Genomic DNA, 144,179 nt, shown 5'->3' with positions numbered 1-144,179 from the left:
AGTGGCACCAGCAAACACATCTAATTGTCATGCAGCAGATTTTTACAGTAGATGTCTCATGCTGATTTACCACACTCGTCATTTGAAAGATAAAGCATGCACAGGATAAAAGCCTAGGAGATGCCTTACAGATGGTTCACTTACAGCCCCTGAACTTGTCTTGGAAACAGTTGGATTTGAAGCCATTGCAAATGTTTGAAATATCTACACAACATATTTATCTTAGCTCATGGCTTCAGCACTTAGTGTGTCCTGCAGTCTGTTACCACACAGTGAGGGCTTTTGCATCTGCTTGTCGGAAAAATGTCCCAGTGATCGTTCTCATGAGATTAATGTAACAGAAAATGTTATAAATATATAAATGCAATGGGACAAATGCATCTTTGAAACAACCTTGCTGGTTCTGATGGAGTTAAGCCTGGGATAAAATTGGATCAATGTATTTAACTGTGGTGAATTTAACTTATGTGGGTATAAATATAAATGCTTTGGGCTTAAAGCAGTATGGAGAAGTAGCATTAAAATAGACCCGGTCTTGCAAAAAAATCTGTTGTATCTCACATAACTAGTTATCACAAATGAACCAAACCAAGATACCGAAAACAATGTGCTAAATTGATGACAAGGAATTGAGTTAATGTGTCCCACTTCTTAGGGTGAAATTCATACCACATGTAATTGGTTTTTGCACAAGTGACTACTCAAGGGCTGGAGGGAAGGATTCTGCCCCACTACCTGGAGCCAGGGCAAAGAAAAGTTGGATGCAGCAACTCTGTGACTCTTTTGCTAGGATGACCAGATAGCAAGTGTGAAAAATCGTGACGGGGGTGGAGGGTAATAGGAGCCCATATAAAAAAAAGCCCCGAATATCAGGACTGTCCCTATAAAATCGGGACATCTGGTCACCCTACTCATTTGCAGACTCTGGTCTGGATCTCACTTTGAATATAATTCAACAATGTGATGTGGTTGCAAAAAAAGCTATTGTCATTCTGAGGTGTATGAACAGGAGTATTGTATGTAAGAGATGGGAAGTAACCATCCTGCTCTACTTGGCACGGGTGAGTCTTCAGCTGGAGTACTGTGTCCAATTCTGGTGCCACTCCTTAGGAGATATGTGGACAAATTGGAGAGAGTCCAGAGGAGAGCAACAGAAATGATAAAAGGTTTAGAAAACCTGACCTATGAGGAGAGGTTAAAAAAATTGGGCAGGTCTAGTCTTGAGAAAAGAAGACTGAGGGGGAACCCGGTAACAGTCTTCAAATGTGTTAAAGGTTGTTATAAAGAGGACTGTAATCACTTGTTTTCCATGTCCACTGAAGGTAGGACAAGAAGTAATGGGCTTAATCTGCAGCAATGGAGATTTAGGTTATATATTAAGAACAAATTTTTAACTATGAGGGTAGTTAAGCTCTGGAATAGGCGTTCAAGGCAGTCACCGGAAAGTTTTCCCCTAGCGGTACCCGTCGGATTGGTTGTGGAGCTCCATGGAGTTGTGCCTTCATGGTGGTGTATATAGGTCCCTGTAGACCTGCTGCCTCTTCAGTTCCTTCTTGCCGGATAATCTGACAGAGGGGAGGCAGGTGGGTCTTTGAATGGATATGAGCAACACATCTTGAAGAACAACAGTTACGAATGGTAGGTAACTGTTTTTTCTTTTTCGAGTGATTGCTCCTGTCGATTCCAAGTAAGTGACTGCCAAGCAGTCCCTAGGAGGAAGGGTCGGAGTTCACCGAGTCGCAGAATGCAGCATCGTCTCTAGCCTGCTGTGTAATGGCATAGTGCAACATAAAGGTGTGAAGAGATGACCATGTTGCCACCCTGCAGATGTCTTGAATAGGAACCTGCGCCAGGAACGCTGCAGATGAAGCTGCGCTCTTGTGGAGTTAATGCTGGGGCCAGTATCTTTGCTAGGTCATAGCACGCCCTGATACAAGCCATGATCCAGGAAGAGAATCTTTGGGATGACACAGGGAGCCCCCTCATCTGATCAGCAATTGCAATGAAGAGCTGTGTCGATTTCCCAAACGGCTTTGTCCGCTCAATGTAAAAGGCTAACACTTGTCTGACATCCAGGGAATGGAGCATCCGTTCCCTGTTATTAGCATGTGGCTTACAGAAGAACACTGGAAGAATAATATCCTGATTCGCGTGAAATTGTGAAACTACCTTCGGGAGGAAAACTGGGTGTGCCTGCAATTGCACCTTGTCTTTATAAAACACAGTATAAGGGGGCTCGGACGTCAGGGCCTTGAGCTCAGACACGCTCGTGGCTGACATTATAGCCAGTAGGAATGCCAACTTCCAAGAAAGTAAAGTAGAGAGCATGTTGCTAGGGGCTCGAAGAGAGGGCCTATCAGCCTCGAGAGCTCCAGGTTGAGATCCCCTGGGAGAAATCGGCTGCCTTACTTGAGGGTACAGGCTATCTAGCCCTTTGAAGAAGCGGCCAGCCATGGCGTTAGTGAATATTGGCCATCCAGCTGAGCCAGGATGGAAAGCCGAAATAGCAGCCAGGTGCACCTTTATTGATGACACCGCCGGGCCCTACTGTTTTAGGTGAAGTAAATAGACCAGGATGAAGGGAATCGATAACTGTAACAGAGGAGTGCCCTTCTGCAGTGACCAAATTGGGAACCTCTTCCTCTCAGCCAGATAGGTGGCCCGAGTGGATGGCTTTCTGCTGCTGAGGAGAACCTCCCTAACTGAGTCTGAGCATGCAAGCTCTAACAGGCTCATCCATGCAGTTTCCAGCTGTGAGGTGGAGAGACTCTAGATTGGGATGCTGGAGGCGGCCGGGGTCCTGCATGCTCAAGTCCGGGACCAGAGGCAGAGTTATAGGCGTGTCAACCGACAGGTCTAGAACCGTGCTGAACCAATGCTGATGTGCCCATGCTGGTGCTATCAAGATTATTGCTGCTCCCTCTCGTCGGACCTTCAGCAGGACCTTGCGAATGAGCGGGAAGGGCAGGAATGCCCTTCCAAGGGAGGAGAAAGGTGTCCGTGAGCAAGCCTGGGCTGTGATTCAGGAAGGAACAGAACTGCTGACACTTCCTATTGCGCCATGTCACGAACAGGCCTATCTGGGGAAATCCCCACCTTTGGAAGATGTTGATCGTGACATCCGAGCAGAGGGACCACTCGTGGCCATGAAAGGACCTGTTGAGGTGATCGGCCAGTTCATTCTGCAAGCCCAGAAGGTACGATGCCTCCAAATATATCAAGTGGGCGATGCAGAAGTCCCACAGCTTTAGGGCTTCCTGAGACAGGGGAGAGGGGTGAGCACCACCCTGTCTGTTTATAGAGAAGATCACTGTCATATTGTCTGTCAGTACCGACACACATCTACCCTGTAGATGGGTTTGGTATGTCTAGCAAACGAGGCAAACCACACGCAGCTCCCTGACGTTGATGTGCAGCGAATGTTCTGCCTGGGACCAGAGACCTTGGGTTCTGAGTCTTCCTAGGTGTGCCCCCCCATCCCATCGTCGACGCATCTGTGACTAGGGACAGCGATGGTTGAGGCCTGGAGAAGGGCACTCCCGCATACACTGCTTGCGAATCCAGCCACCACTGAAGGGACTCGAGGAGTGAGTGAGACCAATTTGTCTAGGTGGTCTCGGTTCGGGCTGTATACCTGGGCTAGCCAAGCCTGAAAGGGACGGAGCCGTAGCCTGGCATGCTGTACCACATACATGCAAGCAGCCATATGGCCGAGCAGTTTCAGGCAATTTTGTGCCGTAGTAGTGGACCTGCCTTTCTTTCTGGTTGGCTGCCTCTACCAGAGTACCCAGTTGAGGATGAGTACACAGATACTCATACCCCTTAGAGGGCACAAAGTACTTCCTCTCTACCCCTTTTGCCATGGGGTGGGGGGGGACGAGAGGTGGGTGTTTGTCACAACACCTTAGTGGTGTAATATATAGTCTTAATGAGGGGCAAAGCCACTCTCGAAGGACCTTCAGGGACCAGAATGTCAACCATAGGGTCAGTCTCCTCTGAGACCTCCTCCGCCTGCATGCTTAAGTTTTGAGCCACCGTTCTGAGCAACTCTTGGTATGCCCTGTTGTCCATGGCAGGCAGTGTGGTGGAAGTGCCTGCCACCACTTCATCCGGGGAGGATGAGGAAGATGCCCACGGGGGCATCGGGTCTTCCTGCCCTTCTGGTTCATGGGGATTCCCTTGCACTGAAATGCCCTGTGCGGTGCCGGGAGTGGTGCTGGTTCCCAGGCTCAGGGCTGTCTCGGTACTGGCCCTGATGCTGGGTCCCACAGCGGTCTCAGTGCCAGCCTGCGTGCCCATCTCCTGCCCTTGTGGAGGTTCCCAGGCTACCGATGTCAATGATGAAGGGACCCGTGCCTCCGAAACCACCGACAAGGATCTGGTCCCTAGCTGGTAGGCCCATGGGATCCAGAAGGGCCACTGAGCTGGTGCATGCCACTGCAGAAGCCAGGACATCATGGATAGTGGCTGCCCTTCCTCCTGCCTTGAGCGGTGGTGGTAGAGGCATACGACTTAGCCTCTGAGTCTGACAAGGACTCCGACCTCATCGACTAAGGCAGTGCGGAGCAAGAAAGAGCCGGGGAACGGTGCCGAGGTGAGGGTGAGCGGTGCCTATCATCGTCAGCTTGCCTCTAGAGGGCACGGTGCCTCTTTATGACACCGGTGCGGATGGGGGGGAGTGTCATCGCTATGAGGTCCCTAGCCACCTCAAAGGTGTCTGGCGTAGATGGAAGGTCTATGTCCTCCTCCCAACACTCCCGCACTGGGGAGTCCACTAGAACCGGACTCGACGGACGTCCCCGTGAGACCTGAGTCAACGGTGCCAGCGGAGTTGGATCCGGAGCAGGGTGTCCTGGTGTGGGACACACCGCATTAGTGCCTCCTTGCTCAACTACTTTAGTGGGAGAGCGACTTCTGTCCATCCTCTTCTTCTTGTGCAGCACTGGCGAATGGGAGCAGTGCCGGGCACTCGCACTGGAGGAGGTCTTCAGCGCTGAGGAATAGCGGTGCCGAAGGTCCCTGGAGCCCGAGCCCTTTCGCAACGCCACAGCCCCTCTTACCCCACCTCCTTCCCGATTTTTCACACTTGCTATGTGGTCACCCTAGTCCTTGGTCGGACGCCTCTGCAGATCTTATACTTATCCATTTGATGGGCTTCCCCCAAGCACTTCAGACAGAAGTCGTGTGGGTCTCCCTTTGGCATAGGCTTCAGACAGGACCTGCACCATTTGAAACCCTGAGATCGAGGCATGCCCCAGTCCCCAGGAAACGAAGGGGGTGGGGAACCCGCAACTGAAACTTATCTAAAACTAACTAAGACTATTTGAACTAACTAACATTAAGATTTTAACTATTTACAGGTAACAATTAACAAAGGTCCACCAGGGGATCGGTTGCTGTTAGCAAGAGAGGAGCTGCTCCAATGACCGACACTGGCGGTAAGAAGGAACTGAGGAGGTGCCGGGTCAGCAGGCTCCTATATTCACCGTCATGAAGGCGCAACTCCAAGGGGCTCCACAGCCGACCCAACAGGTACCGCTAGGGGAAAAATCTTCCGGCAACTGTGCACGCGGTGCTCACGCACCTACTTGGAATCGACACGAGCAGTCACTCAAAGAAGAATTTTCATCTTGTGTGTCTGATCCTGCAGTGCCTTTGGCGTGCAAAACTCACTTCAGTGGGAACTGTATGGATGTAAAGAGAATAGGATTAGGCCCTTACGAAATACAGCCCTCAGCCATTTATACTCTCCCCTGACATCAGACCACAACATCTATAGCATAGGAGGGGGAAAAGGGCATATATTTACCTCATAAAAATAAACAGTAGTTTCTGCTACATTCCTGGATTTATTCATTCTGAATAATGCTTGCCAAAATTATATTTGCTTGTGATGTTCAGGCAAGCAATAGCTGGAGTGATATCAAGTAAGCTGTTCTGACATCTTCAGTAACAATGAGAAGGGGGAAAGGATTGTGTAAAACTGGAGTGGTTCTGTGTAAACTGAAGTATTTAGTAATAAATCATAAGATTTATCCTTTACATAGCATGTTTCATCCATGGATCTCAAGGCAAAGGTGGGAAAGTATCATAACCCCCTTTTTATGGGTGGGAACACAGAGCGGCTAAATGCACTTCCCGATGGTCACTTTGCCAAGACAGTGGCAGAGTGAGGACTAGAGCACATCTCCTGGCTTCCCTCCAGTACCCTAAGCCATGTGCCACGCTGTCTCTCCTAACGTCTTTGAAGCCACGAGGTTTTAGAAATTACCTCTTGCTGGAGGGAATTTAATAATAAATAATTAAACTCCAAGTGACATTAATGAGAACAATGGGTGCTGAGTACTTCTGACAAACAGGTCAACAGAGTTCACTATAAAAAGAACAGGAGTATTTGTGGCACCTTAGAGACTAACAAATTTATTAGAGCATAAGCTTTCGTGGGCTACAACCCACTTCTTCGGATGCATATAGAGTGAAACATATATTGAGGAGATATATATACACACATACAGAGAGCATGAACAGGTGGGAGTTGTCTTACCAACTTAAGTACTTAATTGGCCTCTCAGAGTTGGTAAGACAACTCCCACCTGTTCATGCTCTCTGTATGTGTGTATATATATCTCCTCAATATATGTTTCACTCTATATGCATCCGAAGAAGTGGGTTGTAGCCCACGAAAGCTTATGCTCTAATAAATTTGTTAGTCTCTAAGGTGCCACAAATACTCCTGTTCTTTTTGCGGATACAGACTAACACGGCTGCTACTCTGAAAAGAGTTCACTATGATAATGTATCACTGAGATTGCTGATCAAGCCCCTTTAGCATGGGTTAATTGCATCTTGGGTAGTGATGCATATGGCCGATATGCTTAAAGAAACAGCTAGCTGCCTGATAACTCTCTGTAAGGGAATTACAGTTCCAAGATAACTGAATCACATCAACCTCCATTGTGGTCAAATGGTTAAATTCTCTACCATCACCGAGCCATGTTTTACCCATTTTATAGAAAGGAGAACACTGACAGCTCTAAGGAATTGTGAGTAACAACCTCTCGCTTGGTTCAGCTAGCAGAGCTTCTGTTTTAGCATGGAGCAGCACAGTCCTCAACTCAAGTTCTTTTTTTTTTTAAATTGAGGTGCTCCCTGTTTATCTATGTAGTTGCACAACAGCTTCCCTTTATATATGTTTCTGTAGTAAAGGTCACATAGAATAATACACTCATTACTAGCGTGTCATGTGGATGAACTTGAAAGTCCCTCAGGCCTGGTTGTCTCCTGCATGTTTATTTTACTCAGCAGTATCATGTCAATGTGTCTGCCTAAATATAGCTTCTGTGAAGAGCATTTGTAAGTTTCCTGTTACAGTCTCACTCACAGTTACCTTACAGTAAATGGAAGAAAATCAATGTAATCTCCATTCCGTGCTGCACTTACTGCAGCTAACTGGAAACTTTGGCCAGATTGAGTCTCTTTGCGTGGAAGTCCTTCTCATTTGGGGTTGGGATTTTGGGGGGGAATAAAATCCAATTTGATCATTTAAAAACACTCTTTTGCCTTTTGTTACATGTGCACTGCAGAGATGTCTCACAGGAACTGATGGTGCAGAAACCATGGCGCCCATGGACACAGTTGGAAATGCAAACCCTGGATTAATTGACTCTATACTGGATTTGGATGTGATTATATCAGCAGCTTCGACAAAGCAAATTAAATGGACGATTCAGATTCAAGGTAATCTTTGAATGGAAAACACTAACCTAAAGCTTGTTGTTAGTCTTTCTATATTATAGCATCACAGCTTACAAATAGCAAGAAAATATGTACTTTAAAAAATGTATTTAGTTAATGACATTCAAATGCATCTCTCTTCCAAAGAGCCTCGGCTGACAGTAGCACTTCAGTATAGCTAAATTGAAAAACGCTATTACAATATTCTTGCGATGTTAATATCAGCCAGTAACAAACAATTACAGCTATAAACTGATCCATCAGATGTTATGCCACAGATGAGTAATCTAAAATAGTAAATCTAAAAATACAGACACAGGAGAAACTACACACCCTCTATTACTCCAGGCACTGCCATTTTTGGCCCATGCTCTATAAAACACAACTGGCTTCTCAGCTCTAATTCAGCCAACACCGGTCAGTAGCACAGAATGATACAATCTCATGCAGCCTTGTGCAGCCCACATAAAGGGCTTGCTCAGGTTCAATGGGAACTTTTACACTGACGTTAGTGGGAGTTGGATCAGGCCTGAAGGGAAAATCTGGCTAAGAAATAAAAATGAGGTTTCTCCAAAATCTGCTTTTTTCCACTAATTTAATGCCAGCTGTTATGCTGGTTTTAATTGATCTAAGAAACCAAAGCCAGTGCAAGTTTTTTGTAAGACCCTCAATTTAAAATATAACTTACCAATCAGAGAGTTTGGTTTAGCATCATTTTTTTTACCATAGAAGATAAGGATAGGTTGTGTCAAATTCTCAGATACTTGTATTCCTCTAACAAAGCAAAGAAGTCTGGTCAAAGTGCATGAGATTTTCTATCACTTTAGAAAGCTTAGGGTCTAGTGCCAAGAGAAAGAACATGCAGCTTTTAAGGATTCAGAAGTAACTTTGTGTAATAAGTTTCATTGGAGCAGAGAGAGAAATATAGTGTTATCCCGTGCTTCTGCAACAGAAGAACCAAAAATGTGTAAAGGGGTAGCAGCAGCATGCGCCCTCCAGCGAATAGCAATGCATCTACAGTACCTGAGTAGGCCACACAGCATTTCTACAGAAACTAGATCAAACGGATCCCAGCAGAGTCTTTGCTGCATCTGTGGATAGGAGTCCACACTCTTATTTTGGCCTGCCGCCAGACTACCTCCAGTTATGATCTCATCAGATCTCGCAAGCTAAGCAGGCTCCGGCCACGTCAGCAGTTGGTTGGGAAACGTCCAAGGAAAAGCTAAGCGCTTCAGGAAGGAACGCTGGGGATTCTTATGCCCCTGTCAGTTCTGATGCCTTGCTGCTAAGGGGCACTGTGCTGCTGCAGGTGCCATCTTTTGGATGAGATGTAAAACCAAGGTCCTGACCATGTTTAAAGTCCTCCAGAAGAATTTTGCAAGTGTAAGGCTATTAACCCGGGAATCCCAGCTATATTCACGTCGGGCGATTACTGCTTGCCCCGCTACAGATCCTCAGCTGGTGTAAATAAGCATAGACCCAATGGAATGATGTCAATTTAACGTGCTGAAGAACTGGCCCATTAACATTCAACAGTGTGCATGGGGAATTGTGCACTTAGCTATGTGTCAAGTATCAGAGGGGTAGCTGTGTTAATCTGGATCTGTAAAAAGCGACAAAGAGTCCTGTGGCACCTTAAAGACTAACAGATGTGTTGGAGCATAAGCTTTCGTGGGTGAATGCCCACTTCATCAGACGCATGGCATAGCTATGTGTGTAATTCATGCCCTCCTCCCTTCTCCATCGCCTTCATTGGTTTGTGAAACCAGTTTGTCTTAGGCAGTAAGCTCTGCCTCCTGCTATACGTACGTACTGCATCTTGTACAATGGGGCCTGCTGGGGCCTCGAGGTACCTTTGTAATGCAGATAAAGAATAATACTCTTTTCAACTGTATGCTCCAGGGACGGCCATTGAGGTTTGGACAGCACCTAGGACTTTGAGACCCAATCTGTTGGGGGCCTTTATGTGCTACTGGAATATAAATGTTAAATGAGAATAACAATAAACAATAGTTAATTACACCTATAAAAACTGCCACCATCATGTGACCCTGACCCACAACTGAAGATTAGCATTAGGTGTTAGTGGTAACAGCCATAGCCTTAAAGAGAAATTAATGAAGTTCCAAAATACTTATAGCAATTACAGTTTCCATAATTTCCTGATGAGCTGATTTCTCCATGGGTTGAGAGAGATGAGAAATAACTTGGAGCCTGTTTTTGCCTAAATGACTTCTAAACTGTTTAAAATACACCTCTAGGGAGAGATGCTGATACCCTTACTGGCATCTTGCTCCAAGATCAGTTCCATTTGGGCTTCCATCTGCTGCCCTTCACCATGGGTGAAACCCTGACTCCATTGAAGTCAATGGTAAAACTCCTATTGACTTCAAAGGGGGCCAGGATTTCACACAGTCATTTACACCTGTGCCAAGTGGGTATAGAACATTTCACCCCCACTTTGTATTGGTGTATTATCACACAAGGTGCTGAGCAATGGAGAATGGAGCCTATTGGCTTTAATGGGTTTCACACAGGGGCAGGCACTCCTAAGTGTGAGTGATTGTTTTCAAATCCAGTCCTTAGGAAGCGAGTATTTGACTGTTGATTAAGAACTTTTCCCATGAGGATACTAGCAAAACTGCCATATCTTTAATGCCTCTCTTACTTTATTCATGAAGATTAAAAAAACTGGAAATAGTTCCAAATAATTATTACAGTGAGAGCTCTATTGGTTTTCCCCAGAATAATTCTACCTTTGTAGATTCTTTTTAAGTTTAGTAAGAGGTTAAACTGGGCTAATTTGTTTGTACACTATCGAGAATGCTTCTTGTTTAGGTTTCCTGACATGCATTCAAATCAATAAAGTTAACGTTTATTTTAAACACTTTCATTTATCAAAGCAGTTTTCTCAACATTCCTGCCTGCTGTTAGTTTTTTCACTGTTATTGGCAATACCTCAGGTGTAGTAAAAGAATGTTTCACAATCTTCTTTGCTTTCAAAGACCTTTTTAACAAACCCTGCAATGAGGATGTAATTCATTTGATGGCCTTGGTCAAAAACAAACATGTGCCACATGGTGCAGCAGGTGCAAATGTGCTGATAGACTGATAAAACATTTTTTTAAAAACAAAAGCAAATTCTGGCCACCCCTTAGAAGTTAACTGCAGCTCGGACAATGGAACTTGCTGTTTGCATCCTCTAAACTCCTGAAATTTATTTTGGGAAACATAAAATATCAGTCATGATTTTCAAAACTGGGTACCTAAAGTTCAGCTGCTAAATCCATATTTAGGCTCCTATATAAAACGTCAATCTGGCAGATACCTATGCATATGAGCAAATTTACACATGCAAGTAATCTCATGAGTTGACTACCCATGTGTAAAGGTACTTGTATATGTATGTGTTTGCAAAATTGGGTACTTTCTGACCTGATTTCCAAAACTGCTGAGCACCCAATATCTTCCATTGAAAACTCCCAGGATTTTTGGAAATCAGGTCACTTATTTGGATGCCTAAATATGGGAGCCTAAGTTTAGGCTCCCCAGTTTGAAAAGCATGGCCATAAACTCCCAGCTCCTCAGCCAAACCTTCCATTGGTTTGAGAGGGAGTTTTGCATGAGAAAGGACTTCCTGACTGGACACGTTTCTAATGGGAAAATAAAGTGTAGTGACCATCAATAGAATAGAATTAATTGTGATATTCTTAGGGTACAATGGATACAGAATAGAAAGAATCCTGTCATTTCAATATTGGATTTGAGTCAAATACTAGCCCCCTTCACTTTCCTTCTCCCTGTTCTGCCACACCTCCAAATGATTGCAAATTAATGCCATAGTCTCCAGACACGGGAGTTTACACAGCAGTCCACCTGGATTCTTTGTGCCAGGAGTAATTTGAGAGGAGGAAGGTGCATAGAGGCTGCCTCTCTGTATCTTGGCGGAAGACAGTTTGAACTAAAATACATGGACTATGTCCTCGCTTACTTGGAGCTCCTTAAATCAAAGCACTGTGATTCGATAGCAAAATACATAACTATGGGCTTTATCAATCATATCTACGAGTATGCATACAGCACTGACTAGAAACTGCTAAAGTCTTGTCTCAGCTTGCTTTGGGCCCAGTGTAAAACCTGTAAAGGAGTCTCAGGCAGTAGACTTTTCTTCAACTGTTCCAAAGTCCTTGTGAGGACTCTCGAATGGATATCACCCATGGTGCAACTTGGGCCACACCCCTCCAATGCCCGCTTTTTGCTTCAGGAGGCCCTTCACCAGGTCAAGGCAGAGAAGACCTGCAGAATGTCAGCCCCACAGATGTTTGGGATGTATAGCTGTCGATTAATCGCAGTTAACTCACGATATTAACTCAAAAAAATTAATCGCGATTGAAAAAATTAATCATAATTAATCGCACTGTTAAACAATAGAATACCCATTGAAACGTATTAAATATTTTTGGATATTTTTCTACATTTTCAAATATATTGATTACAACACAGAATACAAAGTGTACAGTGCTAACTTTATATTATTATTTTTGATTGCAAATATTTGCACTGTAAAAATGATAAACAAAAGAAATAGTATTTTTCAATTCACCTTATATAAGTACTGTAGTGCAATCTCTTTATCATGAAAGTGCAACTTACAAATGTAGATTTTTTTATATAACTGCACTCAAAACCAAAACAATGTAAAACTTTAGAGCCTACAAGTACCCTCAGTCCTACTTCTTGTTCAGCCAATCGCTAAGACAAACAAGTTTGTTTACATTTACGGGAGATATTGCTGCCGGTTTCTTATTTACAATGTCACCTGAAAGTGAGAACAGGTGTTCACATGGCACTGTTGTAGCCAGTATTGCAAGGTATTTATGTGCCAGATATGCTAAATGTTTGTATGCCTCTTCAGACTTTGCCACCATTTCAGAGGACATGCTTCCATGCTGATGATGCTTGTTAAAAAAATAATGCATTCATTAAATTTATGACTGAACTCATTGGGGGAGAAATGTACGTCTCCATTCTGTTTTACCCACATTCTGCCATATATTTTATGTAATAGCAGTCTCAGATGATGACCCAGCACATATTTGTTTTAAGAACACTTTCAAAGCAGATTTGACAAAACGCAAAGAAGGTACCAATGTGAGATTTCTAAAAGGTGTGGAGCATGCTTTCAGAAAGTCTTAAAAGAGCAACACTCCAATGCGGAAACTACAGAATCCGAACCAACAAAAAAGAAAATCAACGTTCTGCTGGTGGCATCTGACTCAGATGATGAAAATGAACATGTGTTGGTCCGCTCTGTTTTGGATTGTTATCGAGCAGAACCCATCACAGCATGGACGCATGTCTTCTGGAATGGTGGTTGAAGCATGAAGGGACATATGAATCTTTAGTGCATCTGGCACGTAAATATCTTGCGACGCTGGCTACAACAATGCCATGCGAACACCTGTTCTCACTTTCAGGTGACATTTAAATATTTAAATAAATGGTATTCTATTATTGTTTAACAGCCCAATTAATCATTCGATTAATAAACATTAATTTTTTTAATCGCTTGACACCCCAGTGGGATACCATGGTTGTGTCCAGTAGTTCCACTAGACTGTAGCATTTTAGGCATATGTCCACACAAAGCCAGAAGGTGAAATCGGGCCCATGTTGGTCAGTGGGAGTTTTGACATTAACTTCAATGGGTCTACAATATCTGCCAGAATATGATCCTTAATTTCCACTATGCTTAATACACTTTGTACATTGCCGGCTGAATCCTGATGTCCTAATGCAGAGCTAACACAAGCAAAACTCAATAGATGGAGAAGAATTTCAAGACGCTTTACATACTTCCTATATAGGGATCACTCCTACTTATTTGAAAAGTAGCTACTTTGAACACAGCAATAACACCACATCATGCCTTTTCGAGCTGCAGTTTTAAAGGAAATTTCCATGTCAAACCTGCATTTTCCTTCAGTATTTGTGTTTGTGATGTTACCAACTCCTGAAGGGGGAACAATTAACCTGGAACTGAGCCTTGTGCAATACTCGAAGGGACTGAGTTTTCAAGGGGGTCTGATGTGCTATTGTGCTTATTTTTAATTGCTAGGTTTAGACACGTTTCATTAATGATGTGGGCTCATGAACTTCACAGATTTTATTTTGCAAAGTTTACCTTCAAACCAAGAAATGAAATTCTGCATGGCATTGGAGATAACCAGGCTGAGACTGAGAATCAATTAGACAGAACCAAGTGAGGGAGGGACTGTACTAAGCATAGCTGGATCATCTCGAGAAATTAAGCAAATACCCTAAGCCCTAGCAAATTTATGGTTGACACGATAAACCACAGAAGTAGCTTTTAATGATTGTTCTTCCAGGACAGGTTTCTAATTGAGAGAACAAACTCAAAGCCTGAACAGTGAAACACTCGACATCCACTGAAGTCTGCTTGATAAGACCCTAAGATGTAGGGATGTCAGTGTTGCCAAAGGGATTTTGAACTTTTTTTCTTTTTAAATTGGACCTTATATACAAAAGATCTTGGCTGTGGATGAGTGGGTCTGTGAATGCCTGTAGTAAAGATGACCTTAGATAAGGGAGGCAATTAGCTTGGAATCCACAACTGTGATTTTCTGAAAGTATGGCTTGTTTTTACCTAACTCTGGGACTCAGAAGAGGAAATGATGCCATGGTATTGAAAGCTTGCAAGGAATTACTAGGACAGCCCCCAGCCAAGGCCGTTGATAAACTGCAGCAGCAATACAGTTTCTAAAGAAAGGAGAAAACATCTAGAGAAGCCTCAGGTTGGTCCATTCCCAATCAGAGCATGTCCCCACAATGCTTGAGAAGGTGAGATTGTAGAAAGTGAGCAGCAAACATTTACAGTTTATGACTGATGCTGGAGACAACGTCCTGACTGAAGAGTGGTGGAATGAACTTATGGGAAGACTGGAGAAAGATAATAACCTTGAAACCAGAGCAGCTGCAGGCTGAATCAAGAATGTACAGTAGTGGTAGAATCAACCCACTGGGCAGGCAAAGGACTATCGCGTGAATGACAAGGTTCAACAGAAACCAAAGGAAATGTCCTGGGTTTGTTGAAATGACCTGTTGAGCATGTGTCTGAATCAGCGAATAGGGGGAAGGTGTCTGTTCGGAGCTTCCTAAGACTGTGGTACATATGTCCAAGATAGTGTTCTTAGACACAATCTTTTGTGACAGATAAAACTACTCCTTTCAATATAGTCATCCTAAAGAAAAGGGGAACAGGAGGACAAAATGGGGGTAGGGCAGAAGAAAGACAGCTATCTTCCAGTCTATCTTCTTAGACAGTTTTGTGTTGTTCCTCAGTGGAGAGGGCAAAAACCTAGGCAATATGTGGAAACTCTCAACAAGTCTAATTTAATTTCATACATTTCAAGGTGCTCAGGGAATGGATATAAAGTTTTGGCACAGAAGACAGAGACTTTGCAGGTCTGGAGCAGGTCAAAGGTCATTTTCTGTTTAGAATTTCTCCACGCAAATCCCTTTGCTTGTCCAACCTGTGAAGAGAACTTTTTAAAATGCAGCATTTATGCTGTATGCACTCCGTCTACTGAAGCAAGAGACTGGGAGTTCATTGTAGGTAGAGGATTCACTTCAAGACTTGTACTGAAATGACGGAAAAAATGCTCTAAAGGACACGAAGAATTATTGGGGTAGGCCCCCAGGTAGTGTAAGGTGGGTTAGTCCCCTTTGACATCAATGGAGCTATGCTGATTTACATGAGATTAAGTTTGGGCCAATGAGGGGAAATAAAGCTATAGAACTTTGAAAGGTTACTCTGTGACAGCACTCTGTCGAAAGTTAAACATGCACGCTCTTGTAGACGTGGGCAGATACCTGACTTTTCAATTCATTGCAAGTTCCAAAAAAATAGTATTCATTTTGGATCCACCCAAAAATGAAATTTTTGGTGAAAGTTCTGAAAAAAAAAAATTATTTCAGGCAGAACAAAACATTTCATTCTCATTTTAGCTGTTTTTACTCAAGGAAATTTGGAAACAAAGGGCAAGATTCTCAAGGGAACTTGGGTGCCATTCATAAAACAGAGGAGGAAGATTTTGTTGGTGGTATCCTTCTTCCATTCAATAATCAGTGCACTCACCTCGGATGTGGGAGATGCAGGTTCAGATCTCTGTTCTGGAGAAGGAACTTGAACCAGGTCTTCCCGTCCCACGTGAGTGCCCTAAGCACCAGGCTATTGCCTGTCAGGGAGCTCTCAATCTCTCCTTTTGAAGCTGTTCCACTTTGTAATTAATTAAATATTAATTGGAGCAGGAACTGTAACCCGGGAGTCCCTCTCACTCTTTAGGTTAGAGAGTCATTCTCACTCTTTCTCTCTGGCCAAAAAATATTTAATCATGAATCTAGCCCAAACAATCCACACATTTTGTTTCAGAAAGGTCAAAATGAACTCTTTTGACGTTTCTGATCACTATTTTTCTTTTACTGAAACAATTTGCTGAAATCAACACAAATTTTGCGAAATATTTCAGTTGACCCAACTCTGCATTTTTCTGTGAAAAAAAATTTCAGCCACAAATTTTTACCCAGCTCCCCACCTTGCTTTGGCAGCAGCTCGCCAGTAGCATGGCCTCCACAATAACTAAGAAAGCTCAATAAACCCTGCAGGATTAAGCTCTGACCCTTGGCCAAAGACACTTTACCATCATAGCGTGGAACATTATAACTTCCAATAAGGAAGCAACTAAAAGGGTATCATCATAGCGAATCAGCAATTTGATCTATCCAGGCTTCCAAGGAAGGAGCTCACCCAACATTAGACTCAAGGTGAATGAAGTTGGTGCAAACTGAAGAGAAAGAGAATCCATTCCCAAATGGAAATGACATTAAGGCCTGGTCCACACTACCCCCCCACTTCGGACTAAGGTACGCAAATTCAGCTACGTTATTAACGTAGCTGAATTCGAAGTACCTTAGTCCGAACTTACCGCGGGTCCAGACGCTGCAGGCAGGCTCCCCCGTCGATGCCGCGTACTCCTCTCGCCGAGCTGGAGTACCGGCGTCGACGGCGAGCACTTCCGGGATCGATCCGGGATCGATTTATCGCGTCTAGACAAGACGCGATAGATCGATCCCAGAACATCGATTGCCTGCCGTCGGACCCGGAGGTAAGTGTAGACATACCCTTAGAAAACTTGCAGAACTCAGGCACCAAGGAGGACTGAAACTAGGATCAGGTCTGCTTTGCCAGGTGTCTTTTCAATCTGTTGGTGTATTCCAGGTCTCTCCCCCACTTTGAAAACAGATCCTCGTTAAGTGGTCTAACATCTGAAAACCCACTAAAACACTTACAGGAAATGAACAATATTCTTGTTATTCTTAATTATTATGCATATTATAGTAACACCTAGATATCCCATTGTGCTAGGCACTGTACAAACACATAGTAGGAAACAGCCTCTGCCCCAAAGACCTTACAGTCTAAATGGACAAGGAACCAGCAAAGGGAGGTGCAGTGTGACATAACAAACAAGCAACATGGCCACAGTGATGACAGCAACATGAGAAAGGTGTGTGAGAGAGGGGAACTATCAAATGATGTATATGTTTCACGTACATTTGTTACATGCACATTTTGGCTGGGATTGTCAAAGAATTCTAAAGGGGTTAGGCAGTAAAACCCCAATAAATGTCAATCGGATTTGGGCGTCTAACCCACTTAGGGTCCTTCAAAAATCCCGCCCTTTCTACACACACATGCCCCATTGTTTGTTCTTGTTTTAAATATCCTAATTTAAATGGACATAGGGCTGCATTCTGTTCTCAGCTACCCCACAGTATCTCTATTGTAATCAATCCATAGCAATGAAGTTATTGTACAGGGGTCCTTTGGATCTAGAATATGAACAGCGCCTAGAATGGGTGTTTTCCCCTCCTGTGTCTAGTCACACTGCAGGATTGGGCGAGGCAGCGCTGGAGCTGACTTTGTAGGATTGGACTTGGCTGGGGAAGAGCTGACTTCACAGGGGAGCAGGCCAGGCAGCAATCCAGCTGGTGGAGCTGATTTCGTGGAACAGGAGCAGGCGGCCAGAGTGAGCTCTTGTCCTATGACCTTTGCTGGACTGGAGCAAACAGCCTGAGGGCACACAACAAAGGCCTATTCCAATGCGCAGCTGCCAGGTGCAATCCTACAAAATGAGCTCCACTCTCAAGCTCAATCCCGCAGAGGCAGCTCTGAACAGGGCTCAGAATCTCTGGGACAAAGTGAAAGTCCCGCACACAACCTCTGTGGTTTCAGACAACGTTCATCTGGTCCTCTTGCTGCATTTGGGCTCTCTACCTAATCAATGTCAGCTCAAGAAGAGTCATTTTCCCCACCCTATACCTTTGACAATATCTCCCCCTTTCACAAATACATTTCCATGCGTCATCTCATGTCATTTCCAAAAACAGAACACAAACTCCAAACAATACAACAGGAAACACTGCACAGAATTGCACTGGGGCAACACGATAATTGAAATAAGTGAAGTCTGTCAGAGGTAGCTTTCTTGTCCTTTCTTCTGGCTGGAGCTAACTCTTATCTTTCCCTTGAAGCATTCCAACTCTGGGGCTTATACACAGGTACATAGGACATGCCACAGTGGATCAGACCAGTGATCCATCTCATCCAATATCCTGGCTCTGACAGTGGCTACTACCAGCTGCTGCAGAGGAACGTAAAAATTATCCCCATGGATAATTACAGAATAACCTGTCCATATGTGGAAGTTAATGGTGAGGGGCTGCCATAACTTATTGCAGGGGTTGAATAAGCCCCCTGCTGCTCTTAGGATCTGGGCACTGAAGAAGTTCGAAAACCACTTCTGTCCCCAACTTCACCCCAGCTGTGCCTGAGCAGTTCTGGCTTTTGGGTTTAAGTGTCTTGGGTTTTGTAGTTGCTAATAAAATGCCGAGTTCAGTGTTGAAATGTTCACTGCACTGGGTACGGTATAAACAATGTACCATAAGAGAAATTCATTCTTAAAAAAATCCCCAAACTCTTTTAAATGCAACTTGGGTGTCATCCTGCTCACATTGAAATCGATGGCAAAGCTGCCACTGATTGCAAGGGGAGCAAAATTAGGCCTTTGGTTTTTGAGATGAACTATATAATTACACTGTGCAGAAAATGAAATATTCCATGACAGCTTCAGAGTTTAAAAGAAATAGATCTTAGCAGATGCTGATCTGCAAGATAAACAAATTAATTCAATTCAATTCAGCCTCCTCTACAATTGTACTCCTTTGTTCTTTGATTTAAAGTGCCAAATACAGCACGTATATGGCATACATGACAAAAAACACATGCCAGGACAGACATAAATCTGCAAACAGAAAACATATCCAGTTGTCCTGTAGCTCTGTTGTGTTTGTCTATCATCCTTTAACCTTTAGAACCTTGGCTTTTATCCAGGCTGGAGAGCTACAAAAAAAAAAAAAAAAAAAAAATAAAGAAGAAGAAGAAGAAGAAAAAGCAGCACTCCATTTTCAAAGCTTTAACAGCTTGTAAGTGAAATGATTGCCTTTGATGCTGAAATCTCTCAGGATTACATTAGTGTATTAGGTTGTACTAAGCAAGCAGATTTAGCTTTGTTAGTTTAAAATCTCAGACTCCAAATGGAAAAAAAGCATGTATTATTAAAAAATATTCAATGCAATTTTTGCTCCCTTGCTCTGTGCCTGTTGTGGAATCACTCACTCAGTCATAAGCATACATACGTAGTCATGATATGAGAAATATCTCTTCGTTATTGCAATATGAAAAGCTAAGCTCATTGAGTTAAGATAAATGGCAGGAGCCGGATCCTCAGCTGGTGTGAATTGCTGTCACTTCACTGAAGCTAATAGAGCTACTTCGGTTTACACCAGCTGAGGTCTAGCACTGGAAGTGATATTTGTTTCTAAAAGATTGCATTTCTGCAGCCAATGCAAATTCCTCTTAAGACTTCTGTGATGGGTAAGGTGGCAAGGTCAATACCACAAGATTTCCTTATTTGGGCAAGGTTAGGGGTCTTCTTGATCACCAAGTCAATGTGTGTGGGTTCCCCCCACACCCAATAACTACAACTGTCACATATGCAGACACTCTGCAGTCTGACTTCTGGAAATGTGCCAGACCAGGTCAAAATCCTTCCACAGACAAGTAAACTTCCTCCAGAAACACAAAGCCTTTAACATGGCATTTGGTCAGTGCTCTGTGCTAGCATTTGACATGCGTATAGTACAGTACCTCGCAACCACAGCAGCTCATCTGTATGTCTCCTACTTTGCCCATATTTAAGGCCCTAATAACAGAGTAAGTTCTGCCATGCTGCTGGCAGTGACTCAAGTTGATTTTATATACAGAGCCTATTGTTGTTCTCCTTCCTGTAACCCCATCTATTGTCTGTCTTTGGACTGTAAGGGCCTCAGAGCTGGGATTTTCCTCAAGTGACTGGGAAGGGCCGGGCACATAATGGGTATTACCATATATAAATAATTAATAATTAAGATCTGGTTCATAAAAAGTGGGAGTAACAGTATTGGAATTAGGTTCATATAAAAAATAGATAAAGGCTCTCTTGTGGAGATAATCAACTTTCCAGGAAAAGAATGTATTTAAACAACAGCGTTTCATTTACAGGTCTTAGGGAAAAGCAGCTCTGTGACTCCTCTGACTTATTTCAAGTTTAGAGCAGGATATAATTCAGATCCTTTAATAATTAAAAGGCTTGTGAGTCTTCTTAGCCTCACAAAGAAGACGCAGATAAGCAGCTTTCAGAGTACTAGAACTCAGACTGCTGTTATAAGGGGCATTTGTGGAATATTCTTCCAGTGTTTAATAATGAATTGTACAATTTCATACCCCAAAAAGAATATTAATACAGTTGCAATGCATAGATAAATTTCTTAACATTTTAGTTTGAGGCCTTTAAATGTCTTTAATTGTGAATTTTAATCTATTATGAACCAAGCTCATATATGCTTTGAATATGTGAATACACTGATACATTCAAAATAAAACAGCTACACAGTTTAATTCTGCAAACAAATTCAAAGTCAAGAATGAAACACAAAACCCATGTGGAATGCAATTCCTGGTTCAAAGAAAGGGATGGATATAAACAAATTTCTTGGCTTCTTTCTGTCCTCGAATTTCCTATGACCTGGTGTTTCAATGCTGGCTTTAAATGCTAATTTTATATATAAAATATTAAAAATCACAGGAAATTTACAAGAACTAGTCTGATCTAAAGCCTTTGTAATCTGAATACAGATGGCCGGCTGATGTGCTAATACTGTATCAGTTTATAATACTGAATACCTTAGGCTGTGCCATATCAGATGCTGCTGCAATGGATCTTAATACCTCCATGTTGCATGAAAGGGTCGTTACACTTTTGTGATCTAAAATAATATTGTAGCTTGAAAAACAGGTTAAAGGGGAGGAAATATTTTGTACTTAACCTGCACAGATGGCTTCCATCAATTCCACTACATAATTCTAGTAACTCTGTGTTATGTTATATAATAAAAACCCATGTTTCTTTGGTAATAAAATGAGACAAGTTGTGAAGTGTACAGGAGATTTGTTGCATTCTGCTACTTTCTTGAAAACAAGCTGTTTGCATTTGTCCTTCGTGTCTCTTGTTCAAAACACTTCTGCCTGAAAAATGTCAGTAGCATTTAAAGCCATTATACAAGAGACAAGTAAAATGATTAGCCCTAAAGCTTGCTGGGCCTGATTTTCAGAAGTGTTGAGGTTCCCACGACTCCCACTGGACTTCAGCTAGATTAGTGGGTGCTTCCTTTTTTTTTTAATTTAAAAAACCTCCTTGCTATGCATACAAAAATGTAAATGCATTATCTGGTACTAAATCAGGTGCAGAAATAGCCCGTGCATCTAGGATAAATTGTCAGCATCAATCCTAAGTTCATAGAATCATAGAATATCAGGGTTGGAAGGGACCTCAGGAGGTCATCTAGTCCAACCCTCTGCTCAAAGTAGGACCAATTCCCAACTAAATCATCCCAGCCAGGGCTTTGTCAAGCCTGACCTTAAAAACCTCTAAGGAAGGAGATTCCATCACTTCCCTAGGTAACCAGTTCCAGTGCTTCACCACCCTCCTAGTGAAAAAGTTTTTTCCTAATATCCAGCCTAAACCTCCCCCACTGCAACTTGAGACCATTACTCCTTGTTCTGTCATCAGGTACCACTGAGAACAGTCTAGATTCATCCTCTTTGGAACCCCCTTTCAGGTAGTTGAAAGCAGCTATCAGATCCCCCCTCATTCTTCCCTTCTGCAGACTAAACAATCCCAGTTCCCTCAGCCTCTCCTCATAAGTCATGTGCTCCAGCCCCCTAATCATTTTTGTTGCCCTCCACTGGACTCTCTCCAATTTTTCCACATACTTCTTGTAGTGTGGGCCCCAAAACTGGATACAGTACTCCAGATGAGGCCTCACCAACGTCGAATAGAGGGGAATGATCACGTCCCTCGATCTGCTGGCAATGCTCCTACTTATACAGCCCAAAATGCCATTAGCCTTCTTGGCAACAAGGGCACACTGTTCTTGTATTAGGACTTGAAGCTGATCAGATAAAATGGTGTTTTAGACTCCTGTCCTGTGAAGAGTTATGCATGTGCTAAACTTTAAGCATATGCTTGGACTCACTGAATAACGTGACAAAGTTTAGCATAGAATCGGGGTCTTAGAGCACAACACATTTTACCAGAAAATGATTCTAGTTCACCAAAGTGAGGTTTTTTAATTTACTATTTAAAAAAGATAGTGAATATCTGGGGCTTTTCTCCCCTGAATGACCATAGAAATGTGATCCAAGCTATGTAACTTAATCAGAAAGAGCATTTGATCTCATTCCTGGGCCACCCTAGTGATGAGGACTCTGACATGACGTAGCATTTGGGAAGATTAAAAAAAAATGAAGCAGCAGAGGTTTTCTCTAGTTTTATTCTCATGGATTATACTTAACAGGAAAGTTTAAAGAAACTGAACTAACAGGTACAAGGCCACATGCTTCAGTTCTGAGGGGCAGGAAAATACAACACTGGAATCAAAATTCATCGAAAGTATACAAAAAAATAGAAAGGAAAGATGTCCCCCTGTAGTATGCCCTTGGATCTGGTTAGAAAGAAGTTTGTTGTGTACCATAGTGGACATAACAATTTTAGAACACCAGTATTCGGTGCGTCAAGCCATGGAAATCCTTTCGGGGCAGCAGTCCAGCACTCAGACCCAGCATAGGTACTTGAAAGTGGCAAAGGAGACGCAGAGCTTCTCAACTCGCTCACAATTACATGACACTAGCCTCAGTGGAGTTACTCCTGATTTACACCAGTAAGGAAGTGAGATCAGAATCAGGCCCAGGGCACATGTGAATATCTCCCACACCAAAGAAAAAAGAAAGAGGCAACTGAAATCGGAAAGGGACCACATGCTGCATCACATGTATAACTGGAGCCACCTACTACAAGGACCAGAGAACTAGAACCCAGGTCTGCAGATGATTGATGCTTCCACACCACCACAACAGAGCTCCCATCCATGTGCTGTAAACCCTGTGGGGACTAAGCATCACAGGAAGTACAGCCTATGGAAGACCCGATTGGCAGCAGCCTTCCGTGACCTCTAATTCGTCCAGGTGCACTATTTAAAAGCAGAGGGAATTCCAGGAAACTGTCTGCAACCTGGCAGCCCCTGTTGCGTAACAGACCCTGCTCTTGGCTCCTGCTTTGGTCTCTGGCTGTGTTTTCTGGCTCTGACCTTCGGCTCGACTCCTGACTCTGGCTGTGGTCCTGTGGCTAGACTCCTGACGCTGACTCCTGGTTTCTGAATCTGGCTCCGAGTCCTGGCTTGACTCGTAGCGCTGACTCCTGCTCTGACCGCTAGGCCTAACTCCTGATCCTACCCACTAGGCCAGACTGACCACATCCCCTCGTCTTTATTGACCCAAACCACACCCTCAATTATTATGGTGATCCTGAACCTGCGTGCAGAAGGTGCTTCTACCATGCCATGTTTGATGGGGCATCATGCTAATTAGCATGTTTCCACATGACAATGGCACACACAGGGAGGTACATGGCACTATTCTGCGCCAACCTACACTCTGCACCCCACACAGCGCAGTAACGTAAGACCTACTGAGAGCTCTGTAAGGACTACTGAAAGGTTCCAGGAGATAAGAAGGGGATCTATGAGGTCTCAGTTTCTTTATCCCTGGTAAGAAGGTTTGTAGCACACGATACCTTACGCCAGACTCTGGTAAAGTGGAAATCAACACTAGCTAAGCAAACTCTGATCATCCTACTTAGAGACTTGAATTAAAAAGCTTTGTCAGGCAGTCTTGAACGATAGACAAAGGACAAGGCATTAGGGATCAGTCATGTATCACTAGAAGGCAGGTCACTTGACCTTAAATTTCATCTCCTTTTTATGTTTACTGTCCCTCCCTGACTTTTGCAGTGAGCAGCGCTGTATTAGTAACTGCGGTACATTTACACACCCTTTCTCCAGAGGAAAATGGCCGAGTCTCATATTAGTGTTCAGTTGTGTGCCAAATTCTGTGCCAGAGTATGCACGGTCACGCCACTCTGACCTCTGCCACAGCTAATGCTCATACAGCACTTGGGAAATCTATAGCCCTCGGTAAGGTGGTACTTACTATTTTGATGTATTATTATTTTCAAAGTGCTCACCGGGGAAACCAGGGTCACATTATACAGGAAACCAATAGCATAAGAAAAGGGATGAAGATAAAGAGAAATAAACTCGAAGGTGAAAAAACACAAAATAGTCCAGAGCACACAGAGCGGGCCAGGGAGTTGGCCTGTGCTCCCTCTTTGTACTCTCTCCATTTCTGGGCCAGCTATGCAGCAGTTTGGTTCCCCGCCCTAAGTTACACCAGCTGCTCCAGCCCCCAGGGGCTGAACCAACCACCAGAGATGGGGTAGAGAATTTCCAGTCATGTCCCCTTTGATCTGGCCATAGCCCCTACAATAGTAGCAGGCAACAGCTTTGTCCACTCTGCAGCATCTGAGGAGTCCGTCTACATTGGGGTGATTCTCCCAGGGCCGGGGGAGGGAGGGGTTTACACCAGCTCTGTGTCCAGAACCTGCTGACAGTGCAGTCTGGGGCATAATCTGTGCCAATGTATGCAATGACCTACAATCATAAAGTGCCCAGTTTTCAGTGAGGGCTCAAGTGGAGATCACCATTTGAAACCCAGGCCCTAAAACTTACCTTAATATATATCAATGTTACACAGCCAGGTTGGTCCAAAACAGCAGGGTGGGATTTTCAAAAGCACTTAAGTGACTTTGAAGCACAAGTCCCATTGCCATTTATTGTTATATTTTAAAAGGAAGAGGAACTGGAGGTGACTTAGGGCTTGTATGCACTTAAAACGCTACAGCAGTGCTCCTGTAGCACTTCAGTATTGACACTACCTCCGCCGATGGGAGACATTCTCCCATTGGTGTAGATAATCCACCTCCCAGAGAGGCGGTAACTAGGTGAATGGAAGAATTCTTTCATTGACCTAGCACTGTCTACATGGGGATTTAGGTCGGTTTAACTACACCACTCAAAGGTGTGGATTTTTCACATCACTGAGCAACGTAGTTATGCTTGCCTCATTTTCTACTGTAACCAGGCCTTATTGTCCTCACTTTTAACCCACACATAAATCTGAAGCCCTTGTTTTATTACCAAGAGGAATTTCCTAAAATCCCTGAAAATAAAATGTGCAAGAAGCAGCCCATTAAAAGTGTATGAGGATGTTATTAAAGAAGCAAACCTTCTGGTTATCAGCACCGCAAGTGCATTCTTCTGGGGTCAGGTGGTAGTGGGGAAACCAGCGCCTCTTTCAGCAATCCCACAGAGATGTTTGCAGAACGACTGCCATTTGTCATAAGAACATTTCTTAAATTGTTCCGAGCACTTTCAAGTGCCTGACTGTGACGTGCCCAGTTATTTTACTGATTAATGCACGAGTGAAAGTAGTAGTCAAATACCACCTCCATACAAAGGGTAGCCCCAACAAAGGAACCAGAATTGCCTCCTGTGTGGTGGTGGTGGGGGCATTGCAGCATGTTTTATTCAAGGCTGTGCCATTTTGCCAGCAATTCTATTAGTAGTTTTGGCCCTTGAAACTGTTCCCTTTCCTCACACGAGCTAGTGCAGCAGCTGCAGCCAGCCAGTTGGAGGGAGCTCATCCTTTCCCATGGAGTATCAGCATAGCAACCACTGTGTGCTCAAAGCAACCGAAGGAGGTTTCAAGCAGTAGCCAAGAGCAAGGCTGGTGCACCTGCCAGAGGTTCACGGGGAAGTAGTTTTAAAGATGGCAGATGGTTTGTCCCGCCTGCAAGTCATTGACAGTGACTCAGGCGCTTCTCGGCCAGATGGAGCCAGTTGCTCCTTTTGGAATGGGCTTAGAAGCCCTTGAAACTACAGAAGTGACATGGAAGGATGGAGGAAAGCTGTATGAAATAATCCCCAGGAGATTGTATTAACAGCTAACTCCCGTCATGTTAATTGCCCTCATGTTGTCCCGTCCTGTCCCCAGACCCCAAGGTTTATCAGAAATCAGAATTCCATTTCAGAACAACGTCACACAAAAGCAATAATCATGCAGGGGTGGTGGGGGGATATTATCAGTCAGATCACACAGAACATTCACACCTACAGTCAAGGGAACATGTAATCTACACGTGTAATCCAGAGCTGTGCCAAAGGCTCATAGCACAACAGGGAACCACACAGAAGTTACCTTGTTCAGTATTTCACTACAAACCTGAAACTCAAGCCATGTTTGTGGAAAGATCCACTAAGGTTCCAATACTTTTCAAGTGGAGCTGAACCAAGGTTTTTTTTTAATGTTTTATCGATTGGTTTACTTTTGTATGAAATCATATGGTTCTGATGTAAAATCAGGTGAACTGCTGCTTTTTTATCCAAAGTTTCTCTTTCACTCTGAGGGTGGCAAACCCCTGGGGATCACAACCCAAGACGTGATTTGCTTTTTGCTGAGCACTGAACAGTGTAGCCATCACTGCACATTCCCAAACCCATTTTCACACGAACCCATGAACAGCAAAAATCGCTGATTTCTGCAATGGAGAGTCTGAAAATTGTTACTTAGACCACCATTGGTATTGAAGATTTTAAAAGATACCAAAGCCAGCACAAGATATTGAGTATCTGGAACACTACAGAAATATATTGTTTAAAAAAAAATCAGTGCATTCCCTATGACAAGAAATACACTTAGAAACATTTATGAGCCAGATCTGGAAGCTCTGAATATGAGAGCACTGAAAAATGGGACCAGTTGCTGGCTTTTCCTTTTTCCCACATTCTTTATTTGGAGAGTGGTTAAAAGGTTCTCTAGTGATATGTTTTTAATTAAAGAATGTGACCACTAAAAAGGATTAAACAAACCAACAACTGACTTGCCCAGGCAGTGCAGGAATTTGTGTAAGCATCACGATTGGTACTATCTTTTTATTGTTTATGAGACAGTGAAATTCTCATAACTGACAGCCTATCAAAGTCAAAGGGAGCTAGAGCTGTTGTGAATAATAGATTTTTTAGTTCAGTGACTAAAAAATGGTTTCGGGCTGACATAAGATGAATTTTTTTTGTATCCTTTTTGCACACCAAAAAAGTCAAAACAATTTCATTTCAGGTCAAACAAAATGTTTCATTTGACCGAAAACAAAATGTTTCATTTTCAATATTTTTTTAACCTTTTAATAAAATAAAATAAATAAAATTGAAGTACAATTCAAAAAGAAAAGTAATTTCAAATTGGAAAATCAAAATGTTTTGTTTAGAAAATGTCAAAACAAAACATTTTGATTTTTTTCAGAATTTTTGTTTGTTTTGTTTCCTGACTGAAACCATTTGGCAAGTTTGATATGAATTCCTGAAATGTTGTGGTCGACCCAAATCTGTTTTTTTCTGCTAGAAAATTTTGCCCAGCTCCAAAGGAAGCCTTTCCATTAACTCCAGTCAGCTTTGGATCAGGCCTTAAGTGACTGTCCTGGTTTTCAGAGGCTCCTAGAAATGCTGAGGTGCTGCTGAGTTTATATTTGTTTCGTCAATTGTTTTAACAGTGAGCATCATACAAAACATTAATGGCTCAACCCTCCTTCCCTGAGCCAAACCCAAAGTAGCTGGGCTCGACATGAGCAAGCATGACAGGACTGGGGAAGGAAGTCATCTTCCCGAGAGGTCATGGATCCACTCTGCAACTTAGCCTGAGCCTCTATCTTCTCCCACTTGCACACCTTAGCTCTTCTGGGGACAGTAGCCAACAATTGTGTGTAGCGGCAGATCCTTCTGCTGCCACAACCCATTAGAGGAGGAGGTGCAAGCAGGTTCTGGGGAGCTGAGTAAAATTCTGATCCCTTAGAAGTCAGTGGAAGTTTTGCACTCACTCCGGTGGAATGGAATTTAGCTCAGGGTGCTTGGTCTCTCAAACTGTCTCTGTCAGCACCACACAACCCTATCAATTCTGCTGAAGTCATGGAGGAAAAGGCATGATTGCCCCTAGACACTAAAAACTACTATACTACTCTTTCATCTGCGTATTTATCAGTCATCCTAGAGAAGGGAAGCAGCATAAAATGTAGGACGGGCTGTACTGTAAGAGGTAATGCTACAAAGGCCAATTCACACCTGCTAACAACAGGCAAACAGCAGCAGGTGTGTAATTTAAACTGATTTTACAACTGGGTGTGCCTTTAACCTATGTATAGAGCCACAACAATACCTTGCATTGTTCCTAGCAATTCTCCTAATTAAGGAAAGATACTATTTATCAAGCGGTTGAGTAAGTGGATTCTTCTAAGGCAGGGGTGGCCAACCTGTGGCTCCGGAGCCACATGCGGCACTTCAGAAGTTAATATGCAGCGCCTTGTATAGGCACCGACTCCGGGGCTGGAGCTACAGGCGCCAACTTTCCAATGTGCTGGGGGGTGCTCACTGCTCAACCCCTGGCTCTGCCACAGGCCCTACCCCCACTCCACCCCTTCCTGCCTCCTCCCCTCAGCCTGCCATGCCCTCGCTCCTCCCCCCACAGAGCCTCCTCCACGCCATGAAACAGCTGATCGGGAGGTGCGGGGAGGGAGGGGGAGGCGCTGATCAGCAGGGCTGCCGGTTGTTGGGAGGCGCTGGGAGTGGGGTGGGGGGCTGCTGACATATTACTGTGGCTCTTTGACAATGTACATTGGTAAATTCTGGCTCCTCCTCAGGCTCAGGTTGGCCACCCCGTTCTACTGTATTGGTATTCCCCTTTTATTGAATGGCCTCCAAGTCCTGGTCCTATTGGAGTCAATGGTAACTTTACCTTTGTTGTTAGTAGGACCAGGATTACGTACTGAGGCATAAGACTGAAGGGCAAGTGACTGACCACCAGAGAAATGTATTACATCTCTAGAAAGGAACTAGGTAACTTGTCTCAGAATGGTCTAGTCTAGTAGATCAGGCATTAGACTGGGATCCAGGACACCTGGGTTCTAGTCCCACTGCTACTACTGAGCTGTGTGATCTAGGGTAGGTCACTTCCTCTCTCCCTGCCTTTTCCCTCTGTATTATGGTCAGGATTGTCTCTAATTATGTGAATGTTCAATGTCTAGTACCATGGGCCCCATGTCCCAGTGGGGGCCTCTAGGTCCAACCTTAATACAAATAATAATGATAAAAATAGGGGGAAATGGTAGCCATGTATTTAAAAGGCACTGATGACATCTTAGGACATAACTAATGGCCAGTCTAATAGTTACATTTTGCCCAGTTTTGCAATTGTGTATATTTTTATTCCCATTGGCCGATACATACGTCCCTTAGCCACACCATAAATGTTAAAATATATTTAATACGACAACTCTGCTTGATTAAGGTTTCCTTCTTTAATTATAAATGTAGCAGATGTAACTGTATAACAGAATGATGGCCAATCTCATTTTGAGCAGTAGATTATATGAAATGTGAATGAGTTGTGTTATCCAGGTTTTATAATAACCATTTACAAATTTAGAGGGACTATCTGTTTTGTTTTTAAGTTTTTACTCTCCAAGGACCAAAGCTGCACGTGTGACAACCTAAAAAAAAAAAAAAAAAAGGTATTTAAAATGCAGGTGTGAATTTAAAGATTGCATTAGCAACACTCACTCTTTGCTCTTGGTACTTTGCCCAGACTTGGCAGATGTAAATCTAATTTGCCCTAATTATGCTTTTCTAAAAGAATGCTGATTAGAGAAGCTGTACACAAGTCTCTAGAGTTGCCTTTTTATACATATGAATCATCTACCATTTTGAAACAACAAAAACCTTTCCCATGTGTTTTCAAACCTTCCCACTTATTTTATAAAAACACTGCAGGAATTAACAGTTAAGAAAATAAGAGAAGACATTTTAATTTTTCTCAGAACCTTAATTTCTAATGTTGAAGAGCAAAATGAAAGCACTTGAAAATAAAACAAGGGATTATTAAGCTGCACCTGTTGGATACAAAACTGCATTACATAGAGTATGGCTCGTTGTATCTTATCCACCCTCTGCCATTACTGATGTTTGTGTTCAATAGTGTGTTTGTTGCAGATATAATATAAATGCAAACAGCACAAACCCCAGAAATATTCCCCATGGAATTAACCCCCCAAATTTAGAAACTGTGTAGCCTCAAACACACGGCCAAAAAGATTAGGGGCCAAATCCTCAATTGGTGTAAATTGGTGTCACTCCACTGAAATGAATAGCTCCACCAGCTGAGGATCTGGCCCCTAAGTAGCTAAAGTGGCTAAGGATCCAAATCAGAAACTATATTGAGGAAATTAAATAAGACACATTTTCTGTCCCTCTCCCCAAAAAAGTGGTCTTACATCTTTGTATGTACTATGTATGATTATTTGGCTGGGGAGATAATGTGCATGCGAAACAATCAAGCGGCATGTGGTTCTTTAGTTTTTAGTTTTTTGCTTAAAATGGAATTAGAATATATTTTCATAACTTCTTTTCTAACTGTGTTCAAAATTGGGAGGGTTGGATGCGCCAAACAAGCAGGTAGCAAACTTGGAGCGCTAACTTGATAGAACTTTAAATTAGAAGAATTCAAATTGGTAATAAGACACTAGTTTTAAGTAGAGAGTATAATTAACCATTAGAATAGCTTGCCAAGGGATGCGGTAAATATTCCATCGCTTGAAGTCTTTATATCAAAGTAAGGGCTTGTCTACCCAAACAATTAGACCATGACAAGCTGGGGTATGAATCTACCCAGCACTAGCTTTCCGTGAACTAACTGTCCGTGTGGACCCTGCTGCCGTTAACAGTTCGTTAACGCACTTTGAACTGGTCCCATTTCAGAGGACTAGATCAGACAGTATTAACTAACTGGCAGTATGTGTCAGCAGGATCCACCTAGACAGTCCATAGCAGGCTAGCGCAGGGGAGATTCACATTCCAGCTTGCCATGAACTAAATGTTTGTGTAGCCAAACCCTGTAGTTCAGCCACAATGCCAAGTCAGGGTGAGCTGAGGGCACTAAGCACCTATAAGGTTTAGGTTCAAAATTACATAGATTACCGAGCAAGTGAAAACAGACCTGGAGCAGGGAAGGGAAAGAGAAGAGATGAAAGAGAAAGGGCCAAATTTCTGCTCGTGTAACCACTGAAGTCATTGGACCTCCACCAATTTACACCATCAGAGAATCTGGCCCAAACTAGGAAAAGAAAAATTTATCTTGAGGAAGCACTATTTATAGACAATTGAAAGAGATAATTTTTAAAACATAATCAACTGTGAGAAAGGGCATAGCATGTCGGAAGTGAGATAAGTGACAGAAATCAAGCAGAACGAAGTGATCTTAGAAGTGGATTAGGAGCCTGATTCGAAGCCCATTAAAAGTTTTTAACTTCAGTGTGTTTTGGATTAGGCCTTAGCAGAAGAAAAAGGAGGCATTTTCAGATTCAGGAGTAGACATTTATAGCTTCTTTAAAACCAACCTGCAAATCAGGTGTGGGGTTTGAAGACAGATAACTAATGCATCATCACAAAATGATGCCTGTGCAGGAAAGCAACATGGAGGTCTACATTATATCTCCTTTCATAATTCAAATAACCAACTCTTTCATCACTATCAAAAGAGTACTTTTGGGGAGGTGACAGTTTTATATCAGAAAGAACATTACTTAGAGTAACTGTGGTTCTTTGAGACGTGTTGTCCAAATGGATTCCATTCTTGGTGTACACATATGCCTCATGTGCACAGGACTGGATTCTTTTGGCCAGCAGCAACCACTGTACCTGCCCCTTAGATGCCCTCATGCCCCTCACCTGAGGGAAGAGTGGAGCAGGCCCAACCATTGCTCAGTTCCTTTGCCAATATACAATTCCAGAGGAGTAGGACTCCATAATAGCGGGAAAAGAGAACAGGTCGTGAAATCCACATGAACATCTTGAAGAATCAGTTGCTGTGAGGTAAGTAACTGTTCTTTCTTCTTCGAGTGATTGTCCGCATGGATTTCACTCTTAGTGGTGAATAAGCAGTTGTTGGTTTGTTTGGAGGTGAGTAGTAGGAATTCTACTTAAACGATAACTACATGACATCCAATCTGGAAGCCTCTGCCAAAGAGCAGTGTCTTGTGAAGGCATGGACTGAGCTGCATGTAGCTGCCATAGAGATTTCAGAAATAGAGACATTCTTTATAGTGGAATGAGCTCTAATGTGGCTATATGGATCTAACTTGGCTAGATCCATAGCACGTTATACAGTTGGAGACCCACTTAGATAATCTATCTGCCCCAAAATTCTCTCTGCAAAGGGCACAAGTGTGTTCCTCAATGTTTGTGTCCTGTCAGTGTAAAAAGACAGTGCCCATTCTATCTCAAGTGTAGCTTCCCTGAGTTTGAGTGAGGTGTGGGGAAGAATATTGGGAGATGAATAAACTGATTCAGATGGAATTCTGAAACAACTTTGAGTGTGCACTTGGACTGAGGTCTGAGAGTGACTGTGTCCTTATGAAACACTACATAAGGGGACCCAAGGTGAGGGCCTGAATCACCCCTATCTATTGAGCTGGGGTAATGGCCAGGGAAAAGGTCTTGCTGCCATGGGTGGCCAGAAGGAACTGAAGGATGGCCCATCCCCTCCGCCCTTTATGCCCTCAGATGAAGGGGCCATGAGGGCATCTAGGGTGCAGGGGCAGCTCCAACAAATACTGCTGGCCACAATAAGTCAATCTCCCATGTATGTGGCACATGTGCACCAAAAATGGAATCTATGTGGACAATCACTAAGAAAACTTTATAATTTTGAATCTGTCCCTACATTGGGGACATGCAAATGTAATGGAAGAATTTTATAGCTGTTTTATTAAAGTAGGTGAAAGCTTTAGTTATGAAAAGCAACTCTCTCAACAATTTGATGCAACATATATATCTAGTAATAAGTCCAATTACTATAAGTGTATGTTAAGCCTAAGACTTGCCATGCAACCATCACCAAAGTGACTGAGCTATCTGATCAAACTTATTTGTCAGTATTGGTTAAAGTAACAGGCTTATTCAACATTTATTAAAATTGAGAGAAAACTTTAGTAAATACGTTCATTTTCAGGTGGATGCAATGAACAGCTGCTTGCTAAGATGTTGGTTTACAATATCTTTACTTTCCTGCAGAAGCTATTCATTTGCATAAAACTTACAGCCTCTGGATTCATGGCCACTCTAGATTCTTTATAGTCTTTGGTTTGTTGACTTTTCTTTTTCCATTTTCACATAATAGACTCTTTAGAAAAGTCCTTAATATGCAAGTTCAATTTCCTGAGCAATCACATTAACCAATAAAGCACCTGAGGCTACAATTCAAGAAGCTCTATGCATCTTTTACAGCCTGAGTTCATATGGTAACGTTATCCATGATCAAAACAGTGCACATCCTTTTGCTGTTGTCTTTGCAAAAAACAACACTCCCAGCATCGATCCAATGAGATGAACGAAGAATGGAACAAGGAAGGAGAGTCAAATCTCAGTAGAAAGCAGCTGCTCGCCCCTCGGGTCAAAGCAGAATCTGCTGTGAAACTGAAGCCCAGCAATGAAGACTGAGAGACTTGGCTAGGAGATCAAAGCCCAAGTAGTCTGATTGCCACATGGGTATATGGCAAGTAGTGTAGCAGTAGTATTATAGCAGTGGCAATGAGTGGTGTTATAGCTAAGGCTGTGTCAGCATTTCTGTTATAAGGCCCAGATCCAACTCTTTTTGAAGTCAATAGAAAGGATGCCACTGATTTCACTGGGAATCAGATATGGTTCTAAATCATATTTTTCAGGGGGTTGTAATTTGGCCACACAAATTGCTGTCATCTGATGCTTGGAAAACAGGCTAATGCACCTTGGATTAAACATTTTTGAGAGAAGGTTTAGAAAAAATATTTTGTCTGTGCATAAAGTTAATAAATAAAAGTGATTTTGTACAATTTCAGTCTCTTACATCCTTGTGCTTGCATTTTTGTATTTTAAAATATTTTGCAGGCCACTGTATTATATGCTGTAAACAAGGCCCTTTTGACATTTTGCACACACTTTACAAGAGTATTTTCAGATGTACATATATTTATTAGTAGTATTAGCTCCACATTACACAGATCGACGGGTTATTGTGTAATAACTTTGAAGGAATCAAACACACATTGTGGGGACAGCAGTCTGTAAAAAAGGCATTAAAATCTATATCAGGTACAATAATTATTTATTATTTGTATTACAGTAGTACCTAGTTGCCTCAACTGAGACCAAGCCCAATTGTGCTATGCGATCTACAGATTCATAGGAGGAGGATGAATGCCCTGAGGAGCTTACAATTTAAAATATGAAAGGCAGACAAAGTGAATCTAGTGCTCATGACAACTCCAGGAACCCAAGTCCTCTGTTGATCCACAGAACAGCTACAACACAGGCAGCAACAATACAAATGTGCTTTCACCCTAATGAGGTTAGACTTACCTCTAGGGACAAGAGGATAGTTCATTCTCCATGACCTCTCAATACTTAAGCTCTCTTCTATGACAGCCAGCAATGCTGCTAGTAAATACCAACATCAATGGTAACTTCTGTGATTTAGACACCTATTTAGAATGGAACTAGTGCCACAAGCTAACTTCACATCAGTCACTGGGTACAATTACTCACTAGTAGTCTGCAATGCATTTGAACCAGTTAACTTATATACACAAGGCTGCACATCATACTGCAAGTCTTCACAGAATGTCATTACCTTCTCGTCCACTTAGCACACATAATATTACTATGGTAATTAATGTTAACAGAGTGAATAACAAGAATTGATGCACAATCAAGTGGCAAGATTTGATTCTCTTCCATTCATGCACTTAGCACATTTACATGACAACTGGCCTACATCAGATCTATGATAGAACAGATATTTTATAATCATATCCATCTGTATTAAGAGATAGGATACATGCACACCGCTCCCACTGACTTCAATGGGAATTGAGCATTAAGGGTAAAATTTGACCCTAAGTAATCCAGTGATTATCCCTAAAACAAATAAGGAAGCATTTGTACCAATGTCAACTCAGACATTTTTAGATATTTGAAAATGAACACCATTAAGGTCATTTGCAAATGTCTCACTTTGTGCATGCTTATGAAATAAAACGTCACCATATTTAGAAATATATGACGTTTCTTCCCATTGGGCCTGTGCCTGAGGGAGCAGTTCTCTCTGTGGCAGTGTGTACAAAGGGTTGGGAATGTGGGCAGGTAAGTCTGTGACTACCCAGGTCTACTGGCCAAAACCTTGTTTGTAGGGACAGCAGCAAATACTACAGTGGAGAAGCAGCCATCAGTACTATAGGTCATACTGCGGTAGCAGCTACACTGTTGCTCTGTGGCTTTGAGGGATGGTGGTAAAGGATTTCCACCAAAACAGAGATCCTTTGCACAAAACATATTTACTACACTTTGTACAGGGGACCAAGATTTGTTCCTGAGACTCAGGGTGAAATCCCAGCCCCACTGACGTCAATGGGAGTTTTGCGATGGATTTCACTGGGGCCAGGATTTCACGCTACATTTTAATTTTAAAATCCAGAGAGATTCTATCTGTGATCAGTTTTTTTGTATGCATCTCCCCCTCTTGCTTCAATAACAAAGTTTTCTCTACCCATATCTCAGTGATCCATAGAACAAACAGAAAGGCATTCGTCAAGTTAGAAAATCATGGTGCTCATTTTTATTTTTCTAGCAGCCCCAGGGCAACATTGCTTTGGAACCACATGAAGCTGAAGATAACGCCCATTGTCTTAGGGAAGTGCTCATCAAAAGCAAATTTCATGGAGTCCTGTAAAGGTACTTCTACAACTTCAATCAGCTCTCCCTCTTCAGGCTGGCCTCCACCTTCTCCAGTTTTCATCTGATCTGTTACCTCTGCATAAAATAAGGTTTGCTTAGAACCTGTCACGCCAACTCCGGACCTGAAAAAAAAAATAGAAGAGGAAAAACTTCACATTTATTTAAGAAAAATGTTATTTTGTACTTAGGAAACTGGGAACCTGGTCCTCAACTAGTGCCCCTGAGCAATACCAAAATAAAAATAATTCATTATTAATGAATTTTAAGTATTCAAAGTGACAATGTAGAACCTCTTTTTATTCATAAAAAGTTAACTAAAATTGTCATGCAGAAATATTAGTGCACTTTTAAATTCAGTTCCACTTTAGCACAGATATGTCTACAATTACATTCTGTGGCTGCACTGAATGTTTATTTTGAAAGGAGGAATAATTGATATAACAAATGGAAGATTCTTCAATTGACTTCAGTGGGAGTTGGTTTGGGCCCTGATCTATAGAAACCTGCAAACAATAGGGTGAAGCTCCCCAGGGGTATTTGCATGTTACATTTGTTTGGTTATTTTTATAAGAAATTTTAGATTTCTGATGCTTAAGAAGATTAGGTCTATTCACAGCTGGAGTCCTCTATTCATATACTGGATAGGTGCAAGAATGGAGCGACAGTGTGAGATTATTTTCTCCACCCCGCCTAACCCTTTTGACTTGACCCAAATGAACCACCCTAAGAACGAATGCATCTAAAGTAATTCAGCCTCTCAGCTAAATTTGTTATCATGGATTTACTTTAGGATATCTTAGATTATGCAGTCTTTCTTCAGCTAGACCACTTGCTGTGCGTTATACTTCTTATTTGTTAATCCTCTATTTCTTTAAGAACTATTTCATTTAGATTTTTTTAAAATAAGAGATAAGTACATAGTCCACTCACTTGGTCCTTCCAGGAAAATAGTCACATTGCAATTGCAACTTCTGCATTTCCTGTGATAACAAATGACTTTTAAGGCATATTGGGGGCTGATCCAAAGCCCACTGAAGCTCTGGATCAGGCCATGAATGCTGAAGAATTATCCTCAATATTATTGTACATCGGATTCAAAGATTTGTAGTAGATTAAAAATTATTTATTCAATACATATAGTTTTATTATAGTTCTAATAAAATAAAAATCTTATAACATATAAACCCTTTTTACTCAATCTCTAGATAACTAAATCTCCCAGTTAGTCCAAGGTAAATCATATCCCTAGCAGGAATTCAAGCCAGGCTGTATTCTTTCAATCTTCTAAAACAAATCTAATTATTTTGGCTGGACAACTAATATTAATTAGTCAGTTTGTTGCTATATCAATATCCACAATTTTTTTTCTTAATGAAAACAGAATTGGAGTCAACAAGCGGCATTCTCTTCCTAACTCTCCCACTGATGTACTGCGTGACCTTGGGCAAGGCACTTCAACGGTCTGTGCCTCAGTTTCTGCATCTATAAAAAGTGTACAATGAAACTTACTTATCTTTGTGAAAAGCTTACAAGAGACTAGGATGAAGGGTGCTGTGTAAGTATTTGATCTATTCTCTGCTTTCTCTGTGATTGTACTATTCTTCTGATAAATTCCTTGGCCAAAGATAATGTGACCTAGTGGGAGGTAGCAAGAGAAGAGGCTAATGGGCTTCCCCCTTTCTCTCCCGCCTCTTACTGAAGGATGTGACCTGCTTTCTCAGTAAAACTGAATTACTATTTACTGTCCCTAATGACCTGGTTTTTGCAGCCACTGTCCTTAGCGTTTGTATCCTATTATGGTGGCTATCACTGCAGGCTTGTCAATAAAAAAAGCTATCCAGCACTGACAATGATTCACAGACTTGATGCACCACTAGCACAAGATCAAATGCCTTCTCTGGATTCCCCCCTGCCCTTTGCACCCTTTTCCCTTCTCTAATGGGAAGCTGCTCGGAAGAATAACCCTATCAGGCATGCTGCCACTCATCTCAGTTGCAAGTGACGATCCAACTGGCAGAAGACACAATAGAAATGCAGTCTTTGAAAGCAGCAGGATTTACACACTGGGCCCACCATGCTGGTTTAATCATTCTAATCTCATTATAAAAGTAAGGTAGACCCATTTTTCATGAAGTTGCTACCAGCACCCAGTTTTCTAAAGTTGGAATGCCATTTTTTATGCTAATATGCTATCAGTGTTCTCTCTGCTGTAATGACAATGACACACTTCTATATATTTTCTTGGTACTAATAAGCAATAATGCATGGTACTAAAAAGCAACACAGGAGATAAATCACTGATTAAGAACAAACAGGGTTATTTCAGAGTCCACCACAGGCAAGCCCTTTAAATCCTAGGAGGAGTCCAAGTTGTCTGTAAACATGCTGGCCCCAGTTTATTCACCTTGTTTCATAGGTGTAGCTTTGGGAGGGAAAGTAAGGGGGTTGTGGGCCCCTCCCCTCAAACTGCAAGCCTCGAGCAGGCATGGAATTTGCACCCCCATGCGCGGCCCCATTGGCCTGACTGGAGCTGTCTCCCCAAATATAGAAGTCAAACTATGCCTTGGCTTGCTTTCCACCACTGAGCTCCACCCTGAGTGCTATCAACTTTTCCCAATCCTACCTCAGTCTGTATAACAAAATAGTAACTTAAAAGACTTATTTGCCATGGAATATTACATTGTTTTTATATCACATTTATTTTAATTATTGGCCCTCATTTTCCTATCTCCTTCTATTATCTGTTATCTGTGTGTTGTTTGTATGAGGGGCACTCTGTTTTTCAGTCTATAAGAGGTGGGGATATTCTTTTTTCTTGCTGTTCTTTATATAGGGTATGATTTGTTTTTCATCGGTTATTTTTTGAGGAATTGAGTTTTTAATAATTACAAAAGCACACAGGGCCTGGGATTTGGTATTTAAGTAGAAATCTAAAGAAATGAAAATAAATGTTGGATTAATTTAGACTGTAAAATCTTCAGGGCAGGGAATGTCCCTTGTTAATCTCTATATGTGCCATGGTAAATTACAGAACTACATAGGTGTTTAATAATAAATACATAATAAAATATTGCTGGTGGCTATCTTGCCTTCTGATCTTGATTTGCTCTCACCTCAACTTGATTTACACAAATTCTTTTTAGGACCAATTCTAGCAATTTGTATCATATTGTATTTCATCCAAAAAATAACAAGTGGGAAAAACAGTTTTGAGTAGAAAAATATATCCCCTTCCCTTTTAACCTGCTTCTGAAGTTCATGACCTTTTTCAAGAAACCAAACTGGTGCAGATCCGTAGATGGACAATGAAAGCATTAGATGTAACCTAGTCAGTTTGATATTATGCAAAGGTTCAGTCTGCAATCCACCAAGTTTAAAAACATATGACCCTTATATAAAAGACCCTTCCATACAAACTCTCTGCCTTAATTATTTACAGGGTAATCTCTTCCTATGCTACCATGACCTTTTGCTTTTGAAATAGCTGCAGCTGTGGAAATCACTGAGTTCTCCCACCATGTATCTTTTCTTTACGTAAAAGAAAATTGTTTCCTGAGTCACAGCATCATGAGAGATTCAGTTTCTTGCCACAGGATCTCAAATAGCTTATTGATTTCATGTCAGGATATTATTACTTAGATGATACTCCTCCTTAGTACAGTCTGAGCTCAAAATATCAAGACTGGCTGTTATTCTCAAACTTAAAGTGTTTTTAAATGATGTTTGGCCAGGATCTCATATCTTTCCTATACTGTAGTACCTGGAATTGCACACAGTTTGGGTCATATCTTGCCATCTATCTACGCATAGAGCTTGCCACTGAAATGAATGGAACGTTTGGGATAAATAAATTAGTGGTAGGATATGGCCACAGCTTCATTTTGTTTGTTCTTCTATTTGTATTCTCTCCATTCCGTTTTAAGACAAGCTTAAATTGCATTTTGAGTTATTAGTTTTAAAATAAATATCTGCCTCCAAATAAGCAATATACACGAACAAATGGTCTGATAAATGCTTTTCACTGCAGTTTATTTTACTCCTCTCTCTAAGACTTTATATTTGTAAATCTATTTATATTCTAATTCAACAGCTCCTCTCAATTTTAAACTGACTAACTTTGAATACTTTGTATAATATTACATTATCTTCGGTATAACATTAAATTGACTAGGTTATGCCTAATGCTTTCATTGTTAAATTATAGATCTGTCTCACTTTGGTTTCCAAAAACGGTCATCTACTTCAGGAAGAGATCAAAAGAGAAAGCAATATATTTTGCTGCACAAAAAGGATCTATTTCCAGTATTTTCCCACTTACTATTTTTTGTCTAGATCAGTGGTGCCCAACCTTTTCTTGCCGCGCCCTCCCTTATCAGTAATGGAATCTGTCCATGTCAGGGGTGGCCAACCTGTGGCTCCGGAACCACATGCGGCGCTTCAGAAGTTAATATGCAGCTCCTTGTATAGGCACCGACTCCCGGGGCTGGAGCTACAGGCGCCAACTTTCCAATGTGCTGGGGGGTGCTCACAGCTCAACCCCTGGCTCTGCCACAGGCCCTACCCCCACTCCACCCCTTCCTGCCTCCTCCCCTCAGCCTGCCATGCCCTCGCTCCTCCCCCCACAGAGCCTCCTCCACGCCATGAAACACCGGATCGGAAGGTGCGGGTAGGGAGGGGGGAGGCGCTGATCAGCAGGGCTGCCGGTGGTTGGGAGGCTGCTGACGTATTACTGTGGCTCTTTGGCAATGTACATTGGTAAATTCTGGCTCCTCCTCAGGCTCAGATTGGCCATCCCGGTCCATGTCTTCTCTCCCCCGCCACCCTCTCATCACTGCACAGTTGGCTCAGGAGAGGAGCTTGGTATGGGGAGGAGCTGGGGCTAAAAGCAGAGCTGGCCTGGAGGCAGAGAGGGAATGAAGGCAGAACTGGGCTGGGGGGTGGAGCAGCGGGAGGAGTGGAGCTATGGCTGGGGCCAAAGCTGGGCTGGGTGGCGCTCCCTCCCCCCCCCCCCCCATAGGGGCTGGCCTGGGTCCCTCAAACATTCCTCTGTGCCCCCCTAAGGGGGGCGTGCCCCACAGTTTGGGGACTACTTGTCTAGATGATTTGGCTTTATTATCTTCTGATTCAGTTAAGTATCATCGTCTTCTCATGGATCTAGGCTAACTGCCCTTTATTAAAACAGATATTCCTGAATATTGACCACTGCCATCTTTTACAATATTTCCAACCTGTCTTGCATCCTCTTGTACTCTCCCTTTCCTTAGAGAACTATCAAAAAATCGCCACCAAAAATGTTTTATTTGCCTTGCTATTTCCTACAGAATTCCCAAATGCAACTCACTGGGGCCTGTTATTTTGAAGCAGTTTTAACTGCCTCTTCTGCTCTGATGAAGTCATAAAGCATTTTAACATTCCCCTTTGAAAATGTATATTAGTCTCAGGGATGTGACCTTCAGCAGTTGTTTGTTTTTTTGAGGGGGAGGGGGGAAGGTTCCAGTAAAAAAGGAAAGACTTCTTTAGGTTTCTAGTAATATCAAACTTCAGTCATTAAACACTTTCCTGTTATCCTCTTGCATGGCTGTTTGCACTTACTATACAAAATATTCCAATAATTTTGGTGTGCCTTTATTCTCTTTGATATTTTTATTTCAGTGACATCTGCCACCTTCCTGCTCTATATACTGTCTATACATTTTTTCTTCTTAGCCTTTTCCTATAATTTCAAATAAAAAAAATTGCTTTTCCCCGCTCACACAGTGAGCCTCCTAAGAACAGAGATAAAAACTGTATTTATTACTGATACACACAAACATATATCTTAACTTGCCAAGCACTAACGTGCTACACAATGTGAGACAAGTGCAAAGTGAGGGGTATACAAAAATTATGAATGCAGGAAACTTACAATGCTGCAGGATTTGTTCTTTTGGTGTAAATTACTCTGTGACTTCAATTTCATAATTCTTTATTCCAATCTAAATATTTTTTGACAATAAAAGTGATAGGACTCCAAATGTGTGTAGAATGTAAGAGACTTGGACTAAAATGAATGCAGTCCCTTAAAATGAGTGCTATATACACAGATAAAATACTTTTTTTTTTCTTTTTTGGGCAACCAGTGTGGATGCTTATATGTAATAATGACATTATGTACTTAGGTTGTGTATATCAGTTAACAAGAACCCTGGGAAATCCAAGCATCCCTTCATGGGCTCTTTCTTAACCATCTAAGGGTACATCTTCACTACCGGATCGGCGGGTAGTAATTGATCTATCGGGGATCAATGTATCGCGTCTCGTCTAGACGCGATAAATCGATCCCCGAACGCGCTCCCCGTCAACTCCGGAACTCCACCAGAGCGAGAGGCGGAAGCGGAGTTGACGGGGGAGCCGCGGCCGTCAATCCCATGCCGTGAGGACCTGAGGTAAATCAATCTAAGATACGTCGACTTCAGCTACGTTATTCTCGTAGCTGAAGTTGTGTATCTTAGATCGATTTTCCCCTCTCCCCCCAGTGTAGACCAGCCCTAAGTAAGTGAACAGCTCTGGATAAAGAGGTGGGTGAAAAGAAACTTTCAGATTTTCAAATATTCCTTTTAGGCTGTGTCTACACTTACGGTGGCATATCGGGTACAGGAGCTACGTGCTGTAGTGAAAGGCAGGCTGTATCTACATTTATCACTGCGGTGTGTCCTGCTGCTGGAGCCTTTCCCGGCTGCCTCCCCCCTGCCAGAGCCTTTCCCCACCACTGGAGCCTTTTACTGGGGGAGGGAAGGGGAAAGGCTCCAGCAGCAGGGAGGCAGCGGGACACTACACTGCTAAAAATAACGGTGTAGATGTGGGAAGCGCTGCTTAGGCATGTAGAGCCGTGTAGTGTATATACCTTGGAGGTTCAGGCGTGTAGGGCCTGTGCTCACCTAGACCATTTCCTGTTGAGGCATTTGCAATACTGCACAATAAACATAAACTGGCTTTGTTAGCAACAATGAGATTCTATATACAATTTCATTCATAAATCTGGTATGCAGTATATAAAAGCGGAACTACTAACTTTTTCTTAAACAGTGATTCATTTTAATTTTACAATCGTTCAAAGTGCTACATGTTCACATTTGAAGCTGGCACACACTGACTTCTTTGTAGTTTAAATGTACATAATTAAGGTGAAGTTCTCTATATGGAACGTATCTATTTATAAAATGCAACTTTTATTTGGATGCAGAATCTGGTATGTAGAGAATTCATACTGTCATGTTTACAAGCAAATACAGTATCTCAGTGGCCTTTGTACTGCATTCCAAATCTACTCAGACAAATTTTGTGCAATTTCCACTGTAATGTCTTAAGACCTTTACACAGTTCTAATGTTATAAGCAGCAGGTGCAGGAAAGAAAAAGAATAGATGCAATTAACACAAAATTATATTACACAGTACTGTCCACAAACAGGTGTACTAGCAGGTGATCTTTCGAATCATAATACATTTTATTGTACCACAGCTATTCACCACAATGCAATAAGGTAAAAATGGATTGTATTCATAGGTTACTATGTAGAAGGAATAATGCCTTTGAAAATACTAAAATGCACAATACTAGCTCCATAGGATAAGGGCTGTGTTCTTTCTTTTACACCTTCTATTTACTGTAAATGTTCACATTTGGGAGGAATGTGGGGTGGGAGCGAACTTGTACCTGGTTCTTAAAGAACATTGTATATGGGGATTCTGATGTAAGGGCCCAGACTTCTGAGACCCTCCTGGCCAAGGTAATTGCTACCAGGAAGGTGACCTTCCAGGAGAGATACGACAGAGGGCATGATGCCAGCGGGTCAAAGGGAGGACCCGTGAGCCTTGACAGGACCAGGTTTAGATCCCATGGGGGAATGGGTTCATAAATTTGAGGGTAAAGTCTCTCTAAGTCCTTGAGGAAGCAAATGGACATTTAGTGTGAAAAGACTGACCTACCATCCACCAGAGGGTAGAAGGCTGAGATTGCCTCTAGGTGCACCTTGACTGATGAAATGGCTAGGCCCTATTGTTTCAGATGGAGCAAGTAGTCCAGCACAGACTGGAGAGGTGACCGAGTTGGTGAGAGGCGACCGAGCCAGTAAAAGGCCTTTTGGGGATAACCACAGAGAGAAACGCTTCCACTTGGCAAGGTGAGTAGCTCTAGTAGGTTTCCAACTACCTAGCAAGACCTGGCAGACTTGTTCTGAACAGGCCAGCTCTGCCAGATTTAACCATGGAGTTCCCACACAGTCAGGTGGAGGGCCTTGAGCAACCAGCCTTGATCTTGCGAGATCAGGTCCAGGACGGGAGGGAGTGGCAACAGGATCGCTACTTATAGGGCCAATAACAGGCCGAATCAGTGTTGATGCGGCCATGCAGGGGCTATAAGAATAACCCTTGCTTTGTCTCGCTTGACTTTCAGTAGGACCTTGTGCGCAAGAGGAATGGGGGGGGGGAACGTGTACAACAGGTGCTTTGCCTATAGGAGTAGGAAGGCATCTGTTGAGTGAGCCCGGGCTGCAACTGTGTAGCGAGCAAAACTGCTGACATTTCCTGTTCTGCGGTCTACAAGGGGACACTCCCACCTCTGGAAGATGGACCTGGTTATGTTACGAAGGGACCACTCGTGGTGAGAAGAGAAAGATCTGCTGAGATGATCTGCCAAAGTGTTCCAGGCTCCCGGAAGGTGAGAAGCTTCAAGGTGGATGGAGTGCTTTGTGCAGCAATCGCACAAGCGAATGACCTCTTGACGCAGGATGGACAAGTGTGCTCCTCCCTGCCTGTTGATGTAAAACATGGCTGCCATGTTGTCCGTAAGTGCTCGCACAACCTTGCCTACAATCTGGGGTAAAAACACCTGGCATGCTAGGCAGACCACTCTGAGCTCTCTGACGTTTATATGCAAGGAGAGCTCCTTCTGGGACCACAGCCTTGAGTCCTGAGGTGCTCCAGGTAAACTCCCCACCCTAGATTGGATGCATCCGAGATTAGGAATACTGATGGCTGGGGAGTGACAAATGGAATGTCCGATCCCACCAACTGGCTTACGTTCTGTGTGACAAATGGTGACAGCTCAGTGAGTACACCGAGGCCAGCCAAGCTTGAAGGGATCTGAGGCGCAGTCTCACATGCTGCACCACGTAACTGCATGCCACCATGTGACCTAAACGTTTGAGGCAGAAACAGGCTGTTGTGATGGGGTGGGCCTTGACTTGATATTTCAGAGCCAACATTATCTGGAAGCAAGCCACTGGGAGGAAGGCTCTGGCCCAGGTGTAATCAAGCACCACACTGATAAAATCTATCCTCTGGACAGGGATAAGAGTTGACTTCTGCTCACTTATCAATAGGCCCAGGGCTCAGAAGGTAGTTTGTAACAGACCAGTGCTGGCTCTCACCTGGGCCTTGGACCAGCCCTTGATCAGCCAGTCATCGAGGTAAGGGTAGACTCGTACCCCGCGCCTTCTGAGGAAGGTCACCACCACTGCCATGCATTTTGCTGACAGGCCGAAGGGGAGGACAGTGAATTGGGAGTGTGCCTGCTTCACTAGGAACTTGAGGAACCCGGAAAATGGAGATGTGGAAATAGGCCTCTTTCAAGTTGAGGGAGGCACAACAGTCCCCTGGATCCAGGCAGGGAATAATGGAAGCCAGGAAGACCATACAGAACTTCAGCTTCTTGAGATAACTGTGAGGCGATGCAAGAGACCCCTTTGGCCTTCAGGATTAGGAAATAACGGGAGTAAAACCCTTTCCCTCTCAAGTTCTGAGGCACATCCTTCACAGCCCCTATCCGAAGGAGGGCTTGCACCTCCTGGACTATAAGTTGCTCGTCAGAAGGGTCCCTGAAGAGGGATGGGGATGGAGGGGAGGGGGGGGGGAGAGAAGAAAACTGAAAGATGAAACCTTCCTCCACTGTACTCAGCACCCAATGGTCTGAGGTGATGAGGGACAACACCAGGCTGAAGTAGGAGAGTCAGTCTGAAAACAAAGGGGGAGCAGGAGCCGGTGTGGGAACTGACATAGTGCCCTTGGGCACCCCTTCAAAAGTTCTGCTTGGAGCCACCAGGATATCTGTGTGGGCCCAGTAGAGAGGCTGAGGAGGAAGAGGGCGGTTGCCTGCACTTATAACCCCTGCTTTGTTTCTTAAACAGGTCTTGGCGCAGTGGCGGAGCTGAGAAGCGGACTGGTTGTTGAGGTCTGAAGTGCTTCTTTGAGGAACCAGGGCACAGAGGCCCAGGGACTTGAGGGTGGCGCTAGAATCTTTCAGGTGATGGAGTTTTGCTTCCATCTGTTTGGAGGAGAGAAGTACCCTTAAACAGAAAGGCCTGAATGGACTGCTGAACCTCCAGTGGTAGTCCCGAGGATTGGAGCCAACAGTACCTTTGCATGACTAGCACCAATGCCATTATTCTAGCAGCTATGTCAGCTGCATCCAGGGCAGCCTGGAGAGAGGCCCTGCCTATAGTCTTCCCTGCCTCCACCAGAGCAGATAAGTCCTGTCTGGACTCCTGGGGCAGTCAGTCCTTGCATTCTGACATGGAGTCCCAGACGTTATAATCATACCTCCCAAGCAAGGCCTGCTGGTTGGAGATACAGAGCTGCAACCCATCAGTAGAATAAATCTTTCTACTAAATAGATACAGCTTCTTTCAATCCTTCACCTTGAGAGTCACGCCCTGCAGCACTTGCCTGTCTCTTTCATTGGCCACTGCGACCACAACAGACCCGAGAGGGGGATGGGAATATAGGTACTCATACCCTTTGGTGGGAACAAAGTACTTTTTCTCTGGTCTTTTTGAAGTGGGGGCAGAGAGGATGGAATCTGACATAGGGATCTGCCTGAATGCATAACAGCCTCCTTGAGGGGTAGGGCCATCTTTGACAGAGCTGCTGTAGCCAAGATGTCAATCAGGCTGTGAAAGGATTCTTTAAGCACCTCCACTTCCAGCCCTAGGTTAGACGCCACCCTTTTCAATAGCTCCTGATGAGCGCTAAAGTCATCCTGAGGCACCGAGCTCCTCAACCCCCACACAGCTTCGTCTGGGGAGGAGGAGGCCTGCACCAGGGGGTCTTCCTCCTCTTCTTCTGCACTGCCCACATCACGTATCCCCAAGTCCTGAGCATTGGTACTGGGTTGGGTACTAGAGTCAGGGTTAGGTGTTGGATAGTGTGGCGGAGGGGCCTTTCTCTCAGACACCACCGAGTATGAATGGCTGGAAAGTGGTCCCAGTACTGGGGGAAATCCCCAAAGATTCCAAAAAGGCCACAGGACCTGCATAGGCTACTGCCCTGGCCAAGCACCTGGAGGGGTACCCACACCAGGATCTGACAGAATGTAGGCCTGTGGCACCTGGCATTGGCCACTGTCGGAAGACTGGATACTGGGCTAGATGGACCTTTTGTCTGACCCAATACGGCCATTCTTATGTTCTTATGGATACTGGTATCAGCCCCATGGCTGGGTGCATGACTCCATCTCTGACTCTGATGACAAGTCAGCTTGTGGGGCCATGGGGAGGCAGTACCCCTTACTTCCACTGGCTGGTGTCGAGGGTCCAGGGAATGGTGCCAGAGCAGGGAAGCCTTTGCTGACATCCGCAGGGTCAGTTTCCCTCTGATCAGTTCTGGAGGACCCATGCTGGATAGGATCTCAGGGCAACATGCTCCCTTCTGCTTGCCATCCTCACTGGTGCTGGATCTTGCCCTGCCGGGGTCGGCAGTACCAGGAGTGCCATCAGGTCCCTGGCCATGGCGAATGCCTCCGGGGTGGATGGCACCATGATCCCACTGGTGCCACAATGTCCCCTCAGTGTCAGCAGTTGGTCCTGCACCAGATTACTGGCACTTGTGAGCAGGGCAAAGTTGATGCTTGTGGGGCAGGGGCAGAGAAGTGGCCCAACACAGGTCGCACCCTGCTGCACTCCCCATGCTTGTCCTTCCTCAGTTCCAGGGAATGTCCTCTCTCGGACTGCTGCTTTTTGTACTTCTTCCTCAGCACCGGTGAAGGAGAATGGTGCCAAGAGACCTGTGCTGCTGGAGGAGCACTCCGCACCAATGCCAAGGTACTTGGTGCAGGGTCTGACTGGCTTGGCTGTGACGACGGTCTGAGTGCGACTTCCATCAGGAAGTCTCCCTGTCCTTTATTGTACAAGGCTTGAACTGGCGGCAGATCTGGCAACGCTCTCACACATGAGCTTCCTCCAGATACTTCAGACAGCTGGAGTGCTGGTTGCTCACCGGCGTGGGCTTGCCGCAGGAGGCACTGGCCTTGAAGCCCAGAGACCAGGGCATGCCAGGCCCCAGGGTCAGAGGATGCCCTCTAAACAAATGTGAGGGTCCAACTATTTACACAACTACTAAAAAAAAATAAACAGAAGGCAACAAAACTTGAAAAGAAAGGAGGGAATAACAAGAACCACTCATGAACGCCTTGCCGAAGCAAGAGAAGCTGTTCCAGTGACCATCACGGGCTGTAAGAAGGAACTGAGAGGATGTAGGGCCAGCCGGGCCCCTTATACCAGCGCATGAGCATGCAGCACTATAGGATGCTAGAGACAGCCCGATGGATACCATTGAGGGAAAAATCTCCAGTGACTGCATGCAGTGCGTGCGCACACCTATGATGGAATGGACATGAGCAAGCACTCGAAGAAGAACAATCAGTAATTTTTATCTTGTTCTGCTGAATTATTTAAATCTAAAGCACTCTACAAATATTCTCGGTGAAGACTTTGAAAATGTTAGAACTCATGGGAGTGCTAGAAGTTAATAGATATCTTGCAATCAGGAAGAAAAATTCCATTATTTTTTCTTCAGTGCAATAAAACAAGCCTTGAGCATGGCACGGAGGGGGTTGAAGCCTAAAAAGCTAGTTCACAGATGAACTTCATAGAAGTTCAAGTTTGAAACCATAGCCACCCACCTGGGGACCGGGAGGAAATTTGTCACCATCTAATAAAAGGGAAAACACAAAAGACCTGGTCACTCATAGGACACAGAAAAACTGGTATTTCTTTTATAAGATGATAATCATACTGCTTTTTGTTGCATCCAATGGAATACAGGTCTTATTCTCTTACACACCTCTAAAGTGCCTAGCACAATGATGGAGCTATAAATAATGACACACAAAAACACGATGTTAAAGTAACATTTTTAAGTTGCAAAGCCAAGCACTCAAAAAACAGTAAATAAGTGGGATGAGACACTTGGCGAGTGGGTTTCATAGATACCTGCTGTCTGCAGAGGAATGGTGAAACTCCGAAATTATGGATTTCATTCAAGGCTCTGAAGGGGACTGTATTCTAGTGCTCCAAAGCAGCGGGGTGCTAAATTTCTCAAAGAAGAGGGCACCAGAAATTTTTTTTAACATAGTCAAAACAACATTATGTTTCACTAGCCTGGTTTTCAGAAACGGTTGAACCATTTTTGCTGGGGGGGGGGGGGGGGGGGGGGAGGGGGGAAATCAGCCTGAGGCAGACACTCAGCATAGAAAATTTCAGCCCAAATGCTTTAAGTTTGACAAAATTATAAGCAACTGAAAACAGAATCTTTATAATAGGAACTGTCGGGCAGTCTTAGTAATACGTGGGACTACCAGCCCCAACTATAATACTCAGATAGCATAAAGCTAGACTGATTATGCAATCTGCCCTGAGTAAGAGATGATACATAAATGCAAAGCCCCCAGAGCAGACCAGACAACAAATTATGTCTCTAAGAGCCATAATTCACTTTCTGTTACACTCATGCTCCTGGACTACAACAACAGATTACTTTCTCCTCTGTTCTGTATCAGCTGTGATGGTCAGCATATCAGGAGGGGCAGAGTAAAGGCTCTGCTCACAACCCCCTCACCCCCGCCCTCCTAATCTCCTCCCACCTGTGCAAGTGTGGGAAGCCTAGGCAGGGGATTGAGGTTAAAACTTTATAACCTCTGACTCCCTATGTAGGCCCATAGGGCAAGCTGCAGTCTCACCCCCAATAGCTGTCATACTGTTGAGTAAGAAGGTGTCACTCTTGCATAGTCACTTTTCTAGTCATAACTTTAAAATGTTCCTAATTTTACTGTACTAAAACAGTGGCTTCACTTACGAAAACAAATAAAACCTAGATTAGATTACTGTTCACTACTTAAATTCAAACTTCCACAAGAAGGAAATTCAGAATGAGCACTGACATGCGACTGTTTACTGTATGTCCGGACACCTTCATCTTAGTTCACATCAAACTGATTTCACAAGTGCACGCCTGTTGAGATGCTTCCCAGGAACAAGGCAGTGGGGACTGAAAATGCAAAGCTGTACAATGTGAAGAACTCTTCACAATACTGACCTGAAATATCAGGTCAATAAATACTTAATGGAAAAATTATATAGATCACTGAGATGATAGCCTATAATAATGGATCTGATCAATGTACTATATGTTAATCCCGAAATCACTGAAAGAACACATACTAGCCATTCTAATGTCTTATGTCAGCATTTTGTATTGGCTATTAGAGGGTTGATAAAGATACTATCTAGAATGCATTTCAACAATCTGAAGAACAGCTATTTTTTCAAACACTGATATTGGTAAGCTCAGTGTTCTCCCCACTTCCTCCGGAGGTACTCAATGTCCCTGACAGAGGGGACCAATTCTCACACTCTGCCTTTACAGCCAATACTCAAGGCTCATGTTGGGCCACCACACTGCAAGCTGAGGAAGAGTGAACAGGGCCCAGACATGAATGCTGCAAAAGCCCTTCTCCCCAACAGGAGCTGAACATATTCCTTCTAAGGGAGCAAGAACACAGGATTTGGAATCAACTCTGTCTCCCATGTGGCAGTGCAGAGTTATAAAAAGTCCAACAACAGGTGAGTTTTTAATTGAAACAAACCACCAATACCCTATTTCAAGGTGCAAAATAAAAGCCAGAAAAATATCAGCTTTAGGGCCACAATCCTGCATTTTGATTTACAGAAGTGAATCACTCCACCTGCCTGGAGCCCCACTTGGTGGACCTCCACACAGGCTAACTGCTGTGCCAATAAGCACCACAATGTAGGACAGGGGCCTTAAAGATTATTCACCACACTAAATGTATTCTATTTGTGAGTCACACTGCAAGTAAAACCTGGGCAACTCAACTAAAAAAAAAATTCTGTAAAATTAAAAGAAATTTGTTAACAGAGAATGTATGTTGTTTCAGCTAAATGTGAATTCTTACTATTGAGTCATAAACCCTAAAAATGGAGGGTTTACAATGGAAATAGGGTCACAACTTATTTTTTTTAAAGATTTTTTTAGATATCTGTGTCGGTACAGCACATCAATGTCACACAAAATACAAAATACTATGAACAGCTTTTGTTAATTCTAGAAAGCACTGTTTCTTTCAGTAGAAAAAAACCCTAATAGAGCTTCAAGGAGTTGCAAGAGACAACTCCTGTGATTCACCCCTCACCCCACCCCCCCATCAGAAGCGTTGCTTGTTAATCCAGCAGGAAATAACATTTGCCAGGATTGACAGCTGTGGATTTGTATTCAATTCCCAAATTAAAAACCAATGACAGGGTCTAGTTCAATAGAGCTGTCAAGTAAAAATGAAGTAAGTAAAAAACCTGCAGCCATTCTCTTGTACATGTATTTTGGATAATGGTAACAGATGCCTTTAACAATGCTACAGCCTGGTAGGGAGATATAATGGCAATAAGGCTGTGAAAACATTTTCTTCGGAAATTATTTAATTCTTGACATTTCTTTAATTCTAAACACCACAAATATATTCTCCTCTTATCTCTGATGTAATTTATTAAAATATTTTACAATGAAATTAAAAACACATGTAAAAATGTTCATAACAGCGCCAGCAATAAAGTGATATAAAATGTATCCTAATACATATTTCATATGGCCCTGATCTTGCGAACAGATCCAGTGGCACAAACCCTCATGCTGGGGTCCCATCAGTGTAGGCTCAGAGCCCATGTTGTGCAGCTCAGTTTTTAATTAGAATAATGGAAATCAGAGATGAAAAGATCTAATACAATAGGTCAGCTAGCCTATCATCCTGTGAGTATAGGATTGTTTCTTACAATACACTTTCTAGCACTTCAACCACTCAACATTTAAGAGCCCCAAGCAATGGGTTTTCCACCAATTCCCTTGGGGTTCTCTATTCCCCAGTCTAATCGTTTTTACTAGCCCAATTTTCCTCAGTTTGAATTTCATCTCATTAATCTCAGTTTATAGCCCTTATCTCCCTAAATAATTCTTCTTCTTTCTTGGTGTTTACACCCTTAAGCAATCGTGGATGGCTGTTTCTCCCAGCTCATTGATTTGGCAAGGAAATTAATTTACCCCTAAGCTATTCTAACAATTGCCATTTGAAAAAGATTAAATACAAAGCATCAGCTTGGCTGCTATTTACCTGTACGAAGTGATTCTCTTCAGGTTTGTAATGGGAACGTCATAACCACACTCTTCTAAGACTTCGTTGCATGCAATTTCCTCCAAAGAAAGTCCTGGCTTGTCTACTAAGCCAGCGCAGAGTTCATAGGTCACGCCTTCTGTAGCTGGTAAGGGATCCAATAGAGGACACCAGCTATCCTGGTCTTTACTTTGAAAGTCTTGAGGATGGTGCCGTTCCATTTCACACATGTAAACAGCTAAAACAATGCAAAAGAAAAAACAACGGTGCGTGGAAAAGTCTACTATTACCATACCATTTCAAGTGGCATAAAAAGATCCCTTACTCCAAGTGAATTTCACCATGCAATTTATAACAAATCCAACTAATAGACACAATAAATCATGTAGGACTACATTCTAAAAGGTGTTCAGCTGCCTGCATGGTGTGTGTGCGCAAAAATCACATTAAGACACAACTTTTGCACATTATCACTTTTACACACAAATGATGGGTTTTGTGTGGATAAATTCTATGATTTGCATACCAAAGTGACAGGCCACAATAACTACCCACATAAGCGACTGGAGCATGCAATATTTCACACCTTTTGAAAATCTGTTTCCACAATATATCATAAAGGTACACAAGTGCTATGAGATGTGAGTATTTGAAACTGCTTAATTGTGAAGCATTTACTACTGATGGGGCAATCAATAGTTGATTTTTAGTAAAAATGAGAAAAAATGAAATAGCAGTGGAATTTTTGTTTTCTATTTCATTTCTGTGAAATGGTCCTTTGAACATTAGTTCTGCTTATATTGATATGGATGTCTCATACATGCTACCAAAACTAAGTGCAACTGGTTGAACCCAAAAATCTATTGTTCAAAACAACTTCCATTTGTTGGCCAATGCACATATCAGGGTTTATTTTAATCTATGCATTTATCTCTGCTGGGAAGTTGGTCTGTACATTTTGTACCATGTGCACAATGATGAATCTTTCAGCCTGTCAACTCAGCTGTTATTTGGACAGGGTTATGAAAAGCATGTATGTTTGTTTGAAAAATCCTCTTTTGAACATATAGTTCTTTGCACAGATTCTTGAGTGGAATTTGCAAAGGACCTTTTGCATTAATCTAGAAACAGCTGTCACTGTAATACACTCCTAAAGGAAATACTAAGGGCCAGATTCTACAGTCTTTAGTCAAAACTCTCACTGATCTCAGTGGACATTTTTCCTAAGTAAAGCCTGCAGGATTGGGTCCTAAAACACAGAGAAGCCCTACCAAAAATATAGAGCCATTCAAACTTTCTTTTACAGATGTAGCTCTATTTGTCTCTTCTTTGCAAAGTTTCCCATTTTCACCCCCTTTCTTTTATTAACAAATCTGATACTAATATAGGAAAAAACATGATATTTAAATGTTATAAGATATCCAGCATGAAAACTATTACTTTATTTAATAATCTGATATCCAGCATGAAAACTGCTGTTTTATCTAATAATCTGTGACATTTATTATACCTTAATAATGTTTAAAATATATTAATATATAATATAAGTGTAACATGAGTTTCAAGTAAATGATAAACATGCAAGTTTTTTTTCTAAGTCTCATTCCAAATGTTAAAACTCTGTTACGTAAGAGAGTACAAGTTTAATGGACAAATTTAATGTTAGCAACTGAACTTGGTCCAATGTTTCACTGTCCCTTTTCATCTTTGGTTATAAAGGAATATTACTCCCAAAGAAGTAGCCCACTACTGAGGGTATTTGACTTAAGTCAAGGAGATCCTGAAGTCACATCCTTAACTGGTGTAAACTGCCATAGCTCCGAGAGGTATGACAATTTACCCGAGCTGAGGATCTGGCTTTATTTGTTGGATCTTACTGAGCAAATCTGGGGGAATTTTTAATGTGCTTGCTCCAACATCCAAAATCTGAGTAAATATGGGAAAATATCCAAAACGTTTCTGGGAAAATGCCATGACATGGTTAGTGAGGTCAGATTCCACCAGTCTTGACTTCAGACAAGGCAGCTCCGATACACACAACCGCAGTTCAGCTCAGAATTACTCTAACACATTTCACAGGTCCGTGATGTGCTTTTCATGGCAGTGAATTTGGTAGGGCCCTAACCATGAATCATTAATTATTAATGATTAATGATCCAGCACGTAGGCAAGATTTGTGGATTCTCAGAGTGGAAAGTCCTAACTATGTGAGTTCCTTCCAGTGCAGCCGTGGCACAGGGAAGAGAGCTGAACTGCCTTAGTCAAACCAGGTGATATTGTTACCCAAAACAAGCCCGTTCAAGTAACTGAAACAAAAGGTTTGCTTGCTCTCCAAGGAAAAAGAGGGGGGAGTCAGCAGTATAGATTTGGAGAGGCTCCTGGAATTTAGCAGACCAGGGAGGGAACTGGTTTGCTGTTTAAACTTTTGATTTCTTTTTGTTTTCACCAATTGTTTTGGGAGCCCTAAGAAGTAAAACCTGGCTGGTGACAAGCCTTGGGTGCTATGTATTTTGAGTCACTGGAACAGCAAATACATACAACCCACTGAAAGGTTGTTATACGTTAACTTGAAAATCCCATGGTGTATGTTTAGTGCTACTAACCCAAGTCTTCTCCAGTTACATACTGTTTAATTGTATTTGGAAAGATGTGGTCCGTTGACTATCAAATTAATGATATCTAGAGTCTATCTCAACGGGGCATCTGTAAGGGACTAAAGTGGAAACCACTGCAGCATTCTTTTAGATTTTCATTTTAGCAAAAGAGTCAATTAGTCCTACCCTCTCGTCTGTCTGAGGAGGGGCAGACACATGTATACAACAGTCACACTTGTAGTAGACACACCTAGTGATTTAAACTGCTGCTGATCATTCACAAATTCTCAAATATCCATAGAAATGGGCCCTTCCCCTATCCTCTTTCTGTTGGGATTCTGACAGGGGAGCAAATAGGACACAGAGAGAATCATCACTTAATTTATGCATTTTTACAGACAGCATGGCAGATCAACCCCAGGCAATGGAAATCTAATCCTATCACATATACTCTGGTGGGAGTGGGTCTGAGCAGTAGCTGAACTGGAATGTTTGACTGCCCATTTGCACAGAAGGCCAGCCATTCGGAGCACATTCAGGGCCCTCTCTGATCTCTGTGAACATAACACCAAAACAGCAGGCTTTTTGGGAGACTAGGCCCTCTAGAGCCAGCAGAATTTGACATTTCCATGGAGATGGCATATTGGAGGTATCCACTTGGCCAGAACACTTATAGTATTCCATTTATTCAGTTTTCTCTATTCCCTTTGCTTATGGACCAACCTAATTTCATATTATCTAGCAGTTTAATGTGTTTCTTTTGCCATGAGAAATTCATCCTGAAAAGAATCTACACCTCTACCCCGATAACGCGACCCAATATAACACGAATTCGGATATAACACGGTAAAGCAGCGCTCGGGGGGGTGGGGCTGTGCGCTCCAGCGGATCAAAGCAAGTTCGATATAACGTGGTAAGATTTTTTGGCTCCCGAGGACAGCGTTATATCGGGGTAGAGGTGTATTTTATTACACTATTTAATTTGCAAAAATAATTAACTTTATTATGCATTAGACCTGATTCAAAGACAAAATGTGTCCAGCTCTGTCTTGCATAGTATTAAAAGGCTAATGTGTACATTGAGCCTTGTGCCCTCTGCACAGGAGTGAATTTCGTAAAGTCATTTGAAAAAAAGCATCATGAAAGATATTTGCAGTGACAGCCACCTGAGAATGCCTCAAAGAGAGTATTAGCCATACTAGCAGTTTCTGTTTGGTTGCAAATAAAAGACATAAGGATTTTAAATAAGCATATAAATAAATCCTATTCCTTACAATAGGCAACAGAGTGCTGAATGAAAACATGAGCTACAAGTTACAATATTGTTGCATTACACTGAACTGCCTGTCAATCACTATAGGCAAGTGCGGATGGTAAGACACTGCACCAGAAAGTTTCCAATGACATCTACCAGAATGGTCTTGAAACAGTCTCTTAGCAACAGAGATAAAAAGAGAAATATCTTTTAGATTCTCTTTTTTTTTTTTGGTTAAAACCAACATGCTGAGGAAAAATACATCTTATTTTTAACCTCCAAAAAATAAATACTGTCAGAAGTTATAACAATTGATACAAAAACGCTAAAATTAATTTAAATAGATTCTTTCTTAAGGTATCAACACCTCTTACAAGTAAGAGAGCCAATAATCTACCTATTACATTGCAGTATACAATAAAGCAAAAATATACTTGTGCATAATATATCAATATTCCCTAATTTTGAGGTTTCTTTTAAATTCCCAAGTATATATTGCCTCACATTAGATAAGATTATATATTTTTTAAAATAAGGAACATAAAACTTAATGATTCAGTGCATAAGCCATCTGCTAATTACCATAGGTCAAGAAGAAACTTCCTAAAGGAGCAGCTTATTCCATAATTGCTCACTACAGGGCTGCTTGCAACTTCCCCTGAAGCATGGCAGTAGCTAAAGTCAAAGACAGACTAATGGACTATCTGGATCACTGGTTTCATCTAGTAAGGCAATTCCTATTCTGTGGAATTCTGATCTAGTGAATAGAGTGGGCTATAGTACAAAGGAATAGAATATGGAACAAAGATTTTATCACCACAACTATCCATACACCCCCCAACTTTTAACTGCTAAACCCTTAATAGCTTGCTTCACTTGAGAGCAAAAGTAAAGCTAAAGAAGAGGATTACCTGGGCGGAACTGCTTCACCACAACAAAGCATTGCCGAGAGGAATTAAATATCAGGATTGAGACACTAAGGAAGAGGGGGAAAAAACAGATCAATGCACTCTGAATAAACCAGTATGGATTAATGCAGTATTATTAACCTTACATCCCATGAATTTTATTTTTAACTATATAGACATGTATGATGTACAATGCAACAAGGGCCTGATCCAAAATCCACTGATTTCAGTGGATTTAGAATCAGGCCCAAAAACACAGGTGACTTTATCCACTCTTAAGTCACTTTGCAGAAAAAAAAAAAAAAAGACTAAGACTACAGTTATTAATTATAACAGCAGGAAGAGCTTCCAAAATCAAGTTATTTCTGATATCAGGGACAGATATAGGCTGTAAACCTGGAATCAAATCTTCATGGTTGCACCCTAGCACTCGCAAGGAACCCCACTGAAGTCAAGGACTAAAAAGTCTACCTGCTGCTTGGGACCACTTGCTTGTCTATGGCTTTAAAACAGACACCATCAACCTGAAATCTAGTTATTTGCAAAATCAAGTTATAAATCATTTCAGCTACTGCCGCCAGTTTTTTGTGGTTTCACAAATTTTTTAAAGATTTTTCTCCCGTTTCTATATGAAAACCTCACATACAAGTGACTAGCTCACCATACTGGGGAAACAAACTGACTCTTCACAGAGTACCGAAAAAGTAGAGAATTATTTTTCTGTCTCTACTATAATGGAAAGAAATTAATCTGAGGTTCTATTGGTAACACACGACAAGTTAACATTTTCAGATGAAAGTGTGATTGCTAATTGGTGTCCCTTTAAAACTCAGAAAAGCAAGTTTATACCACTCTCATCATCATAGTGTCAGCCCTTCATTTGCAATGCCAAGGTGCAGTACATATCACTGGAAAGATAATTTATTATTCAATGAATCATATAGTTCTTCAATCCAGTGGGTAAAGTTAATGATGGAATATTTGCAGGCTGCAGTCAAGTATTCAACAATATTTGAAATGTAATTATGATTGTATATACATTTTTACTATGGATTTACTAACAAACACTTGCTACTGTGTTTTTTTTTTTTAAACAACTACTAGGAATATAAATAACTAAAGGGACAACCAAGATACAAAATCTTTATGAAACTTCAGCAGTATTTTAAATTCCATTTTATGTCAAAATGATTATTTAGAGCATTTCTATAACAAGAGTAAGTTATCCATATAGAAATCTATTTTAAACTAGACCCTAATTTACATATTGGGGCACTAGATGCTGGAATTTGGCTGACCCCTGTGCAGGGACATAAGAGGGCAAAAACGACTCCTCACCCACACCGATTTTAATCCCATTTGGAAAGATAACATAACTCCAGCAACTAATGCACACCTCCAAATCTACAATGTTGTGCAACAAAGAAAAAAAATGTGTCTGATACTCCCAGTCATGAAGTCCAAACCTCGGCAAAGTGCACCTTTGTCACTGCTCTTAAAGTCCGTAACTGGGCAAACCCACCTGAAACATGCAAACCATAATGTAAACGCACATTTACAGGACATACGTGGAAATGTTCAGCTGTCATTGGAGAAAGTTGATAGTAGGCCTGCAGCCAGTGAGTGCTGCTGCTCCCATTAGAAACCTGTGTTTGGCTCAGCTGAGGTGATACACAGAGACCTCTATTGGATACTGATGGCTCCTGCCCCAGATGTCATTTGCAGGGTAATTTAAACTGAGGGACACAGCTTTTTTGTGCTATTGTGCATGACTGGATATTTTTTTCTATTTACAGATAGAGATTCTCTCTTTGGTTGAATATTAGGCTATTAGCCAAATATTGTGTAAAGACAGGAGGACTGAATTTAAGTCTGAAGCTGTTAAAGATTTCAGTTTGCTGGACTGCGGTATATTATGTGATCTTCCACAGCATTGTTCTTTGGCCATTTTCAATTTCTCTTTCTTTTTTTGGATACTATTCTGTCCCTATAAGAGTAATTTTTTGTTTGTTTCTCTATTGAACTTCTGTGATAGACTGTACCTCAAAATAGCACCCTAAACCCCAATATTCACCACTGTTATATGATTATGTATTACAATATGTTTTGTACAAAGTATGTCTTGTGAGGTATCATTTGGAAAGTTATAATCTGTTGAACATCACTGTTTGGTGAAAATGTATCATTGTACATGAAGTCATGAGATTTTGCTATATGTTTATTACTGAAACATGTTGTAAGACTGGGAAATGCCCACAGACCAGCTCTTCAGTAGCAACAAAGGAGTGACCAACATCCAGCCAGGTGTTAAGCAACCATCACTGGCCATTTCCGGCCCTTCACCAGCAGGGGAGTTGTAAACAAGATATTTACAATTCACATGAAAGACAGTTGCTTGAGCACATACACTATGGGGCTGTCTAACCCCCATGACACAGCAAGGATGTTTCAAGCACCTGGAAGAGAATATAAAATAAGGGACAACGACATCAACACTTCGCCTCTCTTCCCCCACCTACACTGAAGGCAACAAGATCGTTCGGAAGACAAAGAAACATTTGGACTGGGGGCAGTGTTCCCAACTGGAAAGGCTACAGACTGTTGTAGGGTTTTTGGGTAAGAGAAACTTTATTACTTCAAATTTGATTTAGCTTGATAAAGTTTAGGAATTAGACTGCGATTTCATCTTTTATTTATTTTGTAATCAATTCTGAACTTTTATGCCTATAATCTATCTATAATTATGCCTATAATTTATAATCTATCTTTCGTTAGTTAATAAACTTATTCTAATGTTTTATCTAAGCCAGTGTGTTTTTGATTGAAGTTGGGGGAATCTACTTAGGTTACAAAGGCTGGTGAATGTCCACTTCCCTTTGACGGAATAACAAACTAATTAATTGCTTTCATTGCTCAAGAAGGTCTTGAGCAGTGTAAAAGGCACATTTCTGGGGTGCACTGCTAAGGCTAAGTCTGGGCCTGGGGGGGAGAATTTGCTGGTGTCACCCTGTATACAGTTCATGAGTGGCTGGGGAGAGGATCTAGGTACTTTGCTGGGCGTGCCTCTGCATGCTGATGGCTGAGTGAACACAGCCTGTAGGGTTTGCTGTTCACTAGCATAGTAGTGTAGGAGACAGCCTGGGCTGGAGAGTTAAAGGGGGCACAGTGGTTCCATAGTCCAGACTGCACCCTGGGGCATGTCACAACTTCCCTTTTATATTGTGGCTACAAAACAGTATAAGTCACCTGAGAAGTTGAATCAACAATGTAAAGTTAGACGGGATAGTGGAGACCCCTTGAAGGCTAGACTAGCTTCTGAGGTTGTATAGCCTTCCTTACACCCCTAATACACGTCCAACCTTTACTTTGGTTGGGCCTCCTTAGCATCTGGAGAGGAAGATATCATATTAAATAACTTGCATCTACTTAGAAGGATCAGCTATTTAGACATTTTCCTAAGATTCAATCATCTGAGATATCTATGGAACAGATGGGAAACTTAAAAACAATCTGTCAAAATTAAGGAACAAGATCAAATTAAACTGGAATGGAGTAATACCAAGTTATTACAATTGTCTGTCTCTCACACCATCTTGAGACAAAAAGGCACAGAGATGCCACAGATTTGTAGAACATTTTTCTTCATTACTTTTAATTTTCTCAGAGACTGACAAAATTCTGAACACAATGTTTATAGCTTTTTTAAAATTATGGCAGATGAATTCTAATGTTTCCTTACACAGCTTGAGAGTCACAACCTAATAGGTTAAGATTTAAATCTCTCAGAGATAGATGCATTTGCTACAATACGAGTGCAATTTGGTATGATTTTTTTTAAAATCCATCAAACCTCATCCTTGAGACTTTCACAGCTTATGATGAGGCTTGTACCTTTTTACTTGTGAAATTCCATGCTGCTAAAATCATGGGATCAGGTATTTGAAAAATCCACTAAGTGGGGGCCAGATCATCCAACTGGATTTCCATGGGTAGATCCCTGAGCCCACAAAGAGCCTCCACTGAATTCAGTTGGACTCCATGTGGGTGCAGCAGCCAGGTGTGTGGATTCAGATGCAGAATCTGGTCCTCTAAGGGTACAAAAACATCCTTATGTTCCTGAATTTTAAATCAGTTAAGCATGCAGAGAGAGAGAGAGAGAGAGAGAGAGAGAGAGAGAATATTTATTTTAAAAAATTACTCTGAAGATTTTTTTGGATGGTGTGTGTGTGTGTGTGTGTGTATATATATATATATATAAATATATATACACACACATACACACACTGTGGAATGGGCCTAATGTGTTGTAAAGGCAGAATTGTAACAGTCTTTGATTGACCAAATACTGTAACACATTTATATGCATGTTTGATGTTTCATAGAAATTTCTTAAAATAGCATTAGTTAACCTTGGTTTAAAATAGTATATATACAATATAGACTTTAAATGATAAAAGTAAAAATGGAAATGTACACAGCAAACCTTGTGATTAATGGTTGGCAGCATAATATATACAAAATTTACCCAACCCAAGATTTATGTTATGAGAGCAATGACACAGACCCACAAGAACAGGAAAATTGTAGACTTTCCTTGGAATGTATGAGGTCTGCACAGAATTTAATCTGATATTGACATAAAAAAACCCTAGTCTAACAATAGATTTTGTGTGCACACATGGAAAAAAGATGCATAGAATTTATTTTTGTTGTTGTTCCTTCACTGGAAAATTTAACCGTCATTCCCAAGGAAAACTCATTCCAGGTATAAGATGGTAGCACCAGAACCAGTCTCTATCATTTTAAAACAAGTTACAGAGTGAACATATGACTAATATACTGCCCTCGCTCACCCTGTGGAAGAAGCCTACAGGAAAAGAAAACTCCTCAAAATGCTCCCAGGATCAGGCTAGTGTTTGCTTCCCCTCAGAATGAGATACCAAGCCCCACAGATCACCTTGGATCTGAAGGAGGGTTAGGATTCTTCACAGTAACTGTGATTGCAGCTGCCCTAAGGACTAAACTTAGCAGGGAGGAGTGGCAGAAAAGGTATCATAAGCTAGTACAAGTGATGACCGCAGGGTTGGTGGGAGATCGCATGCCCCCTTCAGCTGCTCATGCCAAGTGTCCATTCCCCCTGTGGTTCCCAAGAAGCAAAGCTGTGCAGGCAGAAAATCATCTGTTCCATCTTTGTGCAGGGTTCACTGGGATGGTCTGGGCCACTGGTTTTATTTTTCCATAAATATATGAAAAAGTAGTGGTGGCTTTATCATGATCTAGGTTCATTTGGTGCTACCTCTGCACAGGGGACTGGACTTAAAATAAATGATGACTTGGACTCAGTGTTTAAATATGGCATTTGTTCAGAGAGAGACCAGTACTGACAGGCCAGTAATGACACTTATATAGCACTGTAGTGAGTCGGTGTGGCTCCCCGCCGCCCCGGAAGGGGAAGAGCCCATCCGGAGGCCGGAGTGGGCGGAGCTAGGGAGTTCTGAGCCCGCACCTCAGAGGGTCAGGCGGCGACCCAGAAGTATAAAGCCCTCAGAACTCAGTCTGGCCCCAGCAGCCGGAGAGACCAGACGTCTCCAGCGTAGCTCGGGGCTGGGAAACCTCCGCGGACCGGAGTGACCGCCAGGAGCCGCCGGGCCTGCCCGGCGCCCGCTACCCCGAGGAGCCGCCGGGCCTGCCCTGCGCCTCCTATCCAGAGGAGCTCCCGGACTTGCCAAACGATCCCTGGCTGGACAAACCCATGGTCCAGGATCCCCCCGAGGCCGACGCCAGCAACCAGGTAGGCCCAGAGGGGGAGTCTGGAAGTAGCCTGGGGGTAGCCGACCCCAGTCTGGTTGCAGCACTGCCAGAGCCGATGTTAGTGTGTTGCGGCCAGGATCCCCACTGACGAAGCAGCAGGTCTTCTGCTGCTGCTAGGGCCCCAGGCTGGGACGCAGTGGAGTGGGAGGTCCTGCGTCCCCCCTGCCACCCAACCTGTGGGTGGCAGTCTCCCCCTCTCCCAGGCCTGTCGAGGCTCAGACCTATTCCTGTGGCTCAGCCCTGCCTGAGGGCCTGAGCTTTGCCTCAGCGTTTGTTGCTCCGCCCTGACCTAGGGCCTGGGCTTAAATACTTTATTTACTGTGGCTCAGCCCTACCTGAGGGCCTGAGCTCTGCCTCAGCGTTTGTTGGCCCGCCCTGACCTAGGGCCTGGGCTAAATACTTTGTTTACTGTTGCTCAACCCTGACTAAGGGTCTGAGCCCTGACCTAACGCTGGTGCCCGCCCTGAGCCGGGGTCGGGCTTCCTGTATCTTTCAGGACTGCAAGGGCTGCCGGGCGAGACCCGACAGCCAGACAAAGCACTCAAGCCCCAGCAGGTAGTGAGTCGGTGTGGCTCCTCGCCACCCCGGAGCGGGTCGAGCCCCGGCCAACTCCTGTACAAGCACCATTCAGCCAAGAATCTCAAAGCTCATTTCAGTCCACCACTTAATACTCCTGAGAGCATTCTGTGCCAAAAAATTAAAAATTCTGCGCACAATATTTTAAAATTCTGCAAATTTTATTTGTCAAATAAATGTGGAGGCTCCAACATGGCATTGGGGAGCACAGGCCACTGGCTGCACAAAGGTGGGAGATCACTGTACAGCTCTTCCCTCCAGGACACGGACTTAGCAGTGAGGCTGCACCCAACCCTGACATAGCGCAAGGACCGGGCCTGCCCCAGAAACACCCCAGGGCCCTACCCCTCTGTTCCAGGTGCACCAGGAGTGGGCAGGCAGGTTCAGCAAGGCAGGAGCCAAGTGTGGAGGGGCTTAGTGTGGGGTCTCCAGGTATGGGTTGAGAGGCATCTGTGTGGGGCAATCTGGATGCAGGCGACTCAGTGGGGGATCCAGGTGTGGGGAGGATCTGGATGCACAGAGGCTTGCTGGGGGGTTCTGGGTGCAATGGTAATAGGACTCTGCAGGGGAGTCCAGGTGGTGGTGGTTTGGGCTCAGTGGGGGGGGGAGTCTGGGTGTGGGTCTGACCTGGCCCCAGATGCCATGCGGGGAAGAGGAAGTCCCATCCTCCCCAGCCAAGCCGGGACTAGCAGCTGATCCAGCGCAGGGTAGGAGCCCCCAGCTGGGTCTTCCCCAGTCCCGCCCTCTGCCCCACAGTGATTTACCTCTCTGCCGGCTGCCCTGGCCACCTGAAACATACTGCTGGGGAGGGTCGCATGACCACTCTTGTGTCTTCCCTTTGCTTCCCCGTCAGAAAGTCATTTTTCTGCAGGAAGCAAAGAAATCTGCTGGGGACATAAATTCTGCGCATGCACAGTGGTGCAGAATTCTCCCAGGAGTAAAAATTTAAATTTCACACCCTCTGAGACAGGCAGGTATTTTGCTTCTTAGTTTTAAAAATGGGTAACTTGAACTTAAATTACTTACCCGTGGTCACACAGAGCTGGGAACAGAACACAGGAATCTAAAGTCCCAGTCCCTTGGTATAACTCTTTTTAAAAAAAGATACTCCCAAATCTAAGACTCTCATTAATAGGAAGGATGTTCACTCTAAATGCACCTTTTATTGTACAAGAACTTCAGCTATAAATTTTATAACTGTATTATTGGGATAGAAAACTTTTTGAGTTATCACCTTAACAAAAAATCTGGCCCAACTCTAAATTCCTTGTAATGGTGGAAGTTGACACATTTTATGACATTCCTAGAAGTGGCATCTCCAAAGGGCTGTATTAAAAAAGGTAAAGATCTACCAGGTCCGACACTAAGAGGAATACAAAGTCTGCTTAGTCCATTCCACTGAAATATTATTTTTTCAAGTGCAAAACTCAAATTTGCTTTGCCAAATCCATTAGCATGTTTATTTCAGGATTGTCAGTATGTTTTTTTGGTATGGGCCCAATTTCACCATGTAGTAATTTGCTTCATAATCTGCTATCTTGATTACTTGGGTTATAGTTAATCCATAAGCAATTGCTAGCATTTACTAATTGCTTTTCATATGTTGGAAACAAAAACTTGAAAAATCTCTTAATGGAAGAAGGGCCTTTAATGGCCCCTAGGTATCGTATCAATGGGAACTATAAATGCATATGTGCAAAAAAATATATAATAAATAATAACAGCAGCTAAAAGCAGCAGGGTCAGTGATGGCTCATGTCTTCATAAGAATGAAACAGGATTCCCAGAGGCTGGAGACCAGGTTTCTATAGGAGCTTACACTAATACTATACTAAGTAGTTGATGAGGTAATAAGGGTAAAGAAACTGACCTTTCCTTAACTCTAATCATTATCAAGGCACCTCAATATCACATCCTGTAGACATCTAGGATAATCTGATCAATATGGAATGATCCAAGCTCCCCCAGTACAAAAACATTAAAAGCAACCACTTACTAGTTTTCCTCCTCAGACACTCATGACTGTTTTACTAAAAGGTTAAGAATCCAGAAGACTTTTTAACTGATAATGAATATGATTCTTGCAGGCCACTTTCAAATAATATTCTGAAGCACCTGGTGAGGGCATTAGGCAGAATACATTACTTTGAGTATTACTGAGCATTGTGTGGGCACTCAGTTGGCATCGGTCTGAGAAGAGAACAAAAAAATTGTCAGAACTGAAAATGCCTAGGAAAAAAATACCAAGATGACATGCAGGAATAAATAGGGCAAAGAACAGAATCAATCAGAATCTCAATTCTCAAGTGATATTCAGTGTTAAGAATCTTCTTCGTACAGTACACAGAAAAAAGCCAAGCACAGCATGCAACCACAGAGATCTTTGTAGAAATGACCTTTTATAGACTTGATCCTGGTGGAGCACTTCTGGATACAAAAAACTCATGTAAAATGTTTTTGCCTAGGTCGGCTTGAAAGGGAGCCAACATACCAGCACCAATAAACCAGATAAGAAAAAACGAAGGGGAAATAAAATATTTTAGTTTTGCTTCAAATATTTCAGTTTTAAAGCATGATCTTGTTTTTTCTTGAAGTTTCAAGACTTTGGCTTTCTTTGTTCACCCCCATATCAGAAAGTGGAGCCCAAATTCTCCACGTGTTCTTCCTATTGAGTCCATCTTTAAATGTAGTAAGAAATAAAGTAGCTTTGAGAAGTAAGCTACAGTCAGAGAGGAGATGAAGAGAAACTGCATAATTTTACCATTCAACTAAGAAATAGCTATAGATACAATTTTAAAACTATTTCTTTAAAAATGAAATTAGAATTTCTATTGAGGTCTAACACAATCCCAAACCTGTCACATTCTTAAGTATTTTTCGGGGTACAGACTTCAAAGAAGCTCAATTCATCTAGAATAACCTATCCAAAAAACATTTTCTTTGTGAACACAGAAGAGCAGGCAATTGCATGCAGACCCTAAGTTACTTCTCAACTCAACTTAACTCTTCCTTTCTTCAGAATAATATTTGGAATTTTCCCTGAAACTTATAATGGGATATCTTAAGTGCTATCTTCTTTCTTTTATCAGGCACCTAGAAGTTTAAGCCAGAGAAAACATAGTCTTTAAATTTTCAGAAGACTTAATAAAGCTGCAGCCTTTGATTTATCCTTCGATGCAACTCCTTTAGTTTCCCAGAACTTTAACTGTAATATAGATAGCCTTGAGATTGAATGCGTGTGTGCATGCATAATCTTTATTGGTTCATTTAAATCTTCCTTCAAAGCATTTTACATTTTTCAAAGGCCAACACCAATCCAAACAGCTGCTTAAAATGCAGCCTATCACAAAAGCAAAGCTATAAGCTTCTGACAAAAACATTCAGCCTTTCATACTAATCACAGATAAAGTGGATTTGGCAAAAGATAATTAGAGAGGTCTAAAAGACTAATGAATTCTGATGACATTTCCAAGCTATTTTCGAACATCGTTTAAATGTAGTTAATATTAAGTAAACTCTGTATACAAAATGAGACAAGCACATTTACGAAAACAAACATTATTTTGGAAAAAATGAAAAGGAAGATTTGTCTCACTGTAAATCTAACTGCAGCAGGAAGTTGCTCATGACACCATAAAGTAGGAAGCATATGTTTGGTTAATCACTAGGCTGGTGGGAGAATGAACTGTAGCAATTATTTAAGATGCGTTAACAATTCCATCAACATATACTTGAAATATAAATTTTAACTACAGTACCTACTTGTTAAGCACCAAGTTATACACAATTTTTTTAATCAGTCCATCTAAGAATGATTTTCAGTAGAATTTGTTAAAACATAAGCGGATGCTCACTACCACCCAATTCCCACATAATAAAGGAAAAAATATAGATACAGTCAATTTTACCTCATTACAGTGACTGAGCCTGACCTGAGGATGTGATCAGGTACTAGCCAAAGCATAGCAACCCTCCTGTAAAACTGCTGGCACATAAACAGAAGCCTTACCAAGCCTCGGCTGAAAACCAGGCCCTAAGTACATGTTATTTGAGAATATCACAGGCAAACAAATAATATAATTATCTGAGCTGAAATATGTACTACCCACTTGAAACATGATAATGAAAATGCCTCTAGTCATAATCTGGCAAACCTGAGGGCATTAAATTACAGAGAAAAATATGATTTGTGGTATAGCAGCATGACATGGCACACAGCAGCACATGTCAGCCAGCAAAAAACATATAACTGATGTATCATATTAGTTTTCATGTTAAAATAAAGTAATTCTTATACAAAAAGGAAGACAAGTGAAATTTCACAATATAACATAATACATTCCTACATAACATAGGAAATACACACGGGATGAAACTGACTTCATTCACAGACAGCATCAGTGATCTAGCACAGGGAATAGGCAGAGGGATGGTAATCTGCTCCCATAATGTGCTCAGAGCATATGGCTGCAATGCAGTCTCCACAGCTGCTTGCTGCAGCCAATGGGCTGGAAAAAGTGACCACAATTCCTCCATGCCACTTGTGTAGTTCTAGTGACCCGTAATCTTGCCTGCCCTCACGGCATGAAAGGGGTGCAGAAATCTCCTAGCAAAGCTGCTCCTCTGGCAGTGCCCCTTCTCTCTGCATTGCTCAAGGCCTCTGCAGAGCTTGGTGATGCAAAGGGGCCAGGACAGACCCCCTTCACCGAGTTAAATTTAAAGCATGTTGTAGTGAACTGAGTACATATCTATTTTTTCTCTTCCTGTCTATAATAGCTTTAAGAGTATGTTTCAAGAACCTTTTTCTCTATACATGATAGCAGTTGAGAAGTACAGACAATTTCTGTGGGATCTGCAGGAGACTATAGAGTGTAATGCTGATTTCTTGGACTTCCTACAGACCTTGCAAATCCTTCCCTGCAAGCCCTTCAGGAAAACTGTATTTTTCAGCAGTCTTTACAACAGCTAAAGGATGGAGACTTTTTATTAAATATATCAAGTAAAATAGTGATTACTTTTGTAACTATAAAGTGAATTTATCCCCTACTGAATTCTAAAAGGAGGTGATGTTTGTTCCCCTCTCTTAAAATATTCAGGAATGACTTCATAAGATTTTCCATCAAGAACATATATTTAATTCAGGGACTACTAATGAGCCACTGATCAGTGACATTTGACTTGTGTTTAGGATTTAGGTAGAAACCACAAGAGTACTGGTAAGAGAATGGTCTTTATTACCTGTCTCTAGTCACATGACATTGTTCAGAGTTACAAAAGACTATAACCCAGTTACATGGCAATATCCACAGACTCCAGTGACTAACGTTACAGTGACTTCAAAGTTTTTCTTTTTACATGAAGTGTGCTTTATGTTGATTTTTATCTGTTTAAACTGGTGAGCTTCCATCACCTTTGCTTTATACCAATTCACATCATAACCTGAAAGCTATTCTCTTACTTGTCAACCACTGCACTGTATGCTTATGTTCCAATTCTCATACACTATTTCTTGTTCCTGTTTTTATCACTGCGTATTGACCTTCATAAATTCTGTATATTGTTCTACAAAGTTGATGAACACAAAACTAAAGTATTACATTTCAAACTCTTAATGTACTAAATATAGCAGTATTAGGGTGAGGGATGATCTAAATGGGAACACCGATCTAATTTTAGTGAGTCAATATAATTTTAGTTTTATTACTTCAGTTTATTTTTACAGGCATTAATTATTAATTTGTATTATTTTAACTGTTTTCATTTCTGCAAGGAAGCCATTACACTTTTGTAAGAGGGACACTGTCAAGTCAATTTATGGATTTGGGAGCCTTACTTTACACATTTTGGGTGAAATGCTGACCCCATTTACATCAACAAGGCCAGAATTTCACTCCTAGTTTTGAAAATCTTGTCCTCCATTAACAATAATGAGCCTTACAAAAAACCCTGGGATGACTTCTAACTACAAAGATCTATAAGCAATGCTATTTTAGCAAAACAATGCAGATCCTGATATCATTTTAAAAAAGCAATTATTTCTGATATAGCCCCCACTAAAGAGTATCCTGAAACAAACAAAAAATCCCATTAAAAAAAAAACTGTATATATGTTTTCCCCATCGTTCTCCTGTTGATGCTTACAAGCATTTTTCCAGAAAAGAAACTGACTGACTGACAGACAACACAGAGGAAAAGTGAAATGACTATGAACCATGTTCTGTCAAATGCACAAAGTTTAGATTAACTGGACAGGAATTGTCATTTACTGTATGTGCGGGGCCTACCACAATGGGGTCCAGATATAGTTGAGGACCCTGAGCACTACCACAATATAAATGTTAAATAATAACAACTGAAAAAAATTAAAAGACTTTTTTAACCTAACTTCTTTCAGTTACCATACACTTGGGTGTTACTTCTAACTATAGGACCCAATCTTGCAATGAGATCTGCTAACATTGACCCCTCTGCCTCACAAAGCCCTGTTACCTTCAAGGAAACTCCACAGGGGTTTGCACTAGCAGATCTTACTGTAGGATCAGAGCAATAGTAGATTACAATATTTTCAGATAGAAAGGTGGCTTTCAAGTTGATAGGTTTCTTTTAATAGTTGTCAGTAAGGAACTGAAATACTGAATAAATACATTTAAATACTTGCATCAAATACACATATGGACACATTAAACTCATGCTTATCCTGATTTCAGAAGAAGCCTGTCAAGTTCTCTGGGGCCCCAACTGAGCAAAACATTTAAGCACATGCTTAAGTCCAGCTCTATTCAGCAAGGAACTTTGCTTTAAGCACATACTTAAGTGCTTTGCTCAATAGGGATGGAATGACATCTGCCTATGTATTTGTACAGTGCCTACTAGAATGAGGCCCTCATTCTGAATGGAGCCTTTGGGTTCATCCACAATATAAACAGAACAACTTCCTTTTATATTTAGTTCCAAATTGCTTTATTTACGTTATAGTAATGCCTAGAGACACTAAGGACTAGAGTCCCACTGTGCAAGGCAATGCACACACAGATAATCTAAATAAGTGGACTAACATTTAAAAGTGCCGAGCACCCAACAGCTTCCACTGACTCTGATGCAAAGTAATAAGTTTCCAGCACTTTCGAAAATCAGGCCCCAATTTTAGAGAGCACCTAAGCACTTGGCTAAACATCCTTCCTGAGCAATGATGCTTCCCTGAATCAGGGTCATTTTTAGGTGCCTACATATTGATTGGGCGCCTAATTTTACACTCTTTGGGTGAAATCCTGATCCCACAATAGTTAATAGGAGTTTTGCCATTAACGTCAATGGGGCCAGGATTTCACCCCAGTTTGAAAATGTCCTTCATTAACAATAATGAGCCTTACAAAAAACCTCAGGATGTCCTCTAACCAGGGCCGGTGCAACCCATTAGGCGACCTAGGCGGTCGCCTAGGGCACTAGCATTTGGGGGGCGGCATTTTCTTCGGCGGCGACCGCAGCGGCCGGATCTTCGGCCGCCCCAGTCATCGGCATTTCGGCGGAGGGAGCTGGGGCAGGGGGGCACGGGGAGGGCCGCCTGCAGCAAGTAAGGGGGGGTGGCACGCAGGGGAACCGCTCCCCGCCCCAGCTCACCTCTCCTCCGCCTCCTCCCCTGAGCACACTGCCCTGCTCTGCTTCTCTCCCTCCCAGGCTTGCGGCGCCAAACAGCTGATTGGCGCCGCAAGCCTGGGAGGTGGGAGAAGTGGAGCAGCGACAGCGTGCTCAGGGTGGAGGTGGAGCAGAGGTGAGCTGGGGTGGGGAGCTGCCGCACGGCTCCCCGGGCGGGGGGTGGGGAGCTGCCATGGGGGGGAGTGGGCGCCTCAGGGCGGGGGGGGGGGGGAGCTGCCGCAGGGCTCGGGGTGGGGGCGGAGCAGAGGTGAGCTGGGGTGGGGAGCTGCCGCACGGCTCCCTGGGCTGGGGGGGGAAGCTACCACGGGGGGGGCGCCTCAGGGCAGAGGGGGTGGGTGGGGAGCTGCCGCGGGGGAGGCGCCTCAGGGCAGGAGGGGTGGGGAGCTGCCGCAGGGCTCGGGGAGAAGGTGGAGCAGAGGTGAGCTGGGGTGGGGTGCTGCCGCAGGGCTCCACGGGCCGGGGTGGGGTGGGGTGGGGTGGGGAGCTGCCGCAGGGGGAGGCGCCTCAGGGCGGGGGTGGGGGAGCTGCCGCAGGGCTCGGGGAGGGGAGAGGGCGCAAGGTGGAAGTTTCACCTAGGGTGCGAAACATCCTTGCACCGGCCCTGCCTCTAACTACAAAGATCTATAGGCAATTCTATTTTAGCAACATAACACAGACACTGCTATAACATTTTGAGCTTTTTTAAAAATGACTTCCTATAGTTTATAACTATTCTCTCCCCTCCCCCTTTTTACAGTTTTATTCCTTCTCTGGGCATCTGCAAAACAGCTTTGTATGGTTTGAGATATTAGGATTCAAATCTAAATGTACAGACTAGCAAAGGGAACCACTACTACAAAAACAATTATCGGTTTAGTTACAATCTGGTTTTGTTGTATTTTTATTCAATTTTAGAATATTATAGACTAATTTAAAAAGCACTTTTCACAATATTAGTGAAATGATAAAAAAGAACATTTCCCCCCTCTCTTACACATAATTTACAACAAAATAGAGCACATTTATTTCGTGCCACAAAAACAGAGACAACCAAACAATTACACATTAGCAACAAATCTCCAACTATAAAGAAAAGCTTAGCCATACAACCAGCACAAACATCCACAAACTGTTCTACTAAAATAAGGTAAAATAAGAGTTTTCAGTCAATTTACAGCATTTTGTACCCGTTTATGACTATGATCTATTTGATCATAATTGGTCTCATATTCATGGATAGGGCTTATGTAAGAAAACTGAAATCTTGCAAATAAAGGAAGCTTTTGTTGTTCCTGTGAAATGACATAAGTTGAATTTAAATTGTTTGTGAAACTAACATTATGCATTCTACAGTTTAACACAGTAATCACTAAGAAGTTAGGATGGCAGCTGTTGTACATGTTAAGCTAACAAATGTTACGTGACCAGAGATGACTGGCGTGACATGTGGCTGTAGCCCTTTTATACAGTCACGTTCCCAACTATTTAAAAAATGTCCACAAAAGGTCCTTTAAAAATAATATTCTCAAGAAGTTTGTGGAAAACTGGTCCTATAGTATTTATCCCCATCCAGCTATTTATCATTTTGTTAGTATGCACAATCTAAGATTTACATTAAAAATAATCATATAAGAAGCAATTGCCTTTGAGGAAAAAAAATTATTAACACTATGACCTGAAGCTGGACTAGTTTGTCTGGAACCAGAGGGCAAGTATTACATGTCCAACAATCAATTATCAGTCCAATTTTTTGTATCTATGATCATAAATCTACATACACACCCATAAGTAGAGAGAAATCTGTTTGTCCTCTAGATAGATTCCAACAGTCTGTGTGAACTGTAATATTCAAATATCAATCCCTTTTATCCTTATCCTCAAGTATTGCAAAGACTTTATTTTTGATGGATCCAGATATGTCTAATTTTCAATATTCTTTCTGTAACTCGTACCTTTGTATCCTCCATTTTGATAAAAATTAATATATGCAAAGGCCTGCTTGGTTGCTCCTACCACTTCATTCATCTCTCAAGTAGCTACATATGATGCCATTTACTAGAAGGGTCCAACTGAGTCTAACACTGGACAATTTCCTGAAAGCAATTGTTTTACCTGATGATCTCACATCATCAAAGCAGCTTCCCATTTGACTTCCAGTAAAGTCAGTTCAGTAAAACATTTATTACTTTAAATAGAGCTGGGAATTTGTTAGTCTAATTTTACCCTTATTTTTTATTCATGAATTTTTCAAATATCAGACCTGAATTTTACAAACTTGTTGGAAATTACTCAATGAATGTTTAAGCAATGGACAGCTCATGAATTGGGTCTGCTGCATGTATTCTCTATTTGTTATCCGCGTTATGTAAATTGGGTGGCAGGATTAGGGAATTTTTATGAGATTGTAATCTTTTCTTTTCAAGGTCACTTGAGGTAGGCCTTGCCTGATACATCATTGCTAGATTAATTAGGCTACTGTAATAATAGGACTTGATCAGACTTAAAATAGAATTTCTTACATCACACGTAAACCAAATAATTGCACATGGCATATTTTTCGAACAGCACTACATTAAAGCACACTAGGGACCTTTAGTGTGCACCAGCAGGGTCTACATCGGTGGTTCTCAAATATTTGTACTGGTGACCCCTTTCACATAGCAAGCCCCTGAGTGGGATCCCCCTTATAAATTAAAAACACTTTTAAAATATATTTAACACCATTATAAATGCTGGAGGCAAAGCGGAGCTTGGGGTGGAAGCTGATAGCTCATGACCCTCCCAAGTAATAACCTCGCGATCCCTTGAGGGGTCCCGACCCCCAGTTTGAGAACCCCTGGTCTACATGGACCAAAAGTGTGCTTCAGAATTCACACCCCCATAGCGTGCATTACCCCATTGTGTAGATCATTCTTTTTATTCTCTGTCTTAAACTGTGGGTCTGAGAGGGCATTTGATTGAAGGTGGCTAGTATTTGCAAGCATCACAGGAGAAGTGGGCCTTTAGGAGGGATCTAAATGAGGAGGAAAAGGGATCTGGCACACTGGGATTGTTGAAGATAATATTGAATGAAATATGACATGTAGATAAAAGAAAATAGACATGAGCTCATTTGTTCAGGTTTACCTGTCATGTGTCCTCATAAAGTCCCAAAACTTCTTAGTGCCATTCTGGAAAAAAAAAAGGAAAAAAAACAAAACTCATCAATACAATTAGTCCCCAATGAAAATTGGCTACCTGAAATCAAACATCATTTTAACAACAGCAACTTCCTTCCTTGACAAAACTGGCTGAATCTGGAATATATTTATTGATTTTTTACCACAACAGTAGAGTTGCAGGAACAACTATTTAATTTTCAACTAGAAACTGGAAAGGGCTAAGGAAGGGACTAAATGCTTACCTACCACTTTGTAAGAGCAAAGGCAAATATGTTGCAAACATATGCCTAAAATAGGCACCTAACTCTATATTTAGGCACCTAAATCAAAGATGCCTGATTTTCAGAAGTACTAAGAACCCATATCTCCCAGTACTTCAGTCTATTCTGACGTAAGTACCCACATATGGCTTAAGGAGACTGGCTTTAGGCACCCAATGTTTGACAATCTGGGCTCTAGTTTCTAGTATAACGATGTTCACTTACAAGGATATGCTACTGAATATTCTTATCCTGATTTATAGATGGCAAAAGCATGCACATAACAGCTAAAAATATTTGCAACAGAATAAAATCTCTGTATTGTTACCCTATGAAAACTGATAATCAACTAGCTACTGTGCTACAATTCACTTGTTTACTTCCAAGATAATCTTGGGCCAAATTCAATAGACCTGTGCTTCCAACATCACAGCTGAATTTTACCCCCTAAACTGTAATAATTTCCCCCACAGACTTAATAGGTATGTTGACACTTGTTTTACACATATAACTTCACATTGTATAGTCTATGGTATATCTATTAAGACACCTCAGCTGAACTCAACAAAAGAATAAATCCTTTTCCATCACCTTAAGTATAAGTTCTCAGATGGTGTAAATCAGCAAAGCTCCATTGAAGTCTAATGGAACTATTCCAGTTTGCATCAGCTGAAATGTGGCCTACAGATTTATTTCCTTAAATCACATTTTGGGTTTATATGATAAATTGGGAGCCACCTGAAGGAACCACCTCTTTTGGTAACTGCCTCTCTCTTTAATTGGACAGGCAAGAGGTAGACCTGTTGAGGACTTATATATCTAAAAGATACTGTGATGGGGTGTACCTTGCCCTTCATGGCCCCCTGCTGGAGAACCTGTGGTCCTACTACACCCCGCCCCAGGAAGGAGCAAAGGAGGTGGGGCCTCCAGGCCTTCCTATAGAGGCCTTGTGGAAGCAGCCAATCAGAGCCCAGCAGGCTCGGCTGAAAGGAGCAGGTCAGCTCCTGGCTGGGGCCAGTGGGGTAAGAAAGTGTTCCTTTTCTCTGGCCACAGGAGATTGACTGGTTACGCCCCCCTATCCCATCCCCGATGCATCAGTGACTAGGGACAGCGATGGTTGAGGCCTGGAGAAGGGTACTTCCGCACATACTGCTTGCGGATCGCGCCACCACAGGAGGGACTTGAGGACTGGAGGAGTGAGTGAGACCAATTTGTCTAGGTGGTCTCAGTTCGGCCTGTATACCAGGGCTAGCCAAGCCTGAAGGGGATGGAGCTGTAGCCTGGCATGCTGTACCACATACGTGCAAGCAGCCATATGGCCGAGCAGTTTCAGGCAATTTCGTGCCATATTAGTGAAGAATCTTCTGAGATCCTCTATGATGGTGCCCGTGGCGAGGAAGCGAGATTCCGGGAGGAATGCCCTAGCCTGACCTGAGTCGAGGAGAGCTCTGATTAACTCTATCCTCTGAGTGGGGGTTATGGTTGACTTTGCCACGTTCAGAATGAGGCCAAGCCTGTGGAATGTTGTCCGCACCAGGCTCACGTGGGCCTCTACTTGGGCCCGGGAGCGACCCTTGATTAGCCAGTGGTCTAGGTATGGGAATACTTGCACTTATCACTTCCTCAGGAAGGCTGCCATGACTGCCACACACTTGGTGAACATCCGAGGGGCCACCGAGAAGCCAAAGGAGAGGACCGTGAACTGATAGTGGGTGTTTTTGACCACGAAACAGAGGAACTGTCTGTGGGATGGAATCATGGACACGTGAAAGTCCTCATCCTTCAAGTCGAGGGGGTATACCAGTCCCCTGGATCCAGGGAGGGAATAATGAAAGCCAGGGAGCCCATGTGGAACTTCAACTTCTTCATGAATCTGTTTAGGTTTTGCAGGTCTAAAATAGGCCTGAGCCCACCCTTGGCCTTTGGGATTAGGAAAGACCGGGAGTAGAACTCCCTGCCCCTGAATTCAAGAGGGACCTCTTCTACTGCCCTGAGTTGTAGGAGCGTTTGCACCTCCTGCACTAGAAGTTGCTCCTGAGAAGGGCCCCTGAAGAGGGACGGGGAAGGTGGGAGGGAACAGAATTGGAGAGAATATCCCAACTCTGCCATGCTCAAGACCCATTGGTCTGAGGTGATTTGAGCCCAGGCGTGGTAGAAATGGGATACAGGATTCACAAAGGTAGGGGAAGGATTCGGGATCTGAACTGGTGCGTGACCCCCTTCAAAAGTCTGGTTTGGAGGCCGAGGGCTGCTTTGCTGCACCTTGGCCCTGGGTTAGAGGAGGACAGAGAGGGCCTCTGTCTATTACTCCTGCCCTGCTTTCTGCTATAGTCCTGCCTAGGAGGATCCGAGTACAAGCGAGGGGCGGGTTGCAGCTTAAATGGCTTTCTTTGATGGGCTGGCATATGAAGCCCCAGGGACTTCAGGGTTGCCCGCAAGTCTTTCAGGCTGTGGAGCCTAGTGTCTGTTTGCTCCGAGAAGAGTCCTAAACAGTCAAAAGGCAAGTCCTGAATAGTCTGTTGGACTTTGTGCAGGAGTCCCAACACTTGAAGCCATGAGCTCCGTCTCATTGCTATCGCAGTTGCCATCATATGGCTTTCTGAGTCCACCAAGTCAAGGGAGGCCTGCAAGGAGGTCCTCACGACAACCCTTGCCCTCCTCCAGGACAGCCGCAAACTCCAAATGGGAATCTGCTGGAAGCAGTTCCTGAAACTTGGACAGCATGTTCCAGGAATTATAGCTATAGCGGCTAAGAACTGCCTGCTGGTTGGCAATGTGAAGCTGGAGCCCCCCGGTACAATACACCTTCCTACCGAAGAGATCCAGCTTCTTCACCTTCTTGGATTCAGGAGTCAGCCCCAGTTGTCCCTGCCTTTCCTTCTGGTTGGCAGCCTCTACCACCAGAGTACTGGCGGAGGATGAGTAAACATACCCTTTGGAGGGCACAAAATATTTCCTCTCCACCCCTTTCGCCGTGGGGGGAAGAGAGGCGGGTTTTTACCACAACACCTTAGTGGTTTAATGTATAGTCTTAATGAGGGGTAAAGCCACCCTTGAAGGATCTTCAGGGACCAGAATGTTAACCATAGGGTTGGTCTCCTCCGACACCTCCTTTGCCTGCATGCTCAAATTTTGAGCCACCCTCCTGGGAAACTCTTGGTACACCCTGTTGTCCATGGTAGGCAGTGTGGTGGAAGTGCCCGCCACCACTTCATCTGGGGAGGATGAGGAAGATGCCCACGGGGGCACTGGGTCTTCCTTACCCTCTGGTTCGCAGGGATCCCCTTGCACTGAAATGCCATGCCGGGAGTGCTGCTGATTTCCAGGCCCGCACCCTTCTCGGTACTGGCCCTGGTGCCAGGTTCCGCAGCAGTGTCAGCCTGCGTACGCATCTCCTGCCCTTGCGGGTGGGGGGACGACCCTCAACTGAAACTTATTTAAATCTAACTAAGACTATTTGAACTAACACACTAAAATTTTAAACTATTTATAAGAAACAATGAGAAAAAGTCTAGAAGGGGATAACTTGCTGTTAGCAAGAGAGGAGCTGCTCCAATGACCATCAATGGCGTTAAGAAGGAACTGAAGAGTCAGCGGGTCAGCAGGGACCTATATACACTGCCTTGAAGGCATGGCTCCAGGGGGCTCCACAGCCAACCCAACGGGTACCGCTAGGAGAAAATCCTTCCGGCGACTGTGCATGCGGTGCGCGCACACCTACTTGGAATTGACATGAGCAATCACTCGAAGAAGAATTTCCTTTCTACAATTGCAGAGAATGTTGTAGTATGCCCTTTGGCGCATATGACAGGTGGGAGTGCAGATCTTAGGAAGTCATCCAGAGGCCAGAGTCATCTGCATGAAGCCCCTGGGCTTTTATATTTGCTCCCCAGCACCAGCCTTCCTCTGCCTCAAATAGCAGTATACCTTAAATGGAGTCATCATGCCTTCATTTATGCCCCCCACTATTGTTGCTCACCCGAGGAATCCCTTTGAGGAAGGTAGATATTCAGATTATGGAGAGGGAGAAGAGAGCCTGAATTAATGTTTATGAGGCATTCATTTAAATTTAGGCAATTAATCCCTGTGGGATTGCTGAGATTATGCCATGAGGTGCAGCAATCCTCCTGGCCTCAACTGCCCTCCTGTTCTTTTGCAAATTACAGAACCTGACTGCCATGAAACACTTATAGAAGGGTTTACACAGAGTTGAGGAAAATTATACTGTGGAGCTAGTACCATGTTCTCCTGTGCTCCCAACACAGATGCACCAAATCTGAATCCCTTCTGCTCATATATGCCCCCATTTACAGTAATGGGATCTGGCCTATGAACTGTACATAACTTTAAACAGAAAATAAGAGACTCAGAAATAAAGGAGTTATCAGGATAGGAAGTCCATGTTTTCTGTGAAAATGACTAGCATTTGCCCACATACAGATCATTATCTAAATGGCAAATACATTGAAAGGTTTACTTATTATTACTGACTTTTTAATGTACAGTGTCACACCGATAAAAGGGTTAAACTAATTTGCACTGAGTCCTTCAAGGTGCTGTTCATCATCATGCATTGATCAGACAGTGCTGTAAGTGTATCTTGTGGCTATATCTAAATAATAATCCATTTCATATATCCAACCTGCACCTGTCCAAATAAATAAATCAATAAACAAATGAAACATTCCAACATCCCATTGTTTACAGTGGCAGAAACTCAAATGAGCACCATTCACTCCTATTGTCCAAGTCTAATGTAATTTGAAGTCAACTGTATGGAGTTGAGTTTCTATCGTGCCAAATGCCTGGCTCTCTGCTAACAGACTAGCATAAAGGCTGCTAATTATTAATAGCATGTAAACAGTTACCAATGGTTCCTATACTGCTCTATGTACTTTACAGTACATTAAATCTAACCAGCTTTGTCCAGCAGTAAGTAGTATCATTGTACTGATTTATTTCCTCTTTTTAACACAAGATATATATTCACAGCATAAAATGATGCATAGTTTTATACATATAGAAGTCATCCTAAACAAGCTATTTGCTACGCAGACTGCAGTTTTTAAAGTTGCATTGATGAAGTAGGTCACTCTATTCTTGCTTCTCCGTATGTGTGCAAATAACCCATTTCTGCCTTTGATGGTGTTCTACCACTGCTACTGTGGAGTTTGGGTGAACTGAGGGTATGTCTACACTACGAAATTAGGTCGAATTTATAGAAGCCGGTTTTATAGATATCGGTTTTATACAGTCGATTGTGTGTGTCCCCACATAAAATGCTCTAAGTGCATGAAGTCGGCGGACCGCGTCCACAGTACCGAGGCTGGCGTCGACTTCCGGAGCGTTGCACTGTGGGTAGCTATCCCACAGTTCCTGCAGTCTCCGCCGCCCATTGGAATTCTGGGTTGAGATCCCAATGCCTGATGATGCAAAACAGTGTCGCGGGGGGTTCTGGGTACATGTCGTCAGGCCCCTCCCCCTCCGTCAGAACAACAGCAGACAATTGATTTGCGCCTTTTTACCTGGGTACCTGTGCAGACAACATACCACGGCAAGTATGGAGCCCGCTCAGCTCAGCTCAGCTCAGCTCAGCTCACCGTCACCATATGTCATCTGGGTGCCGGCAGACGTGGTACTGCATTGCTACACAGCAGCAGCCCCTTGCCTTTTGGCAGTAGATGGTGTATTACGACTGGTATCCGTCATCGTCGTATTCCAGTTCGATCAGAAGCACCTGGGCAGACATGCTTTGTCTCCTGGAGACTCAGTCCTGCCGGCAGTCCTATTGAACCGTCTTGACGATGATGGCTAGCAGTTGTAGTACAGTATCTTCTGCCAAGCACCCAGAAGATGCCGAGGGCTATCAGTCATGCTGCACCGTCTACTGTCAGCTTAAGATGTAAAAAATAGATGGACCAGATTTGTTCTGTATTCATTTGCTTCCCCCTCCCTCCGTGAAATCAACGGTCTGCTAAACCCAGGGTTTTGAGTTCAATCTTTGGGGGGGGGGCGCATTCTGTGTGACAGTTGTTTGTGTTTCTCCCTGATGCACAGCCACCTTTGTTGATTTTAATTCCCTGTACCTGTACGCCATGTCGTCAGTCGCCCCTCCCTCCCTCCGTCAGTTTCGCGCCTTTTTTCAGACCAGACACCATAGCACTGGGATCATGGAGCCCGCTCAGATCACCGCGGCAATTATGAGCACTATGAACACCACGCGCATTGTCCTGGAGTATATGCAGAGCCAGGACATGCCAAAGCAAAACCAGGACCAGCTGAGGAGGCGATTGCAGCGTGGCGACGAGAGTGATGAGGAAATTGACATGGACATAGACCTCTCACAAAGTACGGGCCCCAGCAATATGCAAATCATGGTGTTACTGGGGCAGGTTCATGGCGTGGAACGCCGATTCTGGGCCCGGGAAACAAGCACAGACTGGTGGGACCGCATCATGTTGCAGGTGTGGGACGATTCCCAGTGGCTGCGAAACTTTCGCATGCATAAGGGCACTTTCATGGAACTTTGTGACTTGCTTTCCCCTGCCCGGAAGCGCCATAATACCAGGATGAGAGCAGCCCTCACAGTTGAGAAGAGAGTGGCGATAGCCCTGTGGAAGCTTGCAACGCCAGACAGCTACCGGTCAGTCGGGAATCAATTTGGAGTGGGCAAATCTACTGTGGGGGCTGCTGTGATCCAAGTTGCCAGGGCAATCAAAGACCTGGTGATATCAAGGGTAGTGACTCTGGGAAACGTGCAGGTCATAGTGGATGGCTTTGCTGCAATGGGATTCCCAAACTGTGGTGGGGCGATAGACGGAACCCATATCCCTATCTTGGCACCGGAGCACCAAGCCACCGAGTACATAAACCGCAAGGGGTACTTTTCAATGCTGCTGCAAGCCCTGGTGGATCACAAGGTACGTTTCACCAACATCAACGTGGGATGGCCGGGAAAGGTACATGATGCTCGCGTCGTCAGGCACTCTGGTCTGTTTCGAAAGCTGGAGGAAGGGACTTTCTCCCCGGACCAGAAAATAACCGTTGGGGATGTTGAAATGCCTATCGTTATCCTTGGGGACCCAGCCTACCCCTTAATGCCATGGCTCATGAAGCCGTACACAGGCAGCCTGGACAGTAATCAGGACCTGTTCAACTATAGGCTGAGCAAGTGCCGAATGGTGGTGGAATGTGCATTTGGATGTTTAAAAGCGCTCTGGCGCAGCTTACTGACTCGGATAGACCTCAGCGAAACCAATATCCCCATTGTTATTGCTGCTTGCTGTGCACTCCACAATATCTGTGAGAGTAAGGGGGAGACATTTATGGCGGGGTGGGAGGTTGAGGCAAATCGCCTGGCCGCTGATTACGCGCAGCCAGACACCAGGGCGGTTAGAAGAGTACAGCAGGGCGCGGTGCGCATCAGAGAAGCTTTGAAAACCAGTTTTGTGACTGGCCAGGCTACGGTGTGAAACTTCTGTTTGTTTCTCCTTGATGAACCCTCCGCCCCCCCCCACCCGGTTCACTCTACTTCCCTGTAAACCAACCACCCCACCCTCCCCTCCCCCCTTTGAGCACCGCTTGCAGAGGCAATAAAGTCATTGTTACTTCTCATTCATGCATTCTTTATTAATTCATCACACAACTAGGGGGATAATTGCCAAGGTAGTCCGGGATGGGTGGGGGAGGAGGGAAGGAAAAGGACACACTGCAGTTTAAAACTTTAACTCTTATTGAAGGCCAGCCTTCCGATGCTCGGGCAATCATCTGGGGTGGAGTGACTCGGTGACCGGAGGCCCCCCCACCGTGTTCTTGGGCATCTGGGTGAGGAGGCTATGGAACTTGGGGAGGAGGGCTGTTGGTTACACAAGGGCTGTAGCGGCGGTCTCTGCTCCTGCTGCCTTTCCTGCAGCTCAACCATACGCTGGAGCATATCAGTTTGATGCTCCAGCAGCCGGAGCATCGACTCTTGCCTTCTGTCTGCAAGCTGACGCCACCTATCATCTTCAGCCCGCCATTTGCTCTGTTCAGCCTGCGATTCATCCCGCCACCTCTCCTCTCGTTCATATTGTGCTTCTTTGCACTCTGACATTGACTGCCTCCATGCATTCTGCTGTGCTCTTTCAGCATGGGAGGACATCTGGCGCTCCGTGAACATATCATCCCGAGTCCGCCGTTTTCTCCTTCTAATCTTCGCTAGCCTCTGCGAAGGAGAAACATTTGCAGCTGGTGGAGGAGAAGGGAGAGGTGGTTAAAAAAGACACATTTTAGAGAACAATGGGTACACTCTTTCACGTTAAATTTTGCTGTTCACATTACACAGCACATGTGCTTTCGTTACAAGGTCGCATTTTTCCTCTTATATTGAGGGCCTGCCGGTTTGGTGTGAGAGATAACTCACGCAGTGCCAGGCAACAGAATTCGGCTTGCAGGCAACCATGGTAAGCCACAGTCTTTTGGCTTTTTTAACCTTCATAACATGTGGGAATGGTTTCAAACAGCAGCGCCCTCATTTCCCATACCAAGGACCCATTGGGTTGGCCATTTAAAATGGGTTTGCAATGTAAAAGGAGGGGCTGGGGTTTCCGGGTTAACATGCAGCACAAACCCAACTACCTCCCCCCCTCCACACACACCCAATTCTCTGGGATGATCACTTCACCCCTCCGCCCCCCACCGCGTGGCTAACAGCGGGGAACATTTCTGTTCAGCCGAGCAGGAACGGGCACCTCTGAATGTCCCCTTAATAAAATCACCCCATTTCAACCAGGTGACCGTGAATGATATCACTCTCCTGAGGATAACAAAGAGAGATAAGGAATGGATGTTGTCTGCATGCCAGCAAACACCGGGACCATACGCTGCCATGCTTTGTTATGCAATGATTCCAGACTACGTGCTACTGGCCTGGCCTGGAAAAGCGTCCTACCATGGCGGACGGGATAAGGCAGCCCTCCCCAGAAACCTTTTGCAAAGGCTTTGGGAGTACACGAAGGAGAGCTTTCTGGAGATGTCCCTGGAGGATTTCCGCTCCATCCCCAAACACGTTAACAGACTTTTCCAGTAGCTGTACTGGCCGCGATTGCCAGGGCAAATTAATCATTAAGCACGCTTGCTTTTAAACCATATGTAATATTTACAAAGGTTCACTCACCAGAGGTCCCTTGTGTGCCCTCAGGGTCTGGGAGCACGCCTTGGGTGAGTTCGGGGGTTACTGGTTCCAGGTCCAGGGTGATAAACATATCCTGGCTGTTGGGGAAACCGGTTTCTCCGCTTCCTTGCTGCTGTGAGCTATCTTCATTGTCTTCATCATCATCATCATCATCATCTTCCGCGTACCCCGAACCCGCTTCCCTGTTGTGTGTTTCTCCATTGACGGAGTCAAAGCACACGGTTGGGGTAGTGGTGGCTGCACCCCCTAGAATGGCATGCAGCTCCGCGCAGAAGTGGCATGTTTGCGGCTCTGCCCCAGACCTTCCGTTTGCCTCTCTGGCTTTGTGGTAGGCTTGCCTTAGCTCCTTAATTTTCACGCGGCACTGCTGTGCGTCCCTGTTATGGCCTCTGTCCTTCATGGCCTTTGAGACTTTTTCTAATATTTTGCCATTTCGTTTACTGCTACGGAGTTCAGCTAGCACGGATTCGTCTCCCCATATGGCGAGCAGATCCCATACCTCCCATTCTGTCCATGCTGGAGCTCTTTTGCGATCCTGGGACTCCATCATGGTTACCTGTGCTGATGAGCTCTGCGTGGTCACCTGTGCTCTCCACGCTGGGCAAACAGGAAATGAAATTCAAAAGTTCGCGGGGCTTTTCCTGTCTACCTGGTCAGAGCATCTGAGTTGAGAGTGCTGTCCAGAGCGGTCACAATGAAGCACTGTGGGATAGCTCCTGGAGGCCAATAACGTCGAATTCCGTCCACACTACCCCAAATCCGACCCGCAAAGGCCGATTTTAGCGCTAATCCCCTCGTCGGAGGTGGAGTAAAGAAACCGGTTTAAAGGGCCCTTTAAGTCGAAAGAAAGGGCTTCGTCGTGTGGACGTGTCCAGGCTTAATTCGATTTAACGCTGCTAAAGTCGACCTAAACTCGTAGTGTAGACCAGGCCTTAAAGCACTGATAACTAACTAGCTTCATTGTCATTCCAACAGAATAATCTTTCCATGAAATTAAAAATACATCACACTTTCATTTTATTAAAACAGATACACACATTTATAAAATAGTGCCATTTACAAACCTTATCAAAGAATGATCAAAATATCTCTCAATGATATAATTATATAGATTAATTATAACAGACTTGTGCAAGGTTTAAACACAGATGCTGTGAAAAAGGTGAATACATAAAATCTGAAATATATTTAAACAATTATTCTTAGAACAGGAACATAAGAATGGCCATACTGGCTCAGACCAATGGTCCATCTAGCGCAGTACCCTGTCTTCCAGCAGTGGCTGGTAAACATGTCTTACACAGAAAAAGATATACTGTATGTTATGTTAGCCTTTACCTGTTTCAAGTGGCAGCTCTGACATTCCAACAACATCCTAGGATAATATATATTATGTGAATTGATAAATCGCTAAGCACGAAGTAACCACATCCCTTTTCTGTATTCAGTGATCAGGCTCTATTGTGGCGCAATACTGCATTAGTCCACATGGTATGTTTAAGCCAAGAGTTGTATTTCAGGAAAGCCAGTATGTGAGACAATTTCAGTCTCATATTACTTGAGAGATTATTTACATAGGGAGAAACTAAATAGTCCGTTTTTTCCTGGAAAAGCAAGTCTGAAAGAGACCTTTAGCAGTGTGAAAACAACTGTTTAATATAAACCTATTGTTAATTAAGCTCCACAAGTTCAAAAACCAGGGCACAAATTTTGGTCAGTCTTTTACTTTTTTAAATCCCTTTCACGGGGGGGAGGGGGAAGGGGGGAAATCAAAATATTAGTCCGTTTAGAGTTTACAAAAAGAAATAACTGGAATTAAGAGGTTATTTAAATCCTTTTAAGTATGTAATGGAATTTATAGCCGTAGACTTCATGACACAAAAGATATAGACTGGGATTTTTGAGAGGGATTTCAGCATTTTAGCTGCCTAATTCCCAATGAAATTCCATGGGAGTAGTGCCTATCTCCGTTAGTCTCCTTTGTGATTTCCAAACAAAATAAATGTTGCTTGCCTAACTAAAGGTGTGGTTTGTTTTCTTTATTAAAAAAAAAAAAGTTACCCAGAGGAAGAAATAAAGTATTCCTGGTTTCCAGGAGGATGAAGGGACAGGTGTGAACAGAGGAGAAGAGTAATGGTAAAAATCCATTCCAAGACTAAGGGAGAAACCACACCTGCTTTTGGCAAGCTTCCACTTAACCATACAATCTTGGCTTCTCATCTTATGCATTTGGAAAGGAGAATTTGAAGAACTAAGACCCCCGAGCCAAAGCCCAGTGAAGTCAATGGTAACCTTTCTACTGACTTCAAGCAGGCTTTGAATCATGCCCTTCCCTGTTCCCTATTTTCACCTCAACCTTCATCCGTTTCCTTTCTCCCAACTCTCATGTTAGTATCATGCAGGCTCTAGAAGCATGTATAAACCCCAAAGAAATATTCATAGGAATGGGAATTTAATCACATATTATCCTTGCTTAAATTCCCAGTCAACCCAGCACAGTACACGAGAAAAAACGGTTACCAACCCTTCTGAGATGTGTTACTTATGTCCATTCCATGTTAGGTGCATGTGTGCCGCGTGCACAGTCGCCAGAGATTTTTCTGTCAGTGGTATCCATTGAGCCAGCTCTAGCACTCTCTGGTGCCATGCGCTCATGCCTGGCATCATCTCTAGCCTGCTAGTGAGATGAAAGAGTATGCACCAATGACCAAGTCACTGCTCTACAAATATCCTGGATCAGGACCTAGGCTAGAAATGCCACTGAGGAAGCTTGAGCTCTCCTCGAGTGGGTAGTCAAGACAGAAGGAGGTGTGGCACCTGCCTGCTCATAGCATGTGCAAATGCAGGAAGTGATCAAGGATGAAATTCTTTGGGCCGAAATTGACAGGCTTTTCATCCTATCTGCTACTGTCACAAAGAGCTGTGTGGACAGGGCCGGCTCAAGGCACCAGCTTAACAAGCAGGTGCTTGGGGCAGCCAAGGGAGAGGGGCGGCCAAGGGAGAGGGGCGGCACCTGCGGCAATTCGGGGGCGGCAGGTCCCTCACTCCCTCTAGGAGTGAAGGACCTGCCGCTGAACTGCAGCCGCTGATCGCGGCTTTTTTTTCCCAATTGTCGCTGCTTGGGGCGGCAGAAATGCTGGAGCCAGCCTTGTGTGTGGAGCCTCCTGGCTGAGGTAATTGCTACCAGGAAGGCGACCTTCCTGGAGAGGTACAACAAGCAGGGCCGGATTAAGGCAGCGGCTTTAGTGCCAGCTCAAGGGGGGGGGGAGCCCTCAAAAATAAATCACAGGCAGCGATCTCCAACTCCGGACCGCTAATAGTCCCACAGTGCAGCAGGCACTCAGGCAGGCTGATAGCACGGACGTGGCTGGCTCCTAGCACGTCTCTGCGGCCCCTGGAGGAGGAGTGGGGGTGGGAGGTGGCTCCGCACGCTGCCCCCGCCCCCAGCACCATCCTCACAGCTACAGGGGTGGCGCTTGCGGGCGCAGGCAGCACATGGCAGCACTGTCCCCCCCGCTTCCCCTGCAGAGATGTGCTAGGAGCCAGCTGCTTCCGGGAGCAGCATGGGGCTATGGCAGGCAGGTAGCCTGCCTGAGTCCTGCTGTGCCGCCGGCCGGGAGCCGCCTGTGGTAAGCACCTCCCAACCGGAGCCCGCACCTCGCACACACACCCCTCCTCCACCCCAACTCCCTGCCCCAGATCAGAATCCCCCTCCTTTACCCAAACTCCCTCCCAAAGCCCGCACGCACCCCCTCCTGCACCAAACTCCCTCCCAGGAAGAAGACTTGTATACAGGGGCACCACAAAATCTAATAGTCCCAGGCCCACAGGAGAGTTAATCCGGCCCTGACGACAAGGGGAACGATGCCAGCAACTCAAAGGGAGAGCCTGTAAGTCTTAACAGGACCAGGTTTAGATCCCACGATGGAACGGGTTCATGAATCTGCACATATAGTCTCTCCAAGCCCTTGAAAAAAAACAACAACCTACAATCCACCAGAGGGGGAAGGTGGAAATGGCCATTAGGTGTAACTTAATCGATGAAATGGCTAGGCCCTTCTGTTTCAGATGAAGCAGATACTCCGGCATGGACTGGAGAAGTGACCTAGGGGGTGAGGGGCCTCGTTGGGATGACCACACAGAGAAATGCTTCCACTTGGCGAGGTAAGTGGGTCTAGTAGATGGTTTCCTACTATCTAGCAATACCTGGCGGACTTGCTCTGAACAGGCCCGCGCCGCTGAGTTTAACCATAGAGCTTCTACATGGTGAGGTTAAGGGCCTTGGGGTTCGGATGTAACAATCGGCTGTGATCTTGTGAGATCAGGTCTGGGAGGAGAGCGAGTGGCGTCAGGGTTGCCAGCAAGTCCATGGTCTCAATGAATGCCTCTGGTGTAGACAGTACCGTAATCCTGCTGGTGCCACATTGACCCTCCAGTGCCAAGGAATGGTCCAGGACTGAATTCAATGGTCCTGCCTACGAGGTGGAGTTGATGGTGCTGCCCTCGGAGTGGGGACAGACGAGTAGCCAGACTCAGGTCGCACTCCACTGCGCTCCCCATACTTGGCTCTCTTCAGAGTCGGGGAACGTTCCCTCACGGCCAGCTGCTTCTTATATTTCTTCTTCGGCACTGGTGAAGGAGAATGATGCCGAGAGTCTCTCCCAACAGCTCTCAACTGAGTGCCGAGTTGGACCAGCTTGACTCCAAGAGGGCTGGAGCACCACCTCCATCAAGAGGGACTTCAACCTGGCCTCCCCGTCCTTGGTACAGGGCTTGAAGTCTCGACTGATTAGGGAGCGGTCCCTGATATGACTCTCTCCCAGGCCCTTCAGACAACTTGAAGCAGGTCACTCACAGACATGGACTTGCTGCAGGAGGTACAGGGCTTGAAACCCGGGGACCGGGGCATGCCCAGCACTGGGAGCAGATGAAACTCCAATAGGGCGAGAAGTGCCAACTAACTATATACACGTAATCTACAACAGTCCAAACGGAGAAAATAAAGAACTGGAATAGGGAAACCAGGGAAAATGACTAAACTAAGACCACTGAGTAAGAGTTTACTGAAGCAAGAGGAGCTCTTTCAGTGACTGTCATGTTCAGTAAGAAGGAACTGAGAAGGTGTGGAGCTGGACGGGCCCCTTATACTGGTGCATAAGCACATGGCACCAGAGGGTGCTCTAGCCAGCCTGACGGATACCACTGAGGGAAAAATATCCAGCAACTGTGCATGCGGCGCACGCACACCTAACGTGGAATGGACATGAGCAAGCACTCAACGAAGAACTTTGCCTTTAATGATAAAAATGTGTCCAGGTAAGAAAATTTTATAAGTACACAGATTTTGCTCTCTCTACTACACCACCCTGTTACAATAGAAAAGTTCATACATGGAGCCAGATTCTGCTGTTATATCTGGGCAACTCCACTGAAATTAATGGCATTGAACATCGGTTTAATAGAAAGCAAAATGTGGCCTATTATATCTTATATAAAACTTATATATTAAGTTGTGCTGCATTGCATTTTTGTATTTTTTGTAGCCTGAAATGTTTAGGAGCACTTGGGATATAACCAGATTGATCATGTTAGACCAGCATTTTCTTCTAGCACTTTAACAAGAACATTCTAAACCAAACTTGCTAAAAACTGCACCAGTTGCAGTTAACTACAAGACTTAGAACACTATTGAACACAGTAGGTCAGTTTTGTTGGGGAGCGAAGAAGAGGAGTGCTCATTGGAGCCTTGTGTGTTAGCCCTGTTGCTTACCTGCTTTGCTACACACTGGGTAAAATACACTTTTAAAATGTTTTGTTCAAGAAAATAAAATAATTCTGTACAGCTTTAATTTAAATTATTTTATACAGATTTCTTTTCTATCCCTCCCTGATATCTCAGCTGATAAACGTTGTTCATTTTATAATGTAACTTCTAGTGACACCTAGAACAGGGATAGGCAGCTGCTGTCCTTAACTTAACATTGTGTGCCCAAACTTGCAGTGAATCTGAAAATATGTAAAATATGGAATGAGTAAACACATTACACAGTGGGTTGAGTCAAGGATGGAGGGGCCAGAAAACCAGTACAGGTTGGTCATATCCAAAAGGTGTTTGGTGGCCTATGTGACATGAGTTTGGTGGTTTCCATTGGACAAGTACCCACATCACAAAATCATGATCACAACTGCCATTAGTTGGCAGTCTTAGTACAGGCATCAAGGATTGACTGAGCCATGTAACCAAGAGATCAGTCTTGCAGCACAGTTGCTGGGCCGTATTGGGAAGCTTGCATTGATGCAGCTTATGCTATCCTGTTCTGTGTGTAAAGATAGAGATTCAGTCTTTAAGGCTGTAAACCCGGCAACTTCCACATAAACAAATATATAGTAAGAAAGTAAAAATTGGAATTTAAAGTTTACATTTCTTAGTCTTTTTGGAAGTTACGTCCTTATGTATAAATTTATAGCAGTATGTACAAAACAGGCATAATTAAAGGCAGCATTTAAAACATGTTAAATGCCATACAATTGCTAAATATTATTCGTGTCTATAATCTATAATATTATAAACCCTACATATTTAGAAATGAGAGACCAAGTTCCTCCCTCATTTGCTCTGGTGGAAATCAAGTACACCACCACTGAAATCAAGAGTTATTCTAAATTTCCACTGGTTTGAAGAAGGGCAAAAATTGACAATGTGTTTTGGACAGACAGTTAAACAATTTTGTTTCAACCACATTTAGCCAAACTCTGGGTAATTACTTGGGGCTTCTATTTTATTGGATATACTTATGGTATTTAACAATCAGAAAAGCTATTGGATTGAAGGCACTTGACTATTAAAACCTGTGTTTAGTCACAGGAAGCTACTTCTTGCACAGACAAACAGAAAACTTCCACAGAATGTACTCTCCTACCAGTCTGCCCCAACATCAACAAGAAGGTTTCATACTCCATGCCTATTCAAACCTTGGCCTCTTTAAAGAGGCTGACAATCAGGGTTGCAGATAGTGCTGCTTATGATGGTGGGATTTTCTGTATTGTGGACATATACCCAGAATAAACAGCTAAATTAATTTCACATAAACCAGAGAGAAATCTTCCAATGGCAATTGTTATCTATTGTTTGCATTATAGTAGCATCTACCGACTCAAAGATCGAGGCACTAAACAAATATAGTGGGATCGATTCCCACCCCAATGATCTTACACTCCACTTAGAAGACAGACACAAGTGGGTATAAACAGAGGGAGTGGAGGAGGGAAAGCAAATATATTCTGGTACAGATAACCTATCTGGACAAATTGTGAGTAGTGAGCTTCTTATGACAGAACCAGTAGTGGCCTTCTGGTCTCTACCAATCTGTCCTGGAATGGAAAATGTGGAAATGGCAGAAGAGCTAAACGTCTCTTTTGTTTCCACTTTCACCAAAAAGGTTAGTAGCGATCAGATATCTAACACAGTGAACACTGGTGAAAATGAAGTGGAATCTGAGGCTAAATTAGGGAAAGAACAAGTTCAAAATTACTTAGACAAGTTAGATGTCTTCAAGTCGGCAGGGCCTGATGAAACACATCCTAGAACATTCAAGGAACAGACTGAGAAGATACCTTACCGATTATCTTTGAAAACTCATGGAAGACAACAGAGATTCCAGAGGCCTAGAAGAGGGCAAATATAGTGCCAATCTATAAAAAGGATAATAAGGACTGTGACGGGTTCGGTCACAGAGACCCCCTTGAGGCTGTCACCTGACGTGCTGGAATTACCTCTGAGCCCGTTTTCCACTGCCAGCTTGGGACTCCAGAACCCTGCCTTGTTGAGCCAGACATGCTAGTCTGCTGCAACACAGACCCCGGGTCTGAACCACGCCCCCAAAGCTGCAGACTTAACTGAAATCAGCTTAGCAAGTACTCCTGTCTCCAGCACCCAGACACCCAGCTCCCAATGGGATCCAAACCCCACATAAAGCCGTTTTACTCTGTATAAAGCTTATACAGGGTAAACTCATAAATTGTCCGCCCTCTATAACACTGATAGAGAGATATGCACAGCTGTTTGCTCCCCCAGGTATTAATCACTTACTCTGGGTTAATATATAAACAAAAGTGATTTTATTAAGTATAAAAAGTAGGATTTAAGTGGTTTCAAGTAATAACAGAAAGAACAAAGTAAGTTACCAAGCAAAATAAAACAGAACACACAAGTCTAAGCCTAATACATTTAAGAAACTGAATACAGGTAAATCTCACCCTCAGAGATGTTCCAATAAGCTTCTTTCACAGACTAGACTCCTTCTTAGTCTGGGCCAAATCCTTTCCCCTGGTACAGTTCTTGTTAGTTCCAGCTCAGGTGGTAACTAGGGGATTTCTCATGACTGGCCACCTCCTTTGTTCTGTTCCACCCCCTTTTATAGCTTTGGCACAAGGCGGGAATCTTTTGTTTCTCTGGATTCTCACCCCTCCTTCTAAATGAAAAAGCACCAGGTTTAAGATGGATTCCAGTATCATGTGACATGTTCACATGTCCTGTGAGACTTCATTACTCACTGGCTGGCACCCAGGTATAAAGGAAGGCTTACAAGTAAACAGAGCCATTTACAACCAATTGTCCTAGTTAATGGGAGCTATCAAGATTCCAAGCCGCCATTAATGGTCCACACTTTGCAGTTACAATAGGACCTCAGAGTAATACTTCATAGTTATAGCTTCAGATACAAGAATGATACATTCATACAAATAGGATGAACACACGCAGTAGATTAATAAGCTTTGTAATGATACCTTACGAGAGACCTTTTGCATAAAGCATATTCCAGTTACATAATATTTACACTCATAAGCATATTTCCATAAACATATGGAGTGCAATGTCACAAGGACAACCTGTGGAATTACAGACCAGTCATCTTAACTTCAGTACCCAGAAAGATAATGGAGCAAATAATCAAGCAAGCAACTTGCAAACTCCTAAAAGGTGATAAGTAACAGTCAACATAGATTTATCAAGAACAAACCCTGTCAAACCAACCAAATAGCTTTCTTTGACAGAGTAACAAGCCTTGTGGATGGGGGGAAGCAGTAGATGTGGTATATCTAGGGCAGTGGTTTTCCACCTGTGGTTTTTGGACCCCTGGGGATAGTGGACTATGTCTAAGGGGTCCATGAAAGGTTGTTGTTGCCACAGAAGAAAGGGGTCTGCACCTCCATTTGAAATTTTTTAGGGGTCCACAAATGAAAAAAAGGTGAAAACCTCTGGCCTACAGAAGTTGTGGAATCGCCATCATTGAAGGTTAAACAAACACCTGTCAGGAATGGTCTAGTTATTACATAGTCCTGCCTTGAGTGCAGGGGACTGGACTAGATGACCTACTGAGGTCCCTTCCAGTCTTACACATCTAGGATTATCTAATTCAGTGTGTTTAAATCATTGTCTGAATAACTATTTGAGATAAACTGCCATATTATTCCCTTAAGGCATAATTAACTTAAATATTTTGTACTGTCCAGGAGAGTGCTGGGCAGTACAGGACATACATTTCTGGGGGGAAATCTGGGACTGGGAGTGCATTGGGGTCACCCTGAATTATAACCGAGACCGGTGAGAGCCAGAGTGTAAGCTAAGCGTGGCTGGCAGACTGCAGTTCCACACAGACACTCAGAGTGTGGCTTGAATGCTGTCTATGCATGGCCCAGGTGGGAGCTATTTCCACAAGGCATTGTAAGGCACCCAAGATTGCCAGGCAAGGGAGACACAGCTGCTCATTAGTCTGGATTGAACCCTGGTATGTCACAATGGGTTTCTGTATAATAAAACTATATAAACACTTTCTTTCATCTTTGAATAGATTAATCACAACAGTCAAATATTTTTAGGTTTCAAACTTATTTTTTCCTTAAGATTTACACTTTGTACCATATGTCTATAGATGATAAAGAGCTGACAGTAATAGATTCCAAAGAGTTTTTGTCATTCATAAACACTGTTCAGCACAGGAATATGCACTGAGATACTTTTTATCTGAACAAATAATTCTGTGTTATGGAGTATTGATGTATAATTGAACTCTGTCTTTGCTTACTTTTAAGGGTTTAATTTGTGACATGAAGTGTGATGGCCCTTCACTGTGTTTAAAACATATTTTCTATAGTAGGAGTCTCTTCACTTCAAAACCTCAGGATGGATTCCCAGATAGCATAAATCAATGTAGCTCCATAGAAGTCAATGGAGCTATGTCAATTTATACCAAGTGAGAATCTGACTCCTCATCTTCTTTTGTTTCCTTTTGAAGACATGTATCAGAACTAGGAAACTGTTACACAATTATCAGTCCCGTAATTAAACAAGAAAATCAACTAAGTTAGTAATGTTATTATAGAGCATGCTAAATCTGAAAGAACAATTCAATAACCAGATACATTGTTTACACTCTTCCATAACCAATTTCACAGACTTAAAACTTGCTCCAATATGTGTGATCTAAGTTTCTCCTTTTTACACTCGGAAAACCATACATGACATATTCATATGCTAGTTTTTTGAGGGATCTTATATTAAACAAGTACAGTACTCCTGACCTATCTAAAAAGATTTCAGAGTGACAGGAAACCTCTGACCAGAAACAGCATTAATCAGAGTTGTCAAGAGGCCTCCACCATTCCCAGTCTCCACTCACTTATCTATTTGCATCACTGGGGTGAATTAAGTCTCATTTTCAAAAGCAGTTTGCAGAATTAAGTAGTGATATCAAAGAACTATTTCCTACGAACAGGTTTCTAAAAATCAATAAACTTATTAGGAAGAATCAGGAATGTGTTTCTCAGAATTATGGAGTGACAAAGTATTGGGGTTTTTTTAGTATGTACTGTAAAAGCCAGAAGAAAGGGGATTTCCAAAGTTTCTCTGATTCCATTAATCAAGTATTGAGAACCATTACTTAAAAAAAATCATACTACTAACAACAGAAAAATGTGTTTTAGATGCAAATTCCATACAGAAGAGCAAGCATGACAGAATGGTGGAACTGAGAAACCACTTGAAACAATGTCTTATAATTAAGAACATAAGAATGGCCATACTGGGTCAGACCGAAGGTCCATCTAGCCCAGTATCCTGTCTGCTGACAGTGGCCAATGCCAGGTGCCCCAGAGAGAATAAACAGAACAGGTAATCATCAAGTGATCTATCCCGTTGCCCATTCCCAGCTTCTGGCAAACAGCAGCTAGGGACACCATCCCTGCCCATCCTAGCTAATAGCCATTGATGGACCTATCCTCCATGGATTTATCTAGTTCTTTTTTGAATCCTGTTATAGTCTTGGCCTTCACAACAACCTCTGGCAAGGAGTTCCCCCGGTTGTGTGTTGTATGAAAAAATACTTCCTTTTGTTTGTTTTAAACCGGTTGCCTATTAATTTCATTTGGTGGCCCCTAGTTCTTGTGTTATGAGAAGGAGTAAATAACACTTCCTTATTTATGTTCTCCACACCAGTCATGATTTTATAGACCTCTATCATATCCCCCCTTAGTCGTCTCTTTTCCAAGCTGAAAAGTCCCAGTTTTATTAATCTCTCCTCATATGGCAGCCATTCCATACCCCTAATCATTTTTGTTGCCCTTTTCTGAACCTTTTCCAAGTCCAATATATCTTTTTCGAGATGGGGTGACCACATCTGTAGGCAGTATTCAAGATGTGGGCGTACCATAGATTTATATAGAGCCAATAGGATATTTTCTGTCTTATTATCTATCCCTTTCTTAATGATTCTCAACATTCTGTTCGCTTTTTTTGACTGCCGCTGCACATTGAGTGGATGTTTTCAGAGAACTATCCACAATGACTCCAAGATCTCTTTCTTGAGTAGTAACAGCTAATTTAGACCCCATCATTTTATATGTATAGTTGGGATTATGTTTTCCAGTGTGCATTACTTTGCAGTTATCAACATTGTATTTCACCTATCATTTTGTCACCCAGTCACCCATTTTTGTGAGATCCCTTTGTAACTCTTCACAGTCTGCTTTGGACTTAACGATCTTGAGTAATTTTGTATCGTCTGCAAATTTCACCACCTCACTGATTACCCCTGTTTCCAGATCATTTATGAATATGTTGAACAGTACTGCTCCCTGTACAGACCCCAGCGGACACCACTATTTACTTCTCTCCATTCTGAAAACTGACCATTTATTCTTACACTTTGTTTCATATCTTTTAACCAGTTACCAATCCATGAGAGGACCTTCCCTCTTATCCAATGACAGTTTACTTTGCTTAAGGGCCTTTGGTGAGGGATCTTGTCAAAAACTTTCTGAAAATCTATGTACACTATATCCACTGGACCCCCCTTGTCTACATGCTTGTTGACCCCCTCAAAGAATTCTAGTAGATTGGTGAGGCATGATTTCCCTTTACAAAAACCACGTTGACTCTTCCCCAACAAATTATGTTCTTCTATATGTCTGACAATATTGTTCTTTACTATAGTTTCAATCAGTTTGCCCGGTACTGAAGTCAGGCTTACTGGCCTGTAATTGCTGGGATCACCTCTGGAGCCCTTTTTAAAAATTGGCATCACATTAGCTATCTTCCAGTCATTTGGTACAGAAGCTGATTTAAATGATAGGTTACAGACTACAGTTAGTAGTTCTGCAATTTCACATTTGAGTTCCTTCAGAACTCTTGGGTGAATACCATCTGGTCCTGATGACTTATTACTGTTTAAAGTATCAGTTTGTTCCAAAACCTCCTCTAATGACACCTCAATCTGGGACAGTTTCTCAGATTTGTCACCTAAAAGGAATGGCTCAGGTTTGGGAATCTCACTCACATCCTCCACCATGAAGACTGATGCAAAGAATTCATTTAGTTTCTCCGCAATGGCCTTATCATCCTTGAGAGCTCCTTTAGCATCTTGATTGTCCACTGGCCCCACTGGTTGTTTAGCAGGCTTCCTGCTTCTGATGTACTTAACATTTTTTTTGCTATTGCTTTCTGAGTCTTTGGCTAGCTATTCTTCAAATTCTTTCTTCCTAATTATATTTTTACACTTCATTTGCCAGAGTTTATGCTCCTATTTTCCTCATTAGGATTTAACTTCCACTTTTTAAAGGATGACTTTTTGCCGCTCTCGGCTTCTTTTACTTTGTTGTTTAGCCACGGTGGCTCTTTTTTGGTTCTCTTACTGTGTTTTTTAATTTGGGGTATACATTTAAGTTGAGCCTCTATTATGGTGTCTTTAAAAAGTTTCCATGAAGCTTGCAGGGATTTTACTTTTGGTGCTGTACCTTTTAATTTCTGTTTCACTAACCTCCTCATTTTTGTGTAGTTCCCCTTTCTGAAATTAAATGCTACAGTGTTGGGCCGCGGTGGTGTTTTCCCCACCACAGCGATGTCAAATTTAATTATATTATGGTCACTGTTACCAAGCGGTCCAGCTATATTCACCTCTTGGACCTGATCCTGTGCTCCACTTAGGACTAAATCAAGAATTGCCTCTCCTCTTGTAGGTTCCAGGACTAGCTGCTCCAAGAAGCAGTCATTTAAGGTGTCAAGAAACTTTATCTCTGCATCCCTTCCTGAAGTGATATGTATCCAGTCAATATGGGGATAGTTGAAATCCCCCATTATTATTGATTTTTTAATTTTAATAGCCTCTCTCATCTCCCTGAGCATTTCACCATCACTATCACCATCCTTGTCAGGTGGTCTGTAATATATCCCTACTGCTATATTCTTATTATTCAAGCCTGGAATTACTATCCATAGAGATTCTATGGTACAGTTTGGTTCATCTAAGATTTTTACTTCATTTGATTCTACGCTTTCTTTCACATATAGTGCCACTCCCGCACCAGCATGATCTGTTCTGTCCTTCCGATATATTTTGTACCCAGGTATTACTGTGTCCCATTGATTATCCTCTTCCACCAAGTTTCTGTGATGCCTATTATATCAATATCCTCATTTAATATGAGGCACTCTAGTTTGCCCATCTTGTTATTTAGACTTCTAGCATTAGTATATAAGCACTTGAAAAACTTGTCACTTTGTAGCTGTCTGCCATTACATGATGTAATTGAATGGGACTTTTTTTCTTTTGACTGTTTCTCATCAGATCCTACCTGTATTTTATCATCTTCCATCCTCTCCCCCTTATTAGGACATAGGGAATCTCTATTTATAGATCCTTCCCAATTATATCAATCCCCAACTGTAACATTTAAACAACCTAAGCTGTAAACTATAAAGCGAATGCAGAGGAGTAACCTAGAGGTTTAACCAACTAACTGATGGTAATTCAGCAGTCTACGTGAAATGAGCCGAGTTCACATCCAAATCACAAAAACTTCTGCGACAGCTGGCACTTATTGACAAATATAATGACAGAGATCAGGGATGGCATAGATCTTGGAGGCTGAACTATCCCTACAGGTGGTCCCACCAGTACAGTTGAGACTCACTGGCACTGCAGTTTTGGGCAAACTAACACTGTTGTGATCTGTGCAGTACCTATTTTGTTCATAAGTAATTTGAACAGGAGCTAAGGGTGCTCTGCTCATTGCTAGATCAGACCCAATATGATGCCTGGATGTAATTCTGTATCTCACATTAGCCAGCTAAGTTACTTTTTAAAGAAGTCATAGTATACATCAGTAGAGACCTCATCAGAGGAACACAGAAAAAACACACAACCTGAGGTCAGAGACTATAATTTTTTACAACCCATATCAATTTTTCTCTTCAAAGTGAGAGTTTGGCGGGAGTTCATAATGAAACTGCAGCCAGATGGTTACAGTAGTAGAGTTTACTGTTCAAAGGTGCATTTTTTCACACTTTAGGAGGTAAAACAAACAGTTGAGAACACACATTCGTTTATTCAACTGTTAATGCAATAGCTGGGCCAAGCCACTTCATTCATTTCATACCTATCAACTGCCAGTACAACTAAGGTTTTTGATGTGTAAGTAAAGCTTCCCTTATAAACCATGGGAAGTTTGCTTTTCAGATACACAATTTATCTTTTGTGTGTACCTTTCCAATAATGTAGTGGCTGAAGTTTAGTTTTGCATATGCCTACTATTGCTATCACTTAAATTTGAATGAAATAAAAACATGAGAATTGATCAGGGTCTTCTTTCTTACATTTATATGCTAAATTCAGTCACATTTCCAATATAATATTGTAATTAAAAGCAACTGCTCATTGCATATAAAACATACTTAATTTCCAATCATATTGGAATCTATATTAGGAGTGGGGATGTGGTGCTTGCACTAAGAAACATGATATATTCACAGGTCAAACTTATGACTTTTTTCACTAACATCATTTTACACCATCAGCTCAGCATATAAACTAAAGTTATAATCTGGGATACAGATGTGGCTCTTCTGGTACCATGTTAACACTGATAAATTCCAGCAAAAGTCACCAATTGCAAAGTCACATGGTTTGCTTTAGAAAACTGTAACGATATTTAATATATAGGACAGAGTTTAAATTGAATATTAAACTTTATAGCATTTTGACTAATTTCCTAGCATTTAGAGCAGGGGTCGGCAACGTTTGGCACGCGGCTCGCCAGGGTAAGCACCCTAGCGGGCCGGGCCAGTTTATTTACCTGCTGACACGGCAGGTTCGTCCGATCGCGCCCCCCACTCGCCGCGGTTCGCCGTCCCGGGCCAATGGGGGCAGCGGGAAGCGGCGCGGGCGAGGGATGTGCTGGCCGCGGCTTCCCGCCGCCCCCATTGGCCCAGGACGGCGAACCGCAGCCAGTGGGGGCCGCGATCGGCCGAACCTGCTGCGTCAGCAGGTAAATAAACTGGCCCAGCCCGCTAGGGTGCTTACCCTGGCGAGCCACGTGCCAAACGTTGCCGACCCCTGATTTAGAGCTTGGTTGCAAATAGATTTTACCCCATTTTCATAGTCTCATAACTTTCCTATACATTTATTTTTGGTGCTGACATTTTCCATAGTGATTTACACCCCCACCCCCAAAAAAGTCTGAGCAAAATGGAAGGCAAGGATGGAGGGAAAAATACACTCTTGTTTTAAAAATTTCTGACCACACATTTTAGAAAAAGCTAAATCAAAACAGCTGAAGTTTGAAACTTGGTCTGGACCAGGGCCAGCTCCAGCTTTTTTGCCACCCCAAGTGGCGAAGCGGAAAAAAAAAAAAAAAAAGATAAAGCCGCGATCGGCAGCACTTCGGCGGCAGCTCTACCGCACCGCTTCATTTTTCGGGGGCAATTTGGCGGCGGGTCCTTCACTCCAAGAGGGACTGAGGGACCTGCCGCCGAATTGCCGCCGAAGACCCGGACGTGCCGCTCCTTTCCATTGGCCACCCCAAGCACCTGCTTCCTTTGCTGGTGCCTGGAGCTGGCCCTGGTCTGGACATAGCACTCGTGAGGAACAAATGTCTTTGCATAGTTTGAAATAAAAAAAAAGGTTTAAGAGATAACCCTTTGAAATCTATACACTGAACATGTGGCTTTGAACAGTGTTTCTATAAATTTACAGGGGCACACTAAAATACAAATCTATTGCATATGTGTGGCACAGATAATTACATGTGCACTTGCTGAAGAACTTACAAGTTCTGCTGCTGAAAGGCTGTAGAGCAAAGGACTTACAACTATTGCCTTCAGCACCTCTCTCTCCCCCACCCTATACCTTTTTTCTTGACAATAAACAAGAAATTAAACACAGCCTAGAATAATTTCAATTTCAGTTTGCAAGATCATGGGCTCCAAACAAATAAAAAAACCACACCAAAAACCAGGAATTTTCAAAAATTAAAATTGTTCAATTAATGTAAAGTCAGTCCCATTACGTGTTAAACGTCAGCCTTAACACTAACCTCAACTCTTACACTTGGTGGGCCCGATTATGCAAGTTAAGCAAAAGATTAATTTCATTCAGTTCAATAGGACAATGCACATGCATAAAGTTAAGCATGTGCTTAAATGTTTGCAAGATCAGGGCCTACAAAGGGCTGAGATAAATGCTTTTATCAGACATTTGGTGTTTTGTGCTCAGTCTTCATGAAGATTGCCTGTAACCCATCCGGGTGAGCAGAAATAATAATCAGGAACTCTCACATTAAAAGCAAACCTTTTACCCCTTCCTGCTATACAGAAAGAAGGCAGAGTACTGAATCTGTTCTGGGGTGTTTTTGTGTGTGTGGTTTTTTTTGTTTTTAAAAGGTTCATAGATTCCAGGACCAGAAGGGACCACAGCGATCATCTAGTTTGAACTCCTATCTAACATAGACTATAAAACTTTCCTAAAATAATTCCTAGATCATATGTTTTAGAAAAAACATCAAGCTGAATTTTGAAAATTGTTGGTGATGGAGAATCCTTGACAAATTGTTCCAATGGTTAATTACTCTTACTGGTAAAAATTTACACCTCATTTCCAGTCTGAATTAGTCATTGGATTGTTATAGCTTTCTCTGCTAGACTGACAAACCCGCTATCAAATATTTGTTCCCAATGTAGGTACTTATACACTGTAATCAAGTCACCCCTTAACTTTCTCTTCATTAAGCTAAATAGATTGAGCTCACTGAGTCTCACTATAAGGCAGGTTTTCTAATCCTTTAATCATTCTTGTGGATCTTCTCTAAACCTGCTCCAATTTATCAACATCCTTCTTGAATTGTGGACATCAGAACTAAACATAGTATTCCAGAGGTGGTCACTCCAGTGCCAACTATAGAGGTAAAAACATCTCTACTCCTACTCAAGATTCCCGTTTATGCATCCAAGGATCCCATTAGCACTTTTGGCCACAGCGTTCCACTGGAAGCTCATTTCAGCTGATTATCCACCATGACCCCCAAATCTTTTTCAGTCACTGCTTCCCAGGATAAAGTGCCCCATTCTGTAATTATGGTCTATGTACTTTGTTCCTAGATGTATACATTTAGCCATATTAAAATGCATATTGTTTGCTGGTGTCCAGTTTACCAAACAATCCAGATTACTCTGGATTAGTAACCTGTTCTCTTCATTATTTACCATTCCCCCAAGTTTTGTGTCATCTCCAAACTTTATCAGTGATGATTTTGTTTTCTTTAGGTCATTGATAAAAAAGTTAAAAAGCATAGGGCAAAGGACCCCACTAGAAATACAATCCATCAATGATTTCCCATTTAAAACTACATTTTGAGACCTGTAATTAGGTTGTTTTTAATCCATGTAACGTGTGCCATGTTAATTTTATTTTGTTCTAGGGGTATTTTTAATCAAAATGTTGTGTGGTACCAGGTCAAACACCTTCTTTAGGAATCTAAGTATATTACTTCAACACCATATTGCATCAACATTATTACCTTTATCAACCAAACTTGTAATCTCATAAAAAAAAAAAGATATCAGGTTAGTTTGACAGGATCTATTTTCAGCTCATATTTTACCTACAATCATTTATATTCCTTTCATTTGGCTTTCAGTTTCTGAAGGATCTCTGTCGGGCTTCATTAACTACTTGTACCTTCCCATTTAACCATGCTCAATACTCTTTTTTCCTTGAGTTCTTGCAACTATATTATACAGGCACTGGTCACAACTCCCTAAATTGAAAACTGCCAACTCAACCTTAACAGGAGCTTTAAATCTTTTTATTTTATAGAAATCTTATGGAAATGGCAAACACAAAAACCGAGACACAGACTACAAACTATGAGTATTTGAATTTTTCCTGGTGTCTTGATGAAAATAAATTGATATAGAGAGAACGAGTGTACAAAAATCACCCCTCTGGCAATTTTTTGCCCCTGGATTTTCTCACTTTTCTTTGCAGCCCTTTTGCAAGAAGTCTAACACACTCTGCAGCCTGTTCTTCAGCTACATTATTGCTCTTCATGTGCCGATTGCTCAAATATGATTTATATATCAGTAATGTTGGTCTGTAGAGCATTATTTAGCTCTAACAAAAAATATGTGCAACAAGTTGAACTCACCAGCATACAATAGACAGGAACTCACCCCTTCTAACTTATTCTTTAAGTTCCCATGACATTTACTATCCTTATTATTGACTAAAGCCATGAATCCCAACTGAGGCTGCTGGCAAGTACAGCTACTGAACAATCTCCCTCCCAGTTTTGTTAGCAAGCTAGCAGAGGGTTTATGCAAAATCACAGCAGGCAAAAAATCCAAGTGACTAAAATGAAGGCAAAACCCAAAGGGATGCAGCCTTCTTGCAGATTGAGAGCAACTCAGATCGATCTCCAGTGAAGTCCTTAAGGTGGTCTGTGTGGCTGTTTAGTCTATATTGATTGGCACTAACTGTATTACCCTCCCTTAATATTTATTGAGTCTATTATCTTGTGTAGGATCGATGTCAGACTGATAGTCCTATAATTACCCAGGCCATCCACTTATCCTTTAAAAATATTGGCACATTAGCTTTCTTTCAGTCTTCTGGAACTTCCCCAGTGTTCCAAGACTTACTGAAAATCAATATAAATGGTCCTGTGAGCTTCTCAGCCATCTCTTTTTAAACTCTTGCATGCAGATTATTTGGACCTACTGACTTAAAAATGTCTAACTTTAATAGCTCCTGTTTAACAGTCTCCTAAGATAACACTCTTTCCATTCCACTAGTATCACGATACTGCTATATCATGATTTTTTCCAAATAGCAGAAATATTTATTGAACACCTCTGCCTTTTATGCATTATTATTGATAATTCTGCCACTTCCATCTAGTAATGGACAAATATAATTGAGAGTATTCTTTTTATTCCTAATATAAACTCCTTTTTTCTTAATTCTTCTGGCCACAGACTTCTCCTTGTGTCCCTTTGCTTCCTTTATCAATTTTCTATGATTCTTAGCTTCTAATTTATATCCACTACTATCAATTTTCCCTTTCTTCCAATTGTTATAGCTACTATTTTTTATAGCTACCTTCACTTCCCCCTAAACCAGTTTTTTAATCAACACAGCCTTCTTCCTCAATTTGTGGGACTGTGGCTGTTTTAGGCATCTAATAAAGCAATTCCCAATCATCATTCATATTTTTCTGATTAAATTCTTTCTCCCAGCTAACTTAACTCATAATTGTTTTAAGCTTTGTGAAACTGGCCCTTTTAGAGCACAAAGTATATACATTATTACTCTGAATTTTATTGTTTATACATTATGAACGTGATCCAGTCCTGATCACTTTACCAAGGTTACTATTAATTTTTAGTTCTGTGATCAGTTCCTTTTTATCTGTCAAGATGAGGTCTTATATAGAATTCTCCTATGTTGGATACAATGCTTTTTCAGTTAGGAAATTGTCATCTATAATAGTCAGAAATTTTAGAAGTTTACTGTACATATGCCACATCCAGTGAGCACAGTAAAAATAAAGATGTAGGGTACAATTTTCAAAATCTCCTAATCACTTTCTTTCGGGGGTAGGTGACTTTTGAAAATTTTACCCACAAAGAAGAAAATCTCCTGGGTTTCTGAGGCTCATTTTATATTCTTTGTAACAAGAACTTCTATATCAATCTCTTCTGTTTCCACTGGCAGCATGCTCGTTTTGGATGCAGAACTAAAGAGACAAAGGGTGTCCTTGGAGAATCTGAGAATAGTGATACCCAATGACAGACCGAGGAAATTATTTTACACCTGACATAATACATCTAGACCTCCCATAGATAAAGTGTAGAGTGAGAGACAACAGCAACTATCCACACAGAAGTAAATAAAGTCAAAGAGACCACATTGAAACAGACGCCTAATGGGGTAATCTCTTCAGAGTGAGGCACACAGTCAAACTCTCGCTCTGCATAAGTTACACCCTGGCAGCTTTATTCCATTTACGCACCTGAGGCTTCAGGGGTATAAGATAGAGAAGAAACTGTGGCTGCTGAAGGATAAGACCTCGTCTCAGTCTGATCCAGAGCCCCTTTAATTCAGTGAGTCTTTCCATTGACTTCTAGAGGCTATGCGGGAGGTTCTCAGTGCATTTGAGTGCAGGTAGCTAAGAACAACCTGGCAAGCAGCAGACATGAGAATAGATTGTAGAGTGAGAGAATGAACCTTAAAATGATCAGTCCCAAATCTACTACCACACAAATTTAATCTCTCCTTTCATTCCAGTCTTTGCTGCCCAGTGTCAAGACCCTCATTCAAGAGAAGGGAAGAAACTGTCCTTTCATCATTACGCCCACTTACTGTGCCATACAAGTTTTACAGATCTGCAGTGGCTGGATCACATGAGGATGGAAGTAGGAAGACAGCACTGAGAACACAATAAAACCATGGCTTAAGCTGCCACTAACCCTTTAGGAACATGTCAACAGCAACCATTTGCTAATATTTCTTATCCCTTTTATAGTCATTTTGCTAATGAATGCCACTGTGCCTTAAATATTGCCCATTTAGAATTCTTTGTCAACTGCTCTTTTGAGCAGTCTTTCCAGAAGTCCTAGCTTTCTCCTAACTGGTCTTCCTCTATTCATCTTCCATTAGCCCAGTCCATCAACTTAACCTAAAATGAGTCAATCAGCCCCTAAAAATCCAGGGCTTGCATTTTCCTTTGTCACCCTGTCAAGTTTCTTGGAGGCAGCCTAGTGTGGAGCTGTTGCACCTCTACTATCCCAAGATGTTTTGCATCCCCATCTCTCTCTGTTCTCCTTCCTTTATAGCTGGGCTTGTTTTGCGTATTGGTCCTGGGGGGTGGGGATGGGTGCATGCCTGCATGATTGGCAATTCTGGCAGCTGGTCTGGGGGGCGCTCAGCCCGATTGCCTGTAAGTGGGGACTCTCCTTTCCCTTCTGTTCAGTATGAGGCTTGTAAACCCCATTACATATCCACCCCTAAAGGCCGAGGCCCAGCCTTGACTGGCAAAGGCTACTTCTCTTGACAGAAAATCAGCATTGCAATGCAAACTTCCTGCCTGCTGTTGCAATCACATGCCTTCCGGATACAACAGGCACCATCTCATGATCCTCTGGTTTGTCTCTTCCAGTACATTCAGCCTGCACAAGGGGGCATGATCTGTAACTAATGTGGATACATTCCCCAGGAGGTAGTGCAATAAGCTTTCCATTGCCCACTTGGTGGCCAAGCATTTCTTCTCTATCACCAAGTATACCCCATCGTGAGGAAAGAGTTTCTGGCTGATGTCCACTATTGGGTGTTCTACTCCATCTACCTCTTGGGAAAGGACCACCCCTAGCCGTACATTCAATGCATCTGTTTGCAATACAAATTCCTTCTCGAAGTTTGCATCTGGGTATCCATAAGACCTATTTTGAGGCAGTGCCCTTAGCTATGTTGGTTACTGGGGCTACTATGATGGCAAAATGCGATATGAACCAGTGATAGTAGCTAGCTAGACCCAGAATGGCCCGAACTTGCCTTTTGACGGTGGGAGTTTTATATGCCTGTAAGGCATGAACCTTATCCACTAACAGATGGATTTTCTCTCCACCGACCATGTAACAGGCTTCCTGTTTTCCTATCATGCACTGGCTGGGTTAGCTGTTAACCTGGCTTCCCTCAGTCACTGGAGAATGGCTGCTATTTTGTCCAGATGGGAATCTTTTCTATAAATTACTATGTCCTCCCAGTATGCCACTGCATATTGATTATGCTATTGGAGTAACTGGTCCAAACGTTGAAAAATAGCCACCGCATTGTGTAACCTGAAGGGCAAGCAGCGTTCACCTTTCTGAAGTCTACACAGAAATGCAGTGAGTCATCTGGCTTTGGAACCAGCACAACAGTATTCATCAAGTCACTTTGGGATTCCTCTATTGTCACGAATGCTAATGTAACCTTGAGGTCTCTCAACAGCCCTTGTCAATTTGTTGGGGACTGGTCAAAGCTCTTCACATATTACTTCACTTGGTTCCATATTATTGTGATGGTGAGAAAAGGACATCTTCCCAGGATGGGCTGAGACTTATCTTTGTAAAAGTGGCCACCAGTTGGAGTATCTGTTCCTTTTGCTTCTGGTTTAAGTTCTCTCAAGGGGTATTGAGCTTTCTTTCAGGAAGTTGTTAATTTGGGGTTCCAGTTCTGGTTTCTCGGGACATGGCATGATGAAGAGATTTTCCCTGGCTTTCGCAAACTTATATGGTAAATTTGGGGAGGGCATGCCCCTTAGTTGTCTGATTAAATAGTCCATTGTTCCTACCTTCTTTATCACCTCATAAGGGCCTTGGCCATCAGCTTTGATTCAGAACTTGGAAAAAGCAGTAGAACTCTGTCACCTGGCTGGAAGGTGCATAGTTGTACCCCTTCATTATAATGTCCCTGTCATTCCTGCACTTCTTTGAAGTTTTCTTTAGTGTAGGCCCCCATAGCCTCCAGTCTCACACATAACTAAGACATATTGTACAAGGTTTTCAGCTCTTGGACCCTAGTTTTCCTATATCTACTGCACCAGGTTTAGTATGCCTCTTGGCTATCACCTATATAGCAGTTCAAATGGTGAAAATCCTGCAGAAGCTTGGGGTACTTGCCTAATGGCAAAGAGTAGGGCCATGAGTAATTGATCCCACTGTCAAGGAGTCCAGAGTAATAAATTTCCTAAGACTTCTCTTTAGCATCTGATTAAATCTTTCCACTAGGCCCACTGTCCGAAGATGATACTCGGATGTACATAATATTTTAACCTTCAGTATACTACATACCTCTCTCGTATATGCTGGTGTCTGGAGGCACTTCTCTAGGAGGCCTATAAGGTTGATGCCTATTCATTCAAAGGGAGTCTCCACCAAGGGAAGAGGTACTAGTGGAGCCCATGGGACTCCTTTGGGGGCCGCTAATTGACATTCAAGGCATGATGCACAGAAATTCTTGACTTCTTTAAGGACCCCTGGCCAAAAGTATCGGGACAGGATCCTAGACTGTATCTTATCCTTCCCAAGGTGTCCCACACATGGGATTATATGTGCTAGATGTAGAAGCTCACAACAGTACACCTAGGGCACTAGTAATTGGTTTGTTTCTCCTGCATCGGCTTGTCCTGGTCTATGTAATATAACAAGTCCCACTTAAGGGCAAAATGAGGGTACTACCATGCCTTCATGGGGTCTGTCACTGCCACTTGCTCAAAGCCTCAGTTTCTTTGTTCTATGCAAAAATCCTAGAAGCCCATTAGCCTCTCTGGTTCCAGTTCGAGAGGGAGTGTCTTGTTTTGGTTCTTCCCCATCTTCTGCATTGCCTGGATCAACTATAGTCTGTGGTCTCCATTATGCCTATGGAGGGGGTAGCCTCTCACCTCTCTTTCCTGTCTATCCACTTCTTTCTATGTAACTTTTTCCTTCTAGGCCAGTACTTAAATAGATTGGGGTCCTTAAAAGGGAACAAGAGCTCTAATGTTTCTGTTGAAGCATCTTCTTCAGGCTCCTGTGTTAAGGGAAACTTCTGTAAGAGTTCTGGAAAATACAGCCAGGCTCAGGCTAATATCACTGGGTAGAGATAATCTGGAAACACATATACCTTCATATGACCTTGGCTCCTGTCAATAGTCAATTTTACTATCATGCTGGGATACCACAGAATATCTCCATGGATGCATTTAGGGGCAACTTCCTCCTTTGCCAGCTTCCCTACTGTTCCCCCATCTGCTCCCCGACAAACAACTGGTCACACCCCGTGTCTATGAGGGCCAGTGTTTCTGAGCCATTCACTTTCCCAGGGTTTTTGCCGGGCCCTATCCTCTCTGTCCACACCTGCCCGAAATTACATTCCACTGAGGGGCAGTTGCAAAACCTGTCCCTGCCATTGACAGGAGTAACACACAATCAAGTCTGTCCACTGTCTTCTAGTGGCCTTGTAATTGTCTTTCTAAGATTCACTGAACCCTTGTTCCTATGTTGGTGTGGGGCATGTGGTTAGTGGGTTGTTTAAAGTTGTAGGCTTGCTGTCTCAAGGGAATCTTACCCATAGACCCTGAGAGGCACATCTATCACCTATCAGGCCCAATGACCAGTCAGGTGTCTGTGTTTTCTTGGGGTTTACCCAAAATGGGACCCCCCTCCTTGGAACTCTGTTTCCTTCTCCCATATGTATGGAGCAGGTATTTCTGTAGCAGAGGGGCCCTGGATGGCTTGAGTAGTCATGTCGTTCCCCCATAAGGCAGGTTACATCCGCTAGGATTACCGGTCAGTGTCTACAAACAGTCTTAGCCCACCAGTGGAAGAATCTCTACAAACTGCTCCATAACTGTGTGTTCTACTATCTGGGGTCCCATTTGAAACTCTAGTTTTAACCAATGCTGGCAGAAGTCCTTTAGTCTTTGGGTGATTGCCTGTGGCCATGCTTTTTGGGGCGGGGTATCTCTTATAGCAGAAACGCTTACAGTAGGTTTCTTCATCTAGACCTAGCTGATACACTATGGCAGCCTTCACCTGTTCAAAGTCCTGACCTGCTGTTTCTTCAAGTCCCCGGTATGCTGCCCAGGCTTCAATAAGGAATGGAGGGAGCTGGATTTCCCACTGTGCCGGGGGCCATTGACAGGCCATGGTCACCCTTTCAAAAGTTACCAAGAAAGACTCCAGGTCATCATCTGTCGTCAACTACGGAAGCGTCAGGGTCGGAGTGGTTCCCTGAAGTGCAGGGGACACATTCACTGTGGCGGGACCCTGAGGAGTATCTGGTATCAGGTCTGCCATCCAGTGCAACAACTGTTGCTGGTGCAATGCCATCTGTTCAAACAGTTGTTGTTGCCTCTGTTGTTGCTGTGCTTGTGAGTCAGCCAGCTATTGCAGGGGCTGATTCAACTCCCTAGCTCTCGGGTATATATCAGTAAAAAGTTAAGAGATTTTGTGTTGCGCTTTATTTATTTTTTTTAGCTTTCCTTTCTGCAGGGACCATTAAAGTCAACCCGCCTTCTGGTACCACTTTGTCAACAGCTCTTTTGAGCAGTCTCTCCAGAAGTCCTAGCTTTCTCCTGACTGGTCTCCCTCTAATCATCTCCCATTAGCCTAGTCCATCAACTTAATTTAAAATGAGTCAATCAGCCCTTAAACTCCAGGGCTTGCATTTTTCCTTTGTCACCCTATCAGTTTCTTGGAGGCAGCCTGGTGTGGGGCTGTTGTGCCTCTACTATCCCAGGCTGTTTTACATCTCCAGGTGGGGGTGCATGCCTACATGATTGGCAATTCTGGCAGCTCGGCTGGGGGGTGGTCAGCCTGATTGCCTGTAAGTGGGGAAAGACGCTCCTTTCCCTTCTGTCTATGCTCAGTATGGAGTTTGTAAACCCCATTACATCTTCCTCAGCTGAAGAGTAACCAGCAGGGAAGGAAACAACCCCTTCCATACCCCTTCCATCCCCTGTTCTGTAATCTGTTTGAAAATATGATGGAGCTGCATTCAGCAGTCATGAGACAGGTGAGTGAGGATACTAGTTTCAACAGCAATATTACATTTTCATTGCAGCCAATAAGCTCTGTCTTGATTTAATCATTTCACTAAATTACCTGCAGTAGAATGTTCGATTGGGAAAAGCATGGTGCCTGTCTGTTTAGTCATGGATTATTAAAAACAGGATTAGGAAGCAGTATCTGTGATGTGTGGATTTCTCTTAGGCCACACAGTTTTGTAAATCCACTTGTAAAACAGTCAGCATGTGATATGTAAATTTATTTAATAAAGTGACTGTTTGCTAATTATTATTTAAGCCCTTTAAGAGACAAAATGTTTTTGGATGCACAAATCAAGTCAATTCAGGAGTGCAGCTCAATGAAATATGCCTTGCATCAAATACAGATCTGGTTTTGGTCAACAAAGAACAAGTATTAACAAGATTAGAAAAGGTTATCAAGCAATATACAAAACTCCTGTAGGCCCTTAGTGAGTTCTAGTGAAGTTGGGAACAAAGCCAGTTGCTGCACCTAGGTGTCTCCATGGTGCAAGGAAGGTAGAGAAGAAGCCCTGCTCTGCTTTAGACTTTCAAGGGAAGTCCAGCCAATCAATTCTACCCCATGTCTTTTTATAGTGAAGGCCTCGGAACCTCCAGCTAACACTGCAGCATTCTGTACATCTCCTCAACAACACAGGCTCCTGCACACACATCAAACCAGTCCGTTGCTCTCTCCACTTGCTTCCAAGGGACTAGAAAGTCAAGGTCTCGGTCCTTATCTTCCAGGCATTCAACGGCCTAAGCCCAGCATAACAAAAGAGCCTACAGCTCCACAATGAAGAGCATGGTCAACAACTCTGTTCTCAGGCACAATGGACATTTTTACTGTAAGGGTATAGGTCACCCATGAAGGAGACAAGAGATTTCTCCAGAGACCAACAGGGACAAACTCACCCAGGAACTAAGGACCATCACTAACCTTTAGCTCTTCCTGCAAGGCATACTTCTTTGACCTGCCTACTCTAACACACACATAGCACCATGTACATTTGAAAAAAATTAAAAACAAAATCCACACTGCATACACAGTTCTCCCCTGGGAGATGATGAGGGAGAAAACAAACCACATCAGACAGATATTCATCACATCCCTCAATGCAGTACTGGAAGGCACTCACCAAATGTAGAGATCTGGGCTGTACAAGAGCCTATATAGAATAGAGGGGAAGATACCACATTGGCAAAATGGTCACTAGTTTTTAACTTCCCTCTTTTTCACTTTATCATTGTTTAATAAAAACAAAATGTTCTAGTTTTTCTTTCTTCTGATGAAACATTTTCCCTGATTAGGCTGTTGCCAGTTCTAAACTGCTGGGTCTGATAAGATGATCTTTAAATTTTCTCTCATTTAACAATGTTTACATTGGACCATTAATAGCTCTTTTATAATATTAATGCTGTCCATACTAGTACATTAGAAACTCTTTAAACAGTAAGTAAGATCAGTGATAAATATCCAGTAAGCAGTTATTCTGATCATTCTTTTGGACTATGATGATAGGTTTTGAGAGAATGCTGCTCCAACTTGAGAGAATGTCAAGATTCTCATGGACCTGCCATTGACTTATCTAAGCACTCCCACTCAGACAAGTTATTGATCAAGCTTCAAGGTGTATTAAGTCTTTTTTAAAACAAACATATGCCTTGCAGACAAAACACTCTAGCAGATGCTCCATTTCAAAAAAAAAAAAAAAAAAAAAAAATCACATACATGCGAAGAACTGAAAAACTTTGATTGGTGGAATCAAGAGTTTCCTAAAGTAGTGCTGAAAGGCTCTTTTCATTGAAAGCTGTCTACAATAGTCCACTTATTAAATTAATCGCAATATTTTACGAATACCATGATTGTTATAATGCCAAAAGCAAAGAGTCCTAAGTGCAGCTGCATACATAAAAAACAACTATGACAGACCCACCAGAAAACAACACTTCTACGCACACTGCTGCTCTATGTTGCTGCTTCAAGCTCAATATGTTTTTAAGCAGTCATCAAACAATCAGAGATCTATACTAAAATCAAAAGAAAATTGAACTATAGTCAGCAGGGTTTTTTTCCAATTTGTTTGCAATCAGCTAAAAGTAGCTTTAATAGCAGAAGCATCTGTATATCTTATAGACTTCTAATAAAATAATTATTGTTAGTAACACCGTTTAAGAAGTTATACTATTTATTTTATTTTCTCCAAGTGTTGAATTAAAGCTTACTTTGTTCCTAAGTGTAGTTTCTGGTCACCATCTAAGGACACTGATGATCCCAATGGCAATAATTCTGTTTACTTTCTGAAAAAGTAATCCACTAGCTAAACTGTTTTGGAGTTTGCCTCAGAAAGGATTAAGTAAAATCGTGGTCCCATTGAAGTCAATGGCAAAAATTCCATTGACTTTAATGAGGTTAAGATTTCAACAAATATATAAAAATATACAGTAGAACCTCAGGTTTTGGACTTTAGTGTATTACATGTCTGTTATACTACGTAGTATTTTTAATCAATATGAAGCTCAATAAAACATCCTATTTACTACTTTTCAAGTTAATTGTACTTATTACCTAATGATAAAATACCTACCAGGGATAAGTAAGTTTTAAAGGTTCGAGTTACAACTGGAGAAGATTTGTGAATTCCATTAGTTTCACACAGATTTTCAGAATACATTTACACATCTTTGGGGGGAAGGGTAGGAGAGAAGTGATGCTTAATGATTATCCAGTATTAGAATTAAGCATAAAGTGATATAATTTGTAATGTAGATTATTAAGATACTTATGCTAAATGTTACCAAACTCTCAGTAATCTAATTTTGAACAAGCTACCTTCCATCCTATTTCCTCCTCTAAATATGAGACTGTCTGACACTGAAGTCCTTAGAGACTTTTTACTATTACAACATATTAGGACTTTCTATACTATTTCTATTTTTCTTTAACCACAGCATGTGCAAAAATCACTCACTGCTATGGTTACTGACAAGAATTGTTTTCTTAATTAAGAATGTGTATAAATGAAATAAATCACTTCACTTGCTGAAACTACAAAAACTGTGCATTTAGACAAACTTTACGTGAGACTTTTGCAATTGCAGTATGGAGAAGGACTAGTGAATAGCATAATGGAATAGATGCTTTTTGTGATTACTAATAAAGTATTTAACAAATCACTGTTTTCATATTGTAGAAAGGTGCTTCTGTATTAATTATGTTTGTTTATTAAATATATACATTGATCTTGACCAGCCTTACATACTACAGTATGCATCTTGCTTTGAAGTAAAAAGCTCAGACTTTTAAACCCTCAGTAGAAGTGTTATTTTCTATATGCACTGAACCCTTTTTTTCCTATTCAGAAGATATCAATTGTATAGCCCTAAAACACATTGACATCCAGAGTACAATATTTTTTTTAAGGGGGATGGGGGGAGGGTTGAAAATGGAGAGAAGCAGGTTCTACAGAAAATACTTACAAGGTTAATAACTGTGTGTGACATATACAATATCCATATGTGTCTCTCACAGAGTACACACATACGAAATATTTTTATATACTGTATTACACAGTCAGAGAAACAGCTAGATATTTAAAAGATAAATAGATGTCAGAATTCGAAGGTTCAGATATCTTCAAAGGCATCCTTGAATATATGCAAAGGGACTTTTGAAAAGCATATTAATTTGAGATTTTATTTTGCATTTTAAGGGTTTTTTTAACATATGTCCTTCATTCATGCAAATGTAAAAAACTCTAAAATATATAAAGGAATACAAAAAATATGAAAGAGGTACTTTTAACACAGGATTCTCAGCAGATGACAAGCCATTAAGCTTTCACCTTTGAGTAATTATGATGACTGTGATGTCTCTTTTGTATCTCCATTTTTTAATTAGAATCTTTAATGTGTTTAACAAGCAATTCTTCCATCAATCTTTGATGTGTTTTACTTGTAAAGCAATGACAGTTTGCAGTTCAGTCTCCTTAAAGTTCCAGAGAAACCATTTTCCACTCACTTGCTTTGAAAGCCATTAAAATAACTTGATGAAGAACAGCAGCAGGGGGCTAATGGAAGCCAAGGCTTAGTAACAATCTTTAGATTTCTCCCTAAGACTTTCTCACAGGCACTTCTCACAAAGATCGTTAAGACCTTTCATCCTCCTGCCCTCCCCCACTATCAACAAAACCAGCACACAGTTAACAGACGCAACTAGCTCCATGTTTTCATATTTTCTTATTACCTTTACATTTAAAAAAGCTAAAAGTTCATCTGTTTTCCGTAACACAGACCAACTCTTCATCTTCCCATCTGAGAAAGCTGAAAATGTAGAACGGTTCAAGCAGCAGCTTCTCCTAACTTACCACCTATACTGAAGATATGGGTACGAAGCAACACATCTGCTACCTAACAGAGAAATATAAATGACAACTTGAACTTGAGTGATTTGCTTATGTATATTCTGATTGTTACTGAAGTATTTTGGGAAAAGGACAAAGGACAAAAGGCTCCCTATAAATGCAACATAATACTTTAAATACATAGATTTATTCCAAAGAAGCAATACTGTCAAATGATCTCTAAGTAGCCTAAACAAATGTTGAACCTGAAGCAAACTGGGAGTTCTTCAGATTGTGATTTGGTCCAAATGTAGTGATAGGGTTATGTTGGGCACTGAAACTAAACAGTACTAAAGCATACTTTATCTGTCTAAGTATGTTGTACTGTGTTCATAACCATTGTATCTGAGCACCTTTTTCATGTTACTACTCTAATACACCTGTTCGGAGTACAATTCTTCTTAGAATTTCCGGAAGAGAAAGACTGTTTAAGCTATTGCTCCACTCAAGATACAGTATATAACATTTTGGCAACAGGAATGGCTACTCTCCCTGCAACAGGACCTTGGAGCACATGCATGCATCCCAATGTGCCTGTTACCGCCCTGGGGTCCTTTAAAACTGGGAGCTATAGTTGTAGGGCACATGACTAGGAGCAAGCATATGACCTACAGAATGCCAGATATAAGATTTCTTATCTCTAGGACAGGGGCACAGACATGAGAGACTCAAGGTCAGGGAAGTTCAGTCAGGGTTCCTCCCCTGTTAGTCACCCCTCCCTTGCTACTGTGAAGTGTGTGTCCTCTCCCCCCACCAACTTGGCAGAAGTTGGAAAAGTCTGAGGTGGTTAGTACCCAGTATTTCAAGTTTATTTGCATCTGTTTTGGAACACTTGTTTGAAAGTAAAGCCAGCCCTGAGGAAAGGGTCCTGGATTGCACAGTTGTTCCCCAGTCGGTGAGTTGGCTCACAGCTACACTCTCACATCATCTCAGTTTCTACCCTGGCTTAATGAGCCTGTAGTGCCTTCTACAATCTGGGAAAATATTTCATTTAGTGGGACAACTGCCTAGAAGTCTGGAAACAAGCTTTACTGATACCCTCTGTGGGTACCAAAGGCTTGCATATATTTCACACATTTCTTCTTCTTGATAAACTAATATATTACTCCAGTTTCAAATTTCAAGAACTTTTTCAGGCCTCAAATGAAAGTGGCAGAAGTACACAAATCAGCATCCATGTTTCTTAGAAGCTACACAAAGAACATATTTGCCAGTCCATTGGCTTTGCCTAACTGGCTATATCACGAACAAAGGAAATGGATCCAGCAAGAAGTAGCAACAAAAATAATAGTTTTGTGGCACAAAAAGCCCAGGAAGTGCCACATAGTTATTCTGAGAAATAATTGTAGATATCTGCAACATGCCCCACCACTATGTTATGTAGATACCATGTACTGCAAACAAATTAAAAAGCATCAAAGCACCATCTAAAATAACCATGACTTCCATCTCTTCATCATTTTAGGCTGTCAAAATAAGTACCTGTGATATTATTATTGGTTTAGCAGTAAGTGTTCTGTAGTTTGTTAAAAGTATCACTGAAGAATAAACATTTAATAAAGTCAAAATCAACAGCTGTATTCCCTCCTTTTCTGCATTATTTTTCAAACAAACTGGAATGTTTTGTTTTTTACGGAAGGGTGAATCTTTCCCACATTTATATTTAACATTTTCGGAGAAAGAATAGCCCTCACCTTTAGGAGTTTGCCCTCATTTCCCTATAATGTATTCATCACCACTCAGCACATCTGTCCTAGCAAATCCTATTTCCTGTTCTATTCATGAGGCTCAGCAACCTGGAGCTTTAATGATTGCTGCCACACTTTTCCCATGGCCTTCTCACCTCTCAGTCCCCCCCCCACCCCCCCAAGTACCCAGCTCCCATTGTTTATCATCTGTTCTCCCCTGCTGCAAACTGCTGTCAGATGTTCACTTATCCCTAATCTTACTCACTGCCTTTGATATTCTTTCTAATCCAACAACCTGTCAACTGGGGCATCAGCCCATGTCCAGACCAGCTGCTCTGTCACAGGCCTTAAGGTTCCCTCTCAGCTTCATATGCAACATTTGAAGGATTTTGACAGAGCACGCACAATGTGAAACAGATAATTAATGTTGTTTTGATCAGCGATCATGGCTTTCGTGTGACACTAGTTGACCACTAATGAAAAGTACGCTTTAGTTTGTTTAAACTTCAGTATTACTATATTAACAAGACCTTGGTCTATGTTTAAGGGACAACATGTTGAAAGCTAAGTTCTTGGAGATCAGGGAATGCTGCTTTATTTAGCTATAAATTATGTAGAAAGATTAATTCACACAAAAATTTAAGTCAGATAGTTATTTTACATATTCTGGGGAATAAAAAAATATAATGTCCCTGTTTGTGCTAAATCATCATTTTCTACATAGCGTTTTCAAAGCAAATAATTTAAAAACATATGAGTTGTGGCTGCAAAATGTAAAAAATGCATATTCAATATAACTAGCCATTTACATGTAATTTCTTATTATTAAAACTGTTTTCAAGGTATAATCACAATGTGCTATACTCATCTAATATAAAGCATTAAAATCTGTTTTTCTGTCTTTACATTTTACACGATATTCCCACTTAGAGAAGATTTTATAACTTCCAGAACATCCAAATCCACTGTAAAGGTTTGTACACTACTGCTCATCATCTGTATTAAAACGTACACCATATGTATACTGCTACATGCTACACTGCTTCAGATGACAGAATTTTTTGTACTGGGAAATGATAAGTAGCCATTTTTACTTATCTCTAACCAGACATGTATTTTTAATCTCATTTGAAAAATTACAGACATATACGGGTACATTTCTCCGAGCTAGCTCAATTTATATTAAAAAAAAAATCACGAGTCATAATTTAAACAAAACACAAATTAAAGATTGTACAAAAAATGTGACGAGAATACTACTAGGAGTATACAAAACACCAGTCATTTTTTTTACATAGCAACTGTAATAAAAATCTACATCGGATGTTGTAAAGTGGCTCGTTTTCTCTGGACCTGATTATTTCCATCCTGGGGCCTGTGTACATGGGGACACTCAGGAAAATTAATTCAAATTAACTAAAGGTGTACATTTAAAGTGGATTAGTTAAACCTCATTAAACCCCTGTGCGCACTCTCTTTTAGCATTCAAGTGGCCTTAATTTGGTTTAATTTACGGTAGGTCTACAGTACAGCCACTACAGTAGAACAGTTACAGTGCTGCAGGTGTGCCACTATAGTGTAGATGTGTGTAGATGCTGTAGTGTGGCATAGTGTAGACCAGTGGTTCCCAAACTTTAACAGTCCGCGAACCCCTTTCACTAAATTGTGAAATCTCGTGAACCCCCTCCTAAAAAAGAATATTTTCAGGGATTTAAGATTAAATTTCCTCAGTGTGATGGATGCCCCAACTACCGGCCCCGCTCTTCCTGGGGCTCGGGCTGGGGTTCGGGCTGCCGGCTCCCCTGCTGACGGGGGCAGGGCTCGGGCTGCCAGCCCCAACTGCCCGGCCCCGCTCTTCCTGGGGCTCGGGCTGCCAGCCCTGCATGGGGAGCACTGGGGTTCGGGCTGCTGGCTCTCCCGCTGACCACCAGGACTCGGGCTGCCAGCCCCAACTGCCCGGCCCTGCTCTTCCTGGGGCTCGGGCTGCCAGCCCCCCGCGGAGCACTGGGGTTTGGGCTGCCGGCTCCCACGCTGACCGCCGGGACTCAGGCTGCCAGCCCCAACTGCACGGCCCCGCTCTCCCTGGGGCTTGGGGTGTCTTCCCTGCAACCAGGTCCCACCTGCTGTCTCCAATACCCGGGGTCCTCTGTCCGCCATTAGTGATTTTTTTCTGGCGAACCCCCTGTAACGTTCTGCAAACACCCAGGGGTTCGCAAACCCCAGTTTGGGAACCACTGGTGTAGACACTTCCTATGTTGATAGAAGGAGTTTTCCTTTCTTTGTAGTCAATCCACCTCTCTGAGACGTGATAGCTAGGTTGACAAAAGAATTATTCTGTTGATTTAGCTGTGCCTACACCAGGGCTTAGGTCTACCAAACTATGGTGCTAAGGACACATCATTTTTCACAGCCCTGAGCAACATAGCTAGGTCGGTCTAATTTTTAAGAATAGACCCAGCCTTAATTTGGAAGTGAATTAAGATAAACCCAATTAACACCACTTTAATTTTGAATGAGAGTGTACACACAGGAGTTTAATGCAGTTTAACAAACCCACTTTGAATTCACACCTTTAGTTAATTTGGATAAATGTTTCTGCATGTACCCATTTAGACAAGCCCTTAGCAATCATTATTCTGAAGTGGAATAACCCGAGCCTAACCATAGCATATGGGTGAAATACATTTACTAGCACTCAACTGTGCAGTTATTTCACAGTTATTCTAAACTTTGGAGTCTGATTTGCATAAGTGCATAGCTGTTTCTCAATAACCAATATGCCAGTTCCTGTGCTCTGGCTACTAATGGCCTTTGGACATTAAATCAGAACACCATTGTTTGCTTAATTAATTTATTTCTAAAATGTAGAGATTTGTAAAAATTGTATACAGAGAATGTATAGTGCAGGCTTGAACCTGCATTACTGTAATTACTGGCACCTTTGCTATTGGCTTCAATGAACGCAAAGTGAATTCCTGCTCTCTGATCAGCTGTTGCCCTCATAACTCCACACCCATATGTCCACAACAAACAATTCTACCTCAGGTTTCTCACTGCCTTCCCAGCCTATTATTCCCAACAATCTCTCAACTCTCACATCCCCTAAAGATCCTGCTTCCTGAGGAAGCCTAAGTTATCTCACCACACTCACACAAGTACACTTATTTTTAATATTTTTATCATCTTTATAATTTGAGATTGCTGCTCCCTATTTGTAGCTAAGTAACATGAAAAATGATTATACTCCATTGTATGCAGATTGCAATCTCTTACATGTAGAGGTTGTCTCTTCTTACTGTTCTGTAAACTGCCTACCATTCTCTTGGGATTATACAACTAAACAGACACAATAGATGGAGTTCAGTTAATTTGTTTCATTCGGTTGCATACATTAAATCATTAGGAGCAAGATTCCCAATTTAAGATGATATTTACTGTTAAGAGTTTGTTAAAATTAAGATAAAGGCTATGCTTAACCTAAAAAGCTGGAAATTTCTGTCACTGCTAACCAATCTCTACATTACCAACCATTACCTTCTAACTGTCTCTAAGCTGTTTCACACTAGGAACAGGTGCAAGGCTGGTGGCCAAAGTGTGTTGAATGAAAATAAACCTTCATTACAGCACACACAAAAATACCTTGATGTTTCCCTTCTACTACTTCTCTGACTTTCCAAATTTTCTTCATATTTTCCCTTCAGCAACTCCCAACCACATCCCATGCTAAAATAATTTTGAAATTTGAATACCATTACATCAGAAGTCTGTGGCAGTGCCATGAATAGATCCAGGTCCCCTCACTTCTACTCCCAATCCTGTGCCTTAACTTAAAGACCACCATTCATCTAAAATACAGTATATGCTCATGCCGCTGTGAAAACTATAACTTCAAGGTTCCTTATGTTCATGCATAGAAAATACGATATGATGTCATTTCAGCCAAAATGCTGTCTTATTATTATTTTGCATTTAATATTATCGTGAGTACAAGAAAGGGTGAAGGAATTCAGAAAAATTCTGCAAAAGAAATAACACCATCATCCTTAACATGATCGCTTTGACAAATGAACACTTCCTAATAGTGGAGTCTTTGAAGATTTAACAGACCAGTGCTACTTGTTTGAACAGGTTACCTAAAATTCTGTTTATTATTTTCACAGCAACATTTTAACTGTCAAACTAGAAAAGAACGTTCTATGTTTAACAAAAAGCAGAATGAAGCTTCAGAAAACGTTTTAGGCAGCTGGGAACATTCATGCTACTATATAAAAATTATTTCTAAATGTGGAATTAGTTAGTACAGTATAATAATAATAAATAACAACAACAACAACAACATCAACATCAACTTAGTGCTTTTCATCTTCAAAGTTCTCAGGCCATTAATGAGGCCCCAATCTTGCTTCCCCTGCATGGAGCTCCTTGCAGAATTGGGTCTTAATCCTCATGTCCCAGTGAGATAGGTAAATCTTAAATCCCATTTTAAAGTGTGGAAACACAGAGACTAAGGGACTTGCTCAAGGCCACAGAGGAAGTCAGAGTCAGAGCTCTTAGAAATCAGGAATCCTTGTTCGCAGTCCACTGTTAAATTACACCCAACTCCCTTATTACATGGGGCATTTTCTGCTCACTACACAGTACACCATGGATTCAGATCCACAACATTGTCTTAAAAAAAAAAAAAGAATTTTAATAACTTTAAATGTTTTTATTCCCTTAAAAGTAAAAGAAAAGGCCACACATTAAAAAGATTTTTCCCACTTCCATTTCCTTTTTATGTATTGTATGTTTAACTCAGGAGTGAATGACTGGAAACATTAGTTAATCAATATAGAACCAAATGACAAAGCCAAACACTAAACCATCTGAAGCTCTGAAAATAGAGTAAAGCTCACATAAGATTAAACAAAGTTGCTTGTTACAATTGGTCCCCTTATTTGATTAAACTTCACTAGATCCTAACTGGCAACATAGAACAATTTTTCTGGGTTGTCATAAGAACATAAGAGCTGCCATACTGGGTCAGACCATAGTCCATCTTTCCCAATATCCGGTCTCTAACAGTGGCCCACACCAGAACTTCAGGGGGAGCGTACAGAACAGGGCAATTATGGAGTGATTCACCTGTCTTCCATTCCCAACTTCTGGTAGTAAGAGATTTAGGGTCGCCCTGAGCACGGGGTTACGTCCCAGATAGGGTGACCAGACAGCAAATGTGAAAAATCAGGACAGGGGTGGGGGGTAATAGGAGCCTATATAAGAAAAAGACCCCAAAATTGGGACTGTCCCTATAAAATCGGGACATCTGGTCACCCTAGTCCCAGACCATCTCAGCTAACAGCCACTGATGGACCTATCCTCCATGAAGTTTTGAACTTATCTAGTTCTTTTTTTAATGCAGTTATACTTTTTGCCATCATAACATCCCATGGCCATCATTCAAATAGATGCTTGTTTACCATTCCATCTAGCACAAGCTTGTCCATATATACTTTAAAATTTAAAATTGCAGTTTATATTAGTCTAGCCTGTGCACTTCCAAAAGTTCCTTGACAGATCATATACTAAAAATTAAATGGTAGGAAGCAGTGATGACAGCGGTCTTGTCAAAACAGGCTTCTAAAACAAAGCCCATGTCAGGGAGTTAGTGTATGAACTAGGATTAGAAGTCAAGAGATTCTGGTTCTCAGTCATGTGCTTAGCACACTAGACCACATCTCTCTCTTCAAAGAAATCAAATCATAAGAAATATGTAGTGAATAAATGTACTATACTGAAGGGAATATAGTCCCCAAGGGAAACTCATTTTCTGAAACACATCAGGGCAACTTTCTGCATCAGATATTTTTGGCCTTGGTTACACTATGAAAGCAAGCAAGTTCAACAATGGCTTTTGAGCATGGCTGTGTCCCTGATTTAAAACTAAACGTGGTCCAGCCTGCATGGACAAGGCTATACCTGCAGGCTAAATTGTAATTTAAGTCATCTAGACCTCAAATTAAGTTTAACCACTGTTGTCTGACTTGATTGTTTTAGTTGTGGAGATAGGACCAGAAAGATTCAGGAATTTACAATTGAATCTCCAGCCAAATACTGTAATCTTTAGATGGAACAATTAAAGATCACTAGTGACGTTCTGGAGGTACCTAGAGTTCATCAATATTTAAAGGTAATCCGTGATCAGAAACTTTATTTACAAGAATTCTTTATATTTTCTATTTGTGCAGGAAGACACTATTTGTGATATGCAGAAGTTCCCAACTTCAAAATGTTCCCTCCTACTCTGTCCCTGTCTATTTGATCACCTCCTGCTTTTCCTTTTCCAACACTCCAACTCCTAGTCTTACATATATCTCCTCCACACACACGACTCCTCTTTATTCCTTAACGAGCCTCTCTAAGAGCAAGTCTTCACTACAAAATTAAGTCGACTTAAGTTATGTCAACGTACAGCCACCACACTTCCATTGACTTAACTGTGTGGGGCACTAACAGCTGGAGCCCTGCCTGCCCTGGGGCCCACACAGACACTGCATCACCCTAACTACATCAACCTAAACGCTATGCCTCTCACAGAGGTGGAGTTATTAGGTCAGTGTAGTGGGCAACTTACATCAGTGGAAGCAACATAGTAATGTAGACACTTACAGAGTTAGGTCGACATAAGCTGCCTTACAGTTGACGTAACTCCATAGTGTAGGCCAGGCCTAAAAACAAACAAAAGAAAGGATAAAAGGAATGAAGAGAAGTAGCTTGGCATTGCTAATTTCTGAAGGGACTGGGTTCTGCTGTATTTGCTACAGTCATGGACCTCACTAGGTCAATACTGAGACTGGAGTGACCACTACAGTACATTTAATTAGAGAAAAAAAATTGCTGTTTGTAAACCTATTTACTGAACAGATTCTGCAGGGAAAAACACAGTATGTTACAGTAGCAGATACTAATCTCATTTTATCAGGTGTACTCTTTGTATTGCTGAGGGCTCTAATTCTCAGGGATCTTTCGAAAGGTGGTTCATGTTTATACTGACATAATAAGGAAAAGGATTTCCTATTACCACTTCCATTGCTTCCCACATGCAGCTGCTGTAAAGTTGGCCGTTGATGGCAGTTTCATAACTTTTGATGATCTAGACAATCATTCAACTTTACTCCAATTACTGCAACAAAATGACTTTTTTACATGACATTACTCAAGAAGTGAGGTCCAAATTGATTAGTATTTAGTGAGAACTGCAAAGAAAATCAAATTGCTGCAGGCAGCAGTGTTTCAGCCCTAATCAGTACCAAACCAATGCCCAAGCACTGGCAATAGGGGGCACTATAATTCAGTCTTTCAGATGAGAAATAAAACCAAGGTTCCGAGTCTGACCACTGCATACATGACCACTTGCAGACCTTTACAAAACCCAATGGCACTTTTTGCAAGGGCAGGTGTATTTTGGCCTATTTCCAGTTTACAATGAAAGTACCAACTTCAATTTCAATCAGATATGGTATCTGCCTTCACTTCCAGTCCTAAACTATTATGTAGGTTGCTGTGCGCTGTTAAACAACAGCTGCATTCTACCTCAGAGGTGACTGTATTTCAGTGGCAGGTGGATCAAGTGGTTCCTGTTTACACAGCAAATGTAAAGTGCTTGGGGAGGAAAGGTGCTGTATATAGGAGTAGATTCATATAAAAGACCATAATTAACATGCATTATAAGACTACTACTGCACTCTTCAGGACAATATTACTGCTGCCACATAAATACCACAAGCCATCATAATCACGAAAAACCTGCCTGAGAAGAAATTGTGATGGGACGCTCGTGCCTTGTTCAGCTATTAGGAACAACTAAAGTCACCTCTTCTGGTGTTTTGTTCAAGCTCATTCAGATGTCAGTTATTTCCAACCTTCCCCACCTCCTCCTGATTTGAATTGACACAGCTGGGAGAACAACGAAAACACAGAGACAGAGCCCAGTGTCCGCAGGAGGGGCAGGGGCGAGAAAGGGGGGCGCAAGGGAGCCTGAGCTGAGTGGGACCCTAGGGGCAGGGAAAGAGATTTGGGAGGGACCTAGTGCGAACGGGGCAGGACCGCAGGAGGCTGCGGGGGGAGGGCACCATTCCGCCACGGGCCAGGCCGCATTTCCTGGCAGGGCAGCGCTCCGGCGCGCTCCTAGGCCCAGCTGTATCCGGGGCTTCCGCACGCAACAGCTGCCGCCCGCCCGCCGTGCCGCAGGAGCCGGGACTCACCTGCCGGTAGCGGAGCCGGTAGGGCCGCAGGTACTGGGAGGAGGCGCAGGGCGCCAGCTCCAGCTCCTCTATGGCCTCCATCTGCGGCAGGAGCGGCCCGGCCTCGCCTCGCCGCGGCCGCGGGAACCGGGGCGTGACTGCGGGCAGCCTCCGGGCGCTCCCCCCCGGCCTGCAGACTAGCGCGGCAGCCTCCGCCAGAGGCAGGGAGTCAGCGCGGCATCGCGCGCAGCCCGCGAGCCAACCGTCCAAGGCTAAGGCGAAAGGAACGTCCTCCCCTCGCCCCCCCCAGCTGTCCTCAACTGAGGGGGAACTGAGACCCCCCAGCTAAGCGGCAAGGACCACCTCCCCCACAAAACCGTCCAGCTAAGGGGGAAGGGGAGTTTTCTCTCACATTGCCCCAGAGGGAACTGAAACCCCTCTCCCTCCCCCCGTGCACCCAAGCACATGTCTACACGGGGTGGTGAAATCCTTTTCCCCAGTGGGGTCAGGTCAATGGCAAAAATGCCATCGGCTTCAGTGGAGCCTGGATTTCAGCTGCTGTGTTTTCCAAGCCCCCTTCCTTCACTGGCTAGGGGCACGTCTACATTATGGACACAAGCCGCTGCGGTGTAGGCCAGTGGTTCTCAAACTTTTTTTCCTGTGGACCACTTGAAAATTGCTCAGGGTCTCGGCGGATCACTTAATGATCTTTCCAAATGTTTGTACCGTTAGCTAGCTATTGTAAAGCGCTTTGGATAAAAGCGCTATATTAAAAAAAAAAAACCTTAATTTTTTTTGTTCCACAACTCACATTTTTAATATCTGTAGTCTTACCTTTCTAATGCAATGGATGTGCCCTCTCTCCCCCGCCACGGCGGCAGCCCCCAAGCTGGGGCTGGGAAGGAGGCCATCTCTCCCCAGCAGCCCCAGCCCTGGAGCTTGGGAAGGTCGCCTCTTTCTCTGGCTGCCGCAGCCCCGCACATCCCAAATTCCCCCAACCCCCTCTTCTCACCCCACTACCCCCTATTCCCCCCAAGGCCACCACCTTACCTTACAAGTGCATCTTCTCCAGGGTCCAGGCGCCTAATTAGTGGAACCACGCCTGCATGGCTCCACTAATTAGATGGGAGGCTCTTTCTTCTCTCGTGTATGGCTGCCCAGGTGCGCACCTTAGAGGGAACTATCCACGGACCACCTGAATGGAGCTTTCAGACCACTAGTCATCCATGGACCACAGTTTGAGAACCACTGGTGTAGACACTTCCTGTGTCGCTGGAAGGGGTTGTTCCATGGATGTAGGACCTACATAGGCAATCCACCTCCCTGAGCAGCAGTAGCCACCTCCCTGATTCCTTAGGTCAGTTTAGCTCCAGCATGCAGGGGTGAATTTTTCACAACTTTGAGTGATGCAGCTAGGTCTAATTAATTGTTAACTACAGACAAGTCCTCACATGAGTACTCCCACTGAAATGGCCTCATTTGCTTAAAATAAAATGTGTTTGTGAGTATTTATGGGAAATGGGATCAGGTCCCAAAGCTGCACCCCAATACACTACATGTTGCCTTCTGAAAAATACATCTCCACCCAAAGACACAACGTGTCACCTTCTCACAAACATCCCTTCAAAATACACACATTCCCATGCACCACTGATTACGTGTCACAAAAACACAAAGATATATTTCTCTGCACATTTTCCTTGGATATAATCCCCACGTCCCAGGCTATGCTGGTTTTGAACCTTCTAACATAGATATGTATCTTAATAATGAAGCTATTAAAAATTGCTTCTGTCTCTTGCTTTCCTTAATCTCTGAACAGACTTGTGAATATCCACATCCTATATGCAAAACAGGGATGTAGTAGAGACCCAGGGGGGTTCAATCTTATACTCTTACGGTTCACAAAATATCATACTTATTTGTGAAGTAATTTTTTTAAATTGATGTTAAATTTCAGAACTTAATATTTTGGTATACCAGCTTCATTTTGTCACCTTTGTATAAAACTGTAGGCCCTGATCCTGCAAAGACTAGCACATGTGTTGTGTTTAACTTTGTACACAAAGGCCAAGAAAAAGAAAGCTGAGAATCTCACAAAATAACATGATTCAGGAGCTGGAGCTTTAAGAAAAAACTCCACATATTGCAAGACTTGTGGTAAAATTGCTGCCTACTACTAGTAAATTCATTATACTTTAATTACAAGATTTATTGTGCAAAAAATCCATTGCCAATTAGCCAAAAAGCTGCATCTTACAACTAAGTAAACTGTACATTTCATGTCTCTGACATATTTGCTTAAGCCTACAATTAATTGGGGGGGGGGCGGGTTTACAGGTGTCCTCCTAGACAGAGCTTATTGCTTTTGTCATGAAATACAATTACTTTAAGTGTTACCAACACCAAAGCCAAAAGTTATGTTTTAGACAGTAAGAATTAATTATGCAAGTGACCTAAAGTCAATTGTATAATTTGCTAGTTTACTTCAATGTCACAATCCACATAACCTACCTCGTTTATTATATTTTTGCAAGTACAATACAGGCAGAAATATCTTAAATTCTTCACTGCAATGCAATGGTTAATATATACACATACAATCAACCAATAATAAATTCAAACTTTAATTTCCAATTTTCAGCCTTTTTAAATGCTACAGTGTTGTGATGGTGATTATGGAGTAATGACAAAACTTTATAAATAATACTACTTGGTACTTGTACTATACAGTTATTTTATTTCAAAGTATTTTATAAACAGAAACAAATCTTTTTCTTTTACTGGTATCTATTTTGTCTGATTTTTTCTTTCTAATTCTAAGCAGATATCATTGATCTTATGGCCTATATACTTTATAAGAGTGACCCATATTTACTCACTATTTTTGTTATTGTGCATTGGACTTGTAAGCTATTTCAGTAATATCACCTCCAGTTCATGTTATTTTAATTTATATAAGTATATTTATAAAACATACTATCTGGAGCCTGTGTGATTTTTTAAAATAGCTTACACTGGATGACTCTTGGTCCCCACTAAACTATATACCACCCTCAGACTCAACACCTGTTGGTAAAGCCCTGAGAAAAGAAAAGGGCCTTACACAATGCCTTTGAGGTCAACAGATGGGTTTCTGGTGCTTTGGGAATTATAGGCATGTGTTCATTTACAAGACTAGGAGTCAGGAGAGCTGGATTATTACATTCCTAGTTCTGTCACAGTCTTGGGGCAGATCCTGAGCTGATGTACATGGTCATAGCACCATTTACCTCAATGGCACTATGACAATTTTACCAACTAAGGGTCTCCCACCCTGTGTGAATTTTGGACAGAATTTAGGGTCCAGTTCTATTCTAATTGAATCTGTGGCAAAACTCTCATTGACTTCAATGATGCAGTGAAATGTCTCTCAGCCTCAGTTTGTTCATGTATAAAATGTAGATAATAAGCATTGTCTACAGTGTACGGCTGTTGTGAGGCTAAATTTGTTAATATTTATAAAGTGGTTAGAGTTCTTTAAATGGAATATGAGCAAAAATATTATAATTGCATTTGTACTTGCTTGAAGCTATTTGATTCAAAAACATGTTTTTTGTGAACATTGAGTAATCTGTTTTGGAATAAAAAACTATAACAATATTGCAAAAACTAAAATATCTTCATATTCACTTCAGTGTAAAAGGCAAGGTAATAAAATTTCATTGTTATTAAATATAAAATACCTTGTTGTTGCAGTATTTGCTGCATGTGAAATGGAAGTAACATAAACACCAATCTTCTCTAGTAGAAGAATAAACAGAAGTTTTATTAGATTCATAGATTCCAAAGAAGGGACCACTGTGATCATCTAGTCTGACTTCACTATTCCCATCTACCAAAAAACATTCTTATTAATCATCCGTCTCATGTTTTTTTAAACAGATCATCATTAGATTTGAAGGTCTGCTAGTTTTACCAGGAGTTTGGCTATCAATACACAACAGAAGGCTAGGTTCTCTTTCATGTTTTTGATACTCCCAATACTGATTTAACAGCATTAGGTTTTTGAACAACAGAAGCTCACAATTTGTCATGGTTATTATCTCTGTGATTTATGTTCACTTTCCATACAACCTTAAGGCAGATGTCTGTGTGCACAACTATTCGGCAATCACCACATAACTCAAACTATTTTGTCAATATATTGATTGCACTAGGACAATATTCTGATATGCCAGCCATCTGTTTATTTTTGCCTTCTAATCTAATACTTTTTTGTTACATCATCTACAAAGTTTATTGCCATCTCATATAATAGTAAGAACCTTACCAATATGACTAAAATGAGAGGAGTCTTTGCTATCATAAAATTTACTTAGTGATAAATTATTTACCTTTTATATTACAGAGCAGTTACCGTCAATTCTAATAAAATCTTAATATTTTGTCACTCATATTATGGGACTGAATAGTATTATATTTTAAAATATATATGTTGTAATGAATAAACAGCAATGTATTATTAGTTGATTTACTTGGATTATATAATTTGAAAAACATTGGTTAAATTTATCCCTATCATAACTCCATTTGCATAGATGGAATTACACCAGACATGAATTTGTCCATATGTATCCCTTTGGTCAAAATAATCTACAGATCATTCAAAACTCTAGTGAACTGTAACTAATACTTTTATTTTAAAATTATTTCAATTTCCCCAGCCCAGTTGGAATATAAACACAGTTCTAATGTGCAGTAAATTTACAGTAACACTGTTTACTGATATTAAAAGGTATAGAGTATCTAAATCTGTTCAACCAATCAGATTACTCTGTGAAATAAACATTTCTGATCCTACTTTACTTTTGTTTTGTTTTAGAGAGAGATCATTGTGCATAATGGATTGCTCATACCATTCTCAGTGTTGTACAGGAAGCTTTTGGAATTTTAAATTTTAAAATATATATTTATGACCTGTGATACTTCATAGACCAACTTCTGCAAACACACATGTTCTTAACTTTATGCGTGAGGCACTGAAGTAAATCATCTTTGATAAATGGAAGTTGAATGGGAAATATATTTGAGAAAATTCTCACTGAAAAGGCCATATGTTTTCTGGGGTTGTGGAATTGCTGTTGTAATCCAAAGAAAAGGAAGTCTTCTGATAAGGAAAGAGGTTTACGATGTTCTTCATGAAGGTACTAGCTGAGCTAAGGATCTAATGAATAGAGAGTGAGAAGCAGACCCTTACATAACATACTCAGAGTTATCATTATGTAGTCTGAAATCTGAGTGAGAAAATGAATAGAAAAATTTATGCAATGTAGAAGAGCTCAGTGTGGCTCGAAAGTTTGTCTCTCTCACCAACAGAAGTTGGTCCCATAAAAGATATTACCTCACGCATCTTATCTCTACAAAAAAATATGACATGAGTGGCAGAACTGGTACAGAGCAGCTGGGCTTGGATTTCATTAAGCTTCTTCATTAAGGGCTAGATTGAGCCTTTGGGCTCAGACATGGGTAGGGCCTGGCATGTAATGTCTCTAGCCCAGAAGCAGTGCTGGGGAGGAACTGTGACAAAGGCCTTGTCTACACTACACGGTTTTGTGGACAAAAGTCAGCTTTTGTCGACAAAACAGTAGGAGTGTACGCACTGCACTGCGCCTCCCTCCGATTTAACTTTCCTGCTACGCTGACATAATAAAACCACCTCGAGTAGAGGAATAGAGCTTTTTGCTACGAAGTTAGAGTGACACCGTGTCAGTGTAGACGCTGCTTGCTTATGTTGCCCTAATTGGTCTCCAGGAGGTGTCCCACAGTGCCCATCTTGACCACTCTGTTTCAACTCTGCTGACCTGCAGCCAGGTACACAGGCATACACCCCCCCCGCCCCTTTAAAGCCCTGGGAATTTTTGAAATTCCACTTCCTGTTTGCTCAGCATTGATATAGCATCTTCCCAACTGACCGTGCTGGCTTTCCGCAGCAAACATGCTCCTGCCTAGAGTACACCGGAGTTGTTGGATCTGCTGGGTCTGTGGGGAGAGGAGGCTGTGCAGTCGCAACTCTGCTCCAGCCGTAGGAACTTTGATACCTACGAGCAGTTTGCTCATGGCATGGAGGAGAAGGGGTAGGAAAGGGACATGCAGCTGTGCCGAGCTAAGCTCAAGTAGCTGAGGCAGGCACACCAGAAAGCAAGGGAGGCCAACCATCGCCTTGGTGTGGCACCAAAGATATGCCGCTTCTACAAGGAGCTGCATGCCATCTTTGGCGGTGACCCCATCTCCACCACCAAGAGCCCCATGGATACTTCAGGGGGACTGGATGCAGTGGCCAGTGGAGTCAACCCTAAGGATGAAGTGGTGGACAAGGAAGTGGAATTGGAGGAGGATATGGGACAGGCAACAGGGTCATGTGGTGGCATCGTAAGCCAGGACCTCTTTTTGACTCCGGAGGGGTCTATCCAGTCCCAGTACTCGGGTTCTGGCATGCCTGAAGCAGGAGAGGAGAGCTCTGGAAAGTACTCATTTTGCTTTGATACTGCAGGGAGACATGAGGTATCAGTCTCCTTTATTTTGTTACATGGTACAAGTGGGAGAAGGACTAGAAATTAACAACACTAGGACAGTTTGCATCTGCTTCTCATTGCCCTGTGCAGCTGCACAAGTGGGCGCCCTGCGGAAAAGTTTGTAAATGCACACAGGGATCTCCCGGGAATCCTCTATAGAGATCTCTAGGAACCTTTCCTGGAGGTACTCTGCAATCTTCTGCTGAAGGTTCCTTGGCAGAGCTCCTTTGTTTCTTCCCCTGCTGTAGGAAACTTTGCCACGCCAATCAGCAATTACTTCTGCAGGAACCAAAGCCGCACACAGGTGAGCAGCATACGGACCCGGTCTTAAGCTGCACACATGAAGGAGATGCATCCTTGGTTACCCTCAGGAGAGAGATAGCAGCTTTGATCACCCCACCTGTGGCAAACGGTGCCAATATTCAGAATAGAGTCCCTCGGCGCATGTACTGATCCCCTTCGGAAGCTACCCAGACCCTTTGTTGTATCTTGCCCCTTCCCCCCGGGCCAAACTCACCATGTTTAGGGCACTTGCCATGTTGTGTGCTTGCAAAGGAAAAGTGAGAAAGAGGTGTGTGTAACTTTTATGATGCAAGGCTATGAGTGCACTCACAATACTGATACTGTGTATTGTTTCTTTTGATTCTGCAGATATGCCCTTGAGGTCCAGCTCCTACACACCAGCTGATGCCTCCATCAGATAAGGAAGCAAACGAGGAGGAGTAAGGAGGATGTGTTTAGAAAAGTGCTGCAATCATCTGATGCTGCAGGTAGCAAGCACAGAGCGTACAGAGAGACAATCAACAAAAAACTCAGAATGGATAGCCAGAAGAGGAGATGGGCAGGAGCAGATAATAAAGCTGAGGACCAAACAGAGATGGTGAGGTCCCTGATTGTGCTGTAGTTGGAACACATCTGTGCTCGACTCCCCCTGCAGCCCATACGGAACTGCATTCCAGGCCCTCCCCAAACTCCTCCCCCACATTCCTTGCATGTTCCTGGCCCATCGCAGTACCCCTTGCACTCCACCCCTAGAGACATGTTTCATAAGAAGTGGAAATCTGTGTATTGCAGTTTAATAAAAATCTAGTCTTGAAATAGAATGATTCTTTATTTGTGTCCTACACATGGTGGTTGCTGCAGAAATTCATACAAAGTGGCAGTCGGCACATTTGCAGATTACAATTAACGCTCAGGCAGCAATCATTAGAAGGGTCATTCAAGGCAGCAAGTAAACAATGCCAGACTGAATGCATTACAGAAAGACACAATACTGGGGCGCATTGTCAAAATGCTGCTTCAAAGTCTCCCTGATTCTAACAGCTCCCCCTTCCGTTTAGCCCGTCTAATAGCCCTGGTATCTGGTTGCTCCAAATCAGCTGCCAGGCAATCTACCCCAATGCTCCACCCCGGGGGAAAATTTTCCCCTTTAGCTGCACAAATGTTATGCAGAGCACAGCAGGCTGCTATGACCTTGGGAATATATTCCTCATTGAGGTCTAATCTGCCAAAAAGGCAACGCCAGCAACCCTTTAATCTGCCAAACGCACAATCAATGGTCATTCTGCAGCTGCTGAGCCTGTTGTTGAAGCGCTCCTTGCTGCTGTCAAGGTTTCCGGTTGTAAGACTTCATGAGCCACGGGAGTAAGGGGTAGGCTGGGTCTCCCAGGATCACTAAGGGCATTTCCACATCCCCTATTGGAATCTTCTGGTCTGGAAAGAAAGTCCCTGCATGCAGCTTTCTATACAGACCAGTGTTCCTGAAGATGTGTGCGTCATGCACCTTCCCTGACCACCCCACACTGATGTCAGTGAAACAACCTGGGTGATCCAGCAGCGCCAGCAATACCATAGAGAAGTAGCCCTTTCTGTTGATGTACTTCATCACAAGATGGTCTGGGGCCAAAATTGGGATATGCATGCCATCTATCACACTGCCGCAGTTAGGGAATCCTATTGCCGCAAAGCCAGCCGCTATTTCCCGCACATTGTCCAGAGTCACAGTCCTTTGTAGCAGAAGGCGATTAATGGCCCTGCATAGTTGCATCACCGCAACCCCCATGGTGGACTTTCCAACTCCAAACTGATTCACGACTGACCAGTAGTAGTCTGGAGTTGCTAGCTTCCACAGAGCGATCGCCACTCACTTTTCCACCACGAGGGCAGCTCTAATTTTGGTGTCCTTGCACCGCAGTGGCCAGGTCCACACACAGTTCCAGGAAGGTGGCTTTGCGCATCTGAAAGTACTGCAGCCACTGCTTGTCATCTCATACCTGCATCACAATGCGAACCCACCACTCAGGGCTTGTTTCCTGATCCCGATGGCAATGGTCCACCGTGTGCAGCTGCTCTGCGAATGCCAACATCAGTCTTGAATTATTTCTTTCCATGGCACTCAGAAGGGCAGGCACCACAGATTCTTTTTCAGATTAGGGCTCATGAAATACTGCAGGATCAGCCGTGTTGTGTTCATAACGCTCATCACAGTACTAGAGAGCAGTGCAGCATCCATGTTATCAGACAGAGATGGCAGCCATGCAGTTTACAGGGGCAGCTGAAAAATGGCATGAAACGTAGTTGGAAGCCCATGGAATGTTGGGACGGAGAAAACTGCATGAGTCCACCTCCATGATGCACTGCAATACATTTCCAGAACTCCTAGCGGCGGAAGGTGGCAATTTGCACTGGGATACCTACCCATGGCGCACTGCTCTCTCGATGGAGGAATAAAGGGAAAAAATGGATTGATCCCGAAGGACTTGCACCTGAACCCCAAAAATGCCATTGATACAACAGCAGACATATTGATCATAGGTTAGAATAACTACTAGATTTAGCCCTCACCAGAGTGCCTTACTTACTCTATATATAGTAACTCTCAAAAGAGCTTAGCATCACAAGCACCTCTTTGTCATGTGGTCAGTAACATTTATTTGAACACAGCAGAATAATCACAAGTAAACTTTGAGAGTGGTGTAGCATATTAGTCTATGTAGAATATGCATTTGAGCTCCTGAATTCTAATTCCAACTTCTTCCGTGGCCTTGACCAAGTCATTTGACGCCCTTAGGGAACTGATGGGCAGGATCCCCTGGGAGGCTAATATGAGGGGGAAAGGAGTCCAGGAAAGCTGGCTGTATTTTAAAGAAGCCTTATTGAGGGTGCAGGAACAAATCATCCTGATGTGCAGAAAGAATAGCAAATATGGCAGGTGACCAGCTTGGCTTAACAATGAAATCTTCAGTGAGCTTAAACGCAAAAAGGAAGCTTACAAGAAGTGGAAACTTGGTCAGATGACTAGGGAGGAGTATAAGAATATTGCTCAAGCATGCAGGGGTGTAATTAGGAAGGCCAAAACACAACTGGAGTTGCAGCTAGCAAGGGATATGAAGGTTAAAAAGAAGGGTTTCTACAGGTATGTTAGCAACAAGAAAAAGGTCAGGGAAAGCGTGGGACCCTTACTGAATGGGGGAGGCAACCTAGTGACAGATGATGTGGAAAAAGCTGAAGTACTCAATGCTTTTTTTGCCTCGGTCTTCACAGACAAGGTCAGCTCCCACACTGCTGTCCCGGGCACCATGGGCAATATGGGGAGGAGGTGAGCAGCCCTCAGTGGTGAAAGAACAGGTTAAGGACTATTTAGAAAAGCTGGACATGCACAAGTCCATGGGGCCAGATCTAATGCATCCGAGGGTGCTGAGGGAATTGGCTGATGTGATTGCAGAGCCATTGGCCATTATCTTTGAAAACTCGTGGTGATCGGGGGAAGTCCCGGACGATTGGAAAAAGGCAAATATAGTGCCCATCTTTAAAAAAGGGAAGAAGGAGAACCTGGGGAACTACAGACCGGTCAGCCTCACCTCAGTCCCTGGAAAAATCATGGAGCAGGTCCTCAAGGAAACCATTTTGAAGCACTTGGTGGAGAGGAAGGTGATCAGGAACAGTCAACATGGATTCACCAAGGGCAAGTCATGCCTGACCAATCTGATTGCCTTCTATGATGAGAGAACTGGTTCTGTGGATATGGGGAAAGTAGTGGACGTGATATATCTTGACTTTAGCAAAGCTTTTGATACGGTCTCCCACAGTATTCTTGCCAGCAAGTTAAAAAAGTATGGATTGGATGAATGGACTATAAGGTGGATAGAAAGCTGGCTAGATTGTCAGGTTCAATGGGTAGTGATCAACCTCTCGATGTCTAGCTGGCAGCCGGTATCAAGCGGAGTGCCCCAGGGGTCGGTCCTGGGGCCGGTTTTGTTCAACAACTTTATTAATGATCTGGATGAGGGGATGGATTGCACCCTCAGCAAGTTCATGGATGACACTAAGCTGGGGGGAGAGGTAGATACGCTGGAGGGTAGGGATAGGGTCCAGAGCAGGGGTCGGCAACCTTTCAGAAGTGGTGTGCCGAGTCTTCATTTATTCACTCTAATTTAAGGTTTCGCGTGCCAGTAATACATTTTAACGTTTTTAGAAGGTCTCTTTCTATAAGTCTATAATATATAACTAAACTATTGTTGTATGTAAAGTAAGTAAGTTTTTTTAAAATGTTTAAGAAGCTTCATTTAAAATTAAATTAAAATGCAGAGCCCCCCGGACCGGTGGCCAGGACCCGGACAGTGTGAGTGCCACTGAAAATCTGCTCGCATGCCGCCTTCGGCACACGTGCCATAGGTTTCCTACCCCTGGTCCAGAGTGACCTAGACAAATTGGAGGATTGGGCCAAAAGAAATCTCATGAGGTTCAAGAAGGACAAGTGCAGCGTCCTGCACTTAGGATGGAAGAATCCCATGCACCTCTACAGGCTGGGGACTGACTGGCTAGGCAGCAGTTCTGCAGAAAAGGACCTGGAGATTACAGTGGATGAGAAGGTGGATATGAGTCAGCAGTGTGCCCTTGTTGCCAAGAAGGCTAACGGCATATCGGGCTGCATTACTAGGAGCATTGCCAGCAGATCGAGGGAAGTGATTATTCCCCTCTATTCGGCACTGTTGAGGCCACATCTGGAGTATTGCGTCCAGTTTTTGTCCCCCCACTACAGAAGGGATGTGGACAAATTGGAAAGAGTCCAGCGGAGGGCAACGAAAATGATTAGGGGACTGGGGCACATGACTTACAAGGAGATGCTGAGGGAACTGGGGTTATTTAGTCTGCAGAAGAGAAGAGTGAGAGGGGATTTGATAGCAGCCTTCAACTACCTGAAAGGGGGTTTCAAAGAGGATGGAACTCGGCTGTTCTCATTGGTGGCAGATGACAGAACAAGGAGCAATGGTCTCAAGTTGCAGTGGGGAGGTCTAGGTTGGATATTAGGAAACACTATTTCACTAGGAGGGTGGTTACCTAGGGAGGTTGGTGGAATCTCCATCCTTAGAAGTTTTTAAGCCTGGGCTTGACAAAGCCCTGGCTGGGATGATTTAGTTGGCGTTGGTCCTGCTTTGAGCAGGGGGTTGGACTAGATGACCTCCTGAGGTCTCTTCCAACCCTAATATTCTATGATTCTATGATATACCCAGTCCTAAGAGATACTGAGCTCCCTTTAACTCCCATTAGTATGAATGTCTTGCAGGACAGAACATTTAGCCATTCAGTTCCCCCACCTGTAAATGTATGCCTTAGTTTTCAGTTTGCACAAGCTACACCATGAATTGTTGACATGACTGTGAAATATGTACTCTGTGCTATCTGAGGATAAGTTTCATTGTCAATCCTATTCCCAAAAATGTGTTCAGGAAGGGGTCAGAATGGACAGGTTGCCATTTCCAGTAAGAGCTACATTTCTTTTATTATTATCATATTTAAAAGCAAAGCATATGTATTATATGCTACACTCCTGCCCATTTCACATCTAACTTTCCAACTGTTTCCATAACTGCTTTCCCCAAAAGTTCTTTAATTTCCTGGGCCTACAAATTAAAAGAAAGCAACAAGAAATAGGACAGACTGTGGCACTATTGTGTATATATAGGAGCTGTCTATTTGCAGGGCTAGCTTTAGGCCGATTCCCCCTATTCCCCCGAATCGGGCCCCGCGCCTAAGAGGACCCCGCGCCCTAAAGAAGAGCACCTAACTTAGGCGCCTTTTTAATTTTTACTCACCCGGCGGCACTCCGGGTCTTCGGTGGCACTTCGGCAGCACGTCCTTCACTCGCTCTGGGTCTTCGGTGGCATTTCGGCGGCGAGTCCCTTCACTCACTCCGGGTCTTCGGCGACATTTCGGCGTCCGGTCCTTCAGTGCTGCCGAAGATCTGGAGCGAGTGAAGGACCCGCCGAAGTGCCACCGAAGACCCGGAGTGCCGCCGGGTGAGTCATCCCTGCCGGGGCCCCGTCAATACTATTCGAATTGGGCCCCACACTTCCTAAAGCCAGCCCTGCCTATTTGTTACCCAGCTTTTTAGTCCCAGTGCAGGCAAATATCCCACTGAAATCGAGAGGAGTTTTGCTCACATAAGTGCTGGAGGGTCAAAGAATTGAGTGATGTGACTGCATCAGAAACAAGTAGGCAATGAAAGAGGGGTGCAGGAGTGTATTTGTCCTTGAGGGGATATCAACAAGATAGGAGCCACTGGGAGGAGAGGAAAGGAATCCTTGCTTCTCTCCTAGTAGTTGCACCTCTGGAACCAAGGGGGTTTTAAGAGGGACTTCAGAGGCACACATGACACTCACCCTCTTGCAAAGCATGGTGTATGCTCTATTGATGCCATGTAAACCACATTGGTTGCCAGAAATACATCTAAACAATATTATTCTTTTGGTTAAGCCCAAAGTGTGCAGTTTCAGCAGAGACTCGGCTGTTGCCCCATCCCACTTTCTGAGCAAGGGCTCTGCATATCGTTGCTCTGCAGAGGGTCAGGTTGCATCATTATAAGAAGCGTTTGTTTTATGGCTGTTTGCTTTGGGACATAATGGGTCTTGCTGCTGGGGAATGTTTCCCGCGCGAGCCTGGCGCTAGACATCCTGCTGCCTCTGCCCTTCTCCCGCCTCTGGTAGCTGCAGGGTCTTAGCGCACTCACCCATCCGCACCTGCCTGTGTGAGTGCAGTGAGTCAGCACGGCCCTCTGCTGTCTGCCTCAGCCCATTTGCTCAGGCAGCAGCCTGATGTTTACCTTGGACACAGAGGAATGTCCCTTTCTGCGCACCCACTTCCCTCTTCTTGCTGCAGCTTAGCAAAGTGCCTGAGCTGCCCATTTCATTCATGCACAGTCACATTTTAACTGCAGCCTTTTTGTTAGTTTTTAACTCTAAGGGTGAAATAGGGTCTCACTACCTGTTGTCTCACTTGGCTGGCAGGCAAGCAATTACATCTGACCACCATGTCACTGTAATCCAGGCCGTCCTTGCATATCAACTGAGGCCTATGCAGTGCGGCTAACTCTGGTGATTTTTCTTAAAGCCTCAGCTCCTGGAATTATATGATTTTAGAAAGAAAGTACATTTCTAACCCATATGGTTGCGGAGAAAAGCTGGAAAACATAATCCCTAAAGAATCAAACAACAGAAGGTGAATACAAAGGCTAAGAACAATATATATTTTTAAAATCTCATGATTCTGGGTGGTCCTGACTCATGATTTTTGAACACTTGAAGCTGGTATTATTGAAGCATCTCCCTGTGTTTGGGGCCTTCCATGCATAACAAGAGGCATCTGCTAGAACAGCTTTCTGGGAATCAAACACAACTTCTTTCCCTAGCTTATTTCAATAAAGGTGCTGCTCTAAAGCTTGCTTACTGAAGTTTACCCCTTAGGCTGCTGTTGAAAAGCAAGCCGAAAGCTGCCAATACCTAGATTTTAATTATTATTCTGTTCTGGGGCGTAACCACCCTGGTTATATCCGTAAAACTCAGGAATCATGCTTACGCAATTCCTCTGCCATTGTAAATAGAAACCTGGAGCAGCTTGGATTTGTTTTAGTGGTGGGTTTGGTGATTTTTTAAAAAATTTTATTTTAGTTTGTAATACCTGTTCCTTTCCCATTACAAAGTACACAATCAGAAGTCAGCATTACAGCACATACCATTATGGTCCAACAATTTCATAGGTGCCCAGTCCTGCTTACATTAGTCACATGGCTAGTCCCAATCAGAAGGGTTCAGCAGGACTACTCGTGTCAATATTTGCAGAATCAGGTTCATAGGCACTGGACGCTTGAGTAAGGCAGGTAATATGTGTGGCCTTTGCCATGTATAACATTTTGAGCTGCGCCTGCATTAGCTAGAAGAATGTTGCAGCCTGATTTTATTTTTATGTTTGAGCAGTTTAAATTCATAGGATTTAGTCAGCAGAGTCAAAATGTGCCTTTTTTATATAAGAAAAGACTGTTTAGGTCCCAGTCCTGCAAAGATTTATGCATATGCTTAATCTCCAGCACCAGTAGTGTCCTGCTGATTTCAAATGGACTACTCAAATGCATCAAGTTAAGCAAATATCTTTGCAGAATAGGGGCCTTAATTTGTCCATCAGCCCATTGGTGATGGGGGCTGATGAAAAACTGATCACTATAGTGCATATCATCATTAAAATCCTTACACTAAATGAGTTAAGAAAGAAGAAACTAAAAGCCATGCAATATAAAAATAAATATTGGCATGATTACACATAAAAATTCAATCCTGCTCAAATTTGTCAGAAAAAGGTCCTCAAAATAAATATATATTTCAAACAATCAATCAGATCATTTACAAGAAATTATTTCATAATACAGTATGACAAATTATTATTTGATACAACCTAGTGTAGCAAACCCAGGACAAACAGCTACAAAGGGGGGGGGGAGTAGTAATCAGTCCCAGGGGGTTAAAAAGGCCTCTCCCAAGCCACTGAGGAGAGAGAACCATGGGGAAATAAGGTTCAGCTGGACAAGGGGTTACCAGGGAACTAATTAGGTTCAGCTGGCTCCAACTGCTTGGGACCTTTTTAAACCCTCCCCGGCGTGGAAGGGGAGAACCAGAACCAGAACGCTAGGAGCAGCAAGGCTCTGAACCCGTCCTGCAAGGAAGGCTGCACTCTGTCCCCAGAAGGAAAGCTAACCAAGCACAAGGGGCTGACTGAGAAAAGGAATAGCCAAACCCTGTGCTACCTGCAAGGTTTTGCCTTGCCCAAGCCTGTATCTCCAAGGCTAAAAAGGACTGAGCCTGCTGAGGAGAAGAAGGTACTTTGCCACACTAGCTATAGAGAGGGGAAATATAAGAAGCAAAATCTGCTTGCTGTATTTATCATGGCTAAGTTTTCTTGCTTTTTAAGGAATGAACAAAAACATAGCTTGTGAAAAACTAACAAGCAATATGCATGCAGAATTCAGATGCTGTTTTAATTATTTTAATGACTATCCAGCAAATGTAGCCTGCAGCTATCAGAAGAAAACGATTACATGGAAGACTTCAATTTTTCAACAAACTCATCTTTAATGAGAGAGAAAAGAAAAAGATAAGAACAGCCTGTTTTTTTATTTTGTATTACAGCTAGAGGCTGGAATTAGGATCAGGGCCTCACTGTCCTGGGACCTGTTCATCACAGGTTAAAAGATGGTTTCTCCCCTTATTAGATTAGTCTAATTCAGACAAAGGTACAAGAGAATGTAACACACAGTAAGAAGGAAAAGACAGCTGAGTCTGTGTTTTCTAGGGTTGCCAACTTTTTAATCTCACAAAACCAAACTCTCCTGCCCTGCCCCTTCTAAGAGGTCCTTCCCACCACTCACTCCATTCCCCCTCCCACCGTCGCTCGCTCCCCCCCCACCCTCACTCATTTTCACTGGGCTGGGACAGGAGGTTGGGGAGCAGGAGGGGGTGAGGGCTCTGGCTGGGAGTGTGGGCTTTGGGGTGGGGCCAGAAATGAGGGGTTCAAGGTGCAGGAGGGGGCTCTGGTCTGGAGCAGGGAGATGTGGTGCGGGAGGGGGTGAGGGCTCTGGCTGGGGGTGCAGGCTCTGGGGTGGGGTCAGGGATGAGGGGTTTGGGGTGCAGGAGGGGACTCTGGACTGGGACCGAGGGATTCGGAGTGTGGGAGTGGGCTCAGGGCTGGGGCAGGGGGTGGGGGTGCGGGGTGCAGGCTCTGGGAGGGGGCTCAGGGCTGGGGCACAGATGCGGGCTCTAGGAGGGAGTTAGGATGCAGGAGGGGGTTCCGACCTGGGACAGGGGCTTGGGGTGTGGGAGGGGGATCAGGGCATGGGCTTCAGCCAGATGGTGCTTTCCTCAGGCAGCTCCTGGTTGGCAGCGCAGCAGGGCTAAGGCAGGTCCATGCCTGCCCTGGCTCCCCACAGCTCCTGGCATGTCCTTGTGGCCCTTAGGCGGAGAGGCCAGGGGTCTATGCATGCTGCCCGTAAGCACCGCCCCCGCAGCTCCCGTTGGCCATGGTTCCCAGGGTCGGGGTCGCCGGCTGGCCCCACAAGGTCCAGGGTCAAGGCTGCTGCCTGGCCCTGCACAGTGGTGGTCCGGAGGCCGGGGCTGCCGCCCGGCCCCAAAAGGTCAAAGTCTGGGGTTGGCATTAGGGCTGCCACCCAGCCCCGCAGGATCAGGGTCCGGGCTGCCACCCGGGTGCCCTGCCACCCAGCCCCATGCGGTCGGATCCAGGGTTGGGGCTGCCGCCAGGCCCCACATAGCAGGGTCCAGGGTCCCTGCCACCTGGCCCCCTGCCCAGGGCTCTGCTCCTGGCTCCACTCTGTGGAGGGATCTCTGGGCAGGAGGTGTTGGTATAGTGGTCTGTGGGAGGGTTCTGGGTCGGGGGGGCATGCTTGGTCCTCAACTTGTGGCCAAGCTAACACATTGTGGGCTGCATAGGTTGAGAACCACTGAGGAAGGTAATTCTGTTCAGGGGAAGATTTTGATATTTTGAAATTTGGTTTTGTTCTGATTTGGAATAAAACCCCAAAATTCTGAAATTCTCCATGTAAGGGAATCAAACTCCAGCCCCAGGGCAGTTTTTCTGGATGCCTTTCAGCCATGGACCCTGGACACCCTAGAGAGCCCAGCTGTGGGACAGCTGGGGGGGGGGGAGGGGTGCTTAGAAGCCTGAACTCCCTGTCAGCCCACCAGGTAGACAGCCAAGGAGCTGGGCAGGTGAAACCATCCTGGTTTCTGGAAAGAGTTTTATCAAAATTGAACCATCTCTGTGAAGCATTTAGATTTTGATGAATAAGCCAATTCTAACAAAAAAATGTTTCATCAGAATTTCTCTGACCACCTCTAGTGCACAGCAGCGTTTTCAGTCTCATACATTTTTTAAAAAATTAAAAATACATTCTAAGACATAAATATAAGAGCTCCCTACAGGTCACCTTCCTAACTCATAGTTATTAATTATATTATTATATTTATTATTTGTATTGAGGTAGTGCCGGGGAGCTCTAGTCAGGGCCAAGACGACGCAGTGCTAGGTGCTGTATAAATAGAGAACAAAACCCCCCAAACAGCTTAGCTGGCAGTTTCCCGTCAGCATCATAGTAGAAGAGAGTCTAGAGGAGAGATCTGAATGAGGTCTCTTCACACTATTTCCAGGAGTGTGGGGACAGCAAGGAACAAAGTGCAAAGGTGCTTGCAGGAAAAGCTGCTAAAGCAGACAATGGAAGCTGGCACCACAGGTGCAGTTGGGAGACAACAGGCAGGGCCGGCTCCAGGCACCAGCTTAACAAGCAGGTGCTTGGGGCGGCCAAGGGAGAGGGGCGGCACCTGCAGCAATTCGGGGGCGGCAGGTCCCTCACTCCCTCTAGGAGCGAAGGACCTGCCGCTGAACTGCCGCCGCCAATCGCGGCTTTTTTTTTTTTTTTTTTTTGCTTGGGGCGGCAGAAATGCTGGAGCCGGCCCTGACAACACGATACAAGAACAGTTAATAGGAAGGGGCAAAATTGTGAAGCGACTTGAAAGTAAACTTTGGAAGCTTGTATTTGATACCGTAGGGAAATGGAAGCCAAAGGAGGTACTTGGTAAGGAGGGGTACCATGGTCAGAATGATGGGCCTGGAAGATGATCGTAAGAGCCATATTTTGAATGGGCCTGTTAAAGTAAGGTGAGAGTCAGGAAGGCTAGAGGGAGAAGACTGCAGCAGACAAGATGGGATGAAAATGATTGTGGTTTGGATGAGAGAATGTTGGCAGTGTGGCCAGAAAGGAAAGGCAGGACATGTTATGGAGATTTGGACATGGGTTGGATTTGCAAAGCTGACACCCAAGTTATGAGCTCGAATGACAGGAAGAAAGGTAGTGTAGACAATGATGGAGAACTGGAAAGGGATAGTTGGGGAGGGTTTGGGAGAGAAGAGAAGGAGTTCAGATTTGACCATGTTAAGTTTAAATTGGCAAGAAGGCATTCGGGAAGCGAGGTCAGACAGATGGGCCAAATACAAGACTAGATTGAGACAAATTAAGAGTGATATGGAAGCTCTGTAAATCATCAGCAAAGAGATGGTGCTAAAGCCATGTGAGCAGATAAGGTCACCTAGGACCTGGTCTGGCAATGAATCTGGGGTGTGTAGTGAAGAAGACTTGTCGGTAGGACCCTTGCTTCATTTAGGGGAAAAGTTGGAAGGTGTTCAGTGAATGAGGCAGGGATTGCTGGAACAAAAGGGAGGGTCTCATGATTAAAGCAGTTGAATGCTGCGCTGGAGATTTGGATTCTATCCCTCTGCCTTGGATTTCCTGTGTGATGTGGTGTTTCATGCTGGGCATGTCACTTAAACCAAACATTTCACTAATTGTGTGTTCCTCATTTTCTGGATACCTGACTTGAGATCCTGGGTCTGATTTGTAGGTGTGCTGAGTACTCTCAGCTGCAGATGAAGTTATTGGAAGCTGGACTTTGACAATACAAAGTGCTATCTGTCTGGCTGCCCTGGAACCTCTAGTGAGCCTGGTGCAGGGACAGCGAGCCTGGGGGCCCCTGAAAGTCTGAACTCCCCATCAGCCCACCAGGTGGGCTGTCAAGGAGCTGGGCAGGCAAGCTGGGCAGGAGAAACCTGCCTGATTTCTGGAACAGTTTT

At 43.0% G+C, this 144,179-nt stretch overlaps 1 protein-coding gene across 1 annotated transcript; it reads right to left on the bottom strand.

Moving 5' to 3' along the window:
• Positions 1-36,034: 36,034 nt before the first annotated feature.
• On the bottom strand, positions 36,035-124,794 carry NUDT14 (nudix hydrolase 14). The gene is made up of 5 exons (XM_065404247.1): positions 124,684-124,794; positions 74,510-74,553; positions 57,368-57,432; positions 52,608-52,845; positions 36,035-36,299 (listed from the first exon to the last, which is right to left on the bottom strand). Exons 1-5 carry the CDS (start codon positions 124,762-124,764, stop codon positions 36,059-36,061), a joined length of 669 nt encoding a protein of 222 aa, XP_065260319.1. The 5' UTR covers positions 124,765-124,794; the 3' UTR covers positions 36,035-36,058.
• Between the last annotated feature and the right edge of the window lie 19,385 nt (positions 124,795-144,179).

This window comes from Emys orbicularis, chromosome 4 (genome assembly GCF_028017835.1).
Source record: "Emys orbicularis isolate rEmyOrb1 chromosome 4, rEmyOrb1.hap1, whole genome shotgun sequence".
Lineage (NCBI taxonomy): Eukaryota > Metazoa > Chordata > Testudines > Emydidae > Emys > Emys orbicularis.
This window is presented reverse-complemented; position numbering and strand designations above follow the sequence as displayed.

Coding starts and splice junctions, on each gene's coding strand:
- NUDT14 (XM_065404247.1), bottom strand. CDS start 124,764: ATGGAGGCCATAGAGGAGCTGGAGCTGGCGCCCTGCGCCTCCTCCCAG. Junction 52,846..57,367: donor GGTGAAGCAGTTCCGCCCAG/GTAATCCTCTTC, acceptor GCATTGTTTTAG/CTGTTTACATGTGTGAAATG. Junction 36,300..52,607: donor AAGAGAATCACTTCGTACAG/GTAAATAGCAGC, acceptor TTTTTTTTTCAG/GTCCGGAGTTGGCGTGACAG.